The sequence below is a fragment of the Colossoma macropomum genome, unplaced genomic scaffold (genome assembly GCF_904425465.1).
Source record: "Colossoma macropomum unplaced genomic scaffold, Colossoma_macropomum, whole genome shotgun sequence".
Lineage (NCBI taxonomy): Eukaryota > Metazoa > Chordata > Actinopteri > Characiformes > Serrasalmidae > Colossoma > Colossoma macropomum.
Window position 1 is genome coordinate 11150270 of NW_023494807.1, and position 116315 is coordinate 11266584.

Genomic DNA, 116315 nt, shown 5'->3' on the forward strand with positions numbered 1-116315 from the left:
ATTATGCACAATGTAAGGGGCAACAGGCATTTTCAAAACTATGCCAAAAACTGAAAAACAATACTTTCTGGACTTGTGGAAGGTTAGTGTTAGCCAGACAGCAAAAAAAGAAGATATAGCCTTTGCCTCTGACAGATTGCACATACACATGCACTTAAGTTCAAGTGTTCTTCTTCTTCTATTAAGTGTTCATACGTCCAGCTTAAAGAAAATATTTACAGTCATGACAGTCTTTAAAACAGTCTTTACTACAGTGACTTTACTGGCTTCTCCATCAATCTCCGGCAGTCACTCTCGTCCGCAGACTAATGCTCAGTCTGTCTTGTCTGCCCATCTGGAAGCCGCAAGGCTGCACCGATACACACAAGCTCACATGAGCCAACTCAAAAGACTCCCAATGCAACTCTCCATATCCTTTTTTATACACTTAGCCCCACCCTGACTGAGCCTAAAGCAACACAAAACTGGAAAAAGCATTAAAATTGTTCCATATGCATAAACAATAATAAGTACATAAACAGTTGTTGTTACATTGTTGTTACATTCTCAACTTTACCGATAAGTATGTGTTCAGCTATAGTTTTATTTAACTTGGTCATTTCCTCCCACAGGTTCACACTTAGCTGCTGTTACCCCCCCTACCAGAATTGCCGTGGCGACACCCAGCCCCCAGAAGAAGTCACAGGTCAGATTTCCATTCAACTGTTTCGCAAATGATAAGCCTGTTTAAGAAATTTCAGAAAAATTGTGAATCAAGTCATTTTTTTCTATCCACTAGTAGGCAACCGTGATGAGGGGCTGCATCGAAACGAGCAGGATGGAGAGACGCCGGCTAGGACGAGTAATGGCCACCTAAAGAGGGCTCTGTGCCACCCCAACAAGATCCACCTCACATGTGGGAACACAAATGCACCAGAAAGTTGTGGGAGCTCATCATGCAGAGCCATATTTTAAACCAGCTTTGATCAGGCATTTCAGAAAATCAAAAGCAACCTTCGAAAAGCTCTGCGCCACCATCAGACCGTCTGTAGGACTCACAGAATCACGTGACTTACGACTTGAAATGTCATTGTTTTTTCGAAGAACCTTTTCCATCACTCTTTTTCACCTATTCTAACCTTTCCACCACAGCCTAGTGTAAAACTCTTTTTGCAATATTTGGGTTTTTATTAATTTCAGGCTTTTTCCATTCAGGTTTTTTTATTCTCATTTTTAAAATTTGTCAAAAACTGGTGGATAGAAAAAACACTACTGACAGCTCTGTCACCATTTCTTTGGAACAAAGGTAAGTATGCGCACAACAGTCCTTTTAAATGTCTTAAACGCTTTTTTGTTGGTGTGTAGTACCTAGAACAATCTTGGTGATGTGTCGGGTCCCCCTGGGATCATCACAGGACTTATGATTGCATATTAATATTTACAGATATTACATATAGACACTAACACACATTCAGGCCGTAACAGAGAATGAGAGTGGGCTCTCTCCCCAGACCTGCTGCCAGACCAGACATTGGACATCACTTAAATCAGTAATCTGCAGGTTTATTTAGACTTTTTTAAAAGCATGCAAGTTTGCAAGAGGCTAAGCTGAATTGGGATTTTGCAAGAGGCTAAGCTGAACAGGGATGAGCCTGTGCCAAAATAATAAACAGAATAACAATTACAAATATAACTAAACTCAAAATAAAGGAAACACAAATACAGATGGCCACCCCAACGGCTAAAAATGAAAAGTTTCTAATCACTCACCCAGAACTTTCCTTTAATTTTAGAGAGTAGAAGGATGTATTTCACTAAAAAAGCAAAGAAAACCTTTAAAAAAACAAAGAAACACGTGTATGTTTCCTTTTTACTACAGAAAGCGGGTTTTGGGCAGCAGGACGCTAACGTTACTGCTACTGAGTGCTGATTGGTTGGTGAGCTGAGCAGCTCATTGGCTGTTCATGCTCACTGACATCATGAACGTACATAAGGCACCGTTTTAAACTCATATAACTCGAGTTTAAAAGCTCTTAAAAATATAACAGCAGTGTTAAAATGTTTTATGCTGTTCTATGTTCAGGAAATAAATATACTCTTTTACATTAAAAATGTTTAAACATTTATAAACTATGATGTTGCTCAAATGCTCCATCTTAACCCATTCATTTTGGACTCACTCGGAAGCGCCCTCTAGTGTTTGAGAAACCCGGAAGACATTACGGAGTGGAAATTCTCCTCTCTACAAGTTCTTTGCCCTGAACGTCTCCCAAGATGGTGGCTTGGCGACCTCTTATACATCAGTGCGCCCCCATGTGGCCAATCATGGGAAAACCTGAGGGAAAACACACAAAATGGACACAGAAAAGTAACTACGAGCAGGGGGTCATAACAACTTACATCATTAAGGCTGTCAAAGTTAACACTTCAATAATGTGTTAATGCAATAAATGATTAACACCACTAATTGTTTTAACTCATTTTGGTCATTTGATCTTTCAGTCTATCCATGCTGATGGTTCTCTCTTCTCTCCTGGATGTGAAGCCTCTTCAGACAGACCTGCTGTACATTTCAAGCCCAGTATTTTCCTCAGCTGTTTATTTTCTAAAGCTGTGTGAAGTACTGCTGCCCTCAGGATGTGTTTAATCGTTTGACAGCTCTCTGTAACACATATGGGACGTATGTATAACCCTCCTCCTGATGCTCCACCTCACGATGCTGGGTGAGTTTAATGGGTCATACGGGGTCAGGTGGACGTGTGTCTTGCCAGCTGTTTCAGTGTGAATGCACCCTGAGTGACGGGCAGAGGTTCATGTAGAGGTTGTGAACCCCATGGGAAGGTATGTGAGCTTCACAAAATCAGACCATCACCATCCAACTCTCCCCGCATCCACGCCAAGCAGCACAGGAAACAGTCCTGAAAAGCCCAGAAGAGAAGAACAGTCTGTGCTGCTAAATCAGGAAGAAGCTCCAGGGACCAACTATGCAGAGTTAGGTAGTTGACCTGCTCTTTGACTGATATTTCGGCATGTCACGGTGGTGGACCAGGCCAGGAAGAGGCTTAGCTTAGTCCCTCAGATGCATTTAATTTGTGTCAACCTCCGCATGCGCCTCCGCGGCCAAACAGACACTCAGTCGATGAGTCATGGCCTGCCAAGAGAGGTGGTCAGTAACTAGTTCCATTTACTCACTTCTATAAACTTAATCATCATTCTGATGGATTGATTTGTCATGTTTCCATGTGATACTACTTTCACTTATACTCAAAGGTTTGAAAGGCCCCAGTGGATGATAAAATTCCATGTTTTGTTGATTTTCTTAAAGAAAAATGTTCTACACACTTCTGCACATTTTAATGCAGAGTCTAACATGTTGGAAAATAAAAACATATAAAATGTGCCATAACTTGCATAGGCCACATTTTAGGTTTTTATTGTTTTCCCCCAGTATGTTCAAAGCTGAAAATAAACAGAAATTCTGCATTAAAATGTGCTAAGGTGTGCTCTCTGTAGAATGGAATTTGACCAGGGGTGCCCATACTTTTGCACGCAACTGGATTTGGACATATTTTAGAATTAGAATTGGAATTACAACTACAATTTGAATTAGAAATAAAAAAGGGAATCAGTAATTTATCTATAAGGATCCGACCGATATGAAAATAATAGAAATGTCATTGTTAGGTGGCGAAAAATTTTAATAACCAATAATCTCTGCCATATAATTTTATATTTATACAGGGTGATTCAAAAAGTTTCATACAATTTCAAAGCATCATATTTTTACAATCATGGGACGCCTAAGAACCAATCAGTTTCTGACTGTCAGTGGAAGATGGCTCCCTTCAGTCTGCGAGGAGATGAGACCCCTGATCAGAAAGCGTTCTGCGTTCTCCACTTCAATAAGAGTGAAGCCGTCATAACTGAGCAGTGTGATATTCGTGGGCAGTGAACCTCCAACAGCTCAGAGTGTTCATTGTTGGTTCCACAACACTGGATGATCTCCGAAATCGCACTGAAAGAGCCGTGAGTGCAGCGACACCCGACATGCTCAGTCGAGTATGGGATGAATTTGACTATGGCATTGATGTTGTCCGTACAGCTGGAAGAGGTTCATATTAAGCACTCGTACAATTACATAATAAACTTTATGCTCAATTAAACCATTTACAGTTTACTGCATCGTTCTGTAATGATTTACAAGAGAAATAAATCATTTTGAAATTGGATTAATCTTTTTGAATCACCCTGCATTATTACAGTATTTTAATATATTAATATAGTTTAATATTCTTGCATTACAGCTTTATATTTTGTAGATAATACTCTACAAAAGACTCTTGCATGAAAAACATCTCTGCTAGAAGATATGAATGTTCATGCAATGCACCCAGTTCAGGATAGACGTCTGGGGTGTTGCTCAAGCACGAGATTTACTGTTGGCCTGCACTTCGCAGAGGCAAAGGCAAGACGTGTTAGGGTGGAGTCTCGCAACTGGCATAACAAGAAAAGGATTTGAGACATTGGATGCTGGAACATCTTGCCAGTGAATTTGAGATTCCCAAAATGACACGTAATTGAAAGCAGACGTCTGACAAGTGTTACACCCAAAATAATGATATCTACCCGGAATTAATGACCCTATAAACTCGAACGGCCTCCTGTGTGTGCGACTGTACCATGTTATTAAGAGGCCTTTACTCATTTACTAAAACGTGCTGGGCATCCAAAATGTGTCTGATTCATCATGTTTGATCACTGCATTTAGCATTTAATCTCTATTTTCTTCGGTGGGTGGGTTTTGAACAAAAGGCCACACAGGGTATCACACTTGCTCAGCCTTACAGTCTTGAAGCAATACCATAGGGGAACCACTTTTGTTCCCTAAAGAGCCTTTCAGTTAAAATCACTTGTGATAGAAAGTATTTTGTTACTATAATATAGTATAGTATGAAGTACTCGATTACATACTCAGCAGACAAAAAACATACAGCATACAACATTAAACCAATCAGTTTCTGTTTCTGTTTCTCTGCATACTTTGTTAGCCCCCTTTTACCCTGTTCTTCAGTGGTCAGGACCCCCATGGACCCTCACAGAGCAGGGACTATTTGGGTGGTGTAGTAACACTGATGTGGTGGTGGTGTGTTAGTGTGTGTTGTGCTAGTCTGAGTGGATCAGACACAGCAGTGCTGCTGGAGTTTTTAAACACCTCAGCATCACTGCTGGACTGAGAATAGTCCACCAACCAAAAATATCCAGCCATCAGCGTTCTGTGGACAGCGTCTTGTGTCCACTGATGAAGGACTAGAGGATGACAAACACAAACTGTACAGCAGCAGATGAGCTATCGTCTCTGACTTTACATCTACAAGGTGGACTGACAAGGTAGGAGTGTCTAATAGAGTGGACAGTGAGTGGACACAGTGTTTAAAAACTCCAGCAGCACTGCTGTGTCTGATCCACTCATACCAGCACAACACACACTAACACACCACCACCATGTCAGTGTTACTGCAGTGCTGAGAATGATTCACCACCCAAATAGTACCTGCTCTGTGAGAGTCCATGGAGGTCCTGACCACTGAAGAACAGGGTAAAAGGGGGCTAACAAAGTATGCAGAGAAACAGATGGACTACAGTCTGTAATTGTAGAACTACAAAGTGCACCTATTAGGGGTGGGAATCTCTAGGCACCTCACGATTCGATTCGATTACGATTCAGAGGGCTGCGATGCGATTATAAAACGATTATCGATACATCTTTTTTTTCTATACATGATTTCTATTTTCTCACTGTCTGGGGACTTGGTAGTTTTAAAACAAAGTATTTGCAATGATCCATAATGCATTTACTTCCAATATCTTTTATTAATAATTCAAATGCAAGTGATGTGGTAAGTGAACTAGAAGACTCTCATTCACTGCTGTTGTTTGGAGCGCATGAGACGCTGCTGCTACTCATCTGTGATAAAATGCGCTGTTAGGGTGAAATAAGATCCAGTGGTGATGGATGTCCATGCAGCACATGTTACAGCCGTCCTGCCTGTTATCTTTGAGACGGGACGTGTGCAACATAGCGCGAAAGCCCTGTTTCTCAATGACTGAGAATTGGCGTGCAGACTGCAGGTCATCTAGCAACGAGGTTTCGCCGAGCGAGTAGCAAACAAAAAGGAAAAGAGAAAGACGGACAAACATTTGGAGACGAATGGGCTTATTTGCATTTATAAGCAGCGCAGTTGGTTTCCTGGTACGTTAAATCTGCAACAAGAAACTGTCGAACACTAAAAAGTCGCACAGCTGAAGTCAGCTTCTCTTTCTAATTTTCCCGTTCCACCTTAAATAGTCCCGCGTTTACGTTCTGGCACCTCAGGCAGAATTTAAGGTGGAACGGGAAAATTCGAACAAGAAGCTGGAGAACAAGAAGCGACTTCAGCCTCGTAAAACAGTCGAGCTTTGAGAGACATTTTACAAGAAACTATTCAACTTTTGAGGAAAAGTTTTCTGGCGGCTGTAGCTGAGCTAAAGCTTAAAGCAGAGCGAAGTAAATCTGGGTTTTCGTTTATATTGTTTAGCCTATATTAGGACATTAACACATACTGAGACATACCAGACATTAAATGTTGTGGATCCCAAGCTGCTTTGATCTTTGTTGAAAGGACAAAATGGCTCTTCTTATCATTTGGGTTGTGACTCCTGACCTGACCTGGCTTTAATGCAGAGGGAGCCAGTCGGATTTCTCGCTCATCCAGGTGTGTTTTTGTTATGTGCCGCCACAGACTGTCCAGGCGCTGCACTTCCGCACTTACTTTTTTGTTCTGTCAACATTACATTACAAATTGAAATTTAGAAAATCGATTTTTGACATTTGTGAATCGATTCAGAATCGTTCACGTCTGCATCGCGATGCATCTAAGAATCGATTTTTTCCCGCACCTATATAGTAAGTGGAGCTGATAAAATGGACAATGAGCATAGAAACAAGGAGGTGATCTTAATCTTATGCCTGATCAGTGTAGTTAGGTACATATAAATTGTGTTTAGTTATTCCTAATAATATATTTAAATATATCCTACTGGTTTTCTGGCATGATGGTCAGTCCTTAGTGATTTCCTGAGTGTCCATTGATCAGTTTCACACAGAATCCACCAGCTCCACACGGTGAGAGGCAGATGACGTGTATCTCAGCCCCTCTTCATAGGCTCATAACTCCAGATGTGAGTCTCGTATGATCTCATAAGATGGAATGGAAAGGGCGACTCTACAGATTCAGGAAGTTTTTGAACTGAATTTCTGTGCTGGATCATCACAAAGATACAGAAACAGATACAGAAACATCAAATTTGATGCACACAAGAATTTGTGGACCCCAGATAGTTAAAAGAACCATCTACTGAAAAGTTCTTCAGGGAAGCGAAAGTGGTTCCTCGGTGCCATGGCTCCAAAGAACCCTTATTTTTTTTTGAAAACCCTTATGTTTAAGATACATTGTACATCATATTTTTTTAAACAACAAGACTCATCAGTATTATTTTGATGGTGTAGGTGGTACATATTTCAAAGATGAGGTTCTTCTAAGCAGAGACCCTCCACCCGCTCAATATAACTTACAGAACTTCCTTCCTAAACCATCACCTCAACCTTAAAAGGGAGATCCCTTTCAAGGTCAATTAGACACCCACTTTTCCTTGGCAGGCCAGAGAGGTATTACTCTCAGATTAATTATGCCGTATTGCTCATCATTAGAGATTTATGGGTGCCTACAGTGATCTATGACATCACTGGAGGTAATGGGGTGTGTCTGTGCTGTGAAGGCGCTGGGAGATATTGCAAAACTATCGCGTCAGAGTCGAGTTCTGTAATGTGAAAAGCTGCAGAAGGTTTTGAAACATGTATCGTGAAGGAAAAGTGGAGAAGTTGGGGGTGAAAAAAACAAGTCAAAGCAAAAAAAAGGTCTGTATCAAATGAGGTATTGAACAGACACACTAAAACCTGATCACCGAAGGACATCGAGTGACCATGGTTCTCGGATTTATGCATTTCCAGTGAAGCATTTACTGGCTGTGGGTTGATTGGAAGCGTATGGACCCCTGTGCCTCTCGCTTTTCATCTGGGTGAAAGATTTAAGGCCCTCTTCATTCTGAGGATTCATATCTGGCTGGCAGCTCATCCTCTTTAAGCGCAGGCCAGAGAAACAATGATATAAAGGACAAATTCCAGGATTCAAGAGCAGAGCAAATGCCTCCCAATCTCGGCATACCTGACGTGAACCATCTCACCTTTTGAGATGAGAGTAATGAAAGGTGTGCATTGTAAACTTGCAACTTGAGAGTCTTGGATCAAAGATTTTCTGTATTTTCTGGGAAGTCTCAGAACTAAGAAACTACAATGTGCAACAGCTGTTTTTTATCAGCTCTGGAACAGAGCTGCACAATATCATTGTTAATTGTTATCATGATATAAGGGTTCAGGACTACTCTACCGTCCAAACCTCAGATGTTCCAGATGAGGTATTTTGTAGGGGTGTAATGATTCTAAAACCGAGACCAAAAATGTGATACAAACATCCATAGCCATGTGTCCCAGTTCCAGAAGATGGGACTGTGATACCCCCCTGCCAAACCCTAACCCCCTGCCACTGCTGCTGGTGGAGCCTGTTGAAACTCTCATTATGTCACGAATGTAGCATCTTGTACAGTGAGCTGCAACCTAATGTCAGTAAGTCCAGTGTGTGGCATCAGACTGTAATGAGTTGATTTGTTAACGGGGAAAAGAGAGTGGAAGGAAAAGCCAGTCTCTTAGGGTTAGCTGTGGGCTTTACATACACTCGCCTTTATCTTGTTAGGGTTAGAAAGCAATACTGACTTCAGTCTATATATTGTTCAATTCTGTTTTTACTGTTTTGTCCAATTAGAATATTTTGGATTCCATTCAGTCGTTAAATATGGTTCTTATTAAAAGTGAAGGGACATCCTGAATAAGATACTGTACCGATATATATACCGAAACCGCCAATAATCTTAATTATACTGCGATATAAATTTTTGCCCATACTGCCCAATACTAACTATAACTGTAAATATAAATCACAAAATTATTAGTCTATTTACTTTTGTTTATGTAGTTAATTTACATGAAGTTAAGTTAATCTACTGTGTTCTTTTGTGTCCTTCTCTTTAGTGTTCCAAACTTAGGTGATTTAATAAAACCCAGAATTTTTTCTTGGTTTTTTCTTGTTCATCCCACCCCAAGAAAAAACAAAAAAAGAAATTCCATCCATACTGTACAGTCCTGAAATATTTTCTTTTTTTATATCACAATTCTTTCCAGACATCACTATAGTGAAGTCCACCAGCTAGTCTTCTTCATTGTAGCCAATATTGGGGGTGGTGTGGTTCAAAGTAACACATTACAGTTATGTTAATCCTTTTTCCTTGTAATGAAGTAGCGTAACACACTGCAGTATTATTTTTTATGGTCACATTACAGTTACAGTTGATACAGAATTGTGTAACTTTCGTTAATCATGCATCTCTGAGAGAACAATATTAATGTCCGTTATGCATTTAAAACGGAAATTTCCTCTATATAGATTATTCGTACGTGATTTGCATGTGCACATGCTACCTGTGTGTCCTTCACTATGAATATGACACTAATAATAGTTTGCTTTTTGGAGTTGCTGCACTGATTGTAGCTACCATAATGAGAGAGAGATATAAATGAAATTTTAAGCACTAACCAATAGCACATCATAGCAGGTAAAGGCTAATTAACCTCAGGCCTTCCTTCACAGCAGCAGGTGTAGATGCAAGCTGGGTTAAACCAAAGTTGTGTTATGAACCAGCTGATTTTGAACTGTTTCTACTGACCACAGCCGTTTATAACCTCAATGAAGTACAAGAACAGTTTGTTCTGGCTGGCCTTGAGATTTCTTTATGCAGAGTGTGAGCATGAGGAAAAACCCAAAATCACGAGTCTCAGGCCAAAACTGTCAAAGTTTGCAATTCTGTTACTAGTTGGCTCACTAGTTCACAAGCTAGACTTGGGCCCAATCCCATTTCACCGCTTGCCCTGACCACTTAGCCCTTAGCCCTCTGTTTGGTGCGTTTATGTCTAGAGGTAGGGTGTCTCAATTCTTGTTGAGACAGAGGGGTAGGGTGAAGTGTTAGAGCTACATGGCCCTCCAAATGGAAGTTTTTCAGAGACTCCAAACAGAGAGTTATGAGAAAAAAAAGGGCAAGATGGCTGAACAAGAGACCAAAGAAACCCACAAATGTGAGAATTTTCTCTGTTAAATAATTACGATAATTTTCTTAGTTTAATGTAATTTTAGTGTATTATGGTTGTTTTCTTCGTAACAAGCATAAGAAGTCGCTAATAGCATGCTAATGTCTCAGTAGCTAGCTAGCTAACTTTCCCGTTCCACCTTAAATAGTCCAGCAGTTCTGACGCCTGAAGCACCGGGCCAGGTCACCTACAGAGCACTGCTAGTAGATGTTAATGAAGTAATGTTTTTTTTAATTTGAGGTTTGTCCCATTTAGTAGGGCAAGTTTTTAACCACTACCCCTTGTAACTCAGTTCCAAGGGGTTAGGGTGACATTCGAAAACAAGGGGTAGGAGTAAAAAGAAGAAATGGGATTGGGCCTTGGTGTGTGATAGTACATTAACTCTAAGCTAGCCATCTGTAGCCTTAGTTTACACATGGACTGAATGAACTGCCACACAAGGTCACAATTTTTTTAACATGGGACCATACAGGACTACTTTAATGCAGTTTCTCTTTCTCACTTTCTCAGTGGCCAACACAAATAGCAGCCCACCAGGAATTGTCATGGTTCTCCAAATGGTCGGTCTAACACTGCATGGAACGGTAAATGCTAACATCCCATTTGAATGTTTACAACAATATCCCAGTCAGTAATGACTGAAAATAAGCCTGAAAACAGATAATATTTCTTATTTCATTAAATAGTCAAGCCTGGGAACTGGCACCAGTGTCCCAGTAACCCATGCTTGGTAAAACGGTTTTAAACGGTTTAAACACTATTGCAGAATTTTTGGTACATGACTGTGGCATGGGCCTGTCCCCTGGGCCCCACTGACAACAGGAGGTGGTGCTCAGGACTCGCTCTGAGTTCAGGCCCCACCTTCCTGCCAGCTCTCGTGGCCGTCATCAGGGCCCGGTGGACAGGCGCATGCCACAGTGACCAATAGCAGCATCTACCGAAAATGAATGATGACCTAAGGAGAGCTTTAGCTGTTATTTTTATTCATTTAAGGTGGAAATTACATGAGGATGAAGAACACAGTTCTGCAGGGGTTCAACCCGTATTATTAGAGCCCAGTGAATTACATTTTACAACATTTTCATTTCGCATCGCAGGGCCTTTATGAACAGTCAGTAATCTGGGGGGTTGGCTTCCAAGTGAGAAGGCCTAGACCTCCCTCCAGGCTACCCCAGGTCCCCTCATAGCTATGCCCCTGCTTCTCTCATGCACCATTGTGGTCCATGTTTTCCTGATCTCCAGCATCTACATTGAGTTCCCCAATAACACACTCCCAACACTTTCCCATAAAGCACAATAAAGAATGAGGGGCTGAATATGCCTCTCTTTATCGCCGAGCAGCAACAGTATAAATGGCCTCTCAGGAGAGGACAGACGAGCTCTTACATGCATCACTGCAGACTCCCACTGCAGAGGATGACAAAAACATTTCCTTGCCATTCCAAAACTCTGACCTCTTTTCTGGATGGCAGATTAATGTGGCTCTGGAGGGGGGTGTCTGAGGGGGAGGTACCCCACAGAACATGGGAAAAAATGAGGTCAAACTAAGCAATGAGTTACCTGCCGTCGTCATGTCACGGTCGCCTGTCCTAAAACAGCAGAAGTGCAAATTGAGAAATGATCCTTAGCGTAGGTCATCGGTCCATGTGTGATTTGGTCCGCTACCAGGTCATTAGCATTGCTGTCAGCGATTGAGTGGAGGCCATAATGACACTGTCAGAGCTTACAGCACCATTTGTAAGCTGGCTTTATCAGCAGCAGAACACTGTTTGCCTTGCTTGAGGAGTTTCAGCCACTAAAAGGTAAATCAGAGCCTCCTGTTTTACTTACTTTACTACACTATGGGAAAATGCTATGTGCCATTTACATTGAGTGGACATCTCTACACTTACAAAAAGAATATATGTAAAATGTAGAAAAATAAAGGTTTTAAAAAGGGTTCTTTGGAGTGATGACACAATTTTACACCAATTTGATTGTGCCCATTTCCTCTAGCAAGCTTTTAAAAGGATTTTGAGTGGAAAGTTTGTGAAATAGCTGGAAAGCAAGCATGTTCCATACATAGCCAAATCAAATTTCTCCATACAAATTGTTTTTTGTTTACATATCTTCTAGTTCCACTCATTACCTAGAACACGTGATACACAAGAAGCTCCAACACATCTTTTCAAATGGCTGCTGAAGCACCACCATTGGTGCTCAGCACACTTGTAGGGGAACGCTAACGGCTAATTTTCATAACCGGAGAGATGAGGGGGGGGGTCAGTTTAGAAAATATCATTTCAGTGGATTATGGTACAGTTATGGTTCCACCCCGGTGACAAGAGGGGTAGTGACAGTTTAGAACCTTTATTTCTGAGAGTGTAAAGCTTTTATTCCAAACTGAAGGTTCTTACTAGAACCTTTACATTATGTGGAGACTCTGTGAACCTTTAAAAGGTTCTTTACACTCACATTTCCATTGAAAGGTTGTTTGGGAACCAAAGGTGGTTCTATGGCATTGCTCCAAAGAACCCTGTAGTAGGGCCACTTGGGAGTGTGAGGACCTTTTTAAGTTTAAAGAACCTCCATATAATGTAAGCGTCCTTTACTTTTTTTCCTAAAACCGTACATCAAAGCCAAGAACCACTGCTGAACCATCATGTTTCAGAGGGTACTTGTTTTTGGGCCAGTGTCACAGGTCAGTGCTGGTACTTATTGTTCTTAAATCATATATCATAGTCAGATTAATGGCTGTATTTTATCAAAGTAGCTCTCATGCAATCTCTATCCAGCCATCCATCACAAAATGACACCATGAGCAACATGCTGGTCTCAGCTCTGGCACTCTTGTCAGGGGGGGGAGCAGCTGTTGTGAGATCAAAGCGCGAAAAGATTGAATGTGAGAAAACTTTCATTTGTCAACTGATGCATGTCCTCTGTCAGTCATGAGCGCCTCTTCGAGCCAATTCAACTATGCAATGCGTCTGCCATTCCACACGGAAACCCAATCTCTCCCCTCTCACATCAGTTGCTGGTGTGTGATGCTTGGCGCCGACCCACTCCGCCTCAATCTCCTTGCCGACTACCTGTCTAACTGCCACGAGACATGGCCTCCTCACAAAAACAACCTCGAGAGCACGCTCATACACGTGGACGGCAGTGGACCCATTTGGACCAGGCAGTCTCCTCCATCTCTTTTCATTGGCTTGGGAAGAGACCCTGTTCATTTTTTGACCATGACTTGTGTCTGTAGATGTTGGACTGTATGTAAAGGCTATAAAAAGCCAGCAGGAAAGAGGCAGACAGATCCGACAGAATGAAATTCTTGTGTACCAGCTGAAAAGCAAACCCCCCCTCCCCCTGCCCCTGCTGCCCAAAACCCCTGTTACACTTTCCGCTGAGATGAGGTCGGAGAAAATATCTACTCAATGAAATGACATAACTTAAATGTGCAATCTGTCTTAAAACTACAGTTTACTACGTTGTTTATCACTGATTATTATATTAGTGTATTAGCACTATGCTAACAACATTATTTGGCCGTTCTAGATTAAACACACACATTTGAAACTTGTAAAAGTCATTCCATATGTTTTATCTGAAGCTTGTAACAGTCACTATCATGTATCTGAGCTTGTATGTATCAGTTTTACAGTGAGTCTTTCAGTAAAGAGTTCTGACATAGAGCTGCTGCCACTGTTTTACATTCCTAACAACTACCTAAAACACTGCTTAGACTACGACTCATATTCACAGTCTGTGACGTATCAAGAACTTCTAGAACAGTAGTGTGCTGTATATTCTCTTAAAAATGATCCCATTGTTTATCAGAATTGGTTGATTCAGTCTACCTCCCAGTACCACGAACAGAAATCCACATATTTTGAATGTAAAGTAGAATATTTGAAATTGACAAAACATGAATTTCTGAACTAATATGAACCCCTTTTGTTTTAAGGACAGTGTTCAATTAAGATCCACACATTTGTGCAAAAGCCTACATCAGACATCAGATCCACCTGAGGGTCCCTGAGCACTGAAGAACAGGGTAAAAGGGGGCTAACAAAGTGGATGGACTACAGTCTGTAATTGTAACTACAAAGTGCACCTATATAGTAAGTGGAGCTGATAAAATGGGACAATGAGCGTAGAAACAAGGACATAATGTTATGCCTGATCAGTGTGTGTGTATATATATATATATATATATATATATATATATATATATCGTATTTAAAAATGAAATGAGGCTCTCTCTGGCCCACAGATTTGTTCAGATTTTTTAATATGGCCTTTTAGTGGCTGAGTTGGACACCCTGCTCTAGAGACTACTGCAGCACCGCTGTAGGAGGAGTAAATTTCCTATTTTGACTGGAGTTTCCCTTTAAATACAATTTAGCAGAAATGTGGAACTCTCTGAAGTCGTTGGTTTAAGCCCAACAAGATTCCACTATTCTAAAGAATTATGAAGGGTGAAGATGAGTTTGTAGATTACGACACCACTGGCACGACACCATTATCACCCTGAACCAGATGAACTGCCCAAATGGATGAAAGTAACATGTCACTGAGTCACGATTAGAAATGGTTCATTGATCCTCATGTTGATTGCATCACATTGTTAATGTGGCTTAAGGGGGTAATGTGAGATACAGAAAAAAGCTAATCACTGTTAAACATTTATAAAACAAAAGGCATAAATATTTGAAAACTGTCAAAAGCCTTGGAGCTTGGAAATCAGTCGATTACCAGGGGTGACTTTATACGTGGAAAACGGGGCCTTCAAGTGTCTAAGCTTGGTCACAAGTAGGACTTATGTAACCGTATATTCAGAACAGCCAACAACATTTACACAGCTGGTCTTATTCCTTCGGATTAGACGTTAAAACTCATTGGTTTTGTGTCACCGTTTACACTGTCATGAGCAGAGAAGTACTGCACAAACAAATGGAGTCTTACAGGGCCCTGAAATGAAGGCTAATTATTGTCTTTGGCACATTTCGGCACTGACCGAACATTAGCAGCACAAGCACACCGTGTCATGAGCAAGCCTCTGGTGATTTATTACGCGGCATTCTTTTCCATGAGACACGCTCAGTATGACTGATCTGCAGCTCGCTGTTTTGGAGAGTGAAACGTCAGACGTGCCCAGGGACCCGAATGATGGATACGTGACTCCTGTGACTCAATGTTTTGCGACTGGTCATGACACCAGCGTCCTGGCACGGGAAAAAGAGAAAGACGAGGCTGTTTTGGGTGCACGTCCCACACTCTCGTTCCTCTAAGATAATTCCAGAACACTCTGACGGATTATCAAAGCCAAGATCTGTTGACCCTGCGCTAAAAACTCAGTTATCTGAGACACAGTGAACTTCAAACTCTCCTGGCTTTCACCAACGGCTGTCGGTTGAATTACCTAACGGCAAGTCTATGCCGAACTGTTTGTTAAAATGAATAATTAAAATGTAAACAGGAAATTCTGCAGGTTCCCACCACCTTAAGGGAGTTCAGGGCCCACCATGCGACCTCTGCAGCATCGCAACATGCAAACGCGTTCCATTTAGAAAAAAAAACAAGGCCTGGAAAACTCTGAAACACCCGCAGGCTCTCCTCTGCGGTGTCGGGTGGACTGAACGAAGGCCAGGGCCTTTATGAAATCTTATACCTCAATCAGGCAAAGAAATACCTGTTCATTACAAAACTCGGTAACACTTTATTTGAAGGCTACCTGCCTAAGGACTTTATAACACATGAATAAGTATTGAATTATGTAATTATAAAGCAATAGTTGAGTATTTATGAGCAGCTTATGTCATTAATCGCAAGATGACAGAATGTTTTATGAAGTAAATGTTGTAAGCCTGGCATTTTAAGGTGTTGACATAAGTGTGATAGACATTTATTCCTTTGGAAACATATCAAAAACGGAACTTTTGTACTAATAAATATGTACAACTGATATATCTTTATCTAGGCCTCTGCATAGCCTTCTGTAAACTCCATCATTCGAGAAGGACATCGTTATGATAGTGTTATAAATGAACCAAACTGTCCATCACTTCAGTTTAAGGTCCCTTATGTCAGTACAATGTTATTTACTTCATAGAACATCATTTGTCATCTTGCAATTAATAACATAAGCTATTCATAAATACTCAAGTATTGCTTTATAAATATGTCATTCAATGCTTATTTATGTGTAATGAAGACCTTAGGTAGGTAGCCTTCAAATGAAGTGTTACCCAAAACCTTTTGCTTGTGTTTCAACCACAACTGTTTTAGTTTCAGGAGGATTTTATGCAGTAAAAGATAGAAATTGGTTCATTTTTTGAGTATGCAAAACAGATCCACCTTAAAGGGAAATGCACTGGTTTAAAATCTGCATAATTACATGATTAAAATGTAAACAAAGTCGTTCAGAGTGGTTTGATGTAAAGCGGTCATTCCAGAGAAAGAGAACTGTTCACAGTGGTGGTGATAGGAACCAGACGTCCACCTCTAAAAGCTCCCTCAAAGAAAGTAACTACATGAAATGGTTATGAATTCACTGCCTAATGACTGGGACACTGTTTTATGATAGTTTTGTGAAAGTTTTGGATTAAAATGTATTTTTAAAATCCATTCATGGTGGAGGGATACATGGAGGGTGTCGTGAGGCAAAATAGACCCTAATGAAAATTTATAATTTTTCAGATTTCTCACTAATTAAAAGCTTATAAAAACTCAATAGACTTGTGTAGATTCACTGGTGGTTTTGGATAGTAAATAAAATGTCTATATTTGTGTTGTAGTCATGGCGACCCCTGGTTCCTATCACCACCACTGTAAAAACATCTGAACCATTTCACACCAAACCAATCTGAATCACTCTGTGTACATCACACACTGAATTATGAAGGAATTTTGCAGAATTAGTGGAATTTTCCTTAATGATCCCAACGGAAATGACACTAAATTACACTGAAATGACAGACGGGCTCTATTAAGCTCTTTTAACCCCTCAGCTCTATTAAGCTGATGCAGTAAAAGTGTTTCATATTTGGAGTAACAAGGTGGTACAAACATACACAAAATTTCACTATAATGTTACACGTTTAAGAGGAAAGGAAGTCAAGCAGCAAATAAGTTATATGATGTAAAATGATGCCAAAAAATAGTTTGAGTAAATGGTAAGAACCCAGAAGAACCAGAGTAAGAATTACTGCTTTCTTTTACAGCCCAGAGTCAGTCTACTTTATAGCTAATAAGCAGGTACAGACTGTATAAGACTCTGCATAAAAAAGATGGTTCTTCAATGGTTCTTTAGCATGAGCATGTGCTCTAGATGGTTCTAATTAGAACCTTTTTGAAAAGGGTTCTATGTACCACCAAAAAGGATTCTTCAGTTGTTACAAGCCTGACACTCTAATACCAGAAGAACCATTTTAATGCTATGTACTCTTTTAAAAAGGTTCTATGTAGAACCATCCACAGCACATTCTACATTAAACTAAAGAACCCTTTCAACATGCAAAGAACCATTTAATCAAGCAGATGATTCTTTGTGTTCACAATTCTATATAGAAACATTTTCCTTCCCAAAGAACCTCCAAGGAACCATTTTTCAAGAGTGTAGAACTCTTCTCAGGACCATCTACAGCACGTTCTCCATTAATCTGAAGAACACTTTTACCATGCAAAGAACCCTTTAATCATGCAAAAAGTTTATTGAGTGTTCATGGTTCTATGTAGAACCATTTTCTTTACTGAAGAACCCTTAAGGAACCATTTTTCAAGAGTGTAGAACTCTTCTCAGGACCATCTACAGCACATTCTCCATTAATCTGAAGAACACTTTCACCATGCAAAGAACCCTTTAATCATGCAAAAGGTTCTTTGAGAGTTCATGGTTCTCTATAGAATCACTTTCTTTCCCTAAGAACACTTGAATAACCATATTTCTTAAGAGTGTACTTTGTTTATGTACAATCTTTTTGCACCATATAACTACCAAAATAATTACACAGTACTGTGGAGTTCCACATGCTTACCCAGTTAATATCTAGAACCTAAGAGGTTATAAAAGAAAGAGTTCCCAAAGTTGTCATTATTTTCATACTTATTAATAGACAGTATTATTTTAGACTGAGTTGTTTACCCCATTAAACAGACACCAGTCAGTTCAAAGACAAAGACAAGCACTTTTTTTTCTACATTAACTCTAAATTAAACAATTATCACGTCACTGTTCCGTTTAGACAGATGCTCAGTGGCCTTGTGCAGAAGATCCCGTCAGTATTTCCTGTCTGAGTTCATGACTGACTCTATGAGCGCTCACGACAGACGCGCCCCTACAACACACGTCAGAACCGTTTCTGCACAGCTTTCAGGTTGTGATCTCAACAGTCACCTGTCAACTTGGGTTTCCGGCACCTTTCATCATCTCACACTCGTCTATAGTTCCCCTCACTGCACTGCTGAGCTATAGCGCGGCGTTACGTCGGACTCTGCAGATGAGACAGTTGAGCAGTTACCAACTGGCTTTCAAGAAGTGTGATTTAAAACCTTCACAGTGTCGTTCAAATGCGTGCAAATCTTCACTAACAATGACATTTATGGAATATTTGACGGACTGACTCATCGCATGCTTGGATGACGTGTGGGGTTAATGTCTTTATCAATGGGCGAAGGGGGAATTTGTCTCAGCTGTGCAGCCTCGGGGTGATGTAGGGGTTTTACACCACTCCGCTGATTGAAACAAGGCCACCGAGGTTTATTGTGCAAATTTAATGAATTCCAAAATATAAAAGTGTATTTACTACTTTGGAAATACTTCAGTTCTGTTCTAGACGTTATGAGCTGCTTCAGCATCAGCATTTTCACCTGTGTTCACTTACCTTGTAACTACACTTGGCCATTTTATCGGAAACACCTGCCATACAGGTGCACTTACAAGTAGGTGTACAGTTACAGGCTGTAGCTGCTCTGTTACTGTACTGTTTATCAGACCCCCTCTACTCCTTCCATCAGTAGAAATGGACCACCATAGGACCACCAGATGTTATTTGGGTGCACCATTCTCACCACAGCAGTGTTGCTGGGGGTTTTAGGGTGCATTTACATTTGAAAGGTGAAAGTCACCTCTTTATTATGAACCAATAACTAAGAGATAGAAAAATCCAAACAGCGCAGAACTGAGAGAAAAGACATCTCCAGTGTCGACGGGTAATGCTGTAATATTGAAAACACACTATATATCAGCAAAAATAATGAATAAGGAGATAGAGATGGATACAAAGATGTGACGTTAGGTTATAAAAATCATGTCATACCTGAGCAACATTAGTTAAATCACCCCTTAAGATTTCACTTCATTCCTTTTCTTTAAAAGACTGAAACAAGATCTATTTGTAGAAGATATTTAAATGGTAAACAACATTTAAACAGAGAGAAATAGCCTTGTTAATTTGTTTGGCTGTAGAAGGACATTCAGGGGATGAAGCTGAGACAAGACATCAACTACATTCTTAAAAACGATGGTTCCACAAAGGTTCTTTAGTAAAGAAAATGTTTCTAAATAGAACTGTGCATGATTAAAGGGTTTCTTTGCATCGTTCTTCAGATGGAGAATGTGTTGTATTTGGTTCTATTAAGCACCAAAAAGGGTTCTTCTATTGTCCTGATAGCATGTTACAATTAAAGAACTCTTTTTGTGCTATATAGAACCCTTTAGAGCAATGGTTCCATTTAGAAACATGAGTTCTACATAGTACCATTTGCATGCCTAAATGGTTCTTTGCATGGTGAAATGGATCTTCAGAGTGATGGAGAATGCGTTGTATACAGTTCTATATACACCTCTATAAAATGGTTCTATATAGCACCAAAAAGGGTTCTTCTACTGTTACAAGCTTGACATTGTAACAACAGAAGAACTCTTTTTGGTGCTATATAGAACCATATACAACACATTCTCCATCAGTCTGAAGAACAATTTCATCATGCAAAGAACCATTTGGTTTCAATATAGAACTCATGGTTCTACATAGAACCATTGCCTTTACTGAAGAACCCTTGAAAAACCACCTTTATAAGTGTGTATTGTTCTTACCATAAAGTCAGGCATGAGGTTTAATTTACAGCATTTTTAAAATCTTTGAATGATTATTTCAGCTGTCATTGCTGTTATTTCATCTGTCTATCTATCTATCTATCTATCTATCTATCTATCTATCTATCTATCTATCTATCGAGGGTTCTATACATTTATATTATACTATGCTTGCCAGTAGGACTGTGTTACGAGATGATGTCATCCTGCAACAAAGGAAAAGGGCTGGAGTTCCAATGAGGCGTTTCAGGCAGCAGAGAAAAGTGGATTCAGTGGGAGAGAGTTTCTCCCTCTGGAGGGAACACTGAGCTTTGGGACTTTGCAGAACGTTTACATGCACAAAAAACTACAACACACTAAAGCAAGGGGAAAAACAGAAAAGCATAATAGGTCCCTTTAAAAGCTCTTGTTCCCGTTCACCCACCAAGAAAACTCTTGGCTAGCTGAAGATTTTCCATCCTCTACAAGAAGAGAAGATTAGCATTTATACATTTCAAACGGAATCACAGCTGTGTAGGATCACTGTACAGACAATATGGGCCAGAGCTATTAGCTTTCAGAGGACGGGCTCCATCTGCATGCATTGCTTTTGTTACTCTACTTAACTCCCTAAAATCCCTTGCTTTTTACATACTAAGGCTTATTATTCAGTGACTAAAGGGACTTCAATGCAAACTGGCTGAGCTATTTGTAGTTTATACAAGTGTGTAGTCAAACTCTGGACCCTGGCCATTTAAGGGGCTAAACAAGCGAGAACTTCATCTCATCTTGGGGCCTGAGCTGGAGATGCCACTCAAAAGAGTGATCATTAGACAGTTGCAGCCCAGACACCAAGCCATTTGGTAGATGACTTTTTCACACTCCACAGCGTAACAGATTTTTACGCCGGGCCACGTGAAACATCAGAGTCTGAATGGGATGACCTCACCCTTCCCTGAGATCAGTAGATTCTGTTTGACAGTAGTAACCTCCGGCAGATGTGTGGACTACAGAATGTCTGAAACACCAATGAGGAGAGAATTATGGAACCATGCAAAGTAAACACTTTGACTCGACGTGTAAACACATTTGACATCCTTTTATTGTGAAGTGTTGCGTTTCTGGAAATCTGTACCATGTTGGGAGGACAAAGTTGTGGCCCTGTTCAGTGAAAGTCCAGATTTTCAGCTTCCTGATGGAGCCACGTCCACTTTGAACTCCTTACAGGAAACACAATTAGCGTCCAAGCATCTCAACTAATGGGATTCCTTTTCAAATGTGTTTTCTTTAGTACAGGCAAACGCTCCACAATGCTCTTAGTCATGTTTCCATTTAGCCCGAAGAAAAAGTGAACAAAAATGAAAGACACATGAGTGTTGGACCGGCACGCGCATTTTTCGGCCTCATAATTCCGAGCAGATTCCCTCCTCCTTCGGCAGATCAAAGTTGACCTCTGTATTGTCCAATTGGCAGTTCCTACATCGATTTGCATAGTAATTCGCTGGCGAGCTGGATTTCTGGGGCATCAACCTTCCCTGATTAACAACAGGCAACATAGTTTGCTCGCGTTCTCGCTTATTTGAGAAATCCATCGCAGAACGCAAAATGACAAGGCGGGTGGAGATAGCTGAGCAAAAGTAAACATGGTGATTAATGGCCATGATAGCACATTTTTTGCTTTCATGTTGCTGCTGCCATGTAACAGCAGTGGGAAAGCTGCGATCAGTAGGTTCACTTTCTCACATGCTGTGGATGCCTGTTAGCGAGTTTGTTTACAGCGCTCACCCGTTTAGCGGATTCAGGTTTCCATCCGTCTTCGGGTTGTCAATGGCCTCAAATTGCTCCCAGAGACGTGGCACCTAATGGCTCTGAAATGCCATTTAGCGCTGGTTCCCACCATTGTGAGCCCCCGTGACCAGCCAGGGAAGTGAGCCTGTTCTCATGGTTGCTGTTCTGGTGAGAGTAATTATGACCATTTTGCTAAAAGTGGGCATCGCTAGTTGTCAGCAGTTGATCACAGCTGTGTTTTCAACCTGTGAAATTCGAATTGCTCGAGAATTACCCGAGGAAAACTGCCCCCAGTCCGTATTGGCAGGTCTGCAATCATTCTCAGCTGGTCTTCTGTCACGGTGAAGAAGGATTAGCCAGTTCCTTTAGTGTATTTGTACCATTTCACGTTTAAAAGACACCAGTAATTCTAACATGGTAACGATTTAGTGCAGTAGTGTTCATAAAGCCACATAAGCTGGCTGCTTTTGTCAACTTTGATGACAGGTGACTGTCAGGTGCCATTTTTCGGGGTTGGGTTGTGTTATGACTCTTTTTTGGGTGAAATGACAGGACTGACTTAACTTTTCTTCAACCAGCTTGTCTGTAACGAAGTAAATGTAATTCATTACTGTACTTACTGTGTTTTTGTATATCTGTACTTTACCGAAGTATTTTCATTTTGGGTGAATTCTTACTTTCACTCTACTACATTTCAAAGTCAAATATCTTACTTTTTACTCCACTACATTATGCAAAGTCTGTCATTCGTTTTGGCTTATGTGTGCATTAATGTGACATGTCAAAACGAAAAGAAGTGTGAAGCAAGAACACCAATCAGGGCACAGCGCACACTTTGTTTTGAGCTTGTTTTGACCTGTTGGACATACGGACCCAGTGCAAGCACACAGTTCAACGTCAGTGCAGCAGTGTAAAATTTTGGGAGTGTCTATTCAACATAAATGATGAACTAACCTCACTTTGTGTAAATAGACCACAATATAGAAATATGTACACATATGCAGTTGTGACTGACGTGTTTCTTTTTTCTGAATTTATACAAACACGATTTCATTTTATAGTAAATTAGTTTTGGCTAGTTTATGTTTATGAACAGAGACCTACAGATGCAGTTTAGTAAAGGAAAACTCATTTGTGAACCTGAGTTTAAAGCAAGTTTTTATTAAACTTAAACTTGTTACTAAGCTGAAAATAAATAGTAAACCGAAACTTTGCTTGTTCGCAAAAAGTTATTTCAGAGCCACTCAGTTCTACCTAATGGAAATTGTTTGCTTTCAGTGTTTTGTGCTTATGATAATTTTAATAGATCAGCGTCAGACTAATTAATGACATTCTATTAAAAGATTGGTTTACCAAGAGTGACACTGGAGTATTTTCACCTAAAATGAGTTAATGAAGAGTCTTGTTACAAAAACAATTATAGGACATCAGAGTCATAATTAATCTTTTAGTACTTTCACTTTTGATACTTAAGTACATTTGAAGGCAAATACTTTTGTACTTTTACTCAAGTGGAGGTCTAAAGGGAGGAACTTCTACTTTTACTGGAGTAATATTTTACCTTAGGTATCTCTACTTTAACCCAAGTACATGGTTTGTGTACCTCGTCCACCACTGGATGTGCCAAATATGTCCTATCAGCATTCTGTCACTGTAGTGGGTTTTCCATCCACAAATGTCGCTAAAACCAAAATGTGAAAAAAGAGTGATGGAAAAGATTTTTTCGAATAATTGATGACGTATCGAGATGTAAGTCACATGATTCCGTGATTCCTACAGACGGTCCGATCGCAGCGCAGAGCTTTTGGAAGATTATTTTCAATATTCTGAAATGCCTGATCTAGGCTGGGTGGAAAAATGGCTCTGCATGATGAGCTCCAGAGCTGTCTGGTGTGTTTGTGTTCCCAGTTGCGAGGTGGATGCTGCTGGGGTGGCACGGAGATTTTAGCCCTCATTAGTTGGCCATTGCTTGTCCTGTCTGGTGCAGACAACACGGCCAGAAGACAGCAAACGGCTGTAAAGATGATTCTACTTAAAGCAAAAACCAAGTTAAATCTCTCCATCTTGCTCGATGCAGCTGCTAATCATAGTAGCCTACATCGTCTAAAGTGTCACACATATCTGTAGTGGATGGAAAAACAACTTATTTCGTTTTTTTCTCTGATGAAATTTCACAAATGTGCATAAGATTTGAGAAACGTTTGAATGGAAACTCTGCCTGTGACTTACAAAGTCTAATTCATTTCACTCCAGAAAGTGACACAGATGTTATATTAACATGACATCAATGCTGGCAAATGTTAGCTTCGTGCTAAACGACATGTTTTGGAATAAGTGCTTATAAAAGCATATGTACATGGTACAAAAAAAGTACAGTACAATCATATTACACATCATTATTACACAATTTTTGAAAAAAAAAACGTCAAATGCATGTAAATAAACCACATATGGACTATTCTACTGAAAAATCTTTTTTTTTTTCCAAGAAGTAAAAATAAAAAATATTAAATAGTAATAAAGTATTCAGACCTTTTGATATTTACAAGGATTATGTTCTGATCTATTTAAACCCAAGGCTTTAATAAAGATAGTAAGAACGCTAAAACCCATGTGTAAAACACAAGGTCCACGGGTCAAGTCAGGCCCGTGACACAATCCTATCCAAAAGTATTTTAATTTTCTATTAATATTAGCTCGTTTCACGATACACTGCACTATGGTACCCAGCATGCACTGCAACATAACTTGTGCTCCAACTCTCCTACTCTTAACAACAGTCTAAGGGACGGCAGTTTCACCTGCAGTTCTGCACAGTTCCATACCAGTCATATCACCAAACACACTAGCTGCGTTTCAGCTGTTGTTCAACCAATATACTACATTATATACATTACACACATACATTATATACAATATACACTGAATGTTTGCTCAGCAGCTCAGAAACTGAGCCTAATGTTTAATGCACTTGCAACAAAGAAAAGATGCCGGGAGTCTAGTTCACGCACATAGGTAGGTTTAAAAGACTGAGTTCCTGGGGACGTTTATTTTTGAACATTTCAAGTATTCATGTAATACAGGGTGCCCCAAAAAAAACTGACATCATTTCGTAGTCTAATAACAGCCAGTTCTCCCTCAAATGATCTCAAATTTTAACAAAATGTGTAAAAACTAACCAAGCTTAATTGTTAATGTTTTTTTCAGGTTGAAGAATGGCGTTCACTAGAAATGAAAAGGCATTTTGTTGTTAGAATATGCTCGAACACAGCCAAACAAGAGTGTGCAGCGTGCATTTTTGAGAAAATTCACTAAAAATCCATCAACTGGAAAGCAGATTTGAACATGGCACAAAAAATTCAAAGAGGAAGGCTGTCTGTGCAGGGCAAAGAGATCTGGACGACCACCAGTATCGGAAGATAATACATTTGTGAAGCTGTGAAATCGGTTATAAAATCTACATCCCTCTGAATTTCTTGTTCCAATTTTGGTAAATAAACCTTGTATTGTTCAACATGAAGCCTATCTAATTTTGTTTGCCTGCAACATGTAGTTACTCAGATATTCACATCTCAAATGATGTCAATTTTTTGGGACACCCTGTATTTTAAGGTCTACTACAAGTGTCTGTATTTTACTGCTGAAATTTTTGCGTATTTTGAATAAACAATGGTCAGCTCAGTTTACAGCAAAAAGAAAAAACACAGGTGTTCTCTGGCCCACGGATTTGTTGAGATTTTTTTATATGGCCCTAATGATATTATGAAAATATGATAATTTTGTGTGTGTGCAGCTGTTCAAAGCTAGTGAGCAAACACAGCTTTGAACAGTTGGAGACAAAATGAAATGTTCAGTCTTTGTTTTAATACTATAAACATAATTAAGGTATAGAGTCACTCAAACACATTTTAGTCTAAAGTCCAAGTCAGTTAAAAATCTCAGATGTGTTTCAGATCTGGAAGAATGAGCCCTACATACACTGTATTCTAACATCGCTGCTGTTAATTTACAGAAATAAATTCACAAAAACAAATGGTCGCCTTTATTTCACAGACATTTGCATGTATTTTAAAGGTTGTTCCAGTTGTTATTGTTATGGTAAAATACTGTATATCAGAAAAACTAGTTGAACTACTGACACTGTCGATTTACAGTAAAAGGCAGTATTTCATATTTATCTCTCTGTAATTTTAGAGATTTTTACTGTCATTGAGAAAACATACATTCTTACAAAAGATGGTTCTTCAAGGGTTTTAGTGAAGACTATGGTTCTATATAGAACCATTAGCACTCAAAGAACCATTTGTATGCTTAAAGGGTTCTCTGCATGGAGCAATGATTCTTCAGATTGATGGAGAATGTGTAGTATATGGTTCGATATAGCAGGGTTCTTTTACTGTACACAAGTTTGACATTATAACAATAGAAGAACCCTTTTCGGTGCTATATAGAACCATATTCTACACATTGTCCATTAATTTCACCATGCAATTAACAAGTTTTATAGATTTTTTTTTTACAGTATAGGTCTTCATCAGTCATGAAGGGCTTATGTGAGCATCCATTAGGAGCTGTCATGTTTTGCAGCTCTTGCGTCTGACAATTATCATGATCGGCATGCATAAACATAATCAGTATTTGGATTTTCTGGCCTCGTACTTGCCTTCGTTCATTTGTTCTAATCAGCTTTTACCCCCCTTAAACCCTCGGGGACCTCTGCTGCACTCACAGAACTTGTTGTGAGAACAGAGAGGTCAGCTCCAGTAAAACATGTTACAGAAATCCGTGAAAACCCCTAAGGCAACTGTGTAGAACAATGTGCGTATGACTAAAATCATAACAAATCCGCTTCGGACTTCATGCCGGTTCAGAAACGCACGTAATTCACACAGCGAAGACCTAATCAATCTTAATGAAAGCCCAAAGGCTTTGAGAATCGAGGCTCGCTATTTTCAGGCCAACACAGCCAAAAGGAGTGGAAAAGAACATCTAACACACCTTGTTATGTGTCACAAAACCTGATAGGTTTAGCTGATACGCTTTAAACAGCTGGAGAAGGTACGAGGCATCAGCTGAAATCATCGTGTGAGGCAACGTCTGCAGACGGTCAGTGCGGCGTTCCTATCCGATAAGAAGCATGACGGTCCCTCTGCGCTCGTGCATCTCGGGAATTTTCCCACATCCCTGATGCTGTTGCTTTAAGAGCTGATAATGGTTTTCTAGGCCAGGTTATGCCAAGCAAAGCAACAGGGAGATCGAAAATGCAGGCCGACGGCCAAGGAACTTTTCGGTGGGTGGAGGATGTGGCGAAGATCCACCCAGAATGCATGAGGGGGCAAGAGACACCTTTTTTAAAAATGACTCGCAGCTTACGCTCCCTAATAGATGGCCATCTTGTTTTTTTCCCCCTGACTCTTAAGAAGACTTATTAGCGCAGATGTTTGCACAGCTGCAGCTGTCAGAGGTAGAGCCTGGAACACTCCCTCTCAGCTCCAGAGCGTAAAGGATGGGAAGCGCTGGAATAAAACAAATTAGATCACCCTCAGGTTCTTGTGAAAAGCGAGAGGCTTCTGTCTACAGCCTCCTCAATCACATCAGGTGCCTTATCGACTTCGATTTGGACCAGAAAAAAACGAGAGGCTCCGACATCTGATACTCGCTCATTATCTCGAGGATGTAGCCGGCAAGTTTGGAAAACTGACATGAACATTCTCACGAGCCAACCCTGATGGAACCAGAGTATACGCATTCCTGTTTGCTATTGATGATGACCATGTGACCCCAGATTCCATATTTATTTCAGTCCCATCTACTCAAATCCCTGATCGTTCAAGAAAAAATAATTAGACGCATTCATCTACAGAATTAGACCCAACCTCCATAATTTCTTTAGCGAATCAATCAAATGAGCGCTCGTTGCAAGGCGCGGACATCTTTTGAGTTGCCTGATCATAACATCTCTAAATCCTTCGCTTTTGCAGCCTTAAAAACAGCGAAAATCCAGGCATGAGTCACTTTCCGAAGTGCACCTGTGACACCATCTTAGCGGGACCCGTTGTTTGGAATAATTTTGACAGCTGTTTGCACTGCTATTAACTTGTATTGACATTAGACAAGGCCACATCTGCTCTTTCCATATTTTTGCGTCCCACAAATATAATTCACGTAATTGAAGAGAGGTTGACCAAAGTCCATGTCGCATGCCGTTTGCCCCTCTTGTCCAGACCCAGAACTCAAGCAGGTGAAATATTATGGCCCTAAGGCACCTGCTGGTCACGTTATTCCGGGTCGCATAAACAGCTAACAGGCAATGAGGCAGATGTTCGCCCGAAAAATTGCAGAAAGCGATTAAACAGGAAAAGGACCGATCGTTGATGTTAGACACAATTGCTTTCAGGTGGAAGTGAGATAAGCGTCACTGAGGACATCTTTGAGAGCATCCCTGCCCGTTTTGACACGACTACAAGATGACGGTACGTCTGCAGGAAAGGCTGCATCCTTAAGGTCAGCATCAGGATAAACAGGGATAAAACCTTCACCAATGTCACGTTGCATTTCGGCCCTCTTCGTCTGAGAAGTACCGGCCACTGGCATGAGTCGTGTCCAGACTTTTTGGAATTCCATCTTTCGCTTTGGGGGAATGGTATCAGATGGGACTAGATCTCCACTTTCCCAAGAGAACCTGGCCAAACCCAGCTCAGAGTTGAGGTATCCATGCAATCCAATTAGAGATACCTCCCCCCAGTCTGAGGAATTAATGGCTGACGTAGAGAGATTCCGATACTCAAAGGAAAAGAAGGTTGGTTGAAAAACTCGTGCAGCGCTCTCGGTGTGCCTGAGTTCACTGATGATTTAGTCTGGCTGGTGGGATGCCTGGCCACTTCATCATCAGACTCCTTTTCGTCTGTGCCAGCAGAGACAGAATGGGGCTCTATCTATCTAGACAGTATTCACACTTCAACACACATTACCGTCCAACATCTTTCCCAGTGCGAGGCAGCTCTCCAGGTGAAACCGTCTTCGGCCTCAGAATTCGAAAACACACCAATGAATCTTCGGGATCCTGCTGTTAAACATGCAATGCTTCCCTGTGCGAGTTCATTCGGTTTCGGCGATGCACCTTGTGCGCAAAGTTAAGTCTTATCCCCTGTAATTCCACGCCTGCTGATCAATTTCGTGCGAACATTGGTGACGTGTACTGCCCTTCAATGTAAGTCAAAATATTTCCATATTTTGCCACGAAGAACAATCTCTTGGCCAAAAGTCCTTCTTTGATGCACTCCGTTGTGATTTATGTCCTGGGATTAAAATAAATCCCTATAAAGAGTCTTGCAGAATTCCAAGAGTGGCTAGCATTCTTCTACAGTCAACATCTTCTTCTGCTCATATTCCTTTTCTGTCCTGCACATGACGGATTATTCTCTCCCGTTCTCTTTCTATCGTTCTGTCTCCCCTGCTCTCCCCACCCTTCCATTCTACCTATCTTCAACACCACTGAACTGTGAGGTTAAGCTAAACAGATCTGAAAGCAGCTGGGATTAGCAGTAAAGCCAAGCATGATGAAGCAGCAGCTATGCGATCCTAATCTCAACCAAGATTCGGTAATAAATTATGGTTGACAACTGTTGCTTTCTTATGTATGTCTAACTAAAAGGGAACATATTTAACACTTGTGTGGTGTTGATGTGTTTGTTACTCTGGTGGACCCACCACGTTATTAGTTTTAAATCAATACAGCCATAACAATTTATGTAAAAATACCAGATGTTTAAAATATCACAAGTGGCCAGGGTTCTCCTTTAGCAGCTGTAGCCAGTCAGCAGCCTGTCCATGTTGTCCACCCTCACACACACACACACACACATGCACTCACACACACACACACCTATACAAAAACACACACACATACACACACACACACACTAACAGCAGGCCATGTAGGAGGAGAACAGAGTGAAGGACACAGCATCTCCACACTTTTACTCCTCGCAGGTTCAGCCCAACACACGTGTAATATAAATGTGTGGGGGGGTGAACAGTGTGAAGACACTGAAAATGGGTTATTTTATATGTTCTTCACAGAAAATGAGCAAAGGACAAGAATCTGAGGTTGAAATAATAATAAATCGCATCATTTTTCTTGTTTTTTAATTAAACATTAAAAAAGGGTCTCACAGACCTGAACACCACACAAGGGTTAAACATATTTGAGCAATTAGGGAAAGTTATGTAGGCTGTAATTAATAGAGATTAAAAATCATATTAGAAATTTATGCTCATAAAATCAACAACTACATGGAATCACACCGGGTGTGCAATTATTAATTGAATAATTTAATACACAATTAATGTTTATTTACTGAATTTAATATACTGGGGGGTGGAATTAAGGCTGTGCAAAAGTTATCGCACATTTAGTATTTTATGGGTTTTTTTTTGTTTGTTCATTTTTTTGGTGCAGTATGGTGGCATGGTGGGTGGCGCTGTCGCCTCACAGGAGAATGGCATGGGTTTCCTGGCCGGGCGACCAGGGTCCTTTCTGTGTGGAGTTGTTGTGCATGTTCTCCCTGTGTCTGCATGGGTTTCCTCTGGGTGCTTCGGTTTCCTCCCACAGTCCAAAGACATGCAGTCAGGCAAATTGGACTCACTAAGTTGCCCCTAGGTGTGAGTGTGTGTGTGAATGTATATGTCTGTCTGCCCTGAGATGGACTGGCGACCTGTCCAGGGTTTTTCCTGCCTTCTGCCCAATGACCACTGGCATAGGCTCCGGCGCCCCCTGCGACCCAGAAGGACAAACAGTTTAGAAACAGCTTTGTGCTTTGTGCAGCTTTTTTTTTCATTAAACTTGTCTTTAATTCTGTAAAATTTACAAAAAAAATGCTGTAATTAGGTGTTTTTTTGTCTGTAGACGATGGGGTAACTTATTTTCACTTAGAAAACTGGACTGAAATTGCATTATTTTCTAAATAGTCTATTTGTATAGAATTTGAAAAGTTAAAAAGTATTGTATAAGTCATGTTTGAGCACTTTTGGACGGCCTTATTTAAGCTTATTGAATAGTTTTGCAGATTTTAAGGAAAAATATTATCAGTATCAGTTCATACTCAGTGTCGCTGTCAGAGCAACAGAAGTGGTGACATCTCTGGGCACCGTATTCTGCCCCAATCAGGACCACTTATGGGAAGCGCAGGCCCACTTTCCAAATGCTCGGAAATGATTTTACATACGGCTTTATAAAAACAGTTTCTGCCTCGTGTACTTGCATTAGTGCTGAAACCCAAAATCCTGTTGTCTTCATCTCTTTCTCTTCACAGTAATGATTGGATTGCCCCAGTCATGCCTGCAGAACTCTGGCCAAGATGGACCACACACACGCAGCGAGCATACACATCACTCACCGTGCTCCCAAGCCATCTGCTCAGCCTTTCTTCCACCCAGAGCTTTCTGTCCTACATCTACAATAACACTATGAAAAACATCACAAATAAAAATCTGCATGGAGGTGCAAACAAGCAAAGCGACAAGACTGCAGTGACCTACAGTGACCACACGGTGGAACGTGTGAGCTGGTAAACAAGCAAATCTGTCGCTCTGCAAACTAAGGAAGGCCTCTGAGGAACCAACTTTACTAATCCAGGCCCCAGCTTCGGTCTACGGTGTGCACCATCAGAGGTGAGCTGCTCAGGTACGCGAGGACCATTTGAGAGACACTCTACATTCACTTCCATTCATTTTAGGGTGTCTTTAATCTAAAAATAGGGGCACATTTAAGCTGTATTAGATCACAGCATGGCCCTGTCCTCTTCTACAGAGACTGGACTCTGTCATTTGATCCACCATCACTTTATAGCTTTAAAATGAAACATTTTTCTCTGACACTACAGTAGATGATGTTATAATGCTGTACGTCGCATCGTAATGTAAAATAGAAGCTCCTCAAAAATGTAAAGCATGGAGCGGATTTGCTGTATAATAACAATAATAGTAATAATAACCATACATAGGGTAAACAATAATTCATATTCATGTTAATTTCATCAAAATGCTATGTTTGATGTCATTTATCGCACTGAAACCAATGAAAAAATAGAAAGAACAACAGATCACAGCGCATCATTTCATAAAGAGGATAAAGATTTTTTTATAACCTTTGTTTTTTTGGTTTTTATGTATTTTTATTATTTTTATTTATTTTTTTTTTAATCTGTATTACTTCATTATTTTTAGATTTGCATTTTTATTATTTTGATTGTTACTTTGAGAATTTGACCAACAAAACTTTTTTTACAAAGCTGATCAAATCTGATTCGCTGAACTGTGTTTGAAGCTTTGCTGAGCTGCACATGTAATGTTCAATATATGTCCAGGCTGCTATAGAAATTCAGGCTGGATCCCAAACAGCTCCCTCCTTCCTATATTGTGCTCTTAGTAAGTTCTAAAGTTCTGACTTCTGCACCTAAATGGTTCTGTTTGTCCAGAATTGAATTGTAGACGCATGACTGAATCCCAAATTGCTATGTTTTAGTCATACACTGACATGCTAAAAGTCATAGGATACCTTGGGAACACCCACACCTGTATAGTGTGTATGTGTGAGGCGTTACCTTGTGGGTGAGACTGAACACTGGCCAGTGCGCTCAAAGCAAGGTGACATAAAATATTGGAGTTCGATTGAGGCCTGATAGTGGGTGCACAGTGGACAGAGCAGTGGCCGCCCACTGGTGCTTAATGATCATGATCGGTGGCGTCTGGCTAAAACAGACAAGCGACTCTGGCGGAAGTCACACTCACATTTACTGCAGGAGGCCCCACACACATATCCCCTACGTCAGTGCTGCATTCTTTAGCTACCATGGGATATCGGAGCAGAAGACCCACCAGAGTGCCTCTGTTAACACCACAACACGGACACAGCGCCTCACCTGGGCTTGTGAGGTTCCTAACTGGACCCTAGAGGACTGGCACCATGTGGCACGGTCCAATGTGCCATGGTACCAATTGTTTTGGGTTGATGGTTTCGTGTGTGTGTGGTGCAGAATCCCATGAAGCCATGGACCCCAGTTACCAACAAGACACTGTGCAGGCTTGTGGTGGTTCCATACTGGTGTGGGGTGTGTTCTTATGGCAGAGGTTGGGTCCACTGTTCCACCTAAACACGTCATTGACCGGTGACCGCTACGTTTCACTGCTTGGTGACCATATGCGGCCCTTCATGGACTTCATGTACCTCCACAATGATAGGATATTCCAGCAGGATAGTGCACCATGCCACTGGGCTAAAGTTGTCCAATAGTGGTTCGAGGAGCGTTCTGGAGAGTTCTGATGAATGGGGTGGCCTGCAGGTTCGTCCAACATGAGCCCAGTGGAGCGTTTATGGGATGTGGTAGAGAGGTCCATTCACACCCAAGATCCTGCCCCTACAAATACCACAGGGCTGTGCGTGGCTGTCCAGACAGCATGGCTCAACATCCCTCCAGATGTCTTCGGTCCACTTTGCGTCAAGGCTAAAGGGAGTCTTACCCAATGCTCGTTCCTGTCCCGATGACTTTTGGCACATCCGTGTATAATTGCTTATGAGTAGTTACAGTGACATGCAACTTTATACTGTCAGGTTTAAAAACGCACTATAATATCTGTTCATAAGAATGTTGTAAACGTGAATGTTGTTATGCACTATGACACCCTATAACAACGTCTGGCATTACAACAGGCGTACATCCAGGTCAACATTTGTTGGGTATAATAATTCCTGGACATGGGTGAAGATCCTGTATGGAGTGAGAGAAGGGGGCTGATTTTGGTGGACCTGGCCTTTTTTAAGATATAACTTTTATATTTAGTGTGAATTTTAGTGCGAGCTTGAGTTTGCTTGTTTTTGGCTAACTGAAAACTGTAATGCTAGGCTAGCTGGCTACAGGTGCCAGGTAGCAACCAAAGCTGGTTAGCTGCTTGTTGATAACAACAGTAATTGGCAACTGCCTTGTTGAAAACTATGTACTATTCATCACACATGTTCAAGCTGTTTATCTCTTACTACCAGTTAGATGCGATTGTCTCACCTCTCCTAAAGCCTGTAAAGAGCACCTATAATGCTTTATAAGGTATTATGTACTGAAATGAAATTTCCATAACATTTAAAAATTCATTCAATGCCTGTAATCATCTGGCAGAATGATCTATAACATTAGTGTCTACAGTACTCTTATGAACAGATATTGTAACCTGAGTTTATGAAGTTATACTCTATGCATATAATTATTACTACTTTAAAGCAATTATTCAAGCTCATGGCCAGCTTTATAAGGTATTAAGCATGCCATAATGCTCTTATAAGGCAGGAATACAGAATTCATAGGAAGTGTTATGGAAAGCCCCTTTAAAAAGCATTATCAGTAGCCCACTATCTGCTGATCTACTCATTGTAATAGACATTTGCATAATGCTTGACAAAACTACAGCCCTACAGTGTTAAAATATTAATTCTCATGCCAACATGTGCTTTCTTTAATTTAAAAAAGCAGCCAAATCCACAATAATGCTCACAGTATTCTAAATTCATTGGCGAACAAAAGAGCAAAATACAGTGTTGCTAAACTTCCCACTTTACCTGAACTCACCCTATTGAAGTTCCTGTACAATGAGAAAAGTGTATTAGCATAAGCTTTTTTAAACTGTCCATTGTGATGGAGAGAAAAAACAGGGTTGATGACGCTGTGAGCAGATGTTAACAGGGTCACTGGCCAAACAATGCTGTTAGAAAAGCACTGTGCTGAATGTATGGACACTACAAGCTGAACTAAAAGCATCTTTGCCATGGACCGTGTTCTTTACACAGCCTCGGCGGAGCTGCATGCCCAGCTGTGCTGAGCGCGCGACCCGTGCCAGCGCCGTGATTGGAGCCTCTGCTCCACGCGCCAAGAATTACAAACGGCCGGAATGCGAGTGCTGGAATGGCCCAGTTTCGCTCGATTCCTCGCAGAGTGACCATAAAAGGCCGAGAAGGACCGTTTCTGTAAAGGCAGCAGGGAAGGAGTAGTTCAGGGCTGTCACTAGTGTACAAAGGCAGCTCAGAAGCAAAGACTGGACTCGGGTGGAGGTGGTTCAGTAGCCTAAAATCCTCCAAAAAGGGTCTTTATTTCAATGAAGTAAAGAAAAAAAAAGCACCTACAAATGTAAAAGTGTTTCAAAAGCTAAAGTACCCTGTAGAACTGTAGTACACCTGCTTAGTAGGCCTATATCCTCCATAAGAGCTGAAATTAGGCACAATTCTTCTTTTTTTGAGGTCATTTTGGTCTAAAACTTTAAACATTTGTGAGCAACAGCAAGCAGTCCAGAAACTGAACCAGCACAACAGAATGAAATTAAAGCCAAAACAGGTTAAATTAAAGGTTGGGCATTGTTCATAAGGCTAAATGACACCGACATAAACAAGCAAATTCCTATAAGCATTGTTTATCATAAAGACGACTTTTGTCAGCTTCAACAGTAGACTGGCTTCACCTGGTGACGCTTTCACGCAACTTTAGTTGCTTGAAACCTGCAGGAAATTTAAATTGCACTTGAGTTGCGTAACATGTCCTGCAAATCGTTTGAAACTCAGCCACAACAGTTGCAATCATCAGTGCATGAAACAAAATGAGCTGCTAATTTGACAAACTAGTGAAGTGACTGAATGTTTTGCTTTTGACTTGCTTTGGGTAACAGTCAAGTTGTGTGGAATACATATATTTCATGCAACTCACAACATGCAACTAGTTGCATGAAAGTTCCAATGGTAATAAACAAACAAACAGCGTTAATTATGTTAGTATGGGCAGAAAGTGCAGTGCATAATAAATAAATAAATAAATAAATAAATAAAATAAATACATCACAGATTAGAAGGCGAGGCATTCTCATTAGTTATGTCCCAATCCATTTTTTACCCTGATCCTGATCCAGTTGTTTTAATATAGAACATCTGCCAATGCAGTATCTAACCCAGTTTTATGTAAGATAAGCTAGGTTGCCAGTTGCTTCCGAATACTACAGATAAAGGGCAATTTCACCAATTTTTAAAATGCCTTGATGATTAAATCATTGGGATGTAAACAAAGTCATTGGTTTGATGTGAAAACGATTCGGTGTGAAGAAGCTTACCTAAATCTAACTCAGATTTCTTTACAGTGGTGGTGATAGGAACCAGGGTTCGCCATGACTACAACATAAATATAGCCATTTTTTTTACCTTGTCCGGCAAATCATTTGAAACTCAGCCACAACAGTTGCAAGCATCTGAACTGATGTCAGCTCTCAAACAAAATGAGCTGCTAATTTGGCTAACTAGTGGAGTAACTGAATATGTTGCTTTTGACTTGCTTTGGGTAACAGTGAAGTTGCATGGAATATTTATACTGCATGCAGCTCACAACATGCAACTAGTTGTATGAAAGTTCCAACCATAGGTGAAATGGCTTAGCAGGTTATAACAACAGACTTTGTATCTTAGTGTATATCACTGTGCCGTAAGGCTGACATAGCTTAGATCTTATAAATGGTAAAATGAAACAATTTGAAATCAAAGCCTTTATGACAAATGATGCCTATAAATAAAGTATTCATACCTGTTTATCTAGGCCTGTTAGTTGTCATGAAGGGCTTTAGTACGTGTCAAGTAGCCTTATGAACCCTGACCTACAGCAAAGTGTTACCAAAGGAATTAAATATCAAGGCCAACATCTCAAAACAATATCAGGCAGCATATTCATAACCATTTTATACAATAGCTTCCTGTGAGGGCCTTTTAGAGGTAGATGTCTGGTTCCTATCACCACCACTGTAAACTATTCTAGCTCTATAAGTTTCTCTAGAACTAAGAACCACTTTGAATGACTTTGTATATGTCTTAACCATTTAATTATGCTGAGAATTTCCTCCCAAGGGTATTAGATGGAGCTCCATCACTCCAGAGAACACAGTTCCACTGCTCCACAGCCCATTGCTGGGGGGCTTTATACCCCTATAGCCAACCCTTGGCACTGGACATGGTGACCTTAGGCTCATGTGCAGCTGCTCCATATTGTCCTATTCTATTGGTCAGTGCTTTTCTATGAAGATTATACAAGCTGAGATCACCCTAAAATAGCTGAATTCACTCACAAGAAGGGCTGTCTGGACACTTTTGGACATACATGAAACATTATTGGACATACTGGATGTGTGTGTTTGATCTTTTATTCAGAATACAAGGTTTTCTGTTTGAACAGCATCTTTTCACTGAGACAATAGCTCCCCCTATGTGCACAAATATGCAAATAACTGTGCTTTGCCCCTCAAAAATATTGCAATTGAACAGTCCACCAGACCAAAGGGGTTATTTTAAGTTACAGGATAACTCAAACATAAATGTTAGCAATTCCACAAATGTCAGAAACTATGACTTTTTAAAATAAATATTCTAAATAAATATTATTAGAAAGACTGTAAAGAGCCACACAGCCAATATTGCTAAGATTTACTAATAAACAAACAGACAGAATTAAATAAGTACAATGGCAATGAATCCCATAAAGCCAAATAATGTTAGTATGGGCAAAAAGTGCAGTGCATCATAAAAATATAAATATATAACATTTATAAAAATACATCACAGATAAGAAAGCAAGGCATTCTTATTAGTTATGTCCCAATCCATTTTTTACCCTGATCCTGATCCAGTTGTTTTAATATAGAACATCTGCCAATGCAGTATCTAACCCAGTTTTATGTAAGATAAGCTAGGTTTCCAGTTGCTTCCGAATACTACAGATAAAGGGCAATTTCACCAATTTTTAAAAATGCCTTGATAATTAGGGATGTTGGGATGTAAACAAAGGCATTGATTTGATGTGAAAGCGATTCAGTGGTGGTGATAAGAACCAGGGGTCGCCATGATTACAACACAGATATAGACATTTTATTTATTATCCAAAACCACCAGTGAACCTACACGAGTCTTCTGAGTTTATATGGAATGTTGATGATGGAAAATAGTGGAAAATCTGAAATAATAAGATAATTTTGCCTTTTAACACCCTGCATGTATGTGTACCTCCACTATGAATGGGTTTTAAGGCCAAAGTCTTCATAAAAATGTCTCAGCTGTCAGGCAGTGAATTCATAACCGTTACATGTGTTAACTTTCTGCGGGAGCTTTTAGAGGTGGATGTCTGGTTCCCATCACCACCACTGTGAACAATTCTGACTCTAGAACAGAGCATTTCACACCAAACCACTGTTTACGTCTCAAATACTGAAATATGCAGAAATTGCGAAGGTCCCTCCTGCTCAGGTTAACATCCTTCTAACCTGCCTGAGCTTGTCCTGTATGAGCTCTTTAAACCTGTCCGTCATAAGGAAGTAGAAGATGGGGTTTACTGCGCTGTGGGCGAAGGCCACTGGCCGCGTCACTATGTACACCGCTTCGATGTAGACTTTGGAGCACAGAGAAAACGTAAGTTCCGAGAGCTGCGATGCTATCCGCACGTTCCTCATCACGTGGAGGGGCGTGTAGAGCACCAGGAACATGATGGCGGCCGCCCTCACGATCTTCAGGGGCTTCTGAAAGGAGGTACCTAACACCTGCTCCTGCATCAGGAGCAGAGAAACCATCTTCAAAGAAGACAGAAACAAGGCCAGAAGAGGTAGCACGTATCCAGTGACGGTGAGCACCAGACTGTAGATCAGAGTGCCTTTGGTCTCAGAGAGGCTTCCAAAGTCATTACACTTGGTCCATTCACTAGACTCCAAGTCCTGTATGATGAAGGCCATGAGTGGTATTACCTGAATGTTGACCCAGACCCAGGTCAGGAGGCTGACAAAGAGGGAGCCCTTGCAGGTCAGCAAGAAATGGTTGCGCAGCGGGTGCCGTATGACCAAGAGGCGATCCACGCTCACCCACACCATGAAGAGGATGCTGGAGTACAGGTTGACGTGGAGGATGTAGCGGTTAACCACACAGAGGGGGGGAATGATCTTGCTCAGGTTGTGGGCGTAGATGTAGGACAGGTGGGGTAAGGTGCACAGGAAGATGAGGTCCGACAGGGCCAGGTTAAACAGGTACACGTTGGTGGACTTCCAAGAAGGGAGGCAGAAGATGTAGCCCAAGATCACCACGAGGTTGCTGACGAAGCCGATGGCAAACTCCACTGCATACATTGGACAGAGGTAGTACTTCCAGAGCTGAGGGATGACATCAGTGCAGTTGGACACCTGTAGTGCATATACAGTTTATCAGTGGACATCTGGGCATCTAATCAATGTGTTTTCTGAATCTAACACCCTGAATGAAGGGCAATGCCACCCATGTTCCCCAAAATTTCAATTGTTCAGCCATTCAGAGTGGTCTGATGTGCTGTTTTTGAGATTACAGTGGTGGTGATAGGAACCAGGGGTCGCCTTGTCCACAACACAAATATAACCATTCTATTCACTATACAAAACCACCAGTGAACCTTCACGTCTTCTGAGTTTTATATGGAATGTTGATGGTGGGAATATAGTGGGAAATCTGAAATTTTTGGGGGACTATTTTGACTCCCAATGCCCTTAAAGTGTGTATTTCTCCACCAAAAAGTACATATTAGGCCAAAGCCTTCTCACAACTATCATACAACAATATCAGGTAGCATATTCATAACCATTTTACGCAACCACTGTCTGTGAGAAAGCTTTTAGAGGTGGACGTCTGGTTCCTAACACCAACACTGTAAACAAGTCTGACTCAGTAAGTTTCTCCAGAATGCAGAACCACTCTGAATGACTTTGTTTACATCTTAACTGTTTAATTATGACTTTTAAAAATGTCATAATTTGTCAAAATGTCAATGTTTAAAAAAGGTGGAATTCCCCTTTAACCCAAAGGCTGCATGATCCTGACTAAATGAGTGAGTTATCATAGCAAGTCACAGGCTGACTCATATGGCCAAAAATAGTACAAAAACTGTCCCTGGTAAACCATACGGGTCATTTTTGTGGGTTACCTTCTCACCCAGCACACACACACACACACACTCATATATATTTATACATATATGTACATATATGTACAACTGCATTTCCAAAGAAGTTGTGACACTGTGCAAAATATAAAAAAAAAACAAAATCGAATGATGTGCAAATCATTTAAACCCTATATGTAATTGAAAATAGTACAAAGACAACATATCAAATGTTGAAACTGAGAAATCTTATTGTTTTTTTTTAAATGTATGCCCATTTTGAAATTGATTCCAACAACACGTTGACGGGGCAACAAGGGGCTGGTAAAGTTGTTTAATGCTAAAAAAACATCTGGTGGTTAATTGGCAACAGGTCAGTTACATGATTGGGTATAAAGAGCATCTCAGAGAGGCTGAGTCTTTCAGAAGTAAAGATGAGGAGGGGTTCACCACTCTGTGAAAGACTGCACAGAATCTGGAGGAATCTCTGTATGTAAGGGACAAGGACAAAAACCAGTGTTTGCTGGCTGTGATCTTTGGGACCTTTCCAGACGACATCTTTTTCAGGGAAGGTCTTGCTTGTTTCATCAAGGCAATGTCAAACCACAACAGCATTGCTCTGTAGTAAAAGAGTCCGGGCACTAAACTGGCCTGCCTGCAGTCCAGACCTGTCACCACATGTGGCACTTATGAAATGAGAAATATGACAAATGAAACCCTGAACTGTTGAGCAGCTGAAATCCTTTATCAAACAAGAATGGAAAACCATTTCACTTTCAAAACTACATCAGTGTCTCCTCAGTTCCCAAACACTTTTAAAGTGTTATTAAAGAAGAGGTGATGAAACACAGCGGTAAACATGCCCCCGTCCCAACTTCTTTGGAATGTGTTGCTGCCATCAAATTCAAAATAGGCATGTATTTTTCAAAAAACAATAAAGTTTCTCAGTTTCAACATTTGACATGTTGTCTTTGCAGTATTGCACATCAATATATATATATATATATATATATGTATATATATATATATATATATATATACATATATATATATATATATCCATATATATATATGTGCGAGACAAGTATCTTGGGTGAGAACTGGGTGAGAAAGGAATTGCAAATATGACTCATGTGGTTTACCAGGGATTATTTTTGTACTATTTTAGCCCATATGAGTCAGCCTGTGACTTGCTATGATAACTCATGTGTGAGTGTATATACATATATATAGTCAAGACCATCAAGTCTATCTGCCTCTGTAAATCTCCACAGTACATTTGAAATGAAGCAGTCAAGATGTGACTGAAGTGCAAATTTCCTGCTTTAATTTAAGGGATTCAACAAAAAGCATTGCAGTAACCGTTTATGCATTACAGACATTTTTTACATAGTCCCCCATAGTTTTACACAAAAGGCTCAAAAATGATCAGACAGTTGACTGATAAGCAGTTTCACAGCCAGGTGTGGCCTGTTCCCTCATTATTTCATGATGAATTAAGGAGATAAAAGGCTGGAGTTGATTTCAAGGTGTTGAATATGTATTTGGTAGCTGTTCAGGGAATTGTCAATATGCTGTCCAAAGAGGCGTTGATGCGAGTGAAGAGGGCCATCCTTAGGCTGAATAAACAAAACAAATCTATTAGAAAGATAGCAGAAACATTAGGATAGGCCAAATCAACAATCTGGAACATTCCTAGAAAGAAGGAGTGCACCGGCGAGCTCACCAAAAGGCCTTGAAGACCACCGATGACAACTAAACTAAACTAAACAACTAAAGTGGATGATTGCAGAATTCTTTTTGTGCCAAAGAAAAACCCAGCATCTTTTACAGCATCTTGTCAAGTCACGGACATTATAGAGGAGATTTTCATATCATTGTCAAAGTCTACAACCAAGAGACACCTTCATGAAATAAAATACAGAGGGTTTACCTTCAGATGCAAACCACTGGTAACACTGAAGAACAGAATGACTTTGCTAGAAAACGTCTAAAAAAGCCTAAAAAGATTTTTTTGGACAGGTCAAACCAAGATTAACTCGTAACACAATGATGGGAAGAGAAGAGTGTGGAGACAACAAAGAAGCGCTCATAATCTAAAGAATACCACATCATCTGTAAAACATGGCGGAGGTAGTGTTGTGGCACAGGCAAGAATGGCTGCCAGTGTAACTGGGTCACTAGTGTTTATTGATGATGTGGCTGCTGATAGAATAAGCAGGATGAATCCTGATGTGTGTAGAGATACTTCAGACAAATGCAGCAAAACCGTTACGATGGCGCCTCACAACACGGATGGACAATGACCCAAAACGTACCACAAAAGCAAGCCAAGAGCTTCTTAAGGCAATTAAATGGAATGTCCTCAAATGACCGAGTCATTCGCCTGACTTCAGCCCAGTTGAGCAAGCTTTTTACTGACTGAAGACAAAACTGAAGGCCGAAAGACACACAAACAAGCAGCAACTGAAGGCAGCTGCAGTAAACGCCTGGTAAAGCATCTCAAAGGAGGAAGGAGAAAGTTCAACAATAATTGATACAAATTATTGGTAATGACCATGACTTCCAGACCTCAGGCCGTCACTGGCTGTAAATTATTTGCATCTTAATAGTAAAAGTAAGACTAATAAAATGATAAAATTGTAATAGATATGCTAATGTTAGGTGGTCCAGTTATGGGAGACTATGTAAAAATGGCTGTATTTCCTAAAAGCATTTCAGGCTGAAGTGTTCCTGTACGTGAAGGTATATTTTACAAAGCTTTTTAAAGCTTGAGTCATTATTCTGAGTCAAAATCTTGTGTCTTGTTTCTTGCACAGCAGCAGAACAAACCACTCAAAAAGTGGTTGCACAACGTAGCAGTCATAGCTGAAGACGTGTGAGAGTGAGAGTATTCATTTTACACCCTAATAAAATAAATAATCAATTGAAAGCACTGTTTTTTATAGATTGTATTAGAAGGATTATCAATAACATAAGCACAAACATAAACATACATACATTACAATTTATGAAGGCTTATTCTAACAAACACATGCTACTTTCGTCAGTTTTACCCCAGAGAGTGTTATAACAGCCTTTATAAATGTTTCTGTTGTCATGAAGGGCTTTTATGGCCTTAATACCAGTGCAGTCCTACAGTAAAGTGTTCCCACATAAAACATCCACACATGCATAACTCATGTAACTGGTTACAAAATGATTAGTATTAATGAAATCATTCACAATACATATTTAAGAGTCTATTTGTAAGTCTTTTATAGACTTTTAAACATTATTTGCAACACAAATGTCATTTATTTATAAGTAATAATACATGAACAATACAATAATGTAGATTATTCATGTTAAAGAACTCACAGGACAAAAAAAAAGTTTATTTTAAGTTGTAAAAGTAAGAAATGTTCATCAAATGGTGAGTTAACAAAATGATAAGAATGCAAAATGATTGAACATTGTAAGCCTAGATGGCTTACTTTTTCAAGTTTAAGACGTATGTATAAGTCATTTATAGATGCTTTTGAAAGCTTATGCAGACAAAAACTGCCATAATTAGGTTTATACCAATTCAAACGTGTACTGGGCTTTAATGCATGAACTGAATTATCCTACATTGATAAATAGAACACATTTAAAAAGAATCCTCCTGAACTGTAAGCTGTAAAGAGTTAATGCTGTAAAGGCAGCAGGAACACAACTTAAATGCCTTTCAGTGGACAAAAGGAGGCATTGATACAAAAAGATCAGGTATCATATATCAGATATGATCAGATTTAACCCCTCTTACCATTGTGCCGGTTGACATTTTTTCTTGTGAAGGCTGCTCGGTGGAGTGAAGCTGCATCCAGCAAAGGACAGCAGTTAATATTACACAGTTCCTTTATTACACTGTGTATTTATGCAAAGCCTTTTTCCCAAGGAAACGTCTAATATAATGACGCAATGATTGCTATCTACCTCTCTCTCCCTCTCTGTTTTTCTGTAACTCTCTCTCTCTCTCTCTCTCTCTCTCTCTCTCCTGCTTATTCTTGTGAGCACTTTAATCTGTGAGTGGGAGGCAGATGTTCAAAGTGATGAGTGGTTAGTGCTGTTGCTATATTGGACAATGTTTACAGAGCGCTAAAAAAATCCCATTCAACTCAATGATAAATCAATCTTATTAGTGCTGAGAATGATCCTCAGATAATACCTGCTCAGTTTCACTTGTAAATCATTACAGAACAATGCAGTAAACTGTAAATGGTTTAAATGAGCATCAAGTTTATTATGTAATTGTACAAGTGCTCAGTATGAACCTCCTCCAGCTGTACGGACAACATCAACGCCATAGTCAAACTCATCCCATACTGGATTGAGCATGTCGGGTGTCGCTGCACTCACGGCTCTTTCAGTGCGATTTTGGAGATCATCCAGTGTTGTGGAACCAACAACGAATGCTCTGAGCTGTTGGAGGTTCACTGCCCACAGAAATCACGCTGCACAGTTATGACAGATTCACTCTTATTGAAGTGGAGAACGCAGAACGCTTTCTGATCAGGGGTCTCATCTCCTCACAGACTGAAGGGAGCCATCATCCACTGACACTCAGAAACTCTATGACCCCCTCTTTCAATTGGATTATGATTGGTTCCTCGGCGCCTCACAGTTGTAAAAATATGGCGCTTTGAAATCGGATGAATCTTTTTGAATCACCCTGTATTTAAGAGAAGCCTCAACCTAAACCTAATATCTAATAGCGAGCTCATCTAAAGGCCCACTTCAGTTTGCCTTTCAACCTGGCATTGAAGTGGACGACCTTCAACCTACCTTCTACACAGAGCTCTTTCTCACCTGGAGAAGCCTGGGAGCACTGTGAGAATCATGTTCTTTGATTTCTCCAGTGCCTTTAATACCATTCAGCCTGGGCTCCTGAGGAACAAGTTAGAGAACACTGGGGTGGATAACCACCAGGACTCTTGGACTACCTCACCAACCGACCACAGCATGTGAGGACACGGGACAGTGTGTCTGACATGGTGGTCAGTAGCACAGGGGAACAGTCCAGGCACCGTTCCTTATCACCCTGTAGACTGCAGACTTCATATACAGCTCACCAAACTGCCATCTACAAAAGTTCTCTGATGACTCAGCAATCGTCCATGATAAGGACAACGAAGAGTACAGACCCAGGACTTTCTGGACTGGTGTCTGATGGTGGTGGCTTTCCACAGGCGCAGTCACCTCCCTCCACCACTGACCATCCAGGGAACAGACATTGAGAGAGTGGACTCAATAGACTGGACTGGTCAGATAACATTAGTGCACTTTATAGGAAAGGCCAGAGCAGACTCGACTCTACCTGCCCAAGAGACTGAGATCATTTGGAGTGCAGGGGGTGCTCCTGAGGACCTTCTTCGACACCATTGTGGCATCAGCTATCTTTTATGGAGTGGTCTGCTGGGGTAGCAGCATCTCAACTGTGGACAGGAAGAGGCTTGACAGACTCATTAAGTGGGCCAGCTCTGTCCTGGGAAGCCCCCTAGACACAGTGCAGATGGTTGGAGACAGGAGGATGTTAGCCAGACTACCGTCCATGCTGAAGAACTCTGGCAGCACTGGGCAGCAAGCGTGTGAAGGAGGCTATCGCAGGTTCTTCCTTCCTGCTGCTGTTAGACTGTACAACCAGCACTGCTCCCAATAGAACCTCCTCCACCCTCCATTCGACCTCACACTCCTACTGAACATACACTGTGAATTTATCACTGTATATGTCTATACAGTTCTATATACTGTAGTACTGTGAATTGCCTCGTTGTGGGATTAATAAAGGATTCTTATCAGCTGTGTGAGAGTCAGTGAGTCACTCTTTTCCTTTATTCCAGCTTCCATTCTATTCAGGAGACTCACTTTCAGTTCCTCAAAGAATCTGCAGACACACTTCCAAAGTTCAGTCTTAGAAGCTGGTTGATCATTTTCTGAATAATCAAACACATTCAGTGGTATTGAGGTCTGGACTCTGGGGTGGTCAGTCCATTGTCCAGCTTCTTTGTTTGATGTGTCCGTCTCCTTTTCTCAGTGAGGTTCTTCTTGAACAGCTACGCATCCTTTCACACCCATAGCGCTGAGTTGTCTTCTCACAGTGGAAGGATGGACAGAAACACCTGTGGATGTTTTCAGATCTGAAGCAGCTTGATTTTCTCCTCTCTCTCAAGATGAAAGCTTTAAGTGCTGTTTATCTGATGGGGGCAGTTTTGGTGTCTACCAGGTCTTCCAGGTGGTTGTTAGGAGCCTCATTTTCTCTGTAGCTTTTAATCAGTTTTTGAACTCCAGTTATGGAAACTCACTTATTTTCTTTTGAGTTTCACTTTCCTTATGTCAGTGGATTATCTTATATCTGATCTCTTCACAAATATATCCTTTAGCCAATTTAGATGCTCATGAGAGAAAAGTGTGTGAGGCAGCTGAGGTGAGTTTTGGTAGGTGTTTTGAAACAGCCAGCAGAAAGTTGTCCAATCAGAATTGTTCTCTCTGTGGTATCTATGATAATGTCTGTTACAAGCTTCAGATAAAACATATGGAATGTCATTTACAGGCTTCAAATGTCCATGTTTAATCTAGAAAGGCCAAAAAAAATTCTTATCATGAATCATCTTTAGCTTAGTACTAACATACCATCAAAAATCCCACAGGGGTGCTGGCAGAAATTAGCCTTACTATAAAGGTGGGTTTTGAAGGCCTTGCTCTAACAGCCACCGTTCACCACTGATGGGAATACATCAATACTTTTGTTTTCCTGTCAACTGTTGCCACATCAAACTGTATTAACTTCTAGATAAATAGGGATGTGGTCTTACACAGATGTCACATGATATAAAAGAATAGGTGGTGTAACCCGGCAACTGCTGGGTCAGTTGTTGCCACATCTATCTGTATTGCACATAGAAGGCTTCTAGATAAACAGGGATGTGGTGACGTTGTATGAGACAAACAAATAGGTGGTGTAACTCAGACAGCAAGATTGAAAGGCAAGTAATTAGACCTCCATGTCCTGACTGGTTGAATGTTGGTGGTCCACATTATTTGTACTTCTCCCGTTTACACATTTAGCCACAGAAACCATTTCTTTCCTCTGAGTATACCAGACCTGCCAAAATGGGAAAATTCCGCCAAATATTAAAAAAAAAAACTTCACCTGCAAAGACTTATCTGAAGTAAAATAGTCTTTGGGCAAGATACACATTGTACTTTGCATCTGGTCAAGCTTTAAAATGTGGTTCTTTATTTGACTGCCCTTTGTTTCTCTTTTTTAGAGCTCTACTCATAAATCCTAGACGAACACCACCTTTCACTGTAAGGAAGGAAACTGACTTAGCTTTTCTAAGTATCGGAGGAAAAGGGGATTTCTGTAATCTTTGTGTCTTTTCACACATGATCTGACACACTCAATGTATAATAAGTAGGAAGGATGACCTGATCCAGATAGTGTGTTCTGTTCTGCGTTTGATGTATCTGCTATGGCCTCCCTCAAGTGTACAACCTGTTTTGTTGTTGTTTTTGTTTGCGTCCAGGGAGATACTTCTGAGGAGACTAGATATAAGATAATCCACTTGCATAAAGAAGAAAGTTGAAGGAAAATAAGTGAAGTTTCCAAAACTGCAGTTCAAAAATTGATTACGCTTTCTGTTAAGTATGTTTTCCTGCTTTCTCCTGACACTGAAAAATGAATCATTTTTACAACCCTGTTTCCAAAAAAGTTGGGATGCTGTGCAAAATGTAAATAAAAACAAAATGCATTGACATGCAAACCATTTAAACCCTACATTTATTGAAAATCATACCAAGACAACAAATCAAATGTTGAAACTGAGAAATTTGATTGTTTCTTGAAAAATATACGCCCATTTTGAATTTGATGCCAACAACAAGTTTCAAAAAAGCTTGGACGGGGCATGTTTACCACTGTGTTTCATCACCTCTTCTTTAAACAACACTCTAAGTTTTTGGGAACTGAGGAGACACCGCTGTAGTTTACAAAGTGAAATGTTTTCAGCTGCTCAACAGTTCAGGGTCTCATTTGTCATGTTTTTCATTTCATAATGCGCCAAATGTTTTCAGTGGATGACAGTCTGGACTGCAGGCAGGTCAGTTTAGCACCCAGACTCTTTTAATACGGAGCAATGCTGTTGTAGAATGTGATTTTTTGGGATTTGTTCGAGAATCCCATTCATTCTGGCCACAGAGAAATTGAGCTTAGACCTAGACTTCCTAATATGGGGATATCATGAACTACAGAATGACGCACGACTTCAGCGGCCTATGGTGAGCAGACAGAGCCCATTGTTTTGAAGTAAATGTGTCCCAAAGTGTGAAAATCAGGGGAAAATCTAGAAATTTCATTACCAGAACACATATTTTCTGCAATTAAGTTCTTTTCAAAATATGCTTAAATTGTCATTACAAAAACAGTTAAGACTAAAAAATTTGGTAAACTTTAAAAGTGTTATAATTGTGAGCACTTAATAATCTGATCATCATCAGATTTCTGCAATTATCTGATTATTAATCATGTACACAGCACACTGATTTCTTAGATAAGATTAAGGTCTATAAATCTGATAAGGAGGCTGGATTTGAGCTCAGTAATGGGGTTTCTCAGTGTATGTAAACTCTCACTCTGATTTCTTTCATTTCTCTCAGTCTGAGTATGTGTGAAAACAAAGCGCTGTCCCGGAAACAGCGAGCAGCGTTTAACACCCGCGAGACAAGCACAGCACTTTTGGAGCGACGCTGAAACTGACATGCTTGATGAAATGAGGGATTTAAATATTCTTCATCTTCTAGATGACGTATGTTCATATTTTCAGCTACAGTGACTCAGCATGACGTTTGAGTCTTACGTTTTGTTTATATCGTCTTATTCTGTGAGTTTATTGGCTGGTTGCAAAGGCAGAAATGTGATTACTGTCTGACTCATGTAGACCTGGAGTTTCTCCATTATCTGATTACCCAAGAGCATGAAAACACACTGAATCAATTACTGACACAATCTGATTTTCTGCAGTTATCTGATTATTAAGTGTAAACACACTGAACCGGTTACTGACGCAATCTGATTTTCTGCAGTTATCTGATTATTAAGTGTAAACACACTGAAACAGTTACTGACACAATCTGATTTTCTGCAGTTATCAGATTATTAAGTGTAAACACACTAAACCCGTTACTGACACAATCCGATTTTGTGCAGTTATCTGATTATTAAGTGAAAACACGCTAAACCAGTTACTGACACAATCTGATTTTTTGCAGTTATCAGATTATTAAGTGTAAACACACTGAACCAGTTACTGATACAGTCTGATTTTCTGCAGTTATCGGATTATTAAGTGTAAACACACCGATCCAGTTACTGATACAGTCTGATTTTCTGCGGTTATCGGATTATTAAGTGTAAACACACCGATCCAGTTACTGATACAGTCTGATTTTCTGCGGTTATCGGATTATTAAGTGCATGTAAACACACTGCCTGTTTTGATAGTGATGAAACGGAATGTTAAATGATTTGTTCTAAAATAAAATAAACATAATTTAATGTATGGGGTCATTCAGAGCAAAAAGATTTTGGTCAAAAGTCTGAGTTAGTTAAACCTTGACGGAATCAGATTAAACCAAAACTTCATTGATCACACACAGCCATACACAGTTTAACATGCAGTAAAATGCTTACGACTGCCCACTGCCATGAAAAACAGAATATACAATAGATAACAGAATATAAAGGAAAGGGAAGAGTATAAAATATAAAAGGCATATAAAATAATACAGTTGAACGAAGAAATCATATTAACTTTTTTTTAAATACAACTTATGACTGTTCTGATATAAAATTTGAAGTAGATGGCAAAGTAGAGTCAGCATGTCGCAACACATCAGCATTTCCCCTTTCACTTTAAAAATGCACTGACATGCCTGAGTGAGTCGATCCAGTTGAACCGATTCATAATTCCAGTTAAGTCAAACTGTTTTTGTAGTGTCTGTGCATTGTTTACGTTCATGCAGACTGAACTATTAATTAAAATGAATCACAGCTATTCTGAATCTGTCAATTGGTTGATTTGTCTTGTGAACCAACGAGAGTTTGATTCCTCCAAACGGACAGTTCAAAAGAATCGGTTCGGTGGCGGAATCTGACCTCTCATCAGTCGTGCAGGAGCGGGGCGCCCTCTGCTGGCAGCACCGCGCGGTAGCACCGTTAACCCTTTCCTTTTCAGCACACACAGTCCTGTGCAGCGGAAGATGGCGACTAGAGTCCTTCATCGCCGTTTCAGCGGCCTTAATGAGGCTAAAAACTGGACCAGGACCAAAGGACAGGTGGCCACCTTTATCAGGTGTGGGATTTTATCTGCAGTAGCTGTGCTGTGAGTGTAAACGCGACGCTGCGGCGGTAACTAAAGGTAGAACAGGCCCCGCTCAATCCACCCAGTCTGCTGGTGGATACAAGTTTGACTGTTTAGTATTTAATCTAGCTGTGTGTCAAACGTGAAGTGCATGTGTCTGTTAAGGCTGGTGTGAGCAGAGCTCACTGAGAGGTGATTAGACTCATTCTCTCCCACAGTGGACTGACCAAGGTCATACACAACTGAAAATTTCCTGTATATCACTGTACTGTGATGTTAACAGTGATTCTGACGGGCAGTTTGTCCATATAAAGCCTGACTGTCATCTCCATTTACTCTGCTCATTTAATCCTGCATTCAGAGAATAAACAAGAAAGCTGCTCTATGCTGAGACTGTAATATTGACTAAAATAATAAAACTAGGCAGTTGTTGTCAATGTTTTATACACAAACATGCATGTTAAAACTTTAGTTTAACATTCTCTGCAGGGAACAAACTTAAATGTGACAATTTTCTGCAAACTGTATTGCACAAGTTGCATTGATGTATGTATGTTGAATGTATTGGGAAATATTAAACATGAAATATAAAATGTGCCATAACTTTTGCACAGGCAACGTTTTATGTTTTATTTATTTCTCCCAAATATTTTAGGTTCAGCACATCCGTAGTTGTGCATTAAAATCTGCAGAAGTATGTTCTCTGTAGAGGATTATTTTTCACATAGAAAACTGTCACAACGTAATTTGACCAGGGGTGCCTAAACTTTCGCATGTGTATTTCTGTAAGTTAAAATATAACAAGGTATGCATAATACTATGCTTTAAATTGTGTGCATACATGCATACATCCAGTAATTACATAGGAGCTTTGTGTGTGCGTGTGTATATGTGTGTGTGTGTGTATGTATATATATATATTTGGGTATATCACTATATATTTTATTATTATTATTACATGTGCTTTGTGCATGTGTGTGTATATTATATATATATATATATACATATATGTCGCTGTTGTTGGAAGAAAACCTCGCATCTCCAAAATGGTAACTTTACAGGAGAAGGAAAAAACCTACTTTACTTTTAATGTAAGTCAGTGGAACCAGAATTTTGTCCAAGTCATTTTGGGCCGTTTCTTTTGGTTCATTCGAAATTTACACACGATGTAAACATGCATTTTCAAATTATGGATATATATATATATATATATATATATATAATATATATATATAATATATATATGTACACATATATGGAGGTTTTGACCATTATATAAAAACCATTCATTTTCATACCTGTTATCAATTTTTTATGGCTTTCTTATTGTGACAGGGCTTTGAAATTTAAATATATTCTTTTGTTTCACTAAGAAAAACTGAAAAGAGAAGTTTTTCAAGTGGTTTTGTTGGTAAACTTGCATTTATGTGCATGAGACTTAGCTCCAATAATAACTACATTAATAATATACATGTGTCTTTATAACAGTAGAACAGGACAAGTTCATATAACTAAACAAAGTCAGAATAAATCATCTCAGTCATAAGCTTGAAGACATCTTGTATTACATGTTTAGATTGATGACAGTGCCGGAGAAGATGAGGCACAGTTTACTGCATGTTTCAGGCAAATTACATCCTGACATGTAGTCAGAAAATGACGGTACACATCACACATTATATGAATCGAGTAGACATAGCACAGTGATAGCGTCGTTCCCAGAAATCTAATGCCTGTGCCCTCCCATTTCAGGGGCTTACCAGCATCTAACCGGAATCGTGAAGAGAGCTGGTTTAAGTCTCTGTTCGTGCGCAAAGTGGACCCGAGAAAGGACGCCCACTCCCACCTGCTAGCCAAGAAAGAGGAGAGCAACCTCTATAAAATCCAGTGTAAGTAATGGTGATGAGTGTTTAGGCCACATGCTTCTCTACTTACATCGGCTATTGACTTTACATTGGGTGTTAAAGGGGAATTCCACTGATTTTTAAAAAATCCTGCATAATTGAATGGTTAAGATGTAAACAGAGTCGTTCAGAGTGGTTTAGTGTGAAACACTCTGTTCTAGAGAAACTTACCGACTCAGAATTGTTCACAGTGGTGGTGATAGGAACCAGACATCCACCTCTAAAAGCTCCCTCACAGAAAGTTATTACATGAAATGGTTATGAATTCACTGCCACACTGTTTTATGATAGTTTTGAGAAGATTTTGGCCTTAAAATCCATTCATGGTGGAGGGATACATAATATGCAGGGTGTTGTGAGGCAAAATAGTCCCCAAAGAAAACTTAATTATTTCAGATTTTTCACTATTTTCCATCATCGACATTCCATATAAACTCAGAAGACTCGTGTAGGTTCACTGGTGGTTTTGGATAGTAAATAAAATGTCTAGATTTGTGTTGTAGTCATGGGCACTCTATTAAAGGGGGATTTTGAAAAATTTAGTGGAATTCCCCTTTGAATAGTAATTAATAACTAGTGGTGCTTTCATTTCAGTTCATAACGTGAAGCCTGAATGTCTGGATGCCTACAACAAGCTCTGGTAAGGACACATTCGCTGTTAAGCGCTATTGGTGATTAATTACACTCCAATTGTCTGCTTTCAGTTTCTTAATCAGGAACTGCTGTGAGACCTGAAGCCTGCACTGATTTGCTGGCTGTTTTCTCTGAGGTGCATCCAAAGTGTCCTCAGTTCTATTTCTGGAAGGTGATTGGCAGAAACCGGGCCATAACATCTGCTGAGCTCCATTCCTGAAGTGCCTGCCCTCTATATGTTGAGCTCAAAGCTCCTCCCATTCACACAGTGAATGCTTTTCCTCTTTTAACCTGCTATTCAAAGTTTTCTGTATTTCTAATTTTATACTAATGGTAAAATCTTATCCTCTGTTCATTTTGCTCTTGTGTTATTGTTTTCTATCCTGTGTCAACCAGAGGAGGATGGGTTCCCCTTTTGAGTCTTGGTTCCTCTCAAGGTTTCTTCCTTGAGAGGAACATGGTGGATCATTCTCAGCACTGCAGTAACACTGATGTGGTGGTGGTGTGTTAGTGTGTGTTGTGCTGGTACGAGTGGATCAGACACAGCCGTTCTGCTGGAGTTTTTAAACACTGTGTCCACTCACTGTCCACTCTATTAGACACTCCTACACTGTCAGTCCACCTTGCAGATGTAAAGTCAGAGACGATAGCTCATCTGCTGCTGCACAGTTTGTGTTGATCATCCTCTAGTCCTTCATCAGTGGTCACAGGATGCTGCCCACAGGCTGCTGTTGGCTGGATATTTTTGGTTGGTGGACTATTCTCAGTCCAGCAGTGACACTGAGGTGTCAATATAGTAAGTGGAGCTGATAAAATGGACAATGAGCATAGAAACAAGGAGGTGGTCATAATGTTATGTCTGATCGGTGTAAGTAAATAAATCAATAAATAAACCTTGAATAATAAATAATAATAGGCTTAAATCATATTCTGTGTCTCAGAAATGACTATTTTATAGGAGAAAGAAAAAAGCATCCATAAACTTAAAGTTACCCTGAAACCAGAACTGAACTTTTTTATGCTCATATTCAGCAAGATTCATCAAATCATATCATTTAGAACAATAAATTCTTGTCTACCATCAAAATGTACTAATAATAAATGTAATTATATAGGACCTTTCACACATTGAAATGCAGCTCAAAGTGCTTTACATAAAACATATGGAGAAGACAGATATTTGCTAAAATAAATAAATAATTAATTAATTCAAATTCATTTAAAAAATGTTGTGACTTTTTCCCCGTCCCTGCAGCAATTTCTGATTTTTTTCCCATGGCGTCACTGTGCACCAGTGGGAAGGGAGAAATAATATTAACCAACAATATCATGTTTCACCAATCAGGGAGAGTAAACGCTCAGCTAGCTCACAATTACATCACAGTACAGAAGGAGAACGAGTTATAATTTTCCCATTATGCTGATTTTAAAGGGTCCATATCATGGAAAACTGCAATTTTTCATATAATATATGTAAGCATTGTTACACTTTGAAAGTGTACCGTTCACTCAGTACCCAGTACACACAGTCCACATGTGCTGACTAAGCAGCCCATTTTAAATTCGCTGTATTTGTGATGTCACACAAACCAATTTTGCATATTTGCACGTATTCGCATGTTCAGCTTACTGCAGTTTAATCCTGCCCATTCACACTGAAGTTACAAGAAGTGTTTCAGGCTGGACTGCTTTTTGGATGAAGCAGCCAATCAGAAGAGAGCTCATTTACATACATCAGTCTTAAAGGCACAGTAGCAAAAAATCTAAGGGATTAAGAGAGGCTGGAAAATGATCGTGGAGAAATGAATTATGGCTTTTTTGGTGCATAAAATCACACAAATGTCAACGTCAAATGTCAAATTGGCTTTTTAATGTGTATAAATGTATTGAGATTTTCTTCAAGTAATTCCATTTTTTCATATTGTGTAAACAAAAAATAAAACATTTATTAAATTTATTTTATATATAAATGTATTTATTTATTTTAAAAAATGTTTTAAAGAGTGAATAACAGTTATTTTATTAACAGTGAGGATGTGCTGCCTTCAATCCATGCTGATAAATACTACCCCTGTGAACTGGTGGGCACGTGGAACACCTGGTATGGAGAGCAGGACCAGGCTGGTAGGACCTTGCTGTAAAACACTCACTCTGTCAGCTCCTGTTTAGACAGATATGATCTATAGAAGCTCCTCCACTGTAGTTTTTACTCTCACTTCAATCATACAGGACTGTATTTCCAGCTCAGCCAGTTCTGTGCACACTGCACAGCCTGAGTTCTTTGTCCTGTGGAGTTTCTGTAGGTTATCAGGTCCCAGCAGTGCTGCTGTATTCCTGACAGTAATATTAATGGAATGTGATCTTAAAAATACAGTTTTGACTCTGTTTACATGTCTGGCTTTACATGGTGAAACTTTCATGCAACTAGTTGCATGTTGTGAGTTGCCTGCAGCATAATTTCTGTGCAACTTGACAGTAATACAACACTCTGAAACAATCACGCAACACACTCAGACTGTCTTTTTTTCCAGCTCTCATTGCCATTTTTCCTTATATCTGTATATTATGTCTGTCTTTTGTCTGACTATCTGGTTCTTTACTATATATTTGTCTGTTTTTATAGTTTTATCTGTTGTTTGTATGATAACCCTGGTAGGAAAAACATCTTAAACCAGTATGGCTGGTCACCAGCAAAACCTTCTTATCATCGCTGCCCAAACAAAAACTTCATTGTTCATTGTTTTTTCATTTTCTGCAGAATTTTATGAATGGACCAATAGAAACACTCCAAAAACAGCTAAGAATAAAATCTCTTTACATTGAAAGTAAAGAAGGTTTTGCCCTCTTTTGTAAAGTTGCCATTTGAGATGCTTGTTTTTCTTTGGACAGCGACGATATGTTGTGCTTTGGATGCTGGTATGCTGGTCAACCTGTATGACCATGCTGGGTGACCAGCGTAAACCAGCATAGACCAGCTTAGACCAGCATGGAAATCATGCTCATCTGTGCTGTTTATTTCAGCAGGAAAGTCTTTGAAAATGTTTTGGTAGCCCACAAAAGCACTACAAGTTCGGAGCATCTCGGTCTCCTGCACTGTAATAAAGTTCATCATTTGGATCCCAAATGAATCTCTGTGCTATGCAGAATAACATGCACAGTAACGGCAAGATGAAGAAAAATAAACAGTGGTGTAGTCAGTCATTTAAACAGCTGTTAGGGTTAACTGGCTAGTTAACGCAGCTGTTTCCAGAAACGAGAAACTCACATTTATTGGCAAGTATCAGAAAATTAACAAAAAAAAAGTATTTTTTTATTACATTATAATTAATTAATAAAATAAATTAATGATCAACTTTGTGTCAGTTTGGGGGGGGTGCTCTTATTTTCCTGTCCTTTGGTCTCCTGAAATCAATGAGTTTAGAAGTGTCATTCAGTGTGATCACATGACACGTTGTTGCTGTTTTGATTGGCCGTTTCATGAAACCTGTTGCGACCGAGTTTCAAACAAGTTGCAATACTCTAATTTAGTTTCATGTTGGTTTCAAGCAACAACAGTTACATAAAAGTTTTACCATATAAAGCCAGCCTAAGAGCTAATGCAGAAATGCTAACTGATTAGCCTCTGTCTCTGTGCACAGTGCATCTCTGGAGGTACAGGGGAGGGTACCCGGCCCTGACCGAAGTCATGAATAAGCTGAAAAATAATAAGGTAGAAAATATCTTGTTTGTTATGGATTTCACAAAGTCAAATAAACAGGTGACACTGAAGTTTAGTTTAGACTGAACTATCAGGTTAACTGCACCCAGTGACGGTAAAACAAAAGTGATTTATTTACAAAAAATCATTTTCATTTTCGTACAAAATTTTCATTTATTGATTTGTTTGACGCAATACAAACAGAATACAAGGAGTTGCTATTGTAATTTTTTTATATTGTACAAGGAGATATAAATTATTTATATTGTACAGGGAGATTCACTCGAAAGAGGCCCTGAATATTCTGCTGTAACTCCCGTTAGGACGAAGCAATCTGAACCAAAAAAATCCGCTACATACCTTGATGTATGTGTAATCGATTGCATTACATGCGATGCTGAAAGTGATCTCAGTTTTCTGCCAGACACATGAAGGGGTATGGGGGTATGCACCCAGAAGTTGCAAACGGAGGTTAAACTACCTCATCACTCCGACGCAGGGGGATCCCGGCTTGTACGAAGCTCCATATACTGAGGAGCTCATTGTTTTGTTCTGATTGCTTCGTCCTAGAGAGAGTAATTACAGAATATTCGGGGCCTCTTTCAAGTGAACCTCCCTGTACAAAATTATGTACGCATGTTTCCATCGCCCAGTCTTTAAAGGAACAGTTCAACCATTCCTAATTTAAATGGAAGCGAGTGGTCACCACTTGGCATTGTACAAATAAAGCATGCTAACAAGCTTTCACGTTGTTAGCCACGTTAGCACTTTTAGCTGAACTGTATCTACCGTATTTCTGTGCCCCATGATGTATTGAGTGGCTTGTGGACAGAAATTCCTCTGAAGTGTAAATCTAACATGATAGAAATGTGGGAAAAAATAATAAAGTAAATAATGTTTTTTGTTGGGATGATCTTGATTACTTTTATCGGTAGTGTTTGTAATCGATCTGTCAAAAACCCTGAACCTGTTAGGGAACTGCTTTAATCAGAGGATTATTAGCCTACATTGATTATTCACGCTAATGAAGTCATTTCATTTCAGCTTTTTAATTTTGTTCACACTCACAATGAAAGTACATAAAACCACAAAGCAATTCCATTTCATGGCAGTGTTTCATGTAGATGGCTGGTAATTCGCTAGTGCTTTGATAATGCTATGCTAAAGGTACATAGCGCCAAGCTAGCCGGGTCAGCATGGTGTTGGATTTTAATGTCAGCTCTGGTTTAAATAAAGACATTTTAAGCTCGTAACAGACATGTTAGTAACTCGTGTCTCAGTTTTAACTCCTTCTGAAGGCCTGAACCCGAAGTCTGTCTTTTATTGTTGTAGCGTTAGCCTGTTAACCACTTAGCTTTCTGCTGACCTGCTCTAGTGAGGGCATAAAGTTATAAAGAGAATATGAAGTGTAAACCAGTTAAAGAAAGTCAGTTAGGAGGAAACGGAATTTTCTTTTTTTTTTTGCCGTATTTTCAGCTTCACTCGACTGAACTGACAGCCACAAAACTGCCCACTCGCCCAGAAATGCCACAGAGACACTTAACAAGATATGAAACATAACTTATAAAGTCAGCACACATTCCTTAACTTAGCTAAAGGAGTAATAAGTTCCCTAACCTGATATTTCAAGCATAATTTCGAAATACAGGTCTCACGTTGAAAATAAGGGGAATACGCTCAGTAACTGCTCAGGTTTAGTACCTGTGCTTGAGTTGGGTTCTGATTTTAGTGTCCCGTTACAGGAATTTATGGAGTACAGGAAGGAACGAGGGAAGATGCTGCTCTCTCGGCGCAATCAGCTTCTGCTGGAGTTTAGCTTCTGGAACGAGCCGGTTCCACGACAAGGACCAAACGTCTACGAACTGAGATCTTACCAGTTAAGAGTGAGTACTCCCTTCCATTCAGCTCACACTCTGCCTCTCTACTCAGGGCATGAGTCCTGGACATGTGGGGCAGAGCCAGCTGTACCTAATAAGCGACCTAAACGTCTACTTAGGCCCCCACAGCCACCAGGGGCCCCCCTCATATCTTTTAGGCAATTACTGTAAGTTACCATTATGTTGTCTAAAGCTCTATTGGAGCTGGATTAGTTGAATCTGGGGAGATGCTGTAATTTGAGTGATTACCGACAAGATCTGTGATTTTAATTCAGAACAAATCTGCTGTGTCTGCAAAGTTTTTGCACATCCGCTAAGTCATAATTCCGGAGTAAATTACCTTCTGTAATTGGCTGAACTCAGAGCTCCCTCAGTAATAGCAATCCTGTTCTATCAAGTAATTATCAAGTGAATGACAAGACTACGGAAATCTAGTTCTGTATATGTTCCCTCATCATTTGGAACTGCTGGTGCCCCCCCCCCACCAAAAATAAAACAGATTCTTTATCCTGTTTGAATTGGGCAGTGAAATCACACACAGACTACATTATCAGACCACCTCTGGTAAAACCGATCCATCACCATGGTGACCATGCCCAGTGCCAAGCGTATGCTAGAGGGGTATAAAGCCCCCCAGCATTGGGCTGTGGAGCAGTGGAACTGTGTTCTCTGGAGTGATGGAGCTCCATCCAGTACCTTTGGGATGAGTTGGAGTGATCCAGAACTGACCATCCAACATCAGTACCTGACCTCACTAATGCTCAATCAAATCCTCACAGCAATGTTCCAAGATCTAGTGTAAAGCCTTCCCAGAAGAGTAGAGGCTGTTACTGCAGCAGAGGGTGGACAAACTCGTACCATCGGAAAGAAAAACAGATTCTTGCTTCAGATCTAATAATAATTCCTGTTTATTGATGTGATAGATCAGAGGTGATGGCCTATTATAGGCTTTAAAACTGGAAGACTTGACAGCTCTATTGTCTCCATTACTATGGCATTTGTTTTTATCTCTGTGATCCACCCTCGGCTTTGCTGTACCTAATAACTAGCATTCCAGTCATTGTATGCATTGGGTTTGTATTGCACAAGGCAGCGTGCCAGCTGTTATGATTTGGGGGTTGGGGGGGTCTAAATGACCTTAAAGCTCCTGAATGTCTGTCTGTTTATGATCTTAGATCTGCAGAAACTGACCTTCTGAACACCTTCAGTAAAATACCGAAAACGTGGAGAGACTCTTTCAGTTATTCTGCTTCTAAACTGTGGAGCTCAGTTCACCTTTTATTAGACAGTCGAGCTCAGAGCTCACTTTTAATAAGCATCTGAAAACGCAGCTCTTTAACTCAGCGCTTCAGTAAAACTCTACGGCTCTTTGGTGTCTTTAATCCGATCTGTTATTGTCTCATATGATTTTAAATTAATACTCATAGTTTCTTCTATTACTTTTAAGCTTTATCACCTGTCCGTAAAGCACTCTGAGCTGCCACCGCTATGAAAAGTTCTCTATAAGTAAAGATATTATTGTTATTATTATTAATGAGAATATCGTCAGTACCTTAAAACACTTTCCAACTGCATGTTTTATTACAAATAAAGCATAATTAGTTTAACTGGATTTACTAGAGGCCACTGAAATGCAGTGCATTGAATTTTTTTAATATGCCACTATTTTTGTCTTTTCAGATGTCAGATAATATGTATATCCTGACATGTTCTGTATTGTGAAAACGTACTGAAGTATTTTGATATTGCATTTTTGCCATAGTGCCCATCTCTGGTATCTACTCTGTATAACATCATGTAATCTATTTTTTGCAGCCGGGGACGATGATTGAGTGGGGTAATTACTGGTAAGACAGCCTGTGTATCATTTCTCTGATGTTTTTGTTGTTCCTGTTCCTCATTTAACTTTGTGTATTTGATCAAATAGCTGTTCAGAAATGTTACTGGAAGAATTTGGTTCATTCGTGTGGAATCACTGCAGCACCTTCAGCTCACTGACGTGCTGTGTCTTGTTCAGGGCTCGTGCTATTCGCTATCGGCAGCATAATCGTGAGGCGGTCGGAGGATTCTTCTCTCAGATAGGGAAACTTTACATGGTCCATCACCTCTGGGGTAAGACGTTCTTAAAGGGGAATTCCAACAATTTTTCGAAATCCCCCCATAATTCAGTGTGTGAGATGTAAACAGAGCGATTCAGAGTGGTTTGGTGTGAAATGGTTCAGATGTCTTTACAGTGGTGGTGATAGGAACCAGGGGTCGCCATGACTACAACACAAATATAGCCATTTTATTTACTATCCAAAATCAAGTGAACCTACACTTCTGAGTTTATATGGAATGTTGATGATAGAAAATAGTGGAAAATCCGAAATAATAAGTTTTCTTTGGGGACTATTTTGCCTCACAGCGCCCTGCATATTATGTATCCCTCCACCATGAATGGATTTTAAAAATATGTTTTAGAACCAAAATCTTCTCAAAAGTATCATAAAACAGTGTCTCGGTCATCAGTGAATTCATAACCATTTTAATAACTTTCTGTGAGGGAGCTTTTAGAGGTAGACGTCTGGTTCCTGTCAGCTCCACTGTGAACAATTCTGACTTGCTAAGTTTCTCTAGAACAGAGCGTTTCACACCAAACCACTCTGAACGACTCTGTTTACATCTTAACCACTTAATTATGAGGGAATTTGGAAAATTGGTGAGATTGCCCTTGCATTAGCTTGAGTGGCTTATTGCTTTATTTTACTTCAGTAAGTTAGAGGTTCTACTTATTGCTTATTTTACATTTTTCTCAGCGTATAAAGACCTAAAATCAAGAGAGAGCACTAGAAACGCAGCCTGGCAGCACGAGGGCTGGAATGAGGTGGTTTACTACACAGGTAACTTAACCTTCTGCATTTCTTCTACTGTATTTGATTGCCTTGATGTCTGAATTGTTAACTTTGCATGAGAATAAAAAACATTCTTAACTTTCTGTAAAGGTTAACATCAAAATACGAGTAATTCTGGGACATTTTATACTGGTCCATCCGGAAATCTTTACACAGTGTGCAGAGCAGCTGGAATTCTTAAGTAAAAATTGGGAAAAAAATAGTTAGAAGTAGTGATGGGTAAAAAAGTGATTTTGCGACACCTGTTTTGAAACAGCACTGCATCAAATCACATGATTTCAGCTTCATTACATTATCACTGTTTCATAATGTTTCATGATTTAGTGCTGGTGGGGGTCCAACCCCCGAGGTGAATCTAATGATTTTAAAATCAGTCATAATTTAGGTTCATATTTAAGTGTCACTTAGCTGGTTGGCAGTAACAGTAATATGGGGTTTTGAGCAGATCACTTGACGTGTTACTGTCCCACCAATGTAAATTATCAAAATGAGTACAAAAAAGTTTAAATGTCAAAATACAAATTGTTTTCCTCAATAAAAACCTCTAAACTTCTCGTATCACCAGCCGTACAAAAACGCTGCAACGCCCACTTCAAAACATACAAACACAAAATGTACTCATTTAAAAATATAAAAAGATAAACCCAATTTTCATTACTGGACAAGTTCGCATATGATAATACATATGCTGTGGTGCTGTGGCTTAGTTGGTTAAAACGCCTGTCTAGTAAACAGGAGATCCTGGGTTTGAATCCCAGCAGTGCTTTGTTTGGGGCAGTCATGGGCTGAAGGTTAGGGGTCGCTGGTTTGATCCCCTGAGCTGGCAGTACGTGACTGAAGTGCCCTTGAGCAAGACACCTAACCCCCAACTGCTCCCTGATGCTGTGGATAGGGCTGCCCACTGCTCTGGGCAAGTATGCTCACCGCCCCCTAGTGTGTGTGTGCATTCACTAGTGTGTATGTGGTGTTTCACTGCAGGGATGGATTAAATGCAAAGGTGAAATTTCCCCGTTGTGGGTCTAATAAGGGTCACTCAACTTAACTAACTTAACTAATGAATTTGGGTTCTGCAATGCATATACACCAGTTTGACCAGCAGGTGGGGTCAGTGAGTTGAGTTTTAAAAGCATCAACAGTGAATCATTTTTTCAAATCACTTGATTCAAAATCTTCAGAAACCTCATTACTCCCACCACTAGTTACAAGACTTTGCCCCAATCCCATTTCACCCCTCGCCCCTACAACTTAGCCATACCCCTCTGTTTTGCACGTTCACGTCTAGGGGTAGGGTGTCCCGATTCTTGTTGAGATAGAGGGGTGGGGCAACAATGGTGCAGCAGTTCTGACACCTTAGGTACCAGAATGTAACTGCTGCTTCATTTAAGGTGGAACTGGAAACTGTTAATGAAGTAATGTTCTTTTTTATTTGAGGGTCTCATTTCGTAGGGAAGATTTCAACCACTACCCCTTAACTCAGTTCAAAGGGGCAAGGTGACACTCGAAAACAAGGGGTACAGGTAAAAAAGAGAAATGGGACTGGGCCTTTAATACAACAGTGTTGAGATTAGCATTGCACCATCTTGTTTGTTGTTTGCTTAAGCCACTAATCTTGAACTGTTGTCCTGCTTTAAGTGCCCCTTATTCAGCACATGGACTCCAGGATAATGATTCCAATGAAGGCATCGCCATTGCAGTAAAGCAGTTTCCCAAGAAGCTGAAGACAGGAACAGCTGCGACGTTGGATAACCCTCACTGCCGCGTTAATGATTCCGTAAAACCTGCTTGTTCCATAAAACCACACTGAAAAATCACACCAGAAACCCAAAAGAACTTTTCCTGGGTCCTAAAACTTTGTTTGCTTCTCAAATAGCAAGAATACTTTGATTGGAAGTTTCATTGGGTACCATAATTAAACCTCACGAGAAGCACATGATCGGCAGCTCAGACGTCAGTGGGTCACAACCCTCTTCTGTTCTGAGAATAAACCATTACTGAACAGCCTCATTCTTACAAACCAACAGAGGGAAGTATAGAACCAGACGCTCATTAACAATTATAGTCAATTGAAAACACAGCGGTGCTTATTATGGTTTGTAATGTTTTCAGATCCACCTTTTACTGTTGGACAGAAGTTGTGAAAAGCTGTTCTTTGGTGAAAAGAACTGGACTTTGCACAGCACTGTAAAAGCACTTTAAACGTGCTTGATGTTAACAGCGATTATTTTATTTATTGATGTGTTTATTTCATATTTATTTGCAGTAAATATAAAATAAAATCTCTAAACTGCTTATTCTTTCCATCAAGTGGGGCGACAGCATATGCAGATGTATAATACAGTTAGAAATGTTCGCTTGTGTATCTCTTAAACTACTTAAACTCAAACTACGCACAAATATGACTCCGTCGTACTGTATGTCCAGCAGCTGGGCCTGCGGATGTGTGGAAAACAAACCAGCATGTACCGATTTTCCATGTTTGTTATTGTCCTGTACAGTTAAGAGGTGTTATTTATTCATCTGCTTGGATATTGTTCAGGGGTCTGTCTCACTTCCTGACAAGCTTTACAAGACAAATGCAACTAGGATTAAAGGGGAATTCCAGGAATCTTTCAGAATTCAGTGTTTGAGATGTAAACTACAACGGTGTTTTAGGGCCACTGTTAATAAAAATAGTAGACTTTGAGAATAAAGTCATAATATTTCGAGAAAAAGTTGTAAAATTTTAAGAAAAAAAGTCATAATATTTGGAGGATAAAGTGGGCTGCTGTACTGTATGGGGGCTGCCATAATGCGCTGGGGTCTCGGTTGCTGTACTGGCACCGGAGTTCCACTCATTCCTGTCTCTTTGTGGATCATTTTGATTATCATTCTCACTGTCTGTGAAACGTCATGCCCTCTTTGAATGGTGTGGAGATGTAGCCCCCGATAGCCGTGTAGACGACCCTGCCTGAGATTCTCCTTCAACAAAACAGACAGACAGTTTCCTCCGAGTCCGTCTGGCTCTTTATTCTAGATAAACATTTCCTGCTCAGCCGGTTCAGCCATTTCTTATACTAATAACAGGCTGGTGCTGATGTGCAGGAGAGACAGGGAGACTGAGTGTTTCTTTATGGGTGAATCGATATGAAAATGGAACTCTACCAACTCCTCAATGCCCCTCATCGTACGACTTTTTTTCTCTAAATATTACGACTTTATTCTTGAAGTCTACTATTTTTATTTTTATTAACAGTGGCCCTAAAACACCTTCGTAGTAAACAGAGTGAGGGTCTTCCTTCCCGATGAGAAGGTGCTGGGTTCGAATCCCATCTAAGCGGTCATTGTAAAAACAAGTGGGTAATATCACTACCCTCCATCCAGTAGACTGGGGTTCGATTCCCCAATGTGCTCAGACAAGCACATTGCACAATACCAGTGAGAGTCCTTGGGCTCAACTCCCAACTATACATTTGTCTACTTCTGTAATATGATTATTCAGTGTGGATAAAAGAGTCTGCAAAATGCTAATGTAAAAAAAAACAACACAAATTTAGCCATTTTATTTACTATCTAAAACCACGAGTGAATCTACATGTGTCTTCTGAGTTTTATATGGAATGTTGATGATGGTAAAATAGTGGAAAATCTGAAAAAAACAGGTTTTCTGCCATGGATAGAGATTAGGAAATACATTTTAGGCCCAAATTGTCTGAAATCTATTGTAAAACTGTGTCTCAGACATCAGACAGTGAATTCATAACCATTTCATGTAGTAACTTCCTGTGAGGGAGCTTTTAGAGGTGGACGTCTGGTTCCTATCACCACCACTGTGAACAATTCTGACTCGGTAAGTTTCTCTAGAACAGAGCATTTCACACCAAACCACTCTAAATGACCTTATTTAATTCTTAATTATAATTTAATAACGCAGAAAATTTGACAAATCGGTGGAATTCCCCTTCGGAACAGGTTGGGTGTATAGCGTTAAGTTGTCATGGTGATGCATGGTTAAAAAAGACCCGAAAAGTGAGGCAGACCCCAATTCTGACCTCAGTCTTGTTTTTCTCCAGTATGATTTTCAGTATTTACTCTTTTTGTGGCATGAAATTTTTGCTTTTAAATGATAAAAGACAAATCAGTACCAGCTGTGATAAACATTAAATGATACAATAAACTATTAAATGATGCAGTCTGTCCTCTTGCTGTATGTGAATGAGACCTTTTTACATCAACACTAATCAAACAATCGATCAATATACTGTAGAATATAGTTTTTATTCTTTCTATTTCAGTAACAACATTAAAAAGTCTTCTTAATAGATATGCACATATTATTTAATAAAAAACAATTACAGTAATTTTAGTGACATCTACTAAAGCATTACCATCATAAAAACACGGAAAACAAGATGTTAAAACTAAGAACGTCTGTGCAACTTCAGTTACATCACATTAGTTATTATACAGATTAGCTTTCTAGCATTGTGCCTTCTACTGTACTGTAAACACTGTAGTGTATTAAGATGCTTCATATGACTGAATACTAAAACCCAGAGATATTAAAATTAGAAAATTGTGCAATAAGTAAAAAAAACAACAAAAAGTGAGTAGAAAGGCGCAAAGCTGGTGATGGTGAAATGTTTCACAATGTGCAGAGATAAATTCACTAAATCTTCTCGAGTTCCTTTAGCAGCTCCCCAAAACTTGTGACGTACCAAGAGGACTTGTCCTTCACCTGCTGCCGGACAACGTTGCCCCCGAATCCAATGAAAGTGCTCTGAAAAGAGAACGTAAATATTTTGGCTGTTATTAGTCAAAGTTTAAGTGAATTTCATCAACAGTATTTATGGTTACATTATCAAAAACACCATCTATATCATCAATAACATCAGTAATAACAATGAAATAATAAATACCCACAATAATTGTGCACATTAGAATCTTTGTGCTAAAACTGTAGGCTACTGAGTTTGACTACTGTCAGCGCATCATTTATACTGAATGAATACTGAATATTAATATTGCATAATATAAGTTAAATATTGTAGAATATTATTATTGTATTTTCAACTGATTAACATATTAAATATGAATAATGAGTATTCAGAATTTACAGATCTGGCTCTTTATAGACCTCTGAGGTTGAACATTACTCTGTGATCAGTTTTATGTCCATATTAGCAACTCGGTGTCTAAACCATTTATCTCTATTGGTAAGAATGAATGATGGTAAACATAAATGATGATTGAGCTACAGACATTCGTCCCTGACTGTTACCGAATCCTCAATTATCCTGAATTACAGGATCATTAAATATGAATATCACTTCACTGAACAGGACCCTCATGGACCCTCACAGAGCAGGTACTATTTGGGTGGTGGATCATTCTCAACACTGCAGTAACACTGACGTGGTGGTGGTGGTGTGTTGGTGTGTGTTGTGCTGGTACGAGTGGATCAGATACAGCAGTGCTGCTGGAGTTTTTAAACACCTCAATGTCACTGCTGGACTGAGAATAGTCCACCAACCAAAAACATCCAGCCAACAGCGTCCTGTGGGCAGCGTCCTGTGATCACTGATGAAGGACTAGAGGATGACCAACACATACTTTGCAGCAGCAGATGAGCTATTGTCTCTGACTGTACATCTACAAGGTGGACTGACAAGGTAGGAGTGTCTAATAGAGTGGACAGTGAGTGGACACAGTGTTTAAAAACTTCAGCAGAACTGCTGTGTCTGATCCACTCAGACCAGCACAACACACCACCACCACGTCAGTGTTACTGCAGTGCTGAGAATGATCCACCACCCAAATAGTACCTGCTCTGTGGGGGTCCATGGGGGGTCCTGACCACTGAAGAACAGGGTAAAAGGGGGCTAACAAAGTCTGCAGAGAAACAGATGGACTAGTCTGTAATTGTAGAACTACAAAGTGCACCTATATAGTAAGTGGAGCTGATAAAATGGACAATGAGCATAGAAACAAGGAGGTGGTCATAATGTTATGTCTGATCAGTGTGTGTGTGTGTGTGTGTGTGTGTGTGTGTGTGTATATATATATATATATATATATATATATATATATATATATAAAATCAGCTGAAATATTGAGTATCTTGTCTTTGCGCAGTCATTTCTGTGGTTTTTATTTACATTTTTACTAAGTCTTACATTATCTGTGTCTCAACATTTTTGGAATGTTGGATATTGGATATTAACAAGCAATGCTGATATGGTAAAACCTGAAATATATTTTCTTTTGTGCTGTTTTCCATTAAATACCTGTAAATGACAGTTTACAAATCACTTCATTTTACCTACTGTCTCACATGTGAGAGTAAAATGCTTGCTGTTGCCAACTGAAAAAAAGAACTTCAGATGTAAACATGTAACAAATAATCATATAATTTACATAAGACACACCCTCATTTATGCAGGTGTGGGCCAGTACAAAACATCTAGCAGGCTGATGGGCCAGTAGTTTTAATCCATAAACAAATCCACCTGTGCAAATGCAATGCAGTATTTTGATTAATGACAATGTCGATGATGCTGATTATTTTTATGTTTAACTGCAAATCAGGCATTTCTCAGGCTGTTAAGCTACTATACTCCAATGGACACGTTCCCTGGCCGGACGTGATTTCAAAAACAGGTGAAAATTTGCATATGCTCATTTTACGAATGACACACTGTACAGTCAGTCATTTATCCATGCATTTGCATTCGTGCATGACATTAAGACACTGTTACAGTCCAAAACTATGAACTGAGTTTCAGGTGACAGATGAGTTTGTGGTGCGCACTCACAGCGGGGGGGCAGGCCTCGAGGTCTGTAGCACCATCTCCGATCATCACCACTTTTTCGAAGCCGTACTTCTCCTTCAGCAGGCTGATCACTTTGCCCTTGCCTCCGGACTCCGCTGTAGGCTGAGTCTCATCGAAACCTGCATATTCTCCTGATAACGGAAAAGCTCTGTTACCCATTAATCCATTAATCTATCACTCACAACTTGATATCTACAGGCAGGCAGCACCGATCCGATAACCAGTAGTGCTATCGGGCCCATACCAGCAAAAAATACTGGATCGGAAAAAAGGAGGACAAAGAAAAAATCCAATTTGATTCTGTCACAAAATCAGCCATGAAGTATCAGAGACTGCTATACTGCAACATAACTGTAAGGTAGGTCAAGTGATTAAACAGTAACCACATGAACAATATGGAACTAGTTAAGTATTATATTGACGTATTACATTAAATTTACTATTATTTATCTAAAACATTTTATAGTAGCTTGTTCTAAAGCTTATAAATGTTTACTTTCATTAGCCAAGCATTATAATACAAAGAGACTGAAGAAATAAAACGAGTTACAAATATGTGCAAAATGACACTGAAGAAAAATAAAGTAAATAATTGAGTAATTAAGGAAAAGCTAATAATATTAAATAAAAACAAAGTCATATCGGTATACTCAAGGTTTTAGAGTTAAAATAAAATAAAATGGTATCATGCTGTTGGTACACCTGCATGTATGGTGAGCTTCCTTACCGTTGAAGTAAAATTTCAAGCGGTTAGCATAGACGTGGTCAAGAGGAATGCCCAGCTGAGTGGCCACGTGCTCCACAATACAGCGAAAGCCTCCAGAGATGAGGAAGACCTTCACGTTACGCTGATGTAGCCTCTCCACGAGCTCCCTGAGAACACAATCACGCCGAGATGAAATCAGGCGTTTCATTTTAAAATACACCAGCGTCTTTAACAGAAACTGTTCTCTTGTAGCTCCACTTTGCTTTGTGTACAGTTAGAGACTGAAGCTCATCTGTTGTAGTTTGTTTTAGTTGTTGTAGTTTCTGACCAATCATGAATGGGGTAAAAGGGGGCTGATAAACTGGACAGCAATAGATAAGCTTCACTGTACATCTACATAGAGCTATAAGGAAGGTGTTTCTACGAACCCCATTTCTGGAAAAGTTGGGACATTTTGAAAAATGCAATAAAAACAAGAATCTTTATTCAACTGAGAAAAGTACAAAAGATGGCTTTTAATGTTTTGGCCTACCGACTTGTTTGCTTGTAAATATAAACCAATTTTTTAATTTGATGCCTGCAACAGTTGGGACAGAGTAAAATAAGAGTAAAAAGATTATAGAACATTTAAGTTACACTATTTTGAAACATTCAGCAATAAGCAGGTGAACTGGTGACAGATGAGGGTATCATGATTGAGTATAAAAGGAGGGTCCAACAAAGGTTCAGTCTCTGCAAGCAAAGATGGAACACAATCCACTGCATCAACAAATGCAGCTTGACAACTATTACACAAGGATAAAGCCACACATCAATTCTATACAGAAACGCCGTCGAGTTCTCTGGGTCCGAGATCATCTCAGACAGTCCAAAAGACAGTGTAAATGTGTGCTGTGGTCAGGTGAGTCCATGTTTCAGCTCGTTTTTGGTAAAAACAGATGTTGAGTTCTCCCAGAAGGGACCATCCAGACTTTTATCAGCAAAAGGTTCCATTGGGGTGGATCAGTACTCACAGCATGGGTGACTTGCATATGTGTGAAGGTACCATTGATGCAGAGCCATATATTGGGATTTTAGAGAGACGTATCGCTGCTGTCTGAAGAAAACCTTGTATCTCCATTTTTGTCGTTTTTCAGTTTTTGACATAATTTGAAAATGCCTGTTGGCCTTTCCATTGTGTGTAAATCTCATGAAGAATGGACCAAAAGAAATGATGCGAAATGACTTGGAAAAAACTCTGGTTCCATTGACTTACATTAAAAGTAAAGTATGTTTTTTCCTCCTCCTGTGAAGTTACCATTTTGGAGACACAAGGTTTTAGTTCCGACAACAGCGATATGCTGCCATCAATATGATGTCTGTTCCTGCAAAGTCCATGTTTATTTCAGCAAAACATTTCCAGGCCTTATTCTGCATGTGCAACAACAGTGCATGTGCTTGTCCGGCCTGCCTGAACTTCAGATCTGTCTCCTATTGAAAACGTATGGCGCATCATGAAGAGGATAATCAAACAACAACCATGGACTGATGAGCAGCTTTAGTCTTGTATCAAGCAAGAATGGGCAAAAATCCCACTCGCAAAACTGCAACAATTGATGTCCTCATTACAATTAAAAGGTGTAATTTAAAGGAAAGCTGATGTAACATAGTTGTAAACATGCGTCTGCCCCACTTTTTTGAGTGTGTTGCAGGCATCAAATTCTACATTTGTTTATATTTACAAAATGCAATTAAGTTGGTCAGTGAAAAATTGGAAATCTTTATACTTTTGTCAGTTAAATAAAGATTCAGGAAAATTAACAAATCATAGATACTTGTTTTTACCGCATTTTACAAAATATCCCAACTTTTCCAGAAATGTGGTTTGTAATTGTGTCCAGTTAGTGGAAGAACAAGTTAGTGAGTGTACTGTGAGCCCTGCTGTACTTCCCCACTAAGATTACCATATTAAGAGACTGAATCAGCACCAACTTACTTAATACCTGGAGTCAGCTGAGGAGGGTGGTCTGTTATCAGTTTGTTGACTTGTTCCCTTGAGCACTTGATAATGGACAGACGCTCCGTCAAGGCTGTTTTGAATGTTACTGACCCCCCCATGGCCTTTCGAGTCCTGTGGATATTGGACATTCTTATCAACAGATAACAGCATGCAGGCTCATCAAAGCATAATCAAGGCTGTGTATACACAAGCGGGAATCAGCAGATGATCGTTCGTGCTTTGATTTGATACTAATACTCAATAACGTGCTTAATCTCCTCCAGAAGACTTAGAATTTTTTCACATTTATGGCATTTGACATTTGACCCCAGTCTGCTGGGTGAAGGGACAGCAACACCGCGCTACATGCAATTCTAACCAAAGAGCAGAACAATAAGCTGCGGCTGAGCTACGATACTAGAATATTTGCAAATTCACAAATTTTCTCTTTGTGGAGAGAAAGCAGCACCGCACATCACTGCCCTCCATCGCTGTCACCAGCACACAAAAGAGACGTGACGTTAGGTGACTCATCGAGGGGTCATATAATTGATTATATTATAACATTTAATAACACCTACCACAACAAAACTGGCAAAATGAAAAATTACTAAGCAGAGATTTTTCTTTAGAGCCCCTTTGTAGCCACCCCAGTTTGATTACCCTCTATATTTATATATAAATATGTTTGTGTTCGCATCAACAAATACGTACATAAAAATATTAGATATCAGTATTAGTATCATACTTCCAATATGGTGCGTCCCTACTAAGAAGGTCAGGAAAAAGTGTGTTTACGTGCACTTAATAATTGATAACTGCAGAAAATCAGATTGTGTCAGTAACTGGTTCAGTGTGTTTACACTTAATCTGATAACTGCAGAAAATCAGACTGTGTCAGTAAAGGGTTCAGTGCGTTTACACTTAGTAATCTGATAACTGCAGAAAATCAGACTGTGTCAGTAAAGGGTTCAGTGCGTTTACACTTAGTAATCTGATAACTGCAGAAAACCAGATTGTGTCAGTAACTGGTTCAGTGTGTTTACACTTAATAATCTGATAACTGCAGAAATCGGATTGTGTCAGTAACTGGTTCAGTGTGTTTACACTTAATAATCTGATAACTGCAGAAATCGGATTGTGTCAGTAACTGGTTCAGTGTGTTTTCATGCTCTTGAGTAATCAGATAACGGGGAAACTCCAGGTCTACATAAGTCAGTCAGTAATCGGATATCTGCTTTACAACCAGCCAATAAACTCACAGAACAAGGTGTGACGTAAACGTAATGTAAAACTCAAACTTCATGCCGTGGCTTTTTTAAAACATCGAGACACTTTATCAGAAAATATGAACATACATCATCTAGAAGATGAAGAATATTTAAATTCTTCATTTTATCGAGCATATATTCGGTTTCAGCGTCGCTCCAATAGTGCTGTGCAGCGTCTCACGAGTGCTGTGTTAACCGCTGTGTTAAACGCTGCTCGCTGTTTCCGGGACGCCGCTCTGTTTTCAGACATGCTCAGACTGAGAGAAACGAAAGAAATCAGAGTGAGAGTTTACATCACTGAAAAACCCCATTACTGAGTTCAAATCCAGCCTCTTTATCTAAAAATATGACAACTGCCTTAATCCAAAATCACAGTATGCAGTTGACATGACGACTTGTATAATCAGACGCTGAAATCCGATAATGATCGGATTATTGTTGTGCATGTAAACGCGCTAACTGTAAAGCAGCCTTACATCTCTGTAACTGCATCACCGACTCCACAGAACTTGGCAAGCTCATCGATGCCCTCCTCCCGTATAACCGTGCTGTCGACATCGAAGCAAACTGCGTCTGCACACCGGAACATTTCTTTCGTCTCTGCTAACGTCATCATCATTGTACACAATGTCCTGCAAAGACAGAAAGAAGGAAAACAAAGTGTTTTAAGTTCACATGAAAAGTAAAATTCCAAAAGATTTGTACTTTTCTTTTGATATGAAGGGTGTTAATAGTGAGTCTGTGCTGCAGTAACAGCCTCTACTCTTCTGGGAAGGCTTTACACTAGATGTTGGAACATTGCTGTGAGGATTTGATCGAGCGTTAGTGAGGTCAGGCACTGATGTTGGATGGTCAGTTCCAGAAGGGTAATGGATGGAGCTCCATCACTCCAGAGAATGCAGTTCCATTGCTCCACAGCCCAATGCTGGGGGGGGGCTTTATAGCCCTATAGCCCACGCTTGGCATTGAACCTGGTGACCCTAGACTCATGTGACCTTAAGCTGCTTCAGAGCGTCCCATTCAATTGGTCAGTGCTTTTCTATGAAGATTACACAAGCTGTGTCAGCAGTGGGTGACCTTAAAATGGCTGAACTCACTTGCTAGAAGTGGCATCTAAATACTTTTGGAAGGGATGCAGTTTGTTATGGTTTCTCTCATTTAATTCGTAATCACATCTTATTCCTCTTTCAAAGCAGTGCTGTGTCACTGCTGGACTGAGAATCGTCCACCAACCAAAAACATCCAGCCAACAGCGTCCTGTGACCACTGATGAAGGACTAGAGGATGACCAACACAAACTGTGCAGCAGCAGATGAGCTATCGTCTCTGACTTTACATCTACAAGGTGGACTGACAAGGTAGGAGTGTCTAATAGAGTGGACAGTGAGTGGACACAGTGTTTAAAAATTTGTTTGTTATTTTCTCATAACTTTAAATAACTTTAGTCTCAAGTTGGTTTTACTTCCACTTTTACTTTCACATTATTGCATTAAATTAGCAGCACTTTTTCTGATCTTACTGGTTGCCAAATCACTATAGAGCAAAGGCAGACAGTCTGGCTCTGAGAGCAGTGAGAGAAAAGCAGAAAAGAAAGGACTCTTTTTCTTTTTCTTCATCAGGGACGTGAGGTAACGATAGTTACAACGTGCTATGCACAACGTGAGCAGCTGGGGAGACATTTAAGGATTGCATGAACTCTTTTACTGTCTAGAGCATTAAAACTGAGATGAATGTCAAGTCAAACTGGCACAGTGGGCCCAGCAAGTGTCCGGGTTATTGCATCAGCCTCAGAAGAGGGAGCTCTCCTCTCCTGCAAGGCTCAGCTCTCCGTGGTGGACCTGCGGACACTTTCCAGGACGCAGCACGAGCTGAATTTCTCCTCCACTGAACAATAAGACCTGTTTGCTCGAAGGAACTGTAAAAGTTAACGGTTATAAATCTGCCTGTAAACATCAGTGTAAGTGTGTCTGTCTTACCTTTTCACGCTGGCTATTAGACTTAAAGAGGTAATCTCGCGGATGTCCAGCACTTCGTCTCCAAAACTCCGGCGCGCTCTGCCCTGAAATCTCCAGCGTGTCAACTCTGACCGTGGAAAACAATCAATGAACGTTTCTCCACCGCTGATTTCCTTCTGCTCTGCAGATGAGGAGGGGCAGCCAATCAGAAGAGGCCCGCGTTCACCGCAGACTGCGCTGATTGGCCGGCTCTCCGGTGTTGCCTTGTCTGATGTTTTTATTGGTAGTGGTGCGATCCGAGCCGGTTTCAGAAGAGCTGGCTACTTCCTGCTTCTCCGGTGATTTAAAAAACATGACTGCTGACCGCCAGGGGGCGCCTGAGAACGAGTCCTACATTAAGGTGGGTAAATGGAGCTAAACGGCTAAAAAAAGGACTTTTCTTTAATTTCACTAAAAAAATAAATAAAACTTTCCTGTTTGTTATTTTTTTTCTACAGTAAACAGGTTGTGAGTTGAATGGATGCTAATATTACCAGAGTACTTGTAGAGAGAAGAACCAGAGCCGGTTTATGTGGAGCCTGGCCTCTTCTCATTGCCCCCGTTATATCAAAAACAGGACTGCTAAACAGCAGAGCAGAGCGGAGTCCTCAGTGAATGGGAGTGAATTAAGCTCAACGGCTAAAAACGAAAAGTTAAAATAGTTTCTAATCACTCGCCCAGAACTTCCCTTTAATTTTAGAAAGTAGAAGGATGTATTTCACTAAAAACACGAAGAAAACTCACCTGTATGTTTCCTTTTTACTACAGCAAAGGGGTTTTGGGCAGCAGGGGGGCGGGAATTACTGCTACTGAGTTTGCTCAGGAGGCGGGCATTACTGCTTACTGTTCGCGCTCACAGACGTCATGAACGTACATGAGGCGCCGTTTTAAACTCCTATAACTCGAGTTTAAAAGCTCTTTAAATATAACAGCAGTGTTAAAATGTTTGTAAAATGCTGTTCTGTGCTCAGGAAATGAATGAATTCTTTTACATTAAAAATGTTTAAGCATTTATAAACTATTATTTTCTCCTCTGTACATGTTCTCTGGGAGAACTACCGCTCTGTAATGTCTTCTGGGTTTCTCAAACACTAGAGGGCGCTCCCGAGCGAGTCCAAAATGAATGGGTTAATATGGAGCATTTGAGTGGAATCATAGTTTATAAATGCTTAATTGTTTTCAATATAAAAGAATACAATCATTTCCTGAACACAGAACAGCATAAAACATTTTAACACTGCTGTTATATTTTAAAGAGCTTTTAAACTTTATACAGCATCTCATGTACTTTATCACGTCTGTGGGCGTGAACAGCCAATGAGCTGCACCACTTAGTAGCAGCAATGCTAAACAATCAGCACTCAGTAGCAGTAATGTTTAGCCGTTGAGCTCCATTTACTCTCATTCATTGAGGACTCGCTTGCAGGCGCCCTCTGCTGTTTTGCAGTCATGTTTTTGATAGAACGAGGGAAATAGGAAGAGGTCAGGCTCCTCATAAACCGGCTCTGACATTACTGTTACCGAGTACTGAGTGTTGAAGAAAAAGAAGAAGAAGAAAAAGAAGAAGAAAACACCATTGGACAATAAAGCCACACATCAGGTTGTTGGAACCTCTTTATTAATACTGACTATGAGGTCAGTTGGTATCAGTGCTTCATCAGCGTCACTGAAATCTGTTTTATCTAAGGCAGAAAACGAAGGCTTGATATGTCTATAAACAGCAATAAATCACTCCAGGCAGTGTGTTATAGTGGTGGTTAAAGGGCGTTTTTAGCCCAAACTGCCCTTTAATTGTGGCAATATGACTGTAAACACATGACCTCATGCGGCTTGTTGCTTTTGGAAACTGCTGACTAAATATAACATGATAAAACACACCAACATTCAATAAATAATGCAATTTACTATTAATAATAATAACAAAAAACACCAACGTAGTTTGATAACAGCAGACTAAGGTTGCTAAGCAACAAAACAGTAAAAGATGATGGCTCAGCCATATATGCATAAGTTTGGGCGCCCTTCGTCGAATTCCATATTTGTGTGGATTTTCTGAGTGTAAATAAGTTACACATCCTCAGAGACACATTTCTGCACATTTTAATGCACAGCTACTGTTTATTTGCTGAATTCAACACATTGGGAAAAGAATAAAACATGAAATGAGGCCTGTGCAAATGTTACGGTACATTTTATATTGTTATATTTTTTCCAATATGTTTAATTCAGCATGTGAGTAGAATTTCTGCAAAATTTTAAAATTTGCACCATACTTAAGTTCTCTGTTGAGGATGTGTTAACATCTTAAAGAATGTAATTTGATTGGGGTGTTCAGACTTTTGCATGCAACTGTATTCTAGAACCCTCGATATCTGCTCTGCTATTTAGGTGTGAATTAAATAAATTACACTTATTTATTAATTATTAAATATTAAATAAAGCTTTATACAGTTTTAACATTACAGCATCACCAGTCTGTTGTGAAGCTGTGGATATCCTGACTGCCACGCTTCCATATCAAAGATCATAGATTATTTTACTGTACTGTTACAGTTTGTTTGATGAACTGTAAAACTCAGATCTCTCTGTTTAATTTCAAATAAATAACAACAAGAATATTATTATTTCCCCTTTGCATAAATGTAAAAAAGGTGCAGTTTAACACACTTTAACAGTTAGACATGCTTTATGAGGAGGTTCACCTCTCCTCAATCACATTCTTGTTCAGGGGTGGACAAAACACCAAGCATCTGCATCATTTCTGTATGTAGAACTATTCCCTCTGTATTTTCACTTGAGTTAAAGCCATCAGTCTGTCAGTTGTCACCTCAATGATACACTTAAGGGTACGTTTTCAGTGCCTTTAATTAGGGAACCTAACTGTGCCATATTCTCCTGCAGTTAAATTTCTTATGTGTATATATATATATATATATAAAGAAAAGTACTGCCCAGTCGACACAGTCTATGTATGGAAACTAAACTGCAAAAACAGCCTGTTGTGAATTCACTGTTTTTGTGATGTCACAAAAACTAATACACTTACATATATTCAGCTATTCAGACTACAGCACTCTAGCCCCCCCATTTAGTCTGTAGCAGTTTAGACCCACCCATTCAGCCTATAGCAGTTTAGCTCCACCCATTCAGCCTACAGCAGTTTAGCTCCACCCATTCCGCCTAAGCAGTTTAGCCCCGCCCATTCAGCCTACAGCAGTTTAGCCCCACACATTCACATTGAAACAAGGTGCAATTCAAGACAGCCAATCAGAACAGAAAATTATTTAAATATGTCTTAAAGATACAGTAATAAAATGAATCAAATGAATGTTATAACATTGTAAAGAAAAAAAATACAAGCAAAATGTAGGATTTGGGTCCTTTAGGGATTTTGTTTCTTTCTGGGTACATTTTTTATCGTTTGGGAATAAAAGTGTACCTGTACAGTACCTTTATCTTCAGAGTGTCCTGTGAGTCACTGCAGTCATTGTATTTAATGAACAATTTCTAAGACCTGTGTGGCTGCAGACCTTAAAAACTGAGTGAGCTGTTAATCTCTGCAGCCACACAGGTCTCCTGAATAGGAATTATTCATCAGAATCACTGCAACAACTCACAGAACTTTTGTTTTAAAACATAAGTACATTTAAAAGCCAGTACTTTTGTACTTTAACTCAAGTATGAATACATACAGAGCAGTTCTGCTGTACTGAAGCAGTATTTTAGCTGGAGTATCTGTACAGAGGTTTGGTTCACCTCAGCTCCTGTTTTCCCTTTTCATTCATTTCAATGGGCTCTGCTCTCCTCTACCACGTTCGCAGCGCCGGATCGTCTGCCTCGGCAGCTATGGAGAGCAGGATGGCCTTTGGAGTGTTCTCGAACAGGGCGGCTCTGTTCTGCGTCTGGCCCTTTTTCACCCAGTGTCCGTAGATCTTGAAGGCGCAGGCGTCGATGAGCTTGCGAATGGGTTTCACTGCGTAAGGATCGCTCTTGATCACCTCCTTGGTTACGGGCTTGGCGCGACGATAGTTGCAGTAAATGCGCATCGCGGCCAGGACTGTTATAGAGAGGACCTGAGAAATAAAATGACCAAAACAAGAAATTATTCAAAACAGACTCAGTCCATCAGTGTTGTGTACGGACAAATCTCATCGCAAAACAAGTGTAATAGATTAACAACCTGATAAATGCTTGATTTACAGTTAAATTAAAGGTGCAACGATACACAAACCACGTTTTTGCATCACGATTTCATATGTTTTCAGTACAGAATTAGAAAAGAATGCTAACATAACTTTCACATGTGTTTATGTATTTTTTCAGTAATTGCAAAAATCAAATTTTCCCCTAAAAGGCAACAGTGCTTCTTGAAGGTGTAGTCATTTTCTTAAAAGACATCAAATAAATAAAAAATAATATAAATAAACATGCAAGATGCATATTACATATTGCACATGATGCAGTTGGAAAAAACTGTGTTATTACAGCTCATAATAATAATAGTAAACAAAAACTGTAGGCTACAAAGTTACATCTCGAAATTAAATGAACTAAGCTTTACAACCTTATTGCATCGCATTTTATATGATAAAATCTAATTATATTTGATTCACAATGCTTATCGTCCACGATCAGAAAAAAAAGAATATTAACAGGTTAATGTGCATCAAGACACCCACGATGCGAAATAGGGTTCTTGGAAGAACCAGGACCCCCTAATTAATCTCTTACACTCCCCCGCCCCCCAAATGTCTCAAAATCAAAATTCTGGGGGGGTCGATGAGTGCAGCGACACCCAGCATGCTCAATCCAGTATGGCATGAGTTTGACTATGGCGTTGATGTTGTCCGTACAGCTGGAGGAGGTTCATATTGAGCACTTTTACCATTACATAATAAACTTTATGCTCATTTAAACCATTTACAGTTTACTGCATTGATCTGTAACGATTTACAAGTGAAATAAATCATTCTGAAATCAGATGAATCTTTTTGAATCACCCTGTATATAAACTATGGGTTAAATGCTAGACCGATGGAACAACCAGTAACAGTTAAAGTACATTTCTCTTATAAACTATAATGTTATAAAGTTTTGTGGAATATCAATGCTGTCACTTGTTTTTTTCTTTTTTTTGACCTTGTTGTTTCCCTTCACTGCGATTAACTGGATATTTAAATATCAAACACAGTCGGGATGCCAATGTGAACTGAAGTTATTGTGCATTTTTGGTTCGTTCAAGTTGTTTCTAATTGGGACAACAAAGCTCACCTTGAACTTCTTGTATGGGCTGAAATGTCGCACCTCCTCAACCACGTACTGCTGGAAGAAGGGGTGGTTTAGGGCCTCTGTGGCGGTGCAGCGCTGCTCTGGAGTCACCACCAACATTCTGGAAATCTGCAGACATTTAAACATAGTAATATATGAGTGAATAAAGAAAGAATAAAGAAATAAGCAGTCCAGTCGTGGCCTGTCTTAGTCTAGAATTAAGTTCAGTCTGGGTCCAGGAGACTGGCCCTGATAGAAATGCAACAGAAAACTACTTAAAACTACTTATCTACCACTTTTTCATTTCAAATTTGGGCCAAACATTACATTAAAATTTCTCTTTTCAGCAAAAAAACAAGAGACTATACATAAAAATGAAAAACTTCAAGCATTATTATAAAGGTAAAAGCACCAATAGTGACAGCGCTGCCTTTTTAACACTAGAAATGCTTTATTTTATACAAATTTACACAGTTTAGCTTGTTGTTTACACAGTTTTGCTGCTTGTTCCTAAAAAGTACCCGCTTGTCTTCAAGTTCATGTGACTGGCGGTTAATTATGAACATAATCAATCACAGGATTAATCACAGCCTGAGTCTTTAACCCTTAAAACCCAAGAATTTTTTGAAAATTTTTGGTCAATTACATAAAGTATTTACATGCCATATGTTGTTATTTTCAGGAGACCCTGGGCTGCTCAGATATGCCATTGTTTGACATGTAAATGCTAACAGAAATTTGATATCTTTATTAATTTGGGTCATTTCTGATCAAAAATATACCCAGTGCCTGCTAAATTTTGTAATTTTTAATTATAACTTGAAAACAAGTTACACCTCAGATACCTTTTCAGAAATTGTTTGTCTGGAGTGTCTGTGAGCTGAAAGTGCAATGATTTTGATGGTGATTCATTCTGTTGGTTATTATGAGTAAAAATAAACAATTAGCATAAAGTGGGCAGGTTTTTATTGATTTTCTGTCCTCTTGGATTCAGGCTGAGTGCTAAAACTCTGATACACAGCAAGACTGGCTTTATTTTTAATTACAAACTGAGTTGCATATTTAATATCAGATTTTTTAGTACTCAAAATCAATGTAAACTGAAAGACAAAGCTAAATATCATTAATTTTATAATAATATTTGTCATATTTATTGATATTTATCTGTTAAAATGTGTTTTAGGGCCTGTTTGTGAGATTTTGAGGGAAAGAGGGAAAGTGTAGTGAATGGGACACTGCAGTTCCCCCCCCCATAGGAATAATGACTGCATATGATTCATTTTTTATGTGTATTTATCTCTGCATTTCTGATTATCAGCACTAAACTCTGTTTGTGAAAGATTTACACCGAACACATTTCTGTGGAGATTTAAATGGGTATTTAAATGGAGGTAAACGGTGGTTTTCTGAACTGGATTACTGACTGGATCTTCGCTAAAACTTCAGACAGTCACTCTGGATACAAAGGGTAAGTCCTGATGGTCAGCGTGATGTGTGGATTGCGTCGCTGTTTTAAACCAGAGAATGTTTACTGTGACAGTGTTTATTAGGTCTGGTGAAGCTGAAGGTCAAGGTTAAGTTAAATGTCCTTTGTAAAACAGACCCCATGTTTTAGAATCCGAGCTACATGTTTGTAAAAAAGGATTTTTTTTAATCTCATAATGAGAATAAACATCTACTGAAAACCTGTTAAACCTTTGGTGCAGCTTTGGAAGACGTTAACTCAAAGGAAAAGAGATGTTTTGGCTTGTTTGCCAACAGGATATGGTAAAAGGTTAGTTTATTAAGCCTGATCAGCTGTTTAAAACAATAACATTGATGGTCTTGGTTATACTGTCCACAACGATGGTGTCCAACAAGGTCACTTTTTAAATGCAATGTGATTTTTAGCTGCATACACAGATTACAGCAGAGAAATGGACCAAAAAATAGCTTCAGCATTCAGAAACAGTGACTGGCAAGACAGGCAGAGATACACACACTATTTTTGTTTGCCAAAGACAACAGGAGTCTTTTCGCATGCTTTTTTCACACATTTGCCAATTATTTCCACATCATTCTTACTCCAGCTGAATGATTTCAACTGTGAATGATGGAAACCACATTCAGCCACTTTTATAACTTTAATTACTTGCCCAGTGATATCCTATGATGCTAAAGCTCATTGAGCTAACAGAAGGTGTGGACTATGTCAACGAGCACACTAACACCACCTACTTTGAGCTCCACCATCACTAATTTAGAAATTTTCCTACTCAGTTTCTTCCCACTCTAATAAGTCATTGTGCCCCACCTGCCCCCCGACGCATCCACATTCAGCCCAAAATTTCACATGGTTGTGCCCAGACGCTCTCAGTCACTATGTAAGACTCAAATCTCGCTATACGAGATCTCATAAGCCACATAAACAGCTTATAGATGCTGAATTTTATCATGCAGTTCTGCTTTAATAGTCACTCATAGCGTACTAGGTCTTTGACAGTGTCCGAGCGGTCGTCCCACTCCGGCGATGTGAACTGGTAATTCCCCGCCAGGATCATCCGCAGCATCAGCATCTGCTTCCTATGCCAGAAGGGTGGAGATCCAGCCAGCAGCGTGTACATGATCACGCCTGCGCTCCATCTGTGGGGACATTACATCATTTTAGTGGTCTGTTATTCTGTGAGCTTCTTTCAGCTGCAGGAAGAGGTCACAGACTGGAGGTCAGTGGGGTCATTTGGTGGGGCAATACTCCACCAACCAATCATCACACCCCACTAAACCTCACTCAGAATCTTGCACATGCGTCTGTAGCAGCAAGTGGAGAAAAAGTCAGCAAAGTGAAAAAGTGCCACTAGGTATAGAGGCCTACAGTGATAAACATAGGAGGGTTTGTATTCTTCACCTTGCAATAGGGACATGCATGTTTTTTTTTATTTTTGCTGTGTGGATGTTTTTGCTAGTAAAACCACAATATAACATTAGAATAAACAGAAATAAACATAAATAATCACAGCTAATTTCTATATGACAATTTTCCAACCTCTCTTTATCCCTTAGAGTTTTCGCTACTGTGCCTTTAATGTTGTTTCCTTCTTTAGTTTGGGCGCAAGTTCCCTTTCTCTTTCTTTACAGCTCTCCTTCCTCTTTTCAGTAGTTTTGGATTTCCTTTCCTTTCCTTTCCTTTCTTTCTTTTCCCTTCTCTTTCCTCTCTGAGCCTTTCCTTTCCTTTCCTTTCCTTTCCGAGCCTTTCCTTCCCTTTCCTTTCTAAGCCTTTTCTTTTTTTTCTGAGCCTTTCCTTTCCTTTTCTGAGTCTTTCCTTGTCTTTCATTTCCTTCCCAAGCCTTTTCTTTCCTTCCTGAGCCTTTCCTTTACTTTCCACACCATTTCTTTCCTTTCCGAGCCTTTCCTTTCTGAAACTTTTCTTTCCTTTTCAAGCCTTTCCAAGCTTTTCTGAGCACTTGCAAGCCTGACGCTTTAGAGTCTCAGAGTTACTCAGATTTATAGATCATATTTTCAGCTGGTCTTCTGCACAGAGCTGTATATAAGGGGGTCACAGACTCAGCAGTTATGTAACCGAATTGTTAAACAGTATCACTTACATGTCCACTGCAGTGTCATATCCTGCATGATGAGGATCCATCGAGCACTCAATGATCTCTGGAGCCAGATAACCTGGAGTTCCACACACCTCTGCAGTCCCAGTCAATAAACAATAAAAATAAACAAACAAAGATCTGATTAGTCGATGGTTTAGGTCACTGATATCTATAACTGCATAATAATAATGCTAATAACGATTATTATTACTATTATCATTATGATTATTATCATAACTATTATTATCAAGAAGTAAAAGAAGACTAACAATAAAATAATAATTATCGTATTATAATAATATGATTGTTATAATATTAGTATAAATATTTAGTACAATATCAATGATAATAAAATCAATATTATAAGAATTATTATTATATTATTATTATTATTATCTAGAAGAAAAAGACAGAAACAAAAATGATAATAATAGTAATAATAATAACTCTTTTTAGCATTATTGCTATTATCATTAACACCAAATTAAACAGAACATGATTATTGTCCAATGAAGCATAAAAATATAATATTCATTGTGTTTCAACAGTTTTTAAACTCATATTAAAACCATTTAACCTCCATTCCATTTAAAATCCCAGGTTTATACTAAGGCTTATTATACAGTAACTACAGGGACTTCAATGCAAACTGGTTAAGCTATTCTTAGGTTACAGAAGTGTGTAATAAACTCTGGGCCCATCGGTATATTCATTCATTTTGGGAGCATCTTTGTGATCCTTGATCAGAAACATCAATAAGAAACAGAATTAATTGAACTCTGTCCTAAAGGCCGCACCCTGTTCCCAGTAAAAGGTCAGAACTTTTCACCCGGTGACCAGCAAGCAGCTCCTCAAGTGTCCATCTGCACTTTAACCTTTCTGAGCTGAGAAGGAACGGATAACCTGAGTAGGTCTGTCTACAGTACTGACCACTACTGACCACTCCAGCACTTCACATGCTAATAACTGTATAATTTAATATATATAATATAACACTACACACATAACACTTTTAAATCCGGCCTGAAAGCATTCCTATCTGAGCAGCTTTCAGCTCAGTTTAAATGACAATATATTAAATTAATTTCTAATCCAATGTTTAATTTATTTTCATTTAAACCTTTTTTTAATCATTTACACACTGCGCTTACTGCCTGGATCTGACTTAAGTATCATGATATTATCATATCGTTCACCTTCGGTGAATCCCATCCCTATTATTCAGCCACAAGAGCATTAGTGAGGTCAGGTACTGGTGTTGGATGGTCAGTTCTGGGTCACTCCAACTCATCCCAAAGGTACTGGATGGAGCTCCATCACTCCAGAGAATACAGTTCCACTGCTCCACAGCCCAATGCTGGGGGGCTTTATACTCCTCTAGCTTATGCTTGGCATTGGGCCTGGTGGCCTTAGTCTCATATGACCACATAAGTCACACTTAAAGAGGGCAGTGTGGACGCTTTTATATAGTGTAATAACACACGTAACCTGCAAACTAACATTGTATAATAAAGTAATAAGCCACGAGAGGCTGTGGGTTACTGTGATTTTAGAGTTTAGACATGAGAGTAAAACTCCCTTCCCTATGATAAAATCGCCTTAAGTGGCTTATTGCTTTCATAAAACAACAGCAAAAACATAAAATATGATACAAATACACAATTTTTCAGAAAATAATTTGTTATTTATAATAATAATCGACATCAGCAAGTATTCCATTTGGTCACCAAATCACCACCCAGAGTCTTATTTAGCACCAATCCAGCGGCATCCTCTTCACACACTGGGCTGAATCTCAAACGGCTTCCCTGCTCCCTACATAGTGCACTACGTAGGAGTTTAAATACTGGATCCTGCAGCCCAACAGAGCAAAATACAGCTAAAAAATAGTCATTTGGGATTCAGACACATCCACAGTCAATAAATGATGCACTGTTTGGCTGTAGAGGCTAGAATTTCTAAACTTTCATGGCTAGAACACTATTTAGGGAGTACGGAGCCATTTACTAAAACATTTGAAGTGTGTAAAACATTCAAATGACATTTTTACTTTTATACTGCTGTTTTACAGTTAATCGTACCATAAGTACTTTAATACAAGCCTGAGATATTAATGATGGGTCTGTTTAGGTTGTTTGCTATCTGTTAGCTAGCTGACCAGCCCAGTTCTAGTTAAGAACATAAGTCTCCAGCCCCTCAGTTTAAATAAAAAATGCATTCTTACTTCATCAGTACACTCAGTGCTCCATGTGAGCAGCATTAGAGTCAAAGATTATTCCATCAACAGCACAAGGGTTGTTTTGTGCTGTGGTACAGTGATACAGAGTTCAGTTGTTGTGAGGCGGTTATAGGTGTGCGTATATTGTGGATTTTACAACGGCTTCGAACGCAGCTCAACCAATTGGATTTTAGGACCGGAACTATCCGTTTTATAAACAGTGATAAAGGACGGACGTACCCTTGAGCTTTTGTCCTGGTGCGATCTGCACAGAGAAGCCGAAATCAGTCAGTTTGATGTTCATGTTGTCGTCCAGCAGGATGTTCTCAGGCTTCAGGTCTCTGTGGACGATGTTCTGGGAGTGCAGGTACTGGACAACTTCCAGCAGAGCACGCATGATCTTTCTGCAAACAGGAGAAAAGCGCTTATACATACGTGCGTTTATAACTGTGGCTTTAGAGGTGATGAATGTGATCAAAGTGTCCGACCTGGTCTCCTTTTCGCTCAGTGTGACTTTTTCAGTGAGATAATCAAACAGCTCTCCTTTCTTCATCCTGAAAAAGTAAGAAGAGACAATCACATCTGTTCTTCTACAGCACGTTAGAAAAATGCTACTGTACAGTTATAAACTCTTAAAAAGATGGTTCTTCAGTAAAGACAACAGTTCCATATAGAACCACGAATACTGAAAGAAACATTTGCATGCTTAAATTGATCTTTGCTTGACGAAATGGCTCAGATTGATGAAAAATGTGTTGTATATGGTTCTATAGAGAACCTTATTGAAAATGGTTCTGCTGTTGTTATGATGTCAAGCTTGTAACAATAGCATAAATCTTTTTGATGCTATACAGAACTCTATACAACGCATTCTCCATCAGTCTGAAGAACCATTTCACCATGCAGAGAACCATATAAGCATGCAAATGGTTCTTTGAGTGTTCATGGTTCTATATAGAACCACTGTCTTTACTAAAGAACCCTTGAAGAACCATCTTTTTTAAGAGTGTACTGTATAGAATAGGTTGTATAGGGTAGATTGAACAGAGGTGGCAGGAGTACTTTACTTAAAAGTATAAATGAAAAAGTATAAAGTATAAAAGTATAACATCAGGTGAAAGTATTAAAGTATAAAAGTATTAAAGTATAAAATCTGGGGAAAGTATGAAAGTATAAAAGTATTAAAGTATAAAATCGGGTACAAGTAAAAAAGTATTACAGTATAAAATCTAGTGAAAGTATAAAAGTATAAAAGTATAAAATCAAGTGAAATTATAAAAGAGTCAAAGTATAAAATCTGGTGAAAGTATAAAAGTATAAAAGTATTAAAGTATCAAATCCGGTGAAAGTATAAAAGTATTAAATTACATGCTCATAGATAAACTTAAAGTTAAAAGTACAAGTTAAAAGTAAAAAAGTAAAAGTAGAAGTACAGGTATTCATTTAAAAAGAGTACCTAATTCAATTTTTGAAACATGGTCTTCTTTATTACGTGTTAATTAGAAAGCGAGGCATTCTTTTTATAAAATAATTCTTGATATTTTAAAGCTCTCTCAGTCATTTTATAATCTTCTACAGCTCTGTAAACATCGAAAAAATGTGTATTGTTATGCACGTATCTGCAACAAATGTACTTTTAAAACAACGATTCCAAACAGCAGTGAAAGGTAAAGTGGTCTTAATCAGTTAAAGTCATTTAGAAATATACTCACAAGTCAAAGACCAGGAAGAAGAAGGCTTTTGTCTCGTAGCAGTCCTTCAGCTGAACTGCAGAAACAACGCACATGTTTAAAGCTACGATGATGCAGTTTTGTTTCACTAACAAAGTTACGGCATGCAAATGTATGCAAAAGTTTGGGCACCCCAGACCAAATTACTGTTGCTGCACCACCACAGGACCACCGCTGACCAGACATCATTTGGCTGATGCACCAATACAATAGATGTTTCTTTTAAAATGGCCAATGATTGTAGATCAGTTATACGCTAGACAACGTCTACAGTCAACTCTCAGTCTTTGTCCCACAGTCAGCTCTCGTTGTTTGTCCTACAGTCTGATGTCAGTCTTTGTCCTACAGTCTGCTCTTAGTCTTTGTGCCACAGACTGCTTTGTCTTTATCCTATCATCTGCTTTCAGTCTTTGTCCTACAGGCTGCTCAGTCTTTGTGCCACAGACTGCTTTGTCTTTATCCTATCATCTGCTTTCAGTCTTTGTCCTACAGGCTGCTCAGTCTTTGTCTTGCAGTCTGCTCTCAGTCTTTATCCTATTGCCTGCTTTCAGTCTTTGTCCTACAGTCTGCTCTCAGTCTTTGTCTTACAGTCTGCTCTTAGGTTTTGTCCTAAAGTCTGCTCTTAGTCTTTGTCCTACAGTCTGCTCTCAGGTTTTGTCCTTCTGTAAGTCAATGTCCTGCAGTCTTCTGTCAGTCTTTGTCCTGCAGTCTTCGGTCAGTCTTTGTCCTCCAGACTGCTCTCAGTCTTTGTCCTAAAGTCTGCTCTTAGGTTTTGTCCTAAAGTCTGCTCTTAGTCTTTGTCCTACAGTCTGCTCTCAGGTTTTGTCCTACAGTCGGCTCTCAGTCTTTGTCCTAAAGTCTGCTCTCAGTGTTTGTCCTACAGTCGGCTCTCAGGTTTTGTCCTACAGTCGGCTCTCAGTCTTTGTCCTAAAGTCTGCTCTCAGTCTTTGTCCTACAGTCTGCTCTCAGGCTTTGTCCTACAGTCTGCTCTTAGGCTTTGTCCTAAAATCTGCCCTCAGGTGTATGAAGTGTGGATGCTCACTGATGTTTTCTTGGCCGCACACTTTCTTGAGGATTTCGATCTCCTTCACTGTGGCATCTCTGATCTCCTGGATCTCCGCAGGTGTCATCTTATCAGACGGAGTAATGTCTATGATCTTCACTGCGTATTCCTGTGTTGTGCGCTTATCTACACAGCGGCGGACCACGCTGCTGACCCCCCTGCAAACGACCAGAACAAGGCATTCAGAACATTGAACAAACTTCAAACAGTTTGCTGACATTTTTGAAAATATGCAAATATGAAACACTTCTAGGCTTCATTATTTCCTACAATTAAAATCAAAATAGAAGATGCAGGGAGTCACAATAAGTAAAAAGACTGGGGCTGCTTGGGTTCAGTACAATATAATACATACAATCTGAGACCTGGTTCAGAGCCAGTGTTGACCTTTAGGACTTTTAACTGCTCTTGGACTTTAGACTAAAATCCTTTAGCTTTGAGTGACCCGATACCTTAATTATGTTTATTTTATTAAAACGTATGATTGAAAATTCTTCCCAAACTTTACCAAATGTATCAGTAGAACTCAAAAACGATAGCTAGTACATGACTAGCAAACACAAATCTTCATTAAAAAACAAAAAAATGACTTAATTATTTCAGACTTTGGGACACTGCTGACCAAGTGGCCATGAAGGACATGGTTGCAGCCTCACTTCCTGCTCTAAAATGCAGGGGTGTGGCTAAAAAAGGCTCCGCCTAAGGACTCAAACTCTTTATGTTTCGATAGTGACATGAAAACGGGGATAGCATTTTTTTATTTAAAAATTAAGCTAAAAAAAAATCTTTTATTTTCACTTTAAAAGAAATCCAAATTTAAAAATTTAAAAGTTTTAAAAATGTAAGTATTATTTTCCCAAGTACATTATAAATGATGATTTTGTATATATTTAGCTTATGAGTATCTCTGTTTGTGCCTTGGGTTTAAACAGATAATAAAATAATCATTATAAATATCTAAGATCTGAATCCTTCATTGCTTTTTTCTTACCTTAAACAGGGAGTGAAATGTAATACAAAAAACAGCAGAAAGAGTCTAGAGTCACACTGAGGAGCATCAAATCACCCTCACGTTTATAAAATGTCTGAGTGTGGGACTTTAGGAGGGTCATGCGTCAGAGAGTAAATAGTTAACTGACTGACATGAGTAGCTCAGAAACATCTGTTAGGTAACAACTTCCACTTCAGAGTAAAACTGCATAAACAGAGAGGAAAGATCAGTAAATAATGAGCAAAGACGACGTATTTAAATGGCAATGAGTCAAATATTAAGTAACTTACTGACTGTAGCAGAACGTCATTCAATCAAACTGTGACTGTGACAGTGAACCTACACGAGTCTACTGAGTTTTATATGGAATGTTGATGATGGTAAAATAGTGGAAAATATGAAATAATACGTTTTCTTTGGGGACTATTTTGCCTCACAGCACCCTCCATATTATGTATCCCTCCACCATGAATGGATTACTATATATTAGTTCTCAAAACTATCATAAAACAGTGTCTCAGTCATCAGGCAGTGAATTCATAACCATTTCATGTAGTAAATTTCTGTGAGGGAGCTTTTAGAGGTGGACGTCAGGAACAATTCTGACTCGGTTAGTTTCTCTAGAATGGAGCGTTTCGCACCAAACCACTCTGAACGACTCTGTTTACATCTCAATCTTTTAATAATGCTGAAATTTTGGAAAATGGATGAAATTTCCCTTTAACTGCTATAGTTAGGGGCTGTAAGTGTTTTACAGCAATGTTAATAATATGTGAGAATGTGATACTGCTGGTTATCATAGTGACAGATAACTAGCTTTGTGTATTCATGCGCCAGGCTAATTAAAGCTCAGTGTGGTTTCAAGGGTTTTTAAGCAGCTGACTTAAAGTAAAAGGACGTGTGAGTGAAAATTTAAAGTAAAAAATTTGGTTAAAGGGCCAATTAGGTACCAAAAACAGTCATGATTAATTTCTACATGATCATTTTCCAACCTTTTTTTATCACATACAATTAAACAGGCTGTTTTTGTTACTGTACCTATAAGACTGATATATGTAAATAAGCTCTGTTCTGATTGGCTGCCCTGTATTGTGCCTCATTCAATTGAAAAAAACAGAGTGAAACACTCCTTAGAACTTCAGCAAGAGTGGGTGGGGCTAAGGTACTATAGGCTGAATAGGCGAATATAGTAAATGTGTTTTGTGACATCACAAAAACAATGCATTCAAAACAGTTTCCATATATGGTCTGTACGTATTGGGGAGCGAACAGCTTTAAAGACTTTAACAATGTTTACACACTAAACCAAACTCTTTTGTCTCATAAAACTGAGGATAATTAGGTTTTTCCATGAAATGGGCTCTTTAAAAAACATCCTCTCATAGTAAAACAGAGAGAACTGCAGTGGTGACTGGGCGAGTGGGCGCCGTGTCCTTCTCTCACACCCCACTGGAGGCATCCGCTGTGATCAGGTTATGTAAACGGCTCAGCGCTGACCAATCCACTGGCAGCAACTAGTGTTTGCACTGCTGTGCTAAACATTTGCACGTGATTGTGAGCAAAAAGACAAGACACGTGAATTATGTAAACAAGGCCAGGAGCCCTCCTGAGAATGAAGAGCGAATTACGACACTTGACCTTCTCGCAGCAGATTTCTTTGGGTCAGGGGGGAGTAGTCTAGGCAACCCAGTGGTCCGCAAAACTGGAGCTCTGTGCTAATGCAGCTGTATGCCAAAGTTTTATCACCCCTGGTCAAATTTCATGTGATCGGGCGAGTGGACGTCGTGTCCTTGAGTTAATACATCCTCTACAAAGACACACTTCTGCACATATTAATACACAATTACTGTTTATTTACTGAATTTAACAAAGTGTGGGGAACAAACAGAACATAAAATGTGTCCTGTGCAAAAGTTGCAGCACTTTTCATATCATATGTTTTACTTTTTTCCAATATTGTGCCCTAAAATGTCATATTTAAGTGTGTTGCCTGTGAAGATTGTGTTATTTTCCCTTAGGAATTTTATCAGCAGTGTCCAAACATACATAATAGACATCAATATTAATGCACTGGCCATATCAAACATGGTAACTGTATATAACAAAATGTTTTTCAAAGCACAGAAGGAAAAAGATTGTTAAAGCATGTCGACTCTGTTGTCTATTCTGGATTATGGTTATGTGATATACTGATGTGCATCTGAGCATTTTAAACTTTTAGTGTCTGACCACCTCCACACACCCTGACACTGTTTTATTTGATTTTAGTTCACTTTTAAATTGATTTTGGTATGTTTTAGTTACTGTATCACATATACTATTCTTTTAATTTATTTTATTATCAACTTTCACTTTTTAGTTACTGCCAAGTTATTGTTTTACATTTTCTATTCTTTTATTTATTTAATTAACTATGTTTGTATGTATTTTATTCCTACTTGATCTGTTTATTTATTAAGTTAATTTATTTTTGTGGTTTTAACGGTTTATATGATTTGATTGATTTTTTACCATTAAATGTACTTTTAATATTATTATTATTATTTTTTTAGCATTTGATGTGTTTTCACAATCTTATTTTTTCAATCCCTGATTTCTGTATTGTCCACATTGTAAATGATGGTCATCCTCAGTTTACTCCTTTTAAATAAAGGTTGACTGACTGATTGATATACATTGATAATATGTATTTACAAACAACAAACATGCTTCAGTACCAAACGCCAGTCGGTGTTGCTTTGAAAACGGAAATATCTATTAAAGTGCTCATATTATGGGAAACTGAATTTTCCTCGCTTTGTTTAGATAAAACAGTGACATTCATAAGAGACTGTGGAATGTAAACATGGTAAAAGTTTTAAAACGCACCCTTCACTCCTCAGACCATACAGTCCATATATGGAAACTACACTGCAAAAACAGTCCATTTTGAATTTGCTGGACTGCTGGTTGAATGAGGCACAGCCTCTCAGAACAAAGCTCATTTACATATGTAAGTCTTATATAAGGCCATGTAAAAAAAAAAAGCCTGAAATATGAATAAAGTGCGTCAAAAGGAACGTCTATCTGTTTTATTCTGTGCAAACCCGCCTACTTGCTCGTTGTAACGTGCTAATGCTAGCCAGCCAGCCAACGAGGGTGAGCAACTGTTAAGGACAGTGTATCGTGTTTGTTCACAACTTTACAGGGAGAAGATGAACTGGATGAAACAGCTAAGACTGACGGCCTGAGCCTGATCTTCAGTGACTGGACAGTGACCACTGCTGCTATAAAAAAATCCTAGAAGACGTAATTTTTTTTTGGAATTTCATTGTGTTTCCCATGCCATGAAAAAATGGGCAGAACACATATCAACAAATATAAACTGTCAGAATATATATCAAATAGATCAAATACAGGTCCTTTGCTCCTCACAAAATGGGCAAATTGTGACGGTGCGCAGGATGTTTTTCACTTTTGAAAAGCGAGAGGAGAATAGAGAGTTTCTCCTCATCCAGGAGCCGAAACTGTATGAGATCTTTCACCCACAGCTGGGATCTTTGAGCTGATTCTGGAGATGCAGCTCCACATTAGACGAAGCCCAAAACAAACAAGCTGAGTATCTTTAAGCGCATCTGACTCTTTGCTCCCAGCAGAACAGACAGGACGCTGGGCTACTGTCCATTTAGGAAAAGTGAAAGTGGCGTGAAGAGCTTCATCACTTCATTCAGACTCCCTTAAAGAGAGGACGAATAAAACAATATTGCATTTTGTGTGCAAGACACCATAAAATCTACACGCACTTAAATTAATTTACTGTTGTCCGCCTGCAGCGTGACTTATTATGAAGTTCTGTTAATGACGCAGCTCTGTGGTACCTTCCCAGAATCTCCTTCGGGTCATATTTGTCGTAGAACTCCTGAGCGCCGACCCAGTCAGGAATCTCGTCCGTTTTGGTCATGATGATGACGAAGCTTTCACAGGTTATCCAGGGAAACTGGGCCACAACCTTGGAGAGAGAGAGAGAGAGAGAGAGAGAGTGAGAGAGAGAAAGAGTGAGAGAGAGAGAGTTAGAGAGAGAGATAGAGAGAGAGAGAGAGAGAGAAAGAGTGAGAGAGAGAGAGAGTTTGAGAGAGAGATAGAGAGAGAGAGAGTTGAACTCTATATAACTCTATATACAGTGAACTTATCAGTGTAACAGCAGAAATTAAGTACATTAGGTGACAAGAGTAAGATGGTATAGTAACAGCCTCCAATAAACACCACTTTCATCATTATCTAATAGTTTGTTAACAACTGTTAATAATTAGGTCATAGTTACATATGCATTAATAAACTGTTCAATTTGAACTGTTAACAATTTACAAATTATTAACACTTATTTTAAATTGCAGAAACCAAATCATTAATAAGTTTGCTAATAATGATTTAGTAAATTGATACTCATAACCTGAAATATTACACACTTTGCGTAAAAACAAAAAACAATATGAAACAATTTTAAATGATTAAGTACTTATTTACAGTCCTGCTACTTTAAGATGCATAAACCTTCCCTTTAAGTTCAGTTTATCATTATGAAGTGGTTAATATTTTTTTAAATGTTAATAAACCTGATTTGCACCATGTTGTAAAGTTGCCATTTTATAATGTAATTATATGGGAGTAACTATTACACTGAAATATAATACATTGATAAAAAACATTATACAGTGCTTTAATTATTTCTACGTCACTGAATAAATGGTAAATAATTATAATCACAGCACATATTAATGCACAAATAATAATTATTGATATTGGATATTTATAAGGACATACTATTATAAAGTTTTGGCTTGGCTGATCAACCATATCTGGGATAAGTGGAAAAAATGTGCAAATATGATTTTTCACCAAACCTCTCCTTTATTATAACGTTCTCACTAACATTCTTTAGCGAAGACAGCAGTTCTAGAACCATTTGCATGCTTAAATGGTTCTTTGCACCATTCAGGGAGACTGATTAAGAATGTGTTGTATGTGGTTCTACATAGTACCTAAATGGGTTCTGCTATTAGTTACTATATGAAAAACTTGTAACAACAGAAGTTTTTGGTGCCACATAGAACCACTTTCAAAAAGGTTCTATATAGATCCAAATACAAAACATTCTACATCAGTCTCACCATGCAAATGGTTCTTTATAGAACTCTTGGTTATAAAAAGAGCCACTGCTTTTACTGCAGAACCCATCTTTTCTAAGTGTGTAGGCACCATCTTGTGCAGGGTCTTTTAAATAAAAACAAACCGTTTTTATCCACACAGCAGCAGAACCGAGCTGGGCTGTCTGTCCGCCCCCATGCGGACAGTTTGTGTATTGCATGTCACTGAACTGTATTTCCATTGAACACATTTTCCGTTCCACCTTAAATGGTACTGCAGTTATATTCTGTCACCTTTTCATTCCCTATTCAGAACGAGTTATGGAAATTAGACATTTAAAACGACAACCCCTCTTTCGTGTAACTATATGTGCGCATTAAAAGACATTAAAGAATGATAATAAAGAAAAATACACCGCTTTCTATTTGGATCACAGTGTCAGTTCAAACTATCCACTATCAGTTGTTTTGTCTGGTGACCACATTTACTACAGTGCGGTGACCTCATTTACTCACGAGGCTGAAACTGGCTTCTCGTTGAAAATGTTCCGTTCCACCTTAAATGATACAGCAGGTGGAATAAAATAAGAAGCTGGGGAATAGGCACCAGAGTGCAGCTGCTGCACCATTTAAGGTGGAACGGAAATTTCAAAGTAGAAGCTGGCGAATACAAAGCCAGACTCACGTAACTGCTGTACCATTTAAGGTGGAACGGAAAATTCAAACAACTAGCTGGAAAATACAAAGCCGGCGTCAGAATGTAACATTTACGGTGGAACGGACAATTGAGTAAGAAGCTGGCGAGTACTTAAGCTAGGTGACAGAAAATAACGGCAGTACCATTTAAGGTGGAACGGAAAATTCGAGCAAGAAGCTGGCGAATACAAAGCCGGGCGCCTGAATGTAACTGCAGAACCATTTAAGGTGGAACGGAATATTCCAATAAGAAGCCAATTTCCTTGAAAAAGCATTATCCTACGGTCTGCTAATACACTACGTAACTGCAGTACCATTTAAGGTGGCACGGACAATTGCATAAGAAGCTGGCTAATACTAAAGCCAGGTGACAGAATATAACTGCGATACCTTTTAAGGTGGAACGGAAAATTCGAACAAGAAGTTGGAAAATACAAAGCCGGTCGCCAGAATGTAACTGCAGAACCATTTAAGGTGGAACGGAAAATTCGAACAAGAAGTTGGAAAATACAAAGCCGGTCGCCAGAATGTAACTGCAGAACCATTTAAGGTGGAACGGAATATTCCAATAAGAAGCCGATTTCCTTGAAGAAGCACTATCCTACGGTCTGCTAACCTAATACATTATTCCATATAGTCGTAATACAGTCACGTTTAAGCAAGAAAAACACACCTCGAAGCATCAGGGTTTTCTGCTGTCGTCGATGCGTCCAGCCGCGCGGTCAGTCCATGTTTCTCAAGCCGGTAAAAGCGAAAAGGCGAGCAGGTTCACATTCACATCACAGGACGCAGAAAGGGCAAACGAGAATGTCACGATCCAAAAATAAAAAAAAGGCTCTATTAGACCCCGGAGCAGGTTCACAGCCGGGTTTAATGCCTTAGACGACATTCAAGAGCTATTAGCCCTCAGTCACACCCTCGGTAGCTCTCTGCTAGCGCTCTCATTCATTAAAGGGCCCTTCCATATCCTGCTTTTTTTACCCATATTTCATTTTTTACCCTGAGGACCGCTTATGACATTTCTACACCAAAAAAGTCATAATTCGTTTCTACATGCCCATTTTACCACCTCTCTTAATCCCTAAAGATTAAGCAAACTGTTTTTGTTGCCGTGCCTTTAAGACTAATATATGTTAATGAGTTCTGCTCTGATTGGATGATCTGCATTGCATTTCAGAAACATGAATGGTGCAGTGCTAAACCTTTGTAGGATGAATATATGTCATGTTGGTGTTTGTGACATCACATAAAATGGGCTGCAGCTGACTGGCCAGCCTGTATCATGGCATCCAAAAAGCAGCCTGTACTGAAACACTCCTCATAACTTAATTGTGAGTGGGTGGAGTTAAACTGCTATAATAGCCTGATTAGGCAGTAATACATAAATGCTTTTTATGACATCACAGAAACAATGAATTCAAAGCAGGCTGTTTCTGCAGCTTAGAATTAAACAGGCTGTTTTTGTTACCGAACCTTTACAAGTGTAATGCATGTAAACAGGATCTTCTCTGATTGGCTCGTTCCAAAAGCAGCTCAGCCCAAAAAAATGCCTTATAATGAATAGTTTTATTTTTTAACATTAGAGTAACAGTGAATTCAAAACAGGCCACGTTTCTACATGTGGACTAATGAGTGAACGTGAGGAAAATTCAGTTTTCCATTAAATAGGCCCTTTAATCATTTCATTAATCATTTAATCATATCGTGCATTTCTCTTGCACATTATTTTTCTCCCTGATGTCCATTTGTAACATTTTCATCCCAAAAATAACCATAATTAATTTTAACATTACAATTTTCTACCCTCTCTTTAACCCTAATGAATTAAATGGGTTGTTTTCATTACTGTGTCTTTAAGACTGACATATGTAAACAAGCTCTGTTCTGACTGGCCACCCTGTATCATGACATTCAAAAAGCATCCTGGACTGAAACAGTCCTGAGAACAAGAGTGGGTGGAGCTAAACGTCTATAATCGGATTAGGCAGATACATGTAAAAGTGTTGCTTTTTGTGACGTCACAGAAATAATGAATTCAAAGTGATCTGTTTGGGCAGCTTAGTTTCCATATCTGGACTGCATAGACTGGAGAGTGAACAGTATATTTTGAAACCTTTGCAATGTTTATTAGGCAGTAGAACACAGGAGGGAGTGTGTTATCGCGAAATAACATCACGGCTGCGATTGGTCGCCATAGATCATCACAGCCGTGATGTTACTGGCGATAACACACAACCTCGAGTGTTCTATTGCTTTTATACAACAGTTAAATAAAGTAATAAATAAATAAACTGGGTCGTGAACGCGGCCTTTGATATGTTTTAATGTTCACAGTTCCTTCACCAAATTATAGTTCCTTAACAAGCAGCTTGTTGCTACGTTAGAGTAATGAGCTCCGCCCACTCGCTGCACAGCCGGCAATTCGTTCTCCAGCTCCTTACACTAAATTCCCAAACTGTCATCACCACTGCGCAGCTTTTCAGTCGGCAGCTGTGACAGAAGAACAGCTAAACAACCTGGAATCAGCCAGAAATGAACCCAATACCATTCGCCAAACTAAATGGGCTGTAAGATGCTTTACAGACTGGCTGGACCAAAACAACATTAATACTGATCTGGCAAAAATTGACAAAACTGAGTTAAACTTGATATTGTGGCAGTCTAATGGCTCAGTCCAATTTGGTCAGACTCTGAAGATCAGACTACACGTTTGGCGAATGGTATGGGGTTCATTTCTGGCTGATTCCAGGTTGTTTAGCTGTTCTTCTGTCACAGCTGCCGACTGAAAAGCTGCTCAGTGGTGACGACAGTTTGGGAATTTAGTGTAGTCTCATCTTCAGAGTCTGACCAAATCGGCTGTCGGTCAAACGTGATCTTAAAAGTATCCATTTTCTGTTTGTGGCAAAGTAAGAAGTAAAAACGTTCAAATGGCTTGAGCGTCTCCTGCAGCTGTCAAAGTCGCTACTTAGCAATGGCGTCTCAGTGGAGTGATAGTGTTTGTGAAAAACCTGTGATGTTATGGTGAAATAACAGCACAGTTAGGACTGTGACTGAAACTGAAACAGTAGTTTTAGAGTTTGTGTTTTTGCTCAGTAAACAAGCACATGATAGCATTGCGCTATCTGAACGGTGCAAATGCTTATCATGAATCATAATTACAAAGTAGGTCAGCAGCACCTGCTTACAAGAGCTACTAATTAAAACAGGCCCGTGTGAAAGCACTGCAAACGGAAACGAAACTCGTAATGAAACAGCAGTTTTAGAGTTTATTATGTTTACATGTTTACATTAACATCGCAATATCTTTTCTGAACTATGGAAAGCTGAAATATTTATCATGAATCAGGATTAAAGCAGCTCATCTCACCAAAATACATAAATATTAAACATAGGTCTACAATTATACAGTGCTTCTGCTTTCACCAAAGAAATGCTGTTTAAATACTGATCTGATTATTCTAAGCCTCCTGTTGAGCTTCTGTAAAATTACACTTTATTCTGAATGTAGAATGTGGTGAGTGGCTCTCTATCTTCATTCCGATCTCACGACAGTCCTACAAAGGAAAAAGAATAAGGGAGATTACATTAGTGTGCAGAGGCATTCAGCGCCTGAGGGGTGCAACAATTCACAAAATTCACCACTTGATTCAATACCATACAGTGATGCCTCGATACAGTACATTTTTCAATACAGCAAAAACAAGGAGTGGCTAAAAATGTGTTGTTCTAGCCCTTTAAAGAGCTCATATCATGGAAAATCTCACCTTTTTAAATAAAAGAGTTTGATGAATTATGTAAACATTGCTAAAGTAAAACACCCTGCCTAGTCCATTCACACAAAAAATTAAAGTGCAAAAACAGCCGTTTTAAATAAACAGTTTTGTGGTGTCACAGAAACCAACTCATTCATATCAGCTTACAGAAGTTTAGCCCCGCCCACTCACCCTGCTCGGATTGCTTTTTTAATGAGGCATAGCCAATCAGAACAGAGCTCATTTACATATCATTGCAGTCCAAAGAAAAACAAGTATCTCCAAAACGGTAACTTTACAGGAGAAGGAAAAAACCTGCTTTACTTTTAATGTAAGTCAATGGAATCAGACTTTTTCCAAGTCATTTTGGGCCAGTTCTGTTCGTCCATTCATCATGAAATTTACACACAATGTAAAAAACAACAGGTATTTTCATATTATGTCAAAAACCGAAAAATGGAGATACGAGGTTTTATTCCGACAGCACACAGACACACACACTCATTTTCTCAGCCGCTTATCATTCTGGGTCGTGGGGGGGCGCGGTGCTGGAGCCTATACCAGCAGTTGTTCCAACAGCAGCGATATAGAAAAAAAAAATAAGAAACATTTTTTTTCTTTGGACAGCAACAATATACGAGTCTTAAAGACGCAGTACCAGAAACGGCCTGTGTAATTGTAAGGAATAGAGAGAGGTTGGAAAATGGTCATGTGGAACCAAATGACATAAGTGGACCTCAGTGGACAAAAATAAAATCCAAAAAAAAATGTAGGATATGGGCCCTTTAAACTGCTTTAAATAGAAAACACTTTTTCTTGAGCCAGAAGATGAAGCGCTGGGAAAATACAGGGTGATTCAAAAAGAATAATCCGATTTCAAAGTGATGTATTTCTCTTGTAAATCATTACAGAACAATGCAGTAAACTGTAAATGGTTTAAATGAGCATAAAGTTTATTATGTAATTGTACAAGTGCTCAATATGAACCTCCTCCAGCTGTACAGACAACATCAACGCCATAGTCAAACTCATCCCATACTGGATTGAGCATGTCAGGTGTCGCTGCACTCACGGCTCTTTCAGTGCGATTTCGGAGATCATCCAGTGTTGTTGGGAGTGGCACATAAACGGAGTCCTTAACGTACCCCCACAAAACAAGTCACACGGTGATCTGGTGGTGCTGGTGACCTCTTCATGCTCTGAGCTGTAGGAGGTTTACTGCCATACTGACAGTCAGAAACTCTATGACACCCTCTTTCAATGGGATTGTGATTGGTGACAAGGCGCCTCACGGTCGTAAAAACATGGCGCTTTGAAATCAGATGAATCTTTTTGAATCACCCTGTATTTTGGACGAGGCCATGGAGCTGATAAGCTCTCTCATAGCGACAGGAATGCTAAATATGACACTGAAAAAAAATGAGCTTATGCCACAACTTTTTGACAAATCTAAAAACACCACTATGTACATCGTATGACATAATTTGGAGTGAAAATAAATGTGTGATCTGATTAATATCATTACTAAAAGCTGAAAAGCACTTTCTAAGACACCTGCATCTCCAAATAATCAAACAGTCTTTAAATAAACATCCATAATAAGGAAACTGAAAGGAACGAGCAGAAGTGTACAGCGGGGTAGTTATAGCTGAACAAAACTATTTCTGAAATGAAAACTCAAAAGCTCAAAAAACACGAAAACTAAATCAAAACTAAATTCCACTGAAAAACTATCTTAATCTAAACAGCATTACTGATAAAAATACTTTATAGTTTTTTGTTTTTTCCGTGCACGAATGAGAGTTTATGAGTGTGTTTATGTGTTTGTCTTTGACAAAAGCTGGAGGCAGGCTGAGCTCAGTCTACTGCTGAATTAATTTTATTCCACACTATCAAATATCTGCCATCACAGTGCTAATCAAAATAATAAAACTATATAAAAACTATTACTTTTTTAGAAAAGTATCAATGCATTCTTAAAACTTACTGAAACTAAACTACAAAAACAAAAATGAAATAAAAACAAAAACTAATGAAAGTTTCAAACCACAACAACCCCAGTGCACAGCTGAACTCAGCATGCTATCATCACAATGTTGCTGTGATTGTTGCAACACATGTTCTTTAGGTAAGGGCTTTATGTTGACCCACTAATCCCAAAATACTACACCATAAACCAGACACACACCTGTCACGCATACGCACCGTTAGAGAATTTGCATTGTTTGAGCACTTCGCTAAATCCCTCGCACAGTTTGAGGTCGCTCTGTGTCTGAGCACACTCGATGAACTGCTTCAGCTCATAGGCGCAGGGGTTCTGCTGCGCCAGGTCCTGCTGGTACATGGGCTGCTGCTGCTGGTACGCGGGCTGACCCTGATAGGGTTCCTGCAGGATGGATTCAGATTTAGAGAACCATAATACCATAATTGTAGCACACACAGCAATACTGAACCTTAAATGTGACATAAACAGCCATACTTATAGAGCTGGCAGGTCTGGTCATAAAATAATGTTAGTTGTTAGGAGTTAGTGTGCACAGCAATTAAGAGCTGGTTTCCGAGACACAGAACACAACTAGTTGATTATGTAATAACTGTGGCAGGCCTACCTGATAGGTGACATCAGGCCTGGCAGCCTCTGAGTTTCCGTGGCCACCGAAGCCGCCGGTCATAGCGTGACCTATAGTGTGTCCCACAGCAGAGCCGACTGCTACTCCTGCTGCAGTGCTGGCCATCTGGGCGAACATTCCCGGCTGTCTAGGAGCTGCAGCCGCAGGAGGAGCCACTGCAGACGGAGGGGCATGAGCCGGTGTGTAGGACGGTGGAGGAGCCGCTCTGGACACTGGTGGGGGCGGTGGCGCTGGCCGGGAGGAGTAGCTGTATAGAGCAGCACATTAGCACAAATCTGATAAGTTCATCGTATCAGTAATAGCATTTTATATAGGAATGCTCTTCTGGGAAAAGGCGTTGTAAAGACATGAAACGTATAATGGTCTAAACATTCTGCTCTCCCTAAATACAGCAAACATGTCATCAAATGTTGGTTTGAATTAAAAGTGGGCAACATGGGAAAAATACAACATCATCATGACATCTGAGGACATCCTGGTATTATTGCACTATTCATATTTGCACCAACAATTACTGTACAGGTTTATTCTGCATACCTATCTTTTACATATATGTTGCTCTGACAGGACATACTACATCACTGTACGCTCTCCACTCACTCTGTATATATGTATATTATATTTATACTTGCATATCTATATTTTTTCAACCACTATACTGTCTTCCTGCACTTTATATGTAAATAATACTGTACACCGATCAGGCATAACATTATGAGCACCTCCTTGTTTCTACACTCATTGTACATTTTATCAGCTCCACTTACTATATAGGTGCACTTTGTAGTTCTACAATAACAGACTGTAGTCCATCTGTTTCTCTGCATACTACATATACACATATATGAAATACACAAGTTATTTTTTCAAGGGTTCTATGAGTTCATGAGTTCTATATAGAACTATTTCATGATGAAATGGTTCTTCAGATTGATGGAGAACATGCTGTATATGGTTCTATATAGAACCTTTTTGAAAGGGGTTCTATATAGTGCCCAAAATGGTTCCTCTACTGTTACGATGTCAAGCTTGCAACAATGAAAAAACCCTTTTTGGTGCCATATAGAACCATTTACAACACATCAATGAATCAGAAGAACCATTTCACCATGAAAAGAACCATTTAAGCATGGAATGGATCAATGGAGAACTCATGGACTGATTAAACTGATTAAATAAACCTTTTCAACTCCTTGAGACCACCGGTGGTTCCAAAACGCACTTCGTCAGATTCTTCATAACTTTCATATTTCATAAGCTACATTCAAAAGGTGGGTGTCACATCAGAGCTGTAACTGACTTTTTTCCAGTCAAATAGATGGGTGATGTCAGTATAATAAAAGAAGCTTAACTCACAGGTTTTTTTTTTTTCTACTGAAAGTCGACCCATTTTTCCACAAATCTGGGCTATAAACTATAAACAGATGGCGTCTCTTCAGTGATCTGCTCTGTAAAAATTATTTTTCTAAAATAATACAAAGAGCGTCTAAGATTTTTGGCTTTCAGCAGTAAATTGTAAGCATTCTGTTAATTTTAGGGGAACTTTTTAAGTAAATAAAATAAAAATTTATTTCACGCAGTTCCTGAATAATTTGCCTTACGATTTGGTCACGTAAATTCAGATGGAACACCCAAAATACACCCTGGAGAATACGAGGTTAAAATATTATTCATAACCATTTTATGTAGTAACTTTCTGTGAGGGAGCTTTTAGAGGTGGACGTCTGGTTCCTATCACCACCACTGTGAACAATTCTGACTCGGTAAGTTTCTCTAGAACGGAGCGTTTCACACCAAACCGCTCTGAACGACTCTGTTTACATTTCAGCCATTTCGGTATGCAGGTTTTTTTTTTAAATCGGTGGAGTTCCCCTTTGAGCTGGTTAACATGCTAATGCTGGTCATGTAGTGGCCGTTAGCCTAGCGGCTGCTAACCGGACTGGTTTAGGGATATTTTACCTCGGAGGAGCCATCCTCGATGTTCGGCTGCGACTTCCTCTGGGCATTTTTAATGATATGACTAATTAGAATTAAGTTAGAGAGTTTCTGACTCTCCTGGCTGCAGTTTATGTTGGTAAAGTTAGTTTGTTCTCCGCTTCAGTCTGGGTGCTCTGCTCTCTGCACGACCTTCGCGCTGTGTGTTAGCGAACAGGCTACATCCGGGAACTTCTGCAGTGTGTTACATCATTCGCAACGTCAGTGCTTTTATCTGTGAATTATAAATACTATAAAAATATTCCAAATTTGTTGACATTGATAGCTTTTGCTCCTTCTGTGGATCTGCTGATGAAACTTTGACTCACCTATTTTTTCAGTGTGAGAACAAACACCTTCTGATCTCATAGTTATGACTTAGAATGTCGTAATTATGACTTACTTTCTCATTATTATGACTCAGTATCTCATAATAGTGATTCAGTATCTCAAAATAATGAGATTAAATTAAATTTACTTTCCCATTATTATGAAATAGTAAGTAAGTATTATGAGATAGGAAGTCATAATTATGAAATGTTACTTCATAATTATGAAATGGCACAAATGCTGTCATTTTTATAGTTACAAGTCATTATTATGGAATACTTATATATACATATTATATATTATATATATATATTATATATATATATATATACGTAGATATATTTCTCCACTGGTGGAAACGGGTTTCCATACATTTACTTTGTTAATGCCAACCTAAATATCAACTGATACCGTGATATCGTGATAAATTCGGAAAATATCATGATATCGATTGGTGTCAGTATCGCCCGATACCCCACTGTGAAACTCTAGGGGCGCTTCCTGTTATTGACTCGCCTCGGAGAGAGCGCAGCTAACGCTAACGCTAACTTCTTTATGGCTGATGTTGCTCATTAGTTTCAAAAGCCATCGCATTAATTTGTCAATTCTCCACTGTTTAATTGTGTTTTTGAAAAACTGGATATAAAAATTAGCTGAAAGAGGTAAGATCTATTGTTATAATCGCCGTGTGAGCTAGCTAGCGATTATTAGCTGCATGGTTATCCTTGAACATTTCGTTAGCCAGCGCAGCAAATCGCTCTATAACTTACACAGAACTGGCTAAACGTCTGTTTTTCTTCGAGAAACTGGAAATATTACAGAAAAATAAATGCGTATGCATATGAACAAAGGTGGCTGCAGTGAGGTTAGGATATATTTAAAACTCTGGTTCGCAGCCTTTTTTGCTAGCTAAGCTAAGTAGCTAACGCTAGCCTGCTGATCAATAACTGCAAAAATAAACAGTGAAACATCTATCTGTGTATAAAATATTGATTCTGTAAATGTATGTACACCTTATTCCAGCACAACTGATCGCTTAGCATTGGCTTAATAATATTAATTAGGTTAGTTCGCTAGATTACCAGCTAACGTTATCAACGAAGCGAAAGTTGGTTGTTATTCGAATTTCCCGTTCCACCTTAAACGGTGCTGCAGGTACATTTGCAGCCTTGTCACCTACCAATAACTAACACAAACAAGCGTATTGCTACCTGTGTAGGTTAGCTAAATACAAATATAATCTAAATAAGATGTTTTTTCCCAAGTTCTTTAGCAAACGGAGTGGTTCTGTTTAGAGCCATGAGTTCTGTATGGAACCATTTGCGTGCTTAAATGGTTCTCTGCATGGTGAAATGGTTCTTAAGGTTAATGGAGAATGTGTTGTTTATGGCTCTGCAAAGAACCTTTTTTTTTGGAAAAGGGCTCTATTGGCTCTATTGTATACAAGCTTTTGTATACATCGTAACAATAGAGGAACCCTTTTTTAATGCTACAAAGACCAATTTAGAACACGTTCTCCATCAGTCTGAAGAACCATTTCACCATGCAGAGAACCATTAAGTATGGAATGGTTCTATATAGAATTCATGGTCCTAAATAGAACTATTCTATTTACTATAGAACCCTTGGAGAACCATCTTTTTTATGAGTGTAGCTGATTGTTGTGATTTGATGTCAAAACACTGTGATGATAATCATCATCATCATCATCATCATTATGCTTGTTAATAATGATCTTTCAAACAGTGTAGAAATCAGTAAAGCAGTTAAATATAATACAAAAGGGAAAGTAAAATTTAATTAAAATAGAATATAAAAAAATATTAAATATATAAAATAGGCCAATGTAAAACAAAGCTAAAAAATGCTGAAGTAAAAAGATTTTCAGCTGTTTTTGAACTTGGGGCAGGTGTGCTGAGTGCCTTTTCTCTTCCTTTTTGCAGATAAGGAGAGGGATGTCATACTACTCCTCGTCATCGTCTCGCGGTTCCTCCCGCAACTTAGAATGCAAAGTGTATGTTGGGGATTTGGGCAGCGGAGCCGCTAAAGGTGAACTGGAGAGAGCTTTTAGCTACTACGGCCCTCTGCGCAGCGTCTGGGTGGCGAGGAACCCACCCGGCTTCGCCTTTGTGGAATATGAAGACGCCCGGGATGCAGAGGACGCTGTGAAGGGAATGGATGGAAAGTAGGTGTAAATCCTTATGGATTAAGGTAGTGTGTCAGTCACATTTTGAAATTTCAGGGATCCAGGAATCAGCAAACACGAAGAAAATTATGTTTTATTATTGTAAAATCACCACTGTTTCACATGTGGATGAAGATGTTATCACTAAGAATACAACAATATGGCAAATCTGGGCAATGCCGATATACAGTATATTACATGCACATACTGGCCGATGCCTGTGCCAGTATCCAACGTTTCTGTGTACATATTTTTACGTCTTGGGCAGGCAAAACTGCACCGAGTGTTGTTTAATTCTGTCACAGGGCACAGCGCATTTTACAACCTACATTAAATTAAAGCCATGTTGAGACCACAGAAAGCCACAGTAGATCACATGTTAGGGCTGAACGATTTGGGGAAAATATCGAATTGCAATTTTTTGGTCTAACATTGCAACTGTGATTAAAATTGCGGTAATTTTCTAAATTAAGGTTCAGGCCTGTGTTTTAGCCAAGAACACCAGAATATTCGCTTTTGTAGCCTGAGACTTGACCCCTGAATGTAGTGTGCCGGACAGCCACTAAGTTGTGATTGTGATGTCACAGCTCTGGGGGTTTGGTTGCCTCTGATTGGTCTAACTAATCTGCAGGCAGTTCACAAGCTCTGTGTTATTAGTTAAAATTAGTAGTTCACTAATTTAGTAGTTAAATTTCCCCACTTAAAACTTAAGAGATGTTTATAATGTAGGCTATGACTAAAAAAAGCTCCTGCAATTTGAAAATTGCACTTTCTTATATTGTGATTTCAATATAAATGCGATTAATCTTTCAGTTCTATCATATGTGGTATGAACTTTATGCAAAGAAAGACAATCAGTCCTCTAGATAAACAGACAAATGCTAACGGTAACGTGATCTCAGCTAACGCAGCTAGCCTAGCCTTTTTCAACTTGTATTTTCCAGCTTCAAAACAGCCTGTGTAGAGGTAATAAACTGATGCCAAGCATGATGTGATGCTGAACGCTTTATTGCGAATTTGTATGGGTAGAGTGTAAAAATTAACTTGAATCTAGCTTTTATAGGCTCTCGCTGCCTCAGGTGCCAGAATGACTGCTGCACCTTTTAAAGTGGAATAGGAAAAGTCGAACAAGAAGCTGGCGAATTAGGAGCTGACTTCAGCTTCATATGTCTAATGCTGATCGTGTTTTTTTGACAGGGTGATTGGTTATCAGCACATCCTACACATAGTTTTAATGCTGATAGTATTTTCCCACACAGTGATTTAGACGAGGCTCAAGTCGGCTTCCTGTTCACCAGATTTTCCCGTTCCACCTTAAATGGTGCTTGAGTGCTTCATGGCTTTTAAGGATTTTAAGGAAAATTCCAACAAGAAGCTGATTCAAGCTATTAAAATATCATACCAATTTTTTTTTCCTGAGGGAGCCAATTAAAGGGCTGAGTAGCTGCAGGTCTTGTTTATGTGCGTATATATAAATTACAATGCATGCAGTACAGTAAACGCGTCATCAGATGTTGGTTTGATTATTGGCAGAGTGCTGATGATGTTTAAAAAAACAAATATCGGCCAATACCGATATGATTCCGATATCATTGTGTGTCCCTAGTCATCACACCTTTTTATTCATGTTCTTCTTCTCATGTTCCACGTTTTCAGGGTTCTATGCGGATCTCGGATTCGTGTGGAACTGTCCACGGGGATGTCCCGCAAGAGCCGATACGGCCGACCGAGCCGCCGCCCGTTTGACCCCAGCGATCGATGCTATCAGTGCGGAGACAGGGGCCACTATGCCTACGACTGCTATCGCTTCAGCAAAAGGGGACGCCGGAGCAGGTACAGCCTTTCTGACAGGCATTCTCTACTGTATTCTATTATATTCTATTATTTATCCTACTTTATTATATTCTATTATGCTCAATGATTCTCTATTGTATTCTATTATTCTCTAATATTCTATTATACATTCTCTATTGTTTTCTAGTGTATTTTATTATCTACTATGCTCTGTTGTACTCTATTGTCTATCATGCTTAGTTGTTTTCTATTATATTCTATTATCTGTCATGCTTAATCGTTTTGTATTACACACCGATGTGCCAAAAGTGATGGGATAGCAGTATGTAAATTGATTATGAAGTGGCGTTACCTCTGGGGACGGTTTGGGACGTCCACGCCTGTATAAGTTGTGAGGTGTTACCTTGTGAGTGAAGTTACACTGGCCAACGTGCTCATGGCAAGGTGACGTGAATTATCAGCATTCAAACAAGGCATAATAGTGGGTGCCACGTTGAGTTGTCGAGTTGCTGCACTTCGCTGGGCTATAGGGGGTCCTACTTTAACCCTGTTCTTCAGTGGTCAGGACCCCCACAGAGCAGGTACTATTTGGGTGGATCATTCTCAGCACTGCAGTGACGTTGACGTGATGGTGGTGTGTTAGTGTGTGTTGCGCTGGTCTGAGTGGATCAGATACAGCAGTGCTGCTGGAGTTTTTAAACACCTCAGTGTCACTTCTGGACTGAGAATAGTCCACCAACCAAAAATACCCAGCCAACAGCGTCCTGTGACCACTGATGAAGGACTAGAGGATGAGCAGCACACACTGTGCAGCAGCAGATGAGCTGTCGTCTCTGACTTTACATCTACAAGGTGGACTGACAAGGTAGAGGTCTAATAGAGTGGACAGTGAGTGGACACAGTGTTTAAAAACTCCAGCAGCACTGCTGTGTCTGATCCACTCATACCAGCACAACACACACTAACACACCACCACCATGTTAGTGTTACTGTAGTGCTGAGAGTGATCCGCCACCCAAATAGTACCTGCTCTGTGAGGGTCCATGGGGGTCCTGACCACTGAAGAACAGGGTAAAAGGGTGCTAACAAAGTATGCAGAGAAACAGATGGACTACAGTCTGTAACTGTAGAACTACAAAGTGCACCTATATAGTAAGTGGAGCTGATAAAATGGACAGTGAGCGTAGAAACAAGGAGGTGGTCATAATGTTATGCCTGATAGGTGTATATACTTTAATACAATAAACACTGTCTTTCATATCACTTGTATGTTATTGTATTGATATGTTTGTCCTGTGGATGAAGCTGGGTAAAAAAGCAAAAATATAACATCAGAATACTTAAAAGCATTTTTTACAATAGGCTGCATGATATGGACATAAAACGCAATGTTCCTTAAAGAAACTGTATATATTACTCATTGTTATATTGAGCACTTGAATGTGGACTAGAATTTCCTCTCGGGAGGACAGTGAACTAACTAACTAACTTCACTACCCTGTTGAAAGACATTCACAGCTTCCTGATGATGTAAAGTAGTTTCCTGTTCTAAAACGACTGGTGTGTCTTGTGGTTTTGACAGTGACTGAAGCACCATGGAAGATTATTGAAGTGTTGAGAGGTGCCAAAAATAAGCACATTCAAATGTCCCAGTTCAACTCTACATTTTCAGTCTGTGGTACTTGTACAAAACTGTTTTGGCTGTATTTTCCTTCTCGCAGGTCCCGATCTCGGTCCAGGTCCAGATCAAGAGGCCGACGCAACCGCTCACGCTCTCGAAGCCGCAGCAATGATCGGTTAGTAATTGTATTATTATTTTCAATCTGAAGTATGTGGAATAGCCACATTAATATAAAATAAATTCTTCTTTACAGTACAGTGGTCATTATGTATTGAAAAGTGTTCAGTAGGTATGAACTGGGTGGTCCATGATAATTCGGAAAAAAAGTGGGTTTTTATTTTTCTGGCAAATTTTTTACTTCATTTTGTCGTTCAGTGTTAAGTTTGAACCCTGGCTAAAGGACATTTTACTCATAAACTGGTGTTGTAATGCGTAAGACGTTGTCATCATCTATTGAAGTGGTTTATTAACTTTAAGAAAATTATATCAAAAAAAGAAACTACATTAGACTGTGCAGTGGGTACGTTACTGCACCTAAACCCTCTAGAGCTTGTGTAGTTCCAGGTTGCGTTGTGTTGATTTGGGAGCAAATAATATATTTGGAGAAAGAAAGTGAGGATGCTAACATTGTCTTTTGTGTTTTCACAGGAGATACCGTTCTCCATCTTATTCGAAGCGCAAGAGCAGGTAAGCTGCCAACTAGATTACAGTGGTAATAGCTGCCATTTTGTCAAGCAAAGGAGTTTCGTAGTGGTTACTGAATAATTTATAGTAGATACAGAATAGTGTACATATATAGTAATTACCGAGTATAGTACTTATAGTACTTAATTCATGGATGCTGAATAATTAATGGCAGTTACTGTACAATATATAGTTTATATTGAAAAAAATCATAGTAGTTATTGAATGTCATAATCACTATGGAATAATTTGTAGTATATGCTAAATAATTCATAGTAATTACAGAATAATTAATTGCTGTTTCATTTCTGTATTAGCCAGAGATGTTCACTTTATGCAAGTACACGTCAATTAAGGATTAGTCTTCTAGAGTTGAAAGCTGAATAATTCATAATAAATGCTGAATAATACATGATAGTTATTTCATCATTCATAGTGTATCGCTGTTGTCGGAAGAAAACCTCGTATCTCCATTTTTGTCATTTTTCAGTTTTTGATATAATTTGAAAATACCTGTTGTCCTTTGCATTGTGTGTAAATTTAATGATGAATGGACCAAAAGAAACAACCCAAAATGACTTTGAAAAAATTCTGGTTCCATTGACTTACATTAAAGTTAAGTAGGTTTTTTCCTTCTCCTGTAAAGTTACCATTTTGGAGATACAAGGTTTTCTTCTGACAACAGCGATATGTTGAATAATCCATAGTAGATGCTGTAAAATCTGTAGTAGATACTGAAAATTCATAGTAAATACTGAATAATACATCATAGATAATAATTCGTAATATTAATAAGTGAAAAGTCTTCAAAGAAACCTTAGGCCTTAATTATGCTCGTTTGTTTGTATTTATTGATTAGTAAATGAAGGCCATGTTGAGCCCAGTATCATTCGGCTCAAACAAACTAACTTTCCTTGTGTCCTAACCGTTAAGGTCTGGTTCTCCAGCCCGCTCTAAGTCCAGGACTCCTGTTCGGAGGTAAGGCATCGGTCCATGACCATTAGCACTTGTTATGCTCTTTGTGATCCAGTCCTTACTTCAGAATTGGGTTTGTTCTCCTTTCAGTCGCTCTCGATCTCGCTCTCGCTCCAGATCGGCCTCGCGCTCTCGCTCTCGATCCAGGTCCGGCTCTCCCAGCCCAAAGAGGGACAGGTAATTTTTTTTTTTCTTTGAGGTTTCTCCAGCAATTTCATACCTACTTTACCTTGTAATTCTTCTGATCAGTTGTTTGATTATTTAAAAGCATGTTTTTTTGTCGATGATAAATGAAATGATGTGGATAAGAATGTGTTTTAGATCCATTTCTTTTATAAATTGAGACATACAGGTAGAGCTAGATTAGATGAACTTGCTTCTTATAGTTGTAGAGTTTGGTTTAGTTCACCATACATGCACACAGGAAGGCGGGCTTGCTCCAGAGGTAAGCCAGCCTGACTACGCAGATGGACGACCTTCGACGGAGATGGACGGACCCAGCAGTTGCAGGGAAGGCGGAAAATTAGAAGTTAGGGATTTTGACCAGCTCCAGAAAATAAGCGCAGCTCATTGCTATCATATTTAAACTCCTGTACAGTGGCTGGGGATCCTAACCCAGTCTACAGTGACCTGTCCAGGCCCATGCTTAGATGCAGAGCTAACTCACATACATACTTCCAAGAGCTAGTAGTTTTTTAGGGTGGTGGGGGGGGGCGTGTGATAAAACTTGGGGAATCTTCTCTTCTCTCTTCTCCCTCAGATTCAGCCTCATGTTGCTTAGCTACAGATCGCAAATCTCCAAAAACAAAACACAAAAAACAAAAATGTCATGATCAGACTCCGGTGACCAATTGCTGCAGGCTGTTCTTGTTTTTTTCTAAAGAGTGTGGGAGTCGACGGCTCAAGCACTGACCAGGGTTCATCCTTGCCGTGTTAAGCGTCCTCCAGGAGTGTGACAAAAGAGCTTACCTGAGATCAGCCTCCGCCACGGTGATTTAAAGAGGTCGTCCGACGCACAATTCTGACGAGACGCCTCCTGCGCGTACACAAACAGTTGTTCCACCCACCCCACTCCTATCCCTGAACCCATGCACTACTACTACTCCTACTACTGCAGACCAGAATGCCCCCCCTTCCCTCCAAAGCTCCGCCTTCTTGCTTAGCTTCTGAGAAGGGTGTGTGAGAGAGAGAGAGAGAGAGGAGAGAGCTGGCGAGAGATCAGACTTCAAGACCCTCCGAGTGTGTCTTCGAGTTCTAGCATCCGTCGCTTCTCTGTATGTTGTTTCCGCCACTGTCTCCTAAAGGTAACCAAAACCCAAGAGTTAATGTCCTTCTTGATATGAGCCCTGGTTTTAGTTTAAAAAAGAAACACACAGATTTTTTTGTAAACATTTGCTTAATATTGAGCGTGTGCACAGCATGCACTAATTAACACCGCTGTGAGTGAGTGAGAGATACAGAGAACCTCTCTGCTTCAATACTGTCTTAAGACACCCTCGTCGACTTGCTCATCACCATCATAGGCGATGTTCCATTACTGTATTAGCCAGAGATGTTCACAAGTCATTTTATGTGAAGACGAATCAATTAAGGACTAGTCCAAGTCGAGTTGCGTATCAGTTAATGACTAGTACGAGTCAAGTTGCGTATCAGTTCAGGACTAGTGTGAGTAGAGTTGCAAATCACTTAAGGACCAGTCCGAGTCGAGTTGCGTATCAGTTAAGGACTAGTCCGAGTCAAGTTGCGTATCAGTTCAGGACTAGTGTGAGTAGAGTTGCAGATCACTTAAGGACTAGTCCGAGTCGAGTTGCGAGTCAGTTAAGGACTAGTCCAAGTTGAGTTGCGAGTCAGTTACGTACTAGTCCGAGCCGTGTTGCGTATCAATTAAGGACTAGTCCGAGTTGAGTTGCTAGTTAATTAAGGACTAGTCCGAGTCGAGTTACATATCACTTAAGGACTAGTCAGGAGTCGAGTTGCATGTCACTTAAGGACTAGTTTGAGTTGAGCTGCATATCAATTAAGGACTAGTCTGAGTAGAGTTGCGGGTCAATTGAGGACTAGTCCGAGTTGCGTTGCGAGTCGATTAAAGACTAGTCAGAGTCGAGAGTCAGATGAGGGCCAGTTCAAGTGGAGTTACTAGTCAATTACAGACTTGTCTGAGTTGAAAATACCTTTACTTTTTATACTATAGTTCCTTCACAAGCATGTACTTTTGTGCCTAAGTAGTATTTAACCAATTTACATCTACTTTTACTGAAGTACAGAAGCATTGTACTTAGTCCACCTAAATATCTAGATCCAAATATCAGTCCCAATCAAGACCTTTTTTTGCAACCAAAGTTTTTTTTAATAAATCGTTTGTTAATGCCGATATACTGAAGTGCGTTCCTTTAGGATGAATCCGCTCCTCGTTGTCCCTGTGTCCTGCGAGTAGGGCCTGCGCACGTTTGAGTCATGAGGTGAAGTCGACGAGGGCACGTTTAGCAGTATTGAGATGGAGGGAGAGTCTGCATGTGAACATAAGCAGCACATGCAGCGCTGTTTGTCTGTATGTTTGTGTGTTTCAGTGTTTCAATCTAACCCTGGTTTTAGGGCTTCTTTGGGTTTTTCTCACATGAAAGAGGGATTCCAACTACAGTAATTAGTGGATGTGTTCCTGGTGGTATTGTTAAAGAAGAGAGAATGAGGATTTTTTGTATAGATGGGTCGTGATACATATGAGAGCAGTGTTCTTGGGTTCTGAACTGTCATGAGATGAAAGCACTCTTGATGCTCACGGTCAACAGCAACCGGCAAACTCAGACTTGCTTGAAGCAAGTCGTCGTCTTAATTCTGTGTTTTAAGTTACTCTCAGCTCTGTCCCTGTTCTCTTATTCTGTAGCTTATTCTGCACTGTATGAATCAGAAGGTAGGCAGTCATTTTTTAAAGGGTCCATATCCCACATTTTTCTCGCATTTTATTGTTTTGTTTGGGTTAATGCAGCAAAAACAGTCGTAAGTCACTTCTGCATAATCATTTTCCAACCTCTCTTAGAATTAAACAAGCTGTATTACTGTGTCTTTAAGAAAGATACAGGTAAATGAGCCTCTTCTGATTGGCTCATAGACATTGGACTTAATTTATAAAGCAGGCCAGGTTTAAATACTTCTTATAACTTTGGTGTGAGTGGATGGGGATAAACTTCTGTAGGCTCAGTAGGCGAATATATGTAAATAATGAATATTAGTATGAGTGTTTTTGTAGCTAGCTACATCAAACTGTTATTTTAAAATGCATGGAAAGGTCTGTTTTTCGTGATATGGGCCCTTTAACATTGAGGAAGCCGTAGATTCTTTCCCACGAGGTTTTAGTGTTGTCTGATTTAAGGGTGTCCCTGTCAGTTATTTTAGTAATCAATAAAGAAGTGTACTGATTACATAGAATAGAAATTTTTTTTTTGCTGTGCAAAAATGTGCAAAAAAATGGCAGCCAGGAAAATTGTTTAAAACTATTTATCTGGGCAGTAATTGTGTTTCTGCCAGCAAAAACATTATATAACAATAGAATAAACACAGATCATTCGAATAAATATGGTTAATCCAGAGGAGATACATGCATGCAATTTTTTCTCTGTCACGATTACCAGATTTTACAGAAGATAATTTATTAAAATTTAAGTTAACGTCATGTATGTGCATCTGCTTAGTGATTATTTTGTATGAAAAAAAATACATCTGCAGGTGATTAGCATGGCAGGTAAAGCCGTGTTCAGCAGTGTGAAGATTCTCCACAAGGGGGAGCCATTAGTGCTGCTTTAGTGCGCCTCACCGAATCCCACAAATGCTTGTGGTCGCAAATTGTATGTATTTAAAGTAAAATTAAATGTTTGTTGCAATAAAGGCGTGTATGATTATTCAACTAAACACCAAAATAATTGTTAAATTTTGCTATTATTAATATAAACGATAGTGACAGCCCTAGTTTCCTGTCTTCTCAATGCACATCAACAGCACTTGATTAAATTTAAAGTATTGGTTAGATAAACTAGGTGTTGGATGGTAATTGTAAATATACAGCTAATCACAGGGATAGTTTATTTGTATTAATTCTAATGTTAGTGTTTATTTGTACAGATAAATAATTTGCTTTACAGAACAAGATGTCTAAATTGGTTTACATAGTACTGTATATATAAAAAGGCTATTTAAAAAGTTGGCTTGGCTCAGAAACTTGGCTCAGGTTTTATTTCATACTGCAAGAGAGAGCAGTAGGAGAATTTTTAAACCTGTATTATTTATCATGAAAACTGAGAACGAATCGCTGCTGATTTTATTTGAAGATCAACGTAAGCCGGTTCAGCTGATTGACAGCCCTAGTCAGAATATTTCTTCAGTGAAGGATTTCCAGAGCGTTTCTGATGAGAGTGCAGTCTTGTAGCAGAGCCGTTAAAGGAGAGCCGGGGCGGAGCTGCGAAAGGTTCTTGAATGGCTGTGGCTTTGTGTCAAATACGCGTTCTCTGCACTGAATCTGTTTTTTTTCTGTCTGTTCCAGCCGCTCCAGATCCCCCAGCCAGAAAAACAGCCCCACCCCTGGAGACGAGCGGCAGGAGAAGAACCCCTAACCCAAATCACTTACCTTCCTTACCTTCTTATCTCGCTTAGCTTTCTTCTCCTGTACCTTCTGTCGTATGACGTTTCTGTTTCGTTCAGTTCTGTTTTCCTTTTTTTTTGTTTCCCATGACATGAAAATAGTAGATAAGTTTATTTTTGCTCTTTAATTATGCATTTTTTGTATTTTTCTTTCTTACATAGTGACTAGAAAGAAATGATAGTAGGTATAAAAGGGCTTCCTTTTTTACCCCTCTGGTTGGTTTGTAGATGTACACTGGAAACGAACAAGAAACGAATAAAGAGTTCATGGCATGATGTGAAAGAATTTGGTGAACATACGGCAGAGTGGAGAACGAAGGGAAGGTTGTGTGAAGTGGAAATTTGTCTGGTTGCCTTGTTTACATTTGATACACAGATTTCAATGTGAACAAACTGGCTATTTCAGATACAGCGTTAAAATATTGATTCATGTAAATTAACAGATCATTCTAGAAAAGTATCTTTACAGCATCCCAGTAATGCAGTAGATTTCTTTTCTATAGTAGCAATTACATTGTTACATGTTACTGGAAACCTGGGTCATAATTTACATAGTCATTCAGAGAGGTTTGGTGTGAAATGCTCCTTTCTAAAGAAGCTTCACAGTGGTGGTGATAGCAACCAGACGAACACCTCTAAAAGCTCCCTCACAGAAAGTTACTACATGAAATGGTCTTGAATACGCCGACTAATGACATTGTCTTATGATAGTTTTGAGAAGATTTTGATTAAAAATCCATTCATGGTGGAGGGATACATGCAGACTGTCATATAGTCAAAGAAAACATACATTAAACTCATGAAACTCAGAAGACTCGTGTAGGTTCACTGGGGGTTTTGGATAGTAAATAAAATGTCTATATTTG

At 39.4% G+C, this 116315-nt stretch overlaps 6 protein-coding genes and 1 non-coding gene across 10 annotated transcripts; 3 read left to right on the forward strand and 4 right to left on the reverse strand.

Annotated features, from left to right (window-relative positions):
* Positions 1-38414: 38414 nt before the first annotated feature.
* On the reverse strand, positions 38415-44027 carry LOC118797495 (succinate receptor 1-like). Its single transcript, XM_036556868.1, has 2 exons — positions 43854-44027; positions 38415-39338 (listed from the first exon to the last, which is right to left on the reverse strand). Exons 1-2 carry the CDS (start codon positions 43908-43910, stop codon positions 38415-38417), a joined length of 981 nt encoding a protein of 326 aa, XP_036412761.1. The 5' UTR covers positions 43911-44027.
* A 6286-nt stretch (positions 44028-50313) lies between these two features.
* On the forward strand, positions 50314-65636 carry nipsnap2 (nipsnap homolog 2). Its single transcript, XM_036556502.1, has 10 exons — positions 50314-50436; positions 52198-52334; positions 52944-52989; positions 55012-55106; positions 56621-56691; positions 58422-58562; positions 60372-60403; positions 60574-60668; positions 61355-61438; positions 63083-65636. The coding sequence occupies exons 1-10, from the start codon at positions 50345-50347 to the stop codon at positions 63145-63147; spliced, it is 858 nt and encodes a 285-aa protein (XP_036412395.1). The 5' UTR covers positions 50314-50344; the 3' UTR covers positions 63148-65636.
* trnat-agu lies at positions 62143-62216 on the forward strand. Its single transcript has one exon. It is a non-coding gene; the product is annotated as a tRNA-Thr (tRNA).
* Positions 65637-65968: 332 nt separating the features above from the next.
* Positions 65969-74342, reverse strand: psph (phosphoserine phosphatase). The gene is made up of 6 exons (XM_036556604.1): positions 74191-74342; positions 72691-72846; positions 70941-71075; positions 68987-69132; positions 68242-68390; positions 65969-66206 (listed from the first exon to the last, which is right to left on the reverse strand). The coding sequence occupies exons 2-6, from the start codon at positions 72831-72833 to the stop codon at positions 66096-66098; spliced, it is 684 nt and encodes a 227-aa protein (XP_036412497.1). The 5' UTR covers positions 72834-72846; positions 74191-74342; the 3' UTR covers positions 65969-66095.
* Positions 74343-75804: 1462 nt separating this feature from the next.
* On the reverse strand, positions 75805-95850 carry phkg1a (phosphorylase kinase, gamma 1a (muscle)). Its single transcript, XM_036556270.1, has 10 exons — positions 95549-95850; positions 92914-93044; positions 88045-88223; positions 86985-87039; positions 85761-85826; positions 85513-85676; positions 83058-83148; positions 81945-82098; positions 79480-79605; positions 75805-78281 (listed from the first exon to the last, which is right to left on the reverse strand). Exons 2-10 carry the CDS (start codon positions 92994-92996, stop codon positions 78015-78017), a joined length of 1185 nt encoding a protein of 394 aa, XP_036412163.1. The 5' UTR covers positions 92997-93044; positions 95549-95850; the 3' UTR covers positions 75805-78014.
* Positions 95851-98115: 2265 nt separating this feature from the next.
* chchd2 (coiled-coil-helix-coiled-coil-helix domain containing 2) lies at positions 98116-103406 on the reverse strand. The gene is made up of 4 exons (XM_036555884.1): positions 103217-103406; positions 101237-101504; positions 100833-101013; positions 98116-98429 (listed from the first exon to the last, which is right to left on the reverse strand). The coding sequence occupies exons 1-4, from the start codon at positions 103261-103263 to the stop codon at positions 98419-98421; spliced, it is 507 nt and encodes a 168-aa protein (XP_036411777.1). The 5' UTR covers positions 103264-103406; the 3' UTR covers positions 98116-98418.
* A 659-nt stretch (positions 103407-104065) lies between these two features.
* LOC118796779 (serine/arginine-rich splicing factor 7-like) lies at positions 104066-115725 on the forward strand. Of its 4 annotated transcripts, none has more exons than XR_005005909.1 (9): positions 104066-104223; positions 105505-105746; positions 107403-107579; positions 109262-109336; positions 109810-109848; positions 110779-110823; positions 110911-110997; positions 111704-112124; positions 115352-115725. XR_005005909.1 is itself a non-coding variant. In XM_036555882.1 (8 exons), exons 2-8 carry the CDS (start codon positions 105517-105519, stop codon positions 111774-111776), a joined length of 726 nt encoding a protein of 241 aa, XP_036411775.1. In that variant the 5' UTR covers positions 104066-104223; positions 105505-105516; the 3' UTR covers positions 111777-115725. The 4 variants fall into 4 exon arrangements, 2 of the variants coding, with proteins under 2 accessions (XP_036411775.1, XP_036411776.1); XR_005005910.1 differs by having other exon boundaries at positions 110938-110997; XM_036555882.1 differs by having other exon boundaries at positions 111704-115725.
* Positions 115726-116315: the final 590 nt, after the last annotated feature.

Coding starts and splice junctions, on each gene's coding strand:
- chchd2 (XM_036555884.1), bottom strand. CDS start 103,263: ATGCCCAGAGGAAGTCGCAGCCGAACATCGAGGATGGCTCCTCCGAG. Junction 101,505..103,216: donor TCGAGGATGGCTCCTCCGAG/GTAAAATATCCC, acceptor TGCTCTATACAG/CTACTCCTCCCGGCCAGCGC. Junction 101,014..101,236: donor GGCCTGATGTCACCTATCAG/GTAGGCCTGCCA, acceptor TCCATCCTGCAG/GAACCCTATCAGGGTCAGCC.
- nipsnap2 (XM_036556502.1), top strand. CDS start 50,345: ATGGCGACTAGAGTCCTTCATCGCCGTTTCAGCGGCCTTAATGAGGCT. Junction 52,335..52,943: donor CAACCTCTATAAAATCCAGT/GTAAGTAATGGT, acceptor CTTTCATTTCAG/TTCATAACGTGAAGCCTGAA. Junction 52,990..55,011: donor GATGCCTACAACAAGCTCTG/GTAAGGACACAT, acceptor TTTTATTAACAG/TGAGGATGTGCTGCCTTCAA.
- LOC118797495 (XM_036556868.1), bottom strand. CDS start 43,910: ATGCAGCTTCACTCCACCGAGCAGCCTTCACAAGAAAAAATGTCAACC. Junction 39,339..43,853: donor AAATGTCAACCGGCACAATG/GTAAGAGGGGTT, acceptor TATGCACTACAG/GTGTCCAACTGCACTGATGT.
- LOC118796779 (XM_036555882.1), top strand. CDS start 105,517: ATGTCATACTACTCCTCGTCATCGTCTCGCGGTTCCTCCCGCAACTTA. Junction 105,747..107,402: donor GTGAAGGGAATGGATGGAAA/GTAGGTGTAAAT, acceptor CCACGTTTTCAG/GGTTCTATGCGGATCTCGGA. Junction 110,998..111,703: donor CCCAGCCCAAAGAGGGACAG/GTAATTTTTTTT, acceptor TTTTTTCTAAAG/AGTGTGGGAGTCGACGGCTC.
- psph (XM_036556604.1), bottom strand. CDS start 72,833: ATGATGATGACGTTAGCAGAGACGAAAGAAATGTTCCGGTGTGCAGAC. Junction 71,076..72,690: donor GGTGATGCAGTTACAGAGAT/GTAAGGCTGCTT, acceptor CAATATCCACAG/GACTCGAAAGGCCATGGGGG. Junction 69,133..70,940: donor CAGCTGACTCCAGGTATTAA/GTAAGTTGGTGC, acceptor TTGTGTTCTCAG/GGAGCTCGTGGAGAGGCTAC.
- phkg1a (XM_036556270.1), bottom strand. CDS start 92,996: ATGACCAAAACGGACGAGATTCCTGACTGGGTCGGCGCTCAGGAGTTC. Junction 85,677..85,760: donor CTGAGCGAAAAGGAGACCAG/GTCGGACACTTT, acceptor TCCTGTTTGCAG/AAAGATCATGCGTGCTCTGC. Junction 78,282..79,479: donor GCCCATACAAGAAGTTCAAG/GTGAGCTTTGTT, acceptor TTTATTTCTCAG/GTCCTCTCTATAACAGTCCT.